Raw genomic sequence first — 144,179 nt, 5'->3', positions numbered from 1 at the left:
CCATTTCCAGGATTCCTCAAAGCTTGAAGAATGTTTCAGGGGTTTCTCAATAGTAAGAAAGGTTGAGAAAGGCTGCTATAAGTACAGCTTTGAACCTAGAAAAATATTCATGGAAAGACAAAGATAGACTGAAGAAGCAACAGCAGTCTTGGCTGTGATTTGTGTTCAGTTTTTCAGCAGCTGTTTTCAAATCGTCTACTTTCAGAAAAACGATACTTCATGCCCATTTTTCTGCCACAAACTCAGTAGATGAAGGGCATTGGGGGTGTCCAGGTTGCTTTGCGTAAAATGAGAGTGCATTCCAGAACTACTCCACTTTTCTCTGTATAGCACCTTGGCAAGGAAGACTGGAAAGAGGGTACAGGCCACTGTGATATGTCATATGGAGGGCTGGCTCAGGGGGCAAGGACATGCCATAAGAAGTACATTTTGCCCAAAGACATACGTGTTCTCCCCTGGCCAGTACAATTCAGAGGACTGTTGCTGACCTTGAATGCCAAGATCAGACTGGGACCCGGGCATCTGAAGGAACATCTTCTCATGCCCAGTACTTGAGATGATCATCACAGGTCTTTTGTCAGGTTGCCAGGGAAAGGGGGCATTTGTATCCTTGAGATAGGGTCTCTTCCGTGGTTGCATCCTGTTTATCAGGCTCCATCCTGGGATATGATTGCCTGGCATTATCTGCCATCTTTTATACACTCAGCAAAGCCTGCCCTGTTTGTGTTTCTCTTCCTCCCTACCCTTACTGGGTTTCTTCTTTTAGTCTCTGTGCTGTTGTATTGTTTTCTTTTATTTATGCTCCTTGAGGTTTTATGTATACTGCTATAATAATTGTGATTCTCTTTTTATCATTATTGAAAACAACCTTGCATGTTTGTCAGACAGAAAGACAGCGTAGATCTTTTTTAAAACAAAAAAGCAGAAAAGTTGGCTTTTGTTAATTCTAGTCCATCTTTTCTGAACCTTTCACTGAGTCAATTTCGAAGGAGCCCCAAGGCTCCCTGGGCCACAGTTTGAACCACAGTTTGAAAATCACTGTCTTAAAGAATAGATACCGTAAGAATCACAGGTAAAGACAGCCTCTTCTTCCATCAAGTGCTATAGATGCAACGTGTACATATTTAGCTACAGTCGGTCTATTTCGCTGTGCATTTTTAAAATGCAGGTTACAAAATTTAATGTCAGAATTGATCCTGAAGTAACCTGAAATTGCTAACAAAACCGACTTGTCACTGAACCACACAGGTCAGGAGATAATCAGTAGCTTTATAGAACACACCCACCCACACCCAGTTTCTAGCCCACAAGAAATACACACCTGATACCTTATATCAGTCATTAGCTTCAGTTGACAGACTGAAAGAAAAAGGAATGAAAAAACTAACTCTGACAAGGAAAGTCCCTTGATAGGAGAATCTTCAGTACTATTTTCAGGTTCTGATGAAGTAATTGTTGAAAAGGTGAGGCAGCCCCTTTGACTACCGTAATGGTGGTCTTGTCTTCCCTACTGAACAATGATTATGGCAGAATTGTAATCAGCAAGGATTTACTGAATCCTCTTAACCTACATCCTCCTTCCTCAGCAGAAAGGTTAGCAAAAATTCAAGGTAAAACTAAGTGCTTCTAACCCATATGTTCTACCTCGGAGTAGGAACATCTACCATACACATCTGTTGAATATTTATGGCCTGCCAAATAAGTAGTACTGTGCCAAGTAAGAGAACAAAGTTTAAGTGAAATGGCACCTTTTAAGACCAACTGAGTTTTATTCAAGGTGTAAGCTGTTGTGTGCATAGCGCACTTCATCAGACAATGAAATAGGAGTTAGAAGACCACATATAGAGAGTGAGTACACAGCATAATGAAGATGTTTGCCAGATACAAGGGTCTTACAGAAATAACAAGCTATGTATAAAAGGTAAAGGTATCCCCTGTGCAAGCACCGAGTCATGTCTGACCCTTGGGGTGACACCCTCTAGCGTTTTCATGGCAGACTCAATACGGGGTGGTTTGCCAGTGCCTTCCCCAGTCATGACCGTTTACCCCCCAGCAAGCTGGGTACTCATTTTACCGACCTCGGAAGGATGGAAGGCTGAGTCAACCTTGAGCCGGCTGCTGGGATTGAACTCCCAGCCTTATGGGCAAAGCTTTCAGACGGCTGCCTTACCACTCTGCGCCACAAGAGGCTCTAAGCTATGTATACCAGGACATAATTTGCTTGGATTCAATTGGAGGGGGGGGTGAACATAGTAAAGGACATAAAAATGGCAAGATTAAAGATTAGTGGACAGATGCATTCCCAATTGTAGAACCTGAGAGTAATTTAAAAAGAACCTGTCGCCACTCCATTCATCTAGCCAAACCATGGAGACATCCCCACAAGTGACTGTCTGTACTTTTATGTATGCTTTTTTTAAAAAAATAAATGGACTTCCCACCCCTTCTTTTTTCCTGTTTGGACAACCAAGAAGACCAAAAAACACCACAGTCTGAAATTGGTGGCCAGCTACTACCTGGTGTAGTAATCTGCATATAATGTTCATATAGCCTATATCTTTTTTAATTTAAAAAGGATTGACATGCTGGCACACAGGAAAATTAAATAATGAACTGAGGGGGGAAATGGAATTATGCTGCTTTTTTGCAATTTGTACTAATTTATTGTGCTTGCTATTTTGCATAATCTATGCAGGGAGCAGAAGTCTTTGCAGGGATTGAAAGAGTGCCCCAAAACTCTAGAAAGGCTGTTCAGCCATTTCTGACATATGAGATCTAAGCAGATGCTACCAATACATCTTGAACTAAATTGGATGGACAAGACTTCATTGGCACTCCCAGGCAGTTTTAATTGCTTAGTATTAGCCGCCAAATATTCATTCCCTGACAGATTTGGATCAGGGGTATGTGGGGAGGTGTTAACCCTTCTGCTTCCTCTGTACCAGATCTGACCTAAAACAACCCCTCTGTTGCCAGAATATTTCCCATAATGGACCAGAACAAGTTGCCAGAATGTTTCTCATAATTGACCAAATAGCAGCCCCAAAAGTTCCTAGCAAGTTCTCCTCCCCATACTACTGCCCCACTCTAGGTTTCTATCCCCACCCCCAACTATTAGGAGAATTAGCAATGAATGCTCATGCATCTTATCTAGTTTAGTCTTCTCAATCACTTCTTTACATGCATAGGGTCTAGAAACATACTTTAAAAAATGAAAGTTGAGGTTCTTGGGAAGATTGTCTAATACCAAATTCTGCATCTGGGTATGGGAAATTCTAAGAAAATGAGGAAATTCTAACAAGACTACTTTGTAATAGTTTAGTAAAAAGTGTTGTTGTTTTAAATTAGTTTGCAGCCCTGTTTCTCTTGCATGAGGAAAACACAGGTGGTTTACATGTTTCCATAAGCCATTTAAGTAGCACAGCTTAAGTCTCTTTTGGTGTGAGAATATGACTTTCTCTGTTGTTAAGGCATTCCATGCAAACTGAACCATGTATGTATGCCCTAACCCCTTCTGCCTCCCACCATTTCTAATGCGAAAATCATGAGTAACTACAAAGCAAGAAGTAAGTGTTGCATAGATGGCTGTAACCACACCCCAGGATCCTGACAATGGTTCTTGAAGCTAAATGTAGATCTGCACACTATGTAAATCTTCAATTAGTAGGCCATGTTCTTTATTCAGTGCAATGCTGCTTGAATATACGTGGTGTGAAGCATTATCACTGACCCACGACTTTCATGGTTACTGTGGCTTCTTGTGTGGGTTCTGAGTGAAGACAGCATCTACAGCACCAAAGGTAATGGTAACATTTCTTTCTCGGAAGGTGGACATCTACAATGACAGTGGTACCTTTTGGTCTATCCTGACTTTTACTAGACTGGTTCCTCACAATAATGTATATTCTAGCCAAATGCCCTGATATAATAATACAGAAATGCTGATGACCATCTCTACTCTGGGAGCAAATCTGTTTGTCTGAACAGCATGCATCTCTCTCTGAAACTGCAGTGATATGAAGGTAAGGTAAAGGTAAAGGTATCCCCTGTGCAAGCACCGACTCATGTCTGACCCTTGGGGTGATGGCACACTCAATACAGGGTGGTTTGCCAGTGCCTTCCCCAGTCATTACCGTTTACCCCCCAGCAAGCTGGGTACTCATTTTACCGACCACGGAAGGATGGAAGGCTGAGTCAACCTTGAGCCGGCTGCTGGGATTGAACTCCTAGCCCCATGGGCAGAGCTTCAGACTGCATGTCTGCTGCCTTACCACTCTGCGCCACAAGAGGCTTGATATGAAGGTAGTTTAGCTCATTCCAGTCTATATGTCAGGGGTAGTCAAACTGCGGCCCTCCAGATGTCCATGGACTACAATTCCCATGAGCCCTTGCCAGCGAATGCAGTTTGACTACCCCTGCTATATGTCATTATCCTCTTCAAATAAACATATCATGCTCATCGTGTTAACATGACACTGACACACACACACACCCTTTTGTAATAGGGGAAGGGGTGCAAGTATATTGACATTGCGAGTAAATGTATCCTCAAGATCGCAGTATTTCAAGGCAGTAGAGATACCTATTTATTGTTTGTATGATTCTGAATATGCTAATATAATCCTAGTTGTGTCAGCTGATAAAAAAAACACAATATAGATGCCTGAGAGAAAATAATATAACCCCCTGGGTAAAAGCTCTAGCAAGGTATAATAGAACTATAGTACTATTCACCATTCACCGGCATGAGAAGTGACAGTTGTACTTGGCCCATAACAGGAGAACATAAACCTGCTGCAGAGCAACCGTTGCTCCCAGAGGATTGAATACAGGAAAAGATTTTTTTTGGGGGGGGGGGGGGGGTGCTGATATTCACAATTTATTTATTTATTCATTCATCCCATTTCATTTCTATGCCACTTTCCCCTGAGGGTCAGGCGGTTCATATGAAATGTTGAAGAACACGAACAATACATCAAACTCAGTAGCTATATCAAGTGGATACTAACAATGGTTGCAGCAATAAACAGAGAGAACAACATTCGAACAGAATAACAATCCAACAGTCCCAGTTCTGGAATATGAATTCATGGGAGGGAGGTTCAGGGGTCCAGTGAATTTTGTTCATTTTGGTCAAACTCAACCAAATGCCTGGTAGAAGAACTTCCTTCTACAGGCCCTGCAGAATTGTTCTAGTTCCATCAGGGCCCTGATCTCCTCTGCGAGCTCATTCCACCAGGTGGGGGCCAGGACAGAGAAAGCTCTGGCCTTGTTGGTCTTTGGCTTCCTTGGGGCCAGGGATCCTCAGCCTGTTGGAGGTGGCAGAGCGCAAAGCTCTCTGATGGGTGTAGCAGAGAGGCAGTCCCTCAGGTAAACTGGGCCCAGACCTCTTAAGGCCTTAAAGGTGATTACCAGAACCTTATGTCTGATCTGGAATTCAATTGGTAGCCAGTGCAGTTGTTGGAAAATGAGCCGGATGTGGGACCTCCATGGTGTTGCTGTGAGGACCCTTGCCGCTGCATTCTAGATCAAGCTGCAGTTTCCAGATCAATGTTAAGTGTCGGTCCCTTGTGCTGCAGACTGCACACTTACCCTATCATACTGTTCATAGAGTTCCTCCCCAAATCACTGTGAACTGTATCAGGTGGTGGGAGACAAGAAAGTCATGCTGTAACAGAAATCCCTTCCATCAATGGAAATGACTGTTGAATGAAAACCAAAGAGTTCTGTGGCACTTTGGTTTATTTATTAATTTATATACTGTTTGTTTTATTATTTACTATTTACTATTTACTATTTACTATTTACTATTTTTATTTACTATTTTTTATTTTTTATTTTCCCGCCACTCCCAAGACCGACTCGTGGCGGGTTACAAAGTGTCCAATAAAACCCCCAATAAAACACCATTAAAAACAGAACAAAATCATAGAACAAAACTGGCACAAACATGGCAGAATTCCTCAATCATCCAACCCCCAACCAACCTCTATTGAGGGGTGGAAAGAGGAGCCAAGATTGTAATGGCCTAACTAGTGCCTAAACACCAGGGGGGGGGGACCCCAAACCAATCTTCCTCACTGCCCTGGCCTCAACCATAGACTTGGTGGAAGAGCTCCGTTTTGCAGGCCCTGTGGAAAAGTAAAATGTAATTGTGTAAAATATAATCCTAAAACCATTTAAAAACCCAGTCCCCTCCCTGCCCCCCCACGTCCCTGAACACCGTCCACCTGCTATGTTGATAGAGGGTGGCATAGAACTGTTCAGCATCCCATTAGTTGATTGGCCTGTGACAGAAGTCAGAGTATCCTTCTCATATTTTTGCCACCAAGACAACTGGAGTAGAGTCCTTCTGGCAAGAAAGGGGAGATACCGAAGAACCTGTTCTTTGGCCAATGGCTAGATTCCTGTTGGTCTTCGTTGTGCCATGATATTTTCTTAAGGGAGAACAAGGGATTGTGGAGACATAAACAAGCATGGGTGGTAGAGTTGCCAGGTCCCCCTGACCACCAGTGAGGCATGAGGGGATAGGGGGTACCAGATGCAGGTTGGGGAACTTATGGAGGTTTGGGCATGGAGCCTGGGGAAGACACAGACCTCAGTGGGGTACAATGCCATAGAGTCCACCCTCTAAGCAGCCGTTTTCTCCAGGAGAATTGATCTCTGTAGTCCGGAGATGAGTTGTAATTCCAGGGGATCCCCAAGTCCCATCTGGAGGCTGGCATCCCTAATGACTATATAGTGGGGTTAAAAAAACCAAGAGCACAAAGAAGCCACAATTAAATGCTAATAAGATCTTTGTTTCTTTGGGATGCAGCCCAAAACATGCTTAGAGTTAATTAGCACCTTTCCCAGGATAAGAAGGTGAGACTAAGATACAGGAAGTGCCAGGGACACATCCCACTCGCAGGGATAACCATACCTACTCCACATATTTTACACCATCACAACAAACCATGGAGTAGTTTCCCAGGCATTGAGCCCTTACTCCTGCAATAATATTTGCATACTCTAGAGCAGGGATAGTCAAACTGCGGCCCTCCAGATGTCCGTGGACTACAGTTTCCATGAGCCCCTGCCAGCATTCGCAGTTTGACTACCCCTGCTCGGGACAAGTAGACGCTTGGGAGCAGAATCTGAATCTGAAAACAAGGCAGCCTTTCTATATGAAACTTTGTCCCCCTATTTAAAAGAGAGCGAAGAGGAGAGCGGGGAAGGTGATAAGAGTTGCATTGGCCTCCAAACCCACCAAGGCCGTGTTTCACACGCAGGCCAGAGCCAATAAGCTGACCCGCCAACTTGTGTGCTGCTCCCACACACACACACAGGCGCACACATTCTGAGGAAGTGTGCGTGCGCAGGAAAGCTCCTACCTCGACTAAAACTTTGTGGGTCTGAAAGGAGCCCCTGGACTCGAAAGACATCCCCCCGTGGCTGTTTGCGGCCGCTCCTCCGCGGCCGTTCCCAAAGTCTTGCGGGCGGAAGGAAGGAAGGAGGGAGGGAGGAGGCAGCCGCCGTGGGAGCGTGGCCGCGCCGAGGTGGCCTGAACATGACAGGGCGCTGAAACCCGGCGGGACACCGGCGAGCCACCCGCAGCCGCCGGGCCCTGGCGCACCCCCACATATTGATGGCGCTGTCGCTCCCGGCAGGCGCCGTCACCTCCGGCTTCACTTTTTGATTAATGCTCTTCCAAACTTTCCTTGGCTCCCCGCGCGCCCACTTTCTGTCACCCTTCTCATTATGGATGTATCTTTGCATCGAGGGAAGCAGGAGGAAAAATTGTTCTTTCAGGGTGACAGCTGAGCGAGGGCTATATTATTAAAGGTACCAATCATAGGTGCCCAGCTATCATCGCACGATGAATGCACTTGTCAGGAGACCGAGGCGGCCGCGAGAGAGGAGGGAGGCAGGGAGGCAGGGGTGGGACAGCGCCGCTCGCTTTCTCTCTCTCTCTCTCGCTTCGCCCCCCTTCCCCTTCCCTTCCCCTTCCCCTCCCCTCCCCCGGCCCCGCTTCCCGCCTCCCGCTTCTTTTTCTCCTTTAATGCTGGCCACCTCTGCTCGCCTGAACTTGGACCTTCAGCCGCGACAATTTCTCTGGCCTCGACAGCACGATTAATTTCTCCTGCCCTCCGCAGGGCCTGCGAGTGCTGTGGAAGTCCAGCTGGCCTGCTGCTGATAAGATGTACCTTTTGATTTGTTTTGTCTTTGATTGCCTTTTCTGTCACCTACAATGGCTGGCCGCCTAGAGACCTTCACATTGCCTGACTGACGGATCTATTTATCTATGGGCCTCTCCCAGCTTTCTCCCGCCTGGTTTCCCCTGCCACATGCCCCCCTTCTCTTCCCAAACCTCCACCTCCCTCCTTTCCTCTTCCCCCCTCCCCTTTTCAAACCACCACCTTGTACCACTGAAGTCCTAGCCTAATAGAAGCCGTGAAGGCTCATCCACCATAAAATACATCTGCCATCCTCCTTCTCTCGAAGATAAAAGCCTGTCAGTGTTACTTTCCAATTCCAGGCAGCTTGATTAATGGTGAAAAGCCACTGCGAGATCGACTTCTGGTTTTTACAAGTGCTGTCAGCCGGCCCAGGGTTATGCGCAACACACACTCATACAAAACAAAACAAAATGAGAAAAGGTTGGGTGGGGAGGATGGAGAAGGCAGGCGGGAGGTGGGGGTGGGGAGAAGAATGTAACCAAATCATATGAGGTTCAAGACTAAATAAAACAGAAGCACAGGGAGCCTTCAAGTGCCTGTCACCTGGGTGCTAAAGTGTGCTGGCTGCCTCATTGTAGCAAAGCAAATTATGCCAATAATAAATCATTGTTGAAGGAAGATAGTTGATAATTGGTGGGGGGGACATTGGTTGGGGTGCTGGGACACCTGCTATTGGGCTCAGTGTGGGAGGGGGGTTATTAGTCTGTCATTCACACACACGTAGGATATCAGGAGCAGATACAGTTCCTGAATTAAAAGTGTGGAAAGAAGGCGATTGAAAAATGCATCTTTAAAATAATAATTGTCCATGGGGTTTGTGGTACACAAGAATAAACTCAGCAGAAGAAACAAGCTGAACTATGAGTATGAGCATTTAGTTTGGAAAACTACAGATCAGTAGAAGTAGGCCCTATAAAACATTGTCCTTTCTACTTGGCATCCATGAAAATGGAATGATATCCTTCACAGAACAAAGTTTAATTCTACATGCACACTTTGTCAGATACTTTAGAAGTGTCCATGCCCACAGAAGTTTATACCTAAAGTTAAACTTGGTTGGTCTTAACCGGACTCAAACTTTTTTTCTTTTGCTTCAGACCAACATGGCTGCTCAATGAAATCAATATTCTTTACAGAATTACATCTCTACCACACTGGAGAAGTTTACTACTATTCAAGTCTTTTCCCCAACCCGGCCATGCATACATGTCTGTGTGTGTGTGTGCATGTATGTGTGTGCCAAAGCTCCGCTTTGTCCATGAGTGAACAAGCATTGTATCTTTCTTACAAAATGATGTTCACCTTTATATACTTCTGTATATTCATCCAAATTGGAGAGTTCCTTTTACAGCTCTTCAGTCTACCAGGATTTCACTATCCTGAACAATCTGATATACTGTGCATAACTAGCTACTTCACTTTTTGCCTCAATGTAAGCAGAGCTCAAATTCCTGGGAGGGCTTATCCTGGCAGTCTGTTCATTGGGATGTCTTCTTTACTGCTTTCAAAGAGTCAAGGGTAGGGTATGATTGGGCCCTTCCCCTTTATTCAAGGATATCTCTCTCTCAAGCAGAAAACACCTTCCTGATTGCTTTAAAACTTCCTTTCTTTCAGAGGCAATGTCAGGAATCAAAAGAAGCTTGTTTGGGGTAAGTTAAGAAGTACACATTTTTGAACTCCAGAGTAGGAATTAGGCAGTATGTGTTCGAGTGAGGGGGGGACAATTCCATTTGTCATTAGGAACCACAAAGAGAGGGACAGCGATTCTCTCTCTTTGTAGGCCCTGCTGGCGGAGTGGGGTAGAGCCTCTGCCTCAGAAGAAATGCTTAGGCCTAGTTACCTCTTTACCTTGTGGAGATCCATGGGGGGGGGGGGGTGAAAGCAAGAAACAAATTCCCCTTCTGGATTTAAAAGGATGTCAGGAAGAGAAGTTCCAGACTACAAGAAGAAACTTAGGATGTCAACAGTGTGGACCAATACAGCTGTCTTAACATATAAGTATAGAAGATGAGATCCAAGTTCCTGAAAGGGTGGGAAGTAGAACATGGCTTTCATAATGGCTGGGAATTTCCCCACACCTCTGTAACCATTAACATAGAAATTAGGAGAAATTCCTAGAACATCACCTGGAAGTGCTGCCACACCATCCTCAAACTCCACTGTCCCCAAGCACCATCCCCAAAATCTCCCAGCATTTTTTTGAGGCAACCATAACCTTGTCAGTTAATTGGGAATTGTTTCTGGATGTTGTGACCTGTATAAGGTTCATCATTCAGGAATGCCCAAACCTTGCTGCTCTGTTGGCATAGTAAGGAGATATGCACATGTTTCCAGCGGCAATGTGGAAGAGGAGCCAGTATGAAATAGCAAAGGGTATCATCCCCTGCCCACCCAAAGGCATTTAGATATGGGAGATATTACCACAGCACTATGAAGTAGTAACCCCTTTCTTGCATCATAGCGTGTGGCACAGACATCAGATAGAGGACTATTTCCCTCACCTTCTTTGATACATGACACACAGAAAAGGAGTACACTGCACCAGCTAGAAAAGAATATCCCTCGTTCTTCCTATGTGTAAATTACTTCCTACTTTACTAACCTGGGTGTTTTCCCATGCATTGAGTGAAAAAAAAGGGAAATTAAAGGAATGCAATCTGAAATACTGGGTACCCCACCCCCCAAAATGCAGAAAAAATGTAACTTTCTTTTTTAAAGCAAAAGAGCCTATATACATCTACCTTCTTCAAACAAAAATCAAGAGCTGAATAAGTATTGTACAGATGCTGCCTCTGCATATCAGCACTTAATGCTGGCAGGATGTGGACAAATAAACTCTTCAAATTAACTGTTTCTGCAATTTTTGGCAAAGAAACAGTGGACCTTTGAACCTTGTTCTCTCTGGCCTCCATCCCTTTTTATTCCCTGCAGAAACATGAAATGGTGCCCCTGAAGAAGTGTGCTTTTTTCCCCCTCTAGCATACATTCCACATTCTCTTTAAATATGCAATGCAGTTTCCAGGAACACATTAACGTTCAGAAAAGGATAGTCAGTTATCAGCCCTAACCAGTTCATCACTTCTTTATTTTTAAGTCAATTAAAAAAAGTCTTTGGATGCTAAGCAGCCTTAAATTAATGATGCATGCAAAACTGTTTGCATCAAGAATTCCCACACACAGATGCATACACACATCGAATTCAAGGTGAGAAAGAAACCAAACATTTCTTCTTTCCTCCCTATCAACTTTCCTTTGCACATTTACTGGCACATCAGCCTCATTTATCTCAGTGGACCTTGTTTCCAAGCCAGGAAGGCCAAATAGGAGGACCAGAAGGCAAATCAACTTTTGTGTGACGCGTTCTTCAAGCTGAATTCCATACTGAGGGGAAAAGTTTTATGGTGCGAGTTCTGCACCAGAGCTGATTCTGCTTTTCATTTCTCGTTCGACAAATCAATGAGACAGAGGACATGGGGCATTCCTTACAATAAGGGAGAGGTGGTCAGCTTGATTCCTGGGTTCATTTACTGCCATTGACAGGGAGAGACGATCAAGCCTGGACTAATTGCTCCATGCATCTACGGAGCATTTAGCTCAGATTAAAGGCAGGGTGACTTAAAGCAACAGTTTGCAACCACTAGATGCAAGACTGATAAAGGCCTGCCTATTCGTTCTGGAGACGGAAAGAAAGATAGAAGCCTGTTCAATGGGGCCTGTCACTTTCCCTGTTCGCTAGTTACAGTGATTGTATGTACAATCATGTACAGTGTACATTTGAATTTTTAAAATAAGTTCATTCTCGTTTGTCATTCAACATGTGTACAGCTGAACATGTGATTCAAACACCACATCTATCCAGAAGCTTGAAGGGTTGCCAGCTCTGGGCTGGGAAATACCTGGACATTTTGGGGAAAGGGGGAGCCTGGGGAAAACAGGATTTGGGGAGGGGAGGGGCATCAGCAGGTTACAATGCCAGGAAGTCTACCTTCCAAAGCAGGCATTTTCTCCAAGAGAACGGCTCTTTGCTGCCTGGTGACCAATCAAAACACAGGGAGATGAACAGGTCCCACCATAAGCTTGGGAAACTTCTGCTGGTCACCAGTTCCAGTAGCAAAATGAATGCACATCGGCTCCTTCTTGCAAACAGATGTACGTTCTTTCAGGATGTACTGTGCTCACGGTAATGCATGAAAAGGGCTATTGTTTTCACTGGCCAGAGTTCTGTCTCCTTAACAGTAAACCAATACACAGCTGCAGAAATGAGGAGAGGGTCCTAGAGCGCCACCTGAATGTGCTGTCACATCATCCTCAGACTCCACTCTCTCTAGGTCCCACCCTCCAATGCTCCCAGCATTTGCTGGGGCAGTGCTGGCCACCATAGCCTGCTGGCTCCTCCTCCACATTGGCTCTGGAAACATCTGCATAGCATCCAACTATGCCAACACAGCAACAAGGCCTTGGCATTCCTGAATGATGCACTGTATACAGGTCACAACATCCGGAAACAATTCTTGTGCAATCTCAGTCAACCGATGGGGCTATTTTTGAAGATGCATGAAACATGCACTTACTATTTGTGCGTTTGTGAGAAATACAGAAAAGTTGTAATAAGACCACAGCCCTGCTCTTGAAGCAAGGAATGAAGACGATTAAGCTGACTTGAATAATTTTTAATAAAAAAAATACCAGCCAGAACAAATGCCAGAACAGAGTGCTCGCTCTGTTCTCTTCTCGAGATAGGAAAGAAACCATTGAACTCGCAGCAAGGAGCAGGACAGCTAACTTTCCTTGCTCACTGCCAAAACTACTTGCAATTGAAGAAACAAATGGAGTGGGGTGGGGAAACATGAGTGAAATGAAGAAATTCTTGCCTGGAGGCTATTCAATAGCAATAAGGCTGCATCAACTATATGCATCTTTGTACCCACATTTACAAATTCATTCTGAAAGTGTGCACTCCAGAGTCTGTTCCACAAACTCACTGCTACCATCAGTCACTAAGCCTTACTTAAGTCACATGGTACCTTGCACATGAGGTTGATCTTGTGGGAAGAGTGTAAATACGCAACAGAGGGGCTAACCATTGGCTACTTAAATAAATAGGTTTATTGAGAAGAGTTGAAGAAGAGTTGGTTTTTATACCCCACTTTTCACTACCCCAAAGCATCTTAAAGCGGTTGATAATTGACTTCCCTGAGGTAGGTGGGGCTGAGAGGGCTGCTTTGTGAAAACAGCACTATCAGGGCTTTGACAAGCCCAAGGTCACTAAGCTGGCTGCATATGGAGGAGTGGGGAATCAAGCCATATTAGATGCCACTGCTCTTAACCACCACACCAAGAGAAACAACTTTGAAAATAAGAGAGGAGAGAAATAGTCCTAAAGGTCCGACCAACTATTGTGGAGAGAATGTGGAGAGAAAATATGCTCAAAGGAGCAGGAAGTCTCCAATTGAACTAATCAGGACACAGAAAGAGGGTATCTGAAAATAACAGGAAGTTCCAAATCTTCTTTTATTAGGAATAGGCTGCCTAAGGAGGTGGTGAGCTCCCCCTCACTGGTAGTCTTCAAGCAAAGGTTGGATGCACAATTTTCTTGGATGCTTTAGGATGCTTTGGGCTGATCCTGCATTGAGCAGGGGGTTGGACTAGATGGCCTGTATGGCCCCTTCCAACTCTATGATTCTATGATTCTATGATTCCATGATTATTATTATTATTGGATTTTTATACCATCATTCTCCCATGGTGAGCTCAATGCAGTTTACAATGTGGTTAAAATACATTAAACAGAGTTAAGAATTAAAATCAAAATGTTAGAACTAACATCAACTCACTAAAAATTACCCCAACCCGGCCTCAACCATCTGCCTTGTCTGCCTGTTGATTCTGGCCGGTTACATCTGTCTGTGCCATGGGAGAAAAGGAGGGAAGGAATGGGGAGAGGGGTGTATTTATTAGATTGCTTTGGAGTCTGGACTCAACTATAGGCCTGGTGAAAGAGTGCCATCTAACAGGCCCTGGTCTCAGCCGGCAACTTGTTCCACCACGCTGGAGCCGCGGCTGAAAATATGCAAGTCTCCATTTTCCCAATGCCCCTTGTAGGATATTCTCCTTATGCTGTTAAATTAGGCACACTACAGTTCTTGCATATTCTAACAGGTCTTACTGTCTTCCTTTGTAGTTGTAAGCTCTAGCTACCACATAGGTGGGGTACAGAACTCTTCCCATTTGGTAATGGGAAAAGTGCAGGCAGGTTTTGATCTTGCACCTCTCTGTTCCTTAGAACATTCTGCACACATTCATGGAAAAGCCCGGCATAATGGCCCCATTGTCAGAAAACTCCTTGATCTTCCCGATTCAGATACCAGTGATGAGAGGGCTTTGGCAATAGCTGTCACACCAGAATTGCTGTCCCTTAACCCTGCACAGATGTGAAGAAGCATACATGAGAATGACAGGGGAGTCGAGCCAGGAAAACAGATGGAGGAAAGGAACGGGAAGAAAGAGTCAGAGAATACCAAAAGACATTTCAAGGCAGAGTTACAACAATGTGCAAGTCCATGTGGAAAGGAAATAAATTAAAGGTGGCTTCTTTTGTAGGACAATTAAAGGAGGAAATGGATGAACACCACTCAGAAGGAGGTGGATGAAATTAGCTTAGAAGCTCCAGCTTCATCCGAAGATCACAGTGAAGACAGTGCAAGGACTGAGGATCGTTTTCTAGAGAAACAGAGACACTCTTGCCTGCAATATAAGAGTTCATTTTCTGTGTCTGACCAGCTTTGCACAACTTCAAAGAGGTACAGTTGTTGGTTTCTTTAAAAACCTTTAAAGCATCACATTCATGTTAATGATCCAAGGCGGTGTATCTATTCAGGGTGGAACTACACATCCCATTGCCAAACACATGTCTGCCATATTCACCCCACATTCAGGGGAGCATCTGAAGAGAAGGGTGGGTGGTAGTAGACGGGTTTTATACCTCACTTATCTCTACTCCAAAGGGTCTCAAAGCAGCTGAGAATCTCCTTCCCTTCCTCTCCCTGCAGCAGGCACCTTGTGAGGGTGGTGGGGCTGGAAGAGTCCTGAGAGAACCATAACTGGCCCAAGCTATCCAAGCAGGCTTCCTGTGGAGGAAGCGTGGGGAATCAAATCTGGCTCTCCAGACTAGAGCCCACTGCTCAACCACTACACCATGCTGGTGGAGGGTGCTTAACCGTTCCCAATGTGTCTGATCCTCCCTGGCAGGCTACTGTCAGGGGGTTCCCCTCCCACTTCTGCAGCTAAGTGCCTGGCTGTGGGAAAGGCTGCAATGGGATGCCCAGAAGGATCCACACAGAGAAATCCAGAAGGAATAAGCAACCACTACAATTCTGCCTTGCAAATGTTTGCCTGCTCATACCTTAGCATTGTGGTGCAAACACGAGATAGTAAGTCCTGTTTGTTTCATAACAAGGTTGTTCCACCCTCACTGGGGAAACAAATACAAAAGTAATATAGAAAGGGTTGGTAACAGGTCTTGGAAACTACCACATCAAACTTGGTACTCAGTGCCATTCTCAGTGTGGCACAGTGGATAAAGTGTTGGACTGGGATCCTGGAAGACCCACATTAGAATCCCCACTTCTAGCATGGAAGCTTGCTGGGTGACCTTGGGTCCATCGCAACCTATCCGTCACTTTGAATCCCAGATGGAAAGAAAAGCAAGATATAAATAAATAACATAAATAAATAATAGCATGCATTATGAAACTTGAGCCCCTTCATACACATGCAGACTATGGATAAAAGCAAAACAGTGGTTCAGGAAGTCAGTCTGCCTTAATACATGCTCACCTAGAAATAGCTCCTACTAGTTCAGTTGGACTCACTCCCAACATTGTCTTTGATCCACCAAAACGTTTTGGAAAAGGGAAGGATTTCTGCCTGAAGAGTATGACAAGCTGACATTCCCTCCTCCTGCTTCAGCCTAAAATACCCCCTCCATTCCAAATTCCTCTAGGCTCTGCCACCTAGACAGCACTCAAAGGAGGGATCATATTTGATGTCATCTCTCCAAAGCAGGGGTAGTCAAACTGTGGCCCTCCAGATATCCATGGACTACAATTCCCATGAGCCCCTGCCAGCATTCGGGTAGTTTGACTACCCCTGCTCCAAAGGAACCATTCTATGTGAATCTGAGAAGCCAAAGTTGCTTCTTGTTAATTCTTTCTACAGAGATTATCCAAGAAATCATAACTGTGGATAAAGAGCTCATAGAATGGTTTCATCCCGTATTTGGGAGAGCTTCATAAAACCCCATGCACTGTTTCCTGAACTTTGGGGGATACAGATTGGTGAAATATCACCTCTTCCTCAATGGTAGGGCTGGATTGTTCAGTAACATCAGATTGGCAAGGGATACCTATCTCGACAAGCATTGTTTTCATTAGCCTCGTTCTGTGGAGGAGAGCTTAAAGTATTAAATACCTATCTGAAATATCTATGATATTAAGACAATTTTTTCACAGACAAGTATCACTTGACCATTGAGTCTTGATCACTTTTAGCTAAACATAAAACCACGCTCCAACAGAAAGCCATTATTGCTTAGCAAATTGCAGAGTTGTGTAACAGTTTGTCAATTGTATATATTTTTAATGAACAAGCCCCTACAGAATTTCTCAGAAAACTGCTTTCCTCTTTAACATAAGCAGCAGCCTTTTGGTTATAAGAACTGCCAGAATTTTGACAGGGACTGTGGCAGTTCTAAGACATGTTTTCAAATCTAGCAGTCAATACATTCCATATATCAAAAGAAAACATAAGTGTTCTGGAACCTCCTGCTGCTTTTAAATTATCATTCAAAGGTATTAACTGTTTTTTTAAATACCTTACAAAATAAACAAATCTGAAAAGCAATTCTGCCATTTAGTGACAGTCAGAGATGACTTGACTGAGCTAGGTAATATTTTATTAACAGTTTTCGTTCAGAATTTGTCAAATAGGTATTAAAATATGGACACAATTTAAGAAAGACTTAAGTAAACCCATTCATTATATTCTAAGCAGATCTTAACTTCATTATTTATTTATATTTGAGGAGGAAACACTCCTGGTCTTTGAAAATATAATGTCTTGGATCTGCTGATAATTTCTGTTAAGGAGGATAGTTTTCATCAGTTTTCCCCTCATGCTATTCCTGGGGTGGGGTCCCTGTCCCCACAGAGTAGTATTTCACAGACACATTGGGCTACAGCTGAGGTACAGAGAAAGTCACAGAGGGCATTCCGCACATCAGTAAAATAGCATTACGCCATCTGGATAGCAATGCGCTAAATATTTTTGCACTTCCCAGCCCCTCTTCACCTTTTTTCTGTCTCACCTTTGTCTGCCACCTTGTCACGTGTCTCACCCTTCAAATATGCTGCTGGAAATGGTGGAAGATAGCAATGCACCTTATATGCGACTCGCTTCTGCCTGTCAATCAATTCAGGCAACCAATCCCCTTTCTCCAACAGTTTAAAGGTCCCACGATGCCCGCTAATTTTTTTTAAATTCATACTTCTCTGTTGCAATGCCTATACATGGAATCATAGATACATAGTGCTTTTTTAACACCACCCCTTATGGGATCACAAGTCCCTTGATACATCTAAAAATTAATAACGTTCCTGATGTCTGGGGGTGGGGTGAAGAAACTTTTGAGAGGCTTGCTTTATATTACAACTTTGAAAAAATATTCTTTTATTTCTGGCATCACCTGCATGCATTTCCACCTATTTGTTGCTTCAGTAAGTTAGCCATTTTTAAAAAGAAATTCCCATTCCCAGGAATAAAAGAGAGGGAGGCCAATGTGAAGGCAGAACGAAACAGGTCCCATTAGTGCGTTTGAGCCTCCATATATTCCCTCTACTGGTTGCCTGTTGGTTGCTCTCTGGTAGCTAGCACTAAATAGGTTGATGAATCCACTTTATGTGATTCCCCAACTCGCACTTTAAAATGGAGGATGTAGCGAGCAGTTTTCTGCCCTAACACTGAATGTGGGCAACATCATGTGGAACGGCTGAAATATAACAACTACATTAGGTAAACATTTCACTATATTTATCGCTTGCAGAAATGCCCTGAATGTCCAAAGAATAAGTTGGATTGGGTTGGATTTAATTCATTTTTAGCCTGCCTTTCTCCGAAACGGGACCCAAAACAGCTCATATCATTCTCCTCCATTTTATCCTAACAAGGATTCTGTGAGGTAGGTGAGGCTGCAAATGAGTGGAGGGATCAAGGTCACCCCACAAACCTCCACTGAAGAACGGGGATTCAAACCTGAATCTCCCAGTTCCTAGTCCAACATAGTAACCCCTTCTCCATGACAATTGTCACTTTAGTTGGATTCAGAAGTAAGATTAGATGTACTATGACAATCCAGGTTTTTTTGTTGATTCCTATGAGGAACAGAGTCCTAGGTTTAACTCTTTCCTTCTACACATACTATAGCAATTACATCTTCAGGAATTACACTCTTCATTCCTAGGATCCTTATTCCAAGATTTTCTGTTCCAAATGCTATTTTCTCACTCTCAGATCAGACCCAGGGAGACATAAATTGGCATGAGTGTGGGCTTTTCTCATGGGGGGGGGGTTAGTACTGGAGCGATTTGTGGTGTGTTATTAGAGTGCAAATTTTCTTGAAGATCTTTTGCCCCCAAACTGAAATGTACATGTTGGCAGAGAATCATGATAGCTATTCATCTTTGTTCAATACATGGCTATGACATTTTAAAATGAATGAACGTTCAACATTCATTCACAGTTCATATCTAGGATAATGTTACACTCTTTCAGGCATAAGTTGATATTAAAGCAATTTAGGAGCATGCATACACAAAACTACATGTTTTACACACATTGAAAGACAGAGACATATATTACTGCATACTTTAATTGGGGTTGTTATGTCCCAGCTATATAGCTGCCACTTAGTTACAAGCACCCTGACCACACTGTACTTTGATGGGTGTTGAGGTACACAGATCAGTCACTCCATACCAAATCAATCAAAATCGGCACTCAAGGGCTGTATCAGTTAGGGATTTTGTCAAAATTTCACAGACCTCTTACGCATGTTGAAGTGTAACTGCAGCTAAAATGTTGTTTTTTAAAAATTCTATCGCTGTAGGAAGGTTCACATGTCTCCAAACATTTCTTCCAAGTTTAATTTATGTATAGTTCATTCTTGCTCCCGGAGGTAGTTTTGGCCTCATTGTGAAGTTTTAAATCTCTTTGTTTTTAAAGTAATAAGCAGCGAACCCACAAGGATTGGGGGATCTCATTTTCCCATGTACTCCACCACTGTTTCCTTTTTCCTCTCCGCCTAGCAGCCTCCATAGCCTCTTCCCTTTTCCTGCTTCATTCTTCACAGACACTAACCAACTTATCTTTATCTGCCAATGCAATGTTCAGTTTTCCCTCCTTCAATGCCAGAGTTGTGCAGTTTCTTCTTGTTGTAGGCTGGAAAGTCTTCTATGTTTAAAAAATCTACTTGCAATTCTTCATCTGTGTCCTCTGCACTATCTCCCTCTGTGTGCTGGGTGACCTCCCATAGCTATCCCCCCACTCACTGTCATGCCCATGAGTTATTCCCTATCTACTTATTTAGCTCACCCATTCAGTTCCACATTCAAAGATGAACCTATATGCTCCACTTTATACTTAGGGCTTACGAAAAATTGGGTCCTTTTATTGTTTGGGGAGATTTCATCCCTTAAATCAGAAATTCTCATTCAGATAGCCTCCCTCCTTGCTGATGTCTCCCAAGAGTTCCTCCTCAGTGCCCTCTGCCCCATTATCTTTTTGGTTGCAACTCCAATTTTGTATATTACCTAACTTTGATCCTCCCTGGCAGGTAGAGTGTGAAAAGAGGAACCACACTGTCCAAACACAGGAGCTGGGGCTTATTTAGCATCATAGCCCCTTACAGAAAGTAAGATTGGTTGAAAGTTCTTCTGAAATGCTCAGGTAAATGAAACCACAGAGTTTGGCATCAGGATAAATGTTCAATGAGGTGATTTCTCACCAATCCTGAATACTGAAAATAATTCTGTTTGGATTTGGCACATTTATTGGTATGGTTTTTTTTTAATGGGCCCAGTTCAGTCAGATCCTTGTACCTGGAATACAGCTTGAAAACCAGTGCTCACCAGTCAAAACTAGATAGGACCAGAAAAGGATAAGTTATACTCCTGGCCAACACCAAACACTTTCAAGTGAGAATTATAGTTCATTTTTAGTATCTGATTTCTGTTTTCTCAAGGAAGGCTTTTTAAATTGTAAATTGAGAACCAACAACACAGGTAGCAAAAGAGGATATCTTGACCACACCCAACACCTTCCCATTTGCTACATGTAAGTAAAATGTGGATACTCGTTTGTTGTGAGCACAGAACCATTCAGATAACACATTTGAAACTGTACCTGTGTTTTCCTAGGCTTCAGGAAGAGGACAGGAAAGTTAAAAACAAATACATTTGCATCACTGGATCATCATGCACAATCCCAGGCATTTTCAAAGTATTCTTTACTTCTTGCTTTTGTGCTGAATTCTAAAAGATGCTTGGAGCAGCAACACTGGTCAGTTTGGTTTGCTCACCTTTTTATTTTAGCATCAAGGAAGATAAAACTGCAACAAAACAGCATCCTCTAGTGGATATTCATGTGCTGCATTCTGGACATTTATTTTAGCAACACTATGCTAGGAGTACCTGTACCCCGCTCACCCTAACAAATATTCTTTGAGCACCTGTTATCTGCCCACCTCCCACACACAGCTTACAGTGTACTGTGCAATATTATTCTTTGCCAGTTCATAATGTGACAAGCAAGTAACCCAAAGATGAGGATTTATATCCAGTTTGGCATCGGCAATAGAAGGCAGACAGTCCAGTTTACCTACAAGAAAGGATGAATAAGAACATCCCAAGGTTTCTTATCTATATCCACAGCTGTAGCTACCACAGCATCAGCATAATGAGTTCTTTAACTTGCAAAGAGTTTGTCTAGGCTTACAAACTCTGGGCTGAGACTTTTCTGGAGGTATGAGGGTGGAGTCTAGGGAAATAAGGAACATCAGCAGGGTATAACACTATACACCAAAGGTTCCATTTTCTCCAGGAGAACTGATCTGTGCAGTCTGGCAATCAGCTGTAACCTTTGGGACCAGATAAGGAACAAGCAAGGGCCCAGTCCATCTGTATGTAATAATGCTAGTAGTATTCACATCACAAATTACAACTTTGATCTCAAATTCTTCAACCTCCTTCCCTAGAATTCAGATGGATCTGCTTAATTCCTTAGCCTGTCAATCCCTCTACAGCAGCCTTTCTCAACTTTTATACCTTTGAGAAACCCCAGAAACATTCTTCAGGCTTTGAGAAACCCCAGGAGTGGTGCAATTGTGCACAGAATGGTTGGAAAGCATAGCTGTATATATGCCCACCCGAGGCCCCTCTCCTTCTCACCCCTTCCAGTCCCATCATTGACCACTGGGGGGGGGGGTTGACATGACCCTATATGGTCATATCACCTGAAAACTGTTTAACAAATTATGTGTGTGCGTGTGCAATTAATTAACTCTCACATATTCGGGAATCCCTTCCAGGGTTGTCAAGAAAGCCCAGGGCTTCATGAAGTTCTGGTTGAGAATGCTGGCTCTACAGTGTTACTCTAGATTGCATTTTATTGAACATTTCAACGATCATCTATTCTCAGTGGATTCACAGCAACTAGGGCTGTCATCTCTGGGCTGGGAAATACCTGGAGACTTTGGGGGTGGAGTTAGGAATGGGTGAGATTTGGGGCAGGAAAGGATAACAATGCTATGGAGTCCACACTCCAAAGCAGCCATTTTCTCCAAGGAAACTTGTGAGCTATAATTCCAAGGGAGCCTCAGGTCTTATAACTGGCATCCCTATGTGCTGCCTCGCTGGGTAGGTTAACATCTGGACATCTGAGGGTGGAGATTGGGGATGATTTGGAGAGGGGGGGAAGCCCAGCATGCCATAGAATCCACCCTCTCAGGCAGCCATTTTCTCCAGGGGAACTGATCTAATCTGGAGGTCAGTTTTAATAGGAGATCTCCCAAGGCCATCTGAAAGTAGACAACCCTAAGCCTAGCCAAAACACTGCGTACACTCCCTTGCTTTCAAATAATTTCCTAGCCCCGTGCAGAAATGTTCCATAAACCGATGGTGAGTGTAAGAATCACAGGTGACCCAGATTCCTGGCAATGCTCACTCTACCCAAGGACAGATTGACATTCATGAGTTGGACAATATGCCAGCATAGGCCAATATGATGCCAGTCTGTCAGTGGGAGTCCCCTGGAATTATAGCTCATCTCCAGACTAAAGAGATTAGTTGGCCTGGAGAAAAATGGCTGCTTTGGAAGGTAGATTCCATAGCATTATACTCCCTCCCTGCCCCAAATCCCTCCCCCTCCTGGCTCCACCTACAAGGTCTCCACGTATTTCCCAATATAGAGCTGGCAACCTTAATGCACCAAGACCAGCATGCACAAGCTGGCCTCTTCAGATTGAGAGAAGGTGGCCATGATCACATGCTCTATTCAAATGTGACATTCAAGAGAGAGGCCAAGCATGCCTCTGAGTAGGGCAGTTCCAGTCCTGCTCTGTGCATTATTTTAAATCACATGAAAAAAATGGGAGGCCTAAGAAGATACCTCACCCTATTCATCCTTTGTGGTATACCTATAATACAGTTCCGTATGTATATGTGGTCTCCTGTTATCACACTGAGGCTAAAGCAACATTTTAAAGTGATAAACTGCCAAAGTATAAAGACAGTGGCTGCTCATATTTGGTGTTCTCTCTATGTATAAAGTGATAAACTAGTTATCCAATATTAAAAATAGACACAAGGTTCTCTTATATTTGACATCATCTGACAGAAGAAAATCTTGACTACTGTAACAAGGGAATGGGTGATTTAAAGTTGTTTTTAAGGAAACATTAAAAATTTATGCCCCACCTTTGCTTGTGGTTCAAAGCAGCTTGCAATAGGATAGAAACCCCCAAACCTACTGATCACTGCCTGATTTGCCTGTTGGGTAGACCTGGCCTTGCTCCAGAAAGGGGAGGGGTGTTGAGTGTCACAACACAGGGCATGGGGCCAGTCATGATAGGTGGCACACATAAACTTGAGAGCCTAAGGACCTCCTGAATCAAAGGGGAGGCTGAAACAAAAGGTTACTTCATAATTTTAATGTGCAATTTGCTCTGAGCTGAAAAAAATCTACCAGCTCTGCTCAGTTTGCAGAACCCTTGGTGTGTGTGTGGGGGGGGGGGGATCAGGCTGCTTATTCCAACAGTAACATGCCAGTGTGGTCCAGTCAGTGGTTACAGGCTCAGGTTTAAATCCCCACTCTGCATGCAAGTCTGCTGCGTGACCTTGGGTAATCACACACTTTGTGAAACCTGATATGTAGGTTGGATCTAGCAGGGCAAGCAGATCAAGACTTCTCTAGGCACAGCAGCTCACTGAGCCTCCCAAGATTGTTATTTCTGAACATTGGAGGGCATTTGGAAAAGTGTCAGGGAGAGAACTGGCAGGCTTTCCTTCAAGAGGAAAAAATAAATTTATGAGATAGATGCACTGATAGCAATGGAAGTATTCAGGATTGTTTAACCTTTTTTTGGTGGTGGTGGTGGGGGGGTTGCTTAGCTTAAACTAGCACACAAGCTACGGCACTCCATATGGGAGAATCTGAGCATTGTTGCACTGGTAACTTGATTACTGGTAATGCAGTCTACTTTGAGGAAATATTCGTAAATTTGATGCACCATGCAGCAGCAACCTCAATATTAACAGGGACATATTGCACTGTGTTTATATGACTTTGTAATGTCTATACTGTATGAGTTGCAATGGCTTTCATTTCAAATTCAACTCGAGATTTTTAAGATCAGTTTTGCCTACTCTGGTTAGTAACAGAGGCCTCACTCTATCATTTTAATTCTGAACCTGTTTTGAATGCTGCACTTCGCTTGTGGACAGTCTAGTGGTTTTCAAGGCCCACATGCCAGAAATAGTATATAAGGGATCCAGACCTGAGAAATGAGATATACAGCGTGTTTTTCACTAGGCAGTTAGAGTCTGTACAGAATTTGGTGATTGACCTAGTTCAGTTCACTTCTACAGTCGTTCAGACCTATTTATTATATTTATATACCACTATGAAGTTAATACATAAAAGACCAAAAGAATATGGTCATTTGATATAATGCAATTTAAAACAGATCATAAAATAGAACTTAAAATTATGCTACTTTAGAGCATCGGATTTTTATGGCTGTAGCACAAAGCCAGATGAGTTGCCGCCTGGGGAGGGACTCATCACTTAGCAGCCTCTTTGCTCGATCTACATCATGATGTTCTGGCAACTTTTTAAGGAGTGGTTCAATCAAGTTGCTACGAATGTCTACTATATAAGAAGGGGAGTGGAACAATATATGCTCTCTTGTATCAATTTCGCCACTCCCACAAAAACATTGTCTCAGTGTAAGGGGAATGTTCTTATAGCGAACCTCCACAAGAGCTGAAGGCAAGATGGAGCATCTTGCAAGGGTAAACACCCTTCTTTGCTTACTTATTACCAGCTGAGACAGATAAGTGGCAGGGGCCAGAACATATCTTGTTTTAACTGGGGCCAAAAAACTTGGAGCTTTACTCAGGTCCAGTTAACGTCAATTGTCTTGTATCCGCTGCTTAACTAATGATGCAGCTTGATCATAAGCTAATTTGGATAATAAGTGTATGGAGAAGCCCAGACTTTGGATTCCTCCGTGAACAGCCTTAGTCCAAGAAGATTGGAAGTTGTCATTCAGGGTTAAAGAAACTATACCCTGTGGGTTATGTATTAATTCCAGCCACATTCCTATTGCTGACAGGCAGATTTTGTCTTGGACCATTAACATTCCTGTTTCCAGATGCACCATGGAGTTGGTTACACAGCATGGAAGTTGGAGTGCCCGAAGGAATTTAGATTGGACCCTTTCAAGCTTGATAGTATCTGATATCGGAGCACCCAAAAATGCACCATAAGTGAGGGGCTAGAGATTTAGCATAGTTTCAGAGCTGCTGGTAAAAAATCTGCCCTTTGTTCAATAGAATTTCAATATATTATTTGCTGATCTTTGCCCTAGTTCTTATGTATATGAATAATGGATGCTCTTTGCTCCAGAGGCTTGAATATATACACCTAAATATTTAAATTTGGTTACTTGACCTAAAATGATCTTGTCACTGTGACGTATGCCCTGGTGACACCTACCTTAGATTGCTCCAATAGGCTCTACACGGAGCTGCCCTTGAAGACCGTCTGAAAGCTACAGTTGTTATAGACGCAATATAGCTCATTTTGTCCAAAGCCATTTCCTCTTTGCTTTTATAACCAATCCAGAATGCTGGCATTGACCTTTAAATCCATGTATATTTGCAGGCCAGTGTGTCTTGAAGACTACAGACTTCCATATGAACCTATCTTACTAGTCCAGACACCTTCAAATACCCTTTTTAGGTGCCCACATCATGTGGTGGCAACCAGAGAAAGGGTTTTCTCAGCCATACTGCCAAAACTTGGAACTCCTTTCCCAGAGATTTTCCTGTCTGTCTCCATTGTCTTCCGCGAATAGGTAAAGACTTAGTTTGGTATTCCCACACTCTTATAAACCCTCCTCTACAGATGTCAAGCCCCCCACCCCACTTTCTGTTAGGAAAATGAACTCCTATGAAGTATTTTCTCTTCCAGAGTAACTGAAATACTTTCAAAGACACCACAATGGCCCCTCAATGGTACTGCAGAATGAGGATTTTCAAAATGGCAGCTGGGAACAGTCCCCACTGAGCATGGCATTTCCAGCTCTCAGTGAAGAAAGAAAAAATCTTTAAAAAAATCCTTCCCTTAACATGTCACATTGACCTGCGTCCTCCCAAAGTGGCCAATGGTGGACCAGGAGGGTATGAGAAGGAGAGGGGCCCCAGCCATTTAAACCTTTACTGCCCAAGGCTTCTCTCACTCCTGGAGAGGGGCATGGCCAGCTGACATCACTTCCTGCTATCTCAAAGCCCAAACAATTATTTCAGTAGTACCTACATTGTCAAAAGGCTGATAAAGGCTGTAGACATGTACAAGTTTTAAATTCAAGGTGCATTTGCCTAGTCATCATGTGGGTATCATGCAGGGCTTTCATTTCTTCTCAATAGTAGTAGCCCTTCTGTTGCGCTATTGACTTGACCTGGCCAAACTCTTCTCTCCCTCAATCCACTGTGATACTTTCAATAACCTACTGGTTAAAAGTAGCTTATACTCCTACCTTATCAGAAGTAGTAAAAGAACAAATAAAGACCACAGGGAGAAAGGACAGAATTTGCATCAAAGCCTCACAAGAATAAAAGTTTCATTGAGAATCGAGTTCTTTCTGACCAGAGCACAAAAACTGAAGTACATGTAATGTTATGACATAGGGGGCATCTGCTTGCCATTCTCTCAAGTATTGTGGGTGCATTTGCAATTTTTTCTTGAATAAGCTGAAGGCATTTATAACTTAAATTCCATGGATGTGAAATACTGCAAATACTGCCCAGTTAAGCTGTGAATGCCACAGTCAATGTTAAAGCAGTAAAATTAGTTTGTTTGATAAGACAATAAGTATTGTGTGATAGACCCTCTTTTCCCCAGACTTCCATTTTTTCTAAGGAAAAAACTGCTTTTCCCCATGGCTTCAAAATCTCCAGAGAATTTACATCTCTATGTTTTTTTGTGTTCCTAGGTCTTATTTATTTTAAACACCGTTCAAAATGTTTCAATATTCACTGGTCTTAGGACTTGGAGTTGGGGGAAAGGTGATATAGAAATGTTTTAACCCTGATCTTTGTCCCTTTCGAGCTAAGCATCTTCATTGCTTTCACAGGTGCAGAAGCATGTAAGAGACAGTGAAGGTATCTCAGCATAGGCAACAGTGTATAGAACCTGCAGTCACCATTCTGGAACAACTGCAAAGGGTGAGAATGATTCTGAAGCAATCTGAAAGTTTCACCCGAAAACTATTCTAGGTAGTCCTCAACAAGCAAGTTTACCAAGTGCATTCAGGTGCAGCAAGCACTCAATTGTTTTCAAATGACAACAGGTTAGAACTGCTTAACGAAGAGCATAACTTCCAAAAGGAATGCTACATCATGCACTTTGTGTCAAGATACAAAAAGAATACAAACACAGTGATCTGCCTAAGAAATTGCAGGCTTCATGTTTGGTACAGTATGACGGGCACATGTCAATGTACAATTCTAAGGCATAACATTTCTTTCCATTAAGTAGTCTACACTGACTTGAGCGTTCTACTGAAAGGCCAGGACAAATGATCAAGCCCTGAAGAAGTAAGATAGTCAGAAGCCGATGGACTGCGCTTAGGCACAAGACAGCATACCTGATGAAACATCCGGCAGTCTAAGACCCTGCCCAAATCTGCAATACCTTTGAGAAGTCAACGTATCTGTGCTTCCAACAATAATTGGAGAGATACAGGGAAGCAGCAAGGAGAAGACATCCCTCTCAATCATCACTGTAAAGGAGACAGACAGCGTATCGCAACCACAATGTTCCCTCCCACACCTATTTATTGAAACGGGAAGAGCTCCAATATTCCATGGAGTTTGGGGTTGTTTGTTTTTTTAAAGAATACTGTCAAATTAAACCCATTTTAGGAAAAGAACCAAACTTTGTTTTCTAAAAAGGATTTTTTTTGCATGTTTTCCAACAATTTAAAAAACAGTATAAACAAAGTCTGAACCAAAGGAATGTGCTTTGGAAAACATTAAAACGTGTTCCTATTGATGTGATGTGCCCCAAGTTAGTGTGATGCTTTAATTTGTTCAACCTGATTTTTTTTTTAATTCAAGAATACACTCCATCCTCCCCTAGGGTCCATGGGACAATGTATTTAGAAAAGAAGCGCTCCCATGCTGCCGACTTCACTCTGCTCCTTTACAAAGATTTCAAAATACTGGTAAATGATGGTGACCGCCAGCAGGATTCCCGTGCCTGATCCAATCGCCCCAAGGAAGTCTGCCAGGACAGAGAGGGCACCAATGCAGAGGCCCCCGAATGCAGCAGCTGTAGGGATGTACCTGATCAAAAAAACACACAATTGAAGGGGGGGGGGAATGAAAGAAAATTCTAGTCAGACCAAAATGCTAAAAAGATCCCATCAGCATCTACAGGAACATATACCACTGGATGAATTTGAGCCCATGGAAAGACATTTTCAGTAGCAGGATCAAGGCAAGAAGATTAGACAATTAAAAATGTATAAATATATTTTCACCAAGAGTGACAGGTTCCAATTTTTCCATATTTATAATTTAAAAGGTCTGTTAAGAGAAGATCTGGTGGAATATTAAGAACTGTAAAAATTTGAAAAAATGTTGGAAGATTATGTTCTCTTAGGTTTTAAGTTGTAAAGCTGAAAAGAGACTTATGAAAAACAACAGATTTAAGTAATCTCATGAGTCCAGAGAGTTGGCCCAGTTTGGTTAAAAGGACTCCATGTGCTCAAATAATGTACAAAAATGCCATAAAAGCCAGTGGCATCTTTTGCCCAACAAACTTGCTAAAATTAGTAACACAGATAGTTAATAACACTGAGATTTATAGGGAAGCATGCGTTTCCTCCCTTCACAGGTGGCAACTAATTACATTAACAATTATTGGAAGGCAAAAGTTAAGACAATTTTGCACCAAGTGGAACTGGAAATTCCTCTTAAAACAGAATTATGGTTGTTGAATTAAAAATGGGACCCCAAAATTTACAGGAACTTATACTGACTGCAATCACATTAGCTCATTTAGTATGTGTGTAAACTCCTCAGCCAATGGAATAGATACAAAAATCATAGTATGCAGCATCATACTAGCTTATCTAATAAAAAATTCATAGTACTTAAAAAAGATGGGTAACTACACTGTGCATCAGTGTTTGTAAATACTTTGCTACGTGTTTTGAAATGCACAGAAAATTTTGTACATAGTTATTTTAAAACTAGAATTTAAGCCCATTCTATAATGAAACAAAATGGGTGCTAGGCCCCTCTCCCCGGGGAAGATACCTGGGGCGTTCTCCCGGCCGCGGGAACAGCCTCGCCGCATCAGACCCCACCTACCGCGTCCCCCCCCCCAGCAGTAAGGGACCCGGGTCGGGAAAGGAGCAGGGATACAGCGTCTTTGACGCGGCGTCCCTGCTCCTTTCCCTAGGTGGTGGTGAAGCTGGGCGAGGACTTACCATGCGGGCTGACTGTTTTGTCTGTGTGGCGAGTCCCCGGCCAGGCCAGGCGAGGCCGAGCCAAGAGGCCAATAGGGAGTGGTGTGGCAGTTTGGCCCTGGATGGACACTCAGAGGGCCCTCCGAGTTTTTATCCCGGACAGGGCCCACCCTAATTCCTCCCCAGTAGCCCTTACCGCTTTATTTAATCCGCTCCGCAGGAGGGGTTAAAGATTAAGGTTCAGTGCCGGAGCTGGAAGTTAGCTGTGCAGTTAGATCACATTTCAATGTTAAAAGTATTTTTTGGTAAGCAACCTGGTAAGATTCTTACGGCAACTACGACTGTTCTTTTGAGAATGAACAGAGAACAGCATAGGCAAGAAAAGGAGAAAGAACTTCCAACCCTGGCCTCCTATCGTCTGAGAATAATTAACAAGAATGGCAGTGGCCTTTCCTTTTTGATATGTCTATGCACAAGGGCATGAATGTCGTCCTGTCTTCTAAGGCAGGAAGGTATTCAAAATACTTCATAAGAATACCATGCAGGAATCTAGTACACTGCAGGAGCATAACACTTGAAAGTAAACCTTTTCACAACAGGAATAATCACACATGCTTGGCTTGAATAAACTAATTCTTTGTAGGTATGTAACTCACCTGTTAAGTTCATGAACCATGGAAGTTTCTCTATGACCCCTCATCACCATCTGCTGTTCTTTTAGTTGTTTAGCAACCTGCATTCCCAACAAAATGAATGTGTAGTTAATTTAAACTGATCATCACTTGCCTATAACAAAGCAGAAAGAAATGCCTGTCTTACCAAAGCATTACTAAACCTGCAGTTCACAATTTCACAAGTATTAGTTCAGGGATTTTCTATACGAATTCATTCTAAATAACAAACTGAAAAGGTATATAAGGGTAACACAATGGATGCCTTCATATACTACCCATGTAAAGCAGAGATTTGGTGAAAAATTTCTACTGATGGCAGGACCAGCAATTTGAGAGGCATTCTGGGCTGCAAAGCTTAGGAGAGGAACTCCTACTCCACTGACAAGTATCTTCTATTAGTGGAATTCGTCTACTGAATTCAAAATGTTAAGTGTTCTGCAGCCTTAAATATCATCATATATATATTGTGGCATAAAGCTTTGAGGAACAAAATCTATTTTTACCTGATGGAGGTGCACAGTTTTTAGTTCCTCTGCTGTTACTTTATTTAGAAAACTTATATAGTTTCTCCCAAAAGATCCCCCCCAGCAATTATTTATGCTGGATACAATTTTTCTCAGTTCAGGAAGGTGAATTGTTCAGACATTTGAGCATGAAGGGCAGTATTATGCAGTACTGTTTTCAAATGAATAGTGGTAACACTATTTGCCAAGGAACAGAGCAGAGGAAACCCTACAGCTTCTAACAGAGCTAGGAATGAAGTATGCAGAACCGCGATATCCATATTCTTTACTTACGTCCTTAGCAGATGAGCCAGAGACTTCAATCCAGGTTTTAGAGAAGAAAGCACAGGACCCCAACATAAATACAATGTAAACAACAGCGTGAACAGGGTCCTCCAACACTGAAGTAAAAGACTCTGGAGGTGATAAGTAATAGCAAAGTCCACCAACAGGGTATGAACGAGCAGGGCCTCCAGATGATGTGTCCTGTAATGTTAAGTGAATACATTGAGGTATCTGATTCAGCCTTCTTAAATGCTTGAGCTTTCTTCAATGCATGATGTTTAGATAGCTACCCCAGCATGAATCTCTTGCTACTCTGTACAGATTTCCACATATATGTGGACAATAAGAAAATTCATTAAACTCCTGCAAGAAAAAGCACAGGAGACCTAACAAGGGGACAAAACCAACAAACATGTGTTCAGTATTAAAAACCCATGAGAATCATCATATCCTGAACACTGTCTTATGCGCACCTTTCTTACAAATTTATGATCAGACTGGCAACATCAGAGAGAGGACAATGCAATGTAAACACATCATAAATAAATATACAAATACTTACAGACCAAGTACCCAGCAGGCTAACCAATAAGTTGCCACTGAAACGGGCAGAAAGCATCTGGGAGATCACATACAAGTTGGACACCAATGCAGACTGCAGAATGATGGGAATATTGGAGGTGTAGAACAGTTTGATAGGGTAAGTATTGTACTGGCCACGATAACGGGCAGATTTTATAGGAAGGTCCACTCTGAATCCCTATGAAAATTAGACAGCAAAAGGAGAGCTGAAATGAACAGATGTATACTGGGAAAACCACTGAAGCACACAAACCTGGAAGCGCTGTCATGTTTGGGATGAAATATCCCTGGCACCTTTTAAGCCCCAATACCTACTTAAATAATCATGCTGGGCACATGTTTTGGATGACTAGCAGACCTAGCTGCTCAGAAACCGTTGTCCTTCAATTTAAAAGCAAATCAGTCATATCTAATAGGTTATATTTGAAGGCACAAGGAATAAGCATGGTGTTTAAGAACCATTCAGAAATATAACTGGTCATAAGTTATTTCATTAGGAATCAACACTGAATTAAAAATTAAGCCAATCCAAATATTCTAAGGGGGAAAATGTTTACTAAAGTCCATTATACACTTAATGACAAGACTCTGATTGCCAAAATACATGCAGAGAGAATATACAGAACCCTTATCAGGCCTCTACCCTACCACCCTCCTTGGTGAAGCTTAAAGCCTCTTCTGAGCTGTACAGTACCTTCCTCCACCAGTCCTTCTGCCAGCTCCTGAGCTAAGTGGAAGCATTCAGTGATTACTGTTACGGTGCCATACTGTAGCGCTACTAACCTGGAAATAAATTACAACAGCAAAGACAAATATGGTGGCAATGAGGTTCATAAGGTTGGGAAGGTTTTGACGGTAGAAGGCTTCCCGCAGAGCTCTGACTTTATCTGTACGCGTTGCCAGCAAATGGAACAAGGCAATGATGGCTCCTTCAAACTCCATGCCTTAAATGAGAATGTGCAACAAAGACAGTCAAGTTTCAAGTGATTTGGTATTACTTTGCTGCTTCAAAATTAAAAGCAAACAAACTTGCATACCAGGTAAGAGACTCATATACCTTACCTGATCCCAGTGAGATAAGCAAGAGGTCCACAAATTCTGTCTGGCCTTAACGACCCAAGATTTTCATTAACATTGACCTCATCCCTCCCACAAGGGAGAAGGGGCTACTCTCAGTTTTGGAGACATGCCTACAAAGCAGTGGATTACTTCAATCCGTGTAGTATGTGCACATGGGAGGAGGGGATAAACTCAGCATAATCGTGTTAAGACAGATCCCATGCTTTCCCTTTGAAATCTGAGAGGAACAAGAGCTGTCCCCAAATTTGTGCTTTCTCCCCAACTTCTCCTTGTAAAGGAAATGCAGTGATGCATCACTCTAGCTTCAAATGCCTTCTGAAATTAGCATGATGACTGGAAAGGCAAGGCATCACACTACAATAAAATCTCTGGGTGTAAGATTATGTTTAAACTCTCGTACTCCAGCCTTTTGACCATATGAAGACCCAGGAATGCCTGAAAAAACATTAGTATCAATCAAGCTCTACCTAGACACAAACAGCAATGATTTCCAGGGTTTTACAGCAGCCACAATTACAGGAAATCCTGAGGAGTCATAATTGATCAAGTATAGGTGAAAACTGTTTCTTACAGACTTCCATCTTCCCCTGACCCAGTGCAGTGTAGCTGTTAAGTGGTCTGCTATGGAAGCTTGCTGGGTGATCTTGGGCCCATCGGTCAGACTCTCAGCCTAACCTAACCCACAAGGTTGCTGTAGGCATAAAATGGAGGGGAGAATATTGTAGGCCACTCTGCGTCCCCACCAGGAAGTAGAATATAAATGAAGTAATTTTTAAGAAAGAATGCCATTCATGTTCTCCATTAATAACCAGTCTTGATTCCTTTAGGAGTCTTGTGTTGTCATTTCCAACTCATGGTAACTTCATGAACTAAGGCTCACCACCCAACTCTGTCTGCAAACATTTCTTTATGCTTTTATAAAGTTAATCCACTTATGCTTTAATTCTATCAATCCTTCTAGTTCTTTGTCCAGTTCTTCTTTGGTTTCTTTCAATCTTACCAAGCAAAGATCCTTGTAATGTAGAATAACTGGTATATTTTGTCTACTTAAAGTCAAGAGTGGAAGCTAAGTGTTGAACTACATGGAATTCTGTATTACATGAGCACCAATTGAAATTATGAAAGTATCTGAAATTCACCAAAACAACCACCTTATTACAAAGAAAAGGTCTCTTTCTAAAAAAAGATTCAATTTAGTTCATCAGAAGCCCCAATGTTAAATGTAATGTATTACTAGCAAGCAGCACAAAAGAAAAGCACACTAGTGAAGTTTTCCTAGTCAGTCAACTTGTGCATATCAACGCGTGCACACCTCTACTGCAATAAAATAGAAATAGGTATTACCTCGGCCAGTATTCACCGTGGTTGGGCTGAAAGCCTTCCACACAATTGTCTCACAGATGTTAGTGGCAATGAAGAGGGAAATACCAGAACCAAGGCCATAGCCCTTTTGTAGAAGCTCATCAAGAAGAAGAACTATCAAGCCAGCAACAAAAAGCTGCAAGGAAAAAAAAAAAAACGAGAAATATTTACTAGTGGCATAATCCAGAAATAACACTCCTCTGCAGTTAACAGCAGTATAGTCAGCAGCAATCAATGCATAGGACCAGACTGTCATTTACAAGGCAGCACTAGAATTATTTCAATCAGCGTTTTTTATTGCTAAGCCACAGCCATTCCTGCTTTACAGAAGGGGGGAATCTTGGAGCAGCTTCCCAGTGTCACCCTTAATGGTTAAGGAGACATCTGAATCTATGCCTCCTGCCCAAGGTCTTCCAAAATCAACTAAGCCACTCTGGCTCGCATGTCACCAAGTCAGTGTGGTGTAAGAAGTGCTAAAGGACTAGTCACACTAGCTTGGATAATCTGAAGTGATCCTGAAAGCCACTGAATGTATGTAAAGAAAGATGTGTCCAACCACCCATGGCCTACCTGTCAGTACAAAGAAATCTAATTTTTTTCTAAAATAAAAAAAAATTCTAAAAATCAACACAGAATAAAATATCCTTTGAAGACACTAGTTCTGCAACATCTGCTTGGCCGCTCCAGCACAGGGCAGCCAACTATTATAGGCACTGTACAGAGATGTCAAACTGCCTGCAGATGACTCCGTGTATCCAGAGACATGAGAGTCCCATGGCAAATGGCCTGGGGTTTCCCAGCAATGAAATCTCAGGCTGATAAGGACACTATTTATTAAAAGGCGGCATGGAAAAAATCAGTTTGTAAAAAAAAACTAAATTCCAAATTTTAATGTTTAACGTTAACTCATCTGCAGCTGTGACTGTACCAAACCCCCTCCCCACAGACACCCTTGAAAGTGATGCAATATTAGTTACCTGGATGGTGATAAGAAGGCAGATACCTGCTCCCATCTCTGATGGGTCTCCATACATCCCAGTCATTACATAAACAATAGACTGCCCAATGGTAATAATCATACCAAACACTGCAAAATGAAATCATAAGACAAGACTGAATTAACAGCCCGCTATGCAAAACATCCCAAGACAATATGATTCACACTATCCATCATTAATACTTATATAAGGTTTTAGCTGACCAGCATGGCAAACTTTTAAATGTCTCCTGCTACTTACATTTCTGTGCACCATTGAAGAGAGCTCTGTCTTTTGGCGTATCCCCAACTTCAATTATTTTGGCACCAGCAAGCAGTTGCATGATGAGACCGGAAGTGACAATGGGAGAAATACCCAGCTCCATCAGTGTGCCTATGAGATGTGGAAACAAGGAGAACACCAAACAGTTATAGCTGGCTGGTAGACAAGCGAGAGAAAGAGAAGAAATCTGGCTTAAATTCAAACTCCTTCCCCATTTTATCACAAGTAACTTCAGGCTGTCTTCCCCCCTCCCCATTGTTTAGAGGCAGTATTTCTCACCCTATTTAGTTCCATAATAAATTAACATAACAGTACCAATTTTAAGTACTGGGCAAATGAGCCCACAATGCACGTCACTTATGCCACGTTTACATTTGAAAAAAGAGAGCTGTTGATAAAAGGAGCAGACTTCAAAAAACATGCAGGATACAAATGAGGGAAGATAAATAAGGAGCAGCTAATGTACTTGCAAAAAGAAAGGGTGTATAAAGAGGGAAACTGAGAATGCAGAGGCTAAAGCCAACTAGTAGAGCATGACATTAACTCTCAGGTTCCATATTTACCACTCCCAACTGAAGGACATCAGAAGAATGTCCTTCAGTTGGCTACTGCCAGTCAGTTTATGCTTTTAGACTCCACGGACCTGCGTTACATGGTACAACTTGTTCTCAGAGTAACAGAACTGTGATACGAACTTTACACTTAGCATCCAGTTCTACAGTATGAGATTTTTAAAGACATTTGGTTCAAACAGGAGTTTGTGCAGGTGCAAAGCTTTGCAACGTCACCTGAAGAGGAGGAGAAGAAGAGTTGGTTCTTATATGCCGCTTTTCTCTACCCGAAGGAGGCTCAAAGCGGCTTACAATCGCCTTCCCTTTCCTCCCCTCACAACAGACACCCTGTGAGGCTGAGATAGCCCTGATATCACTGTTCGGTCAGAACAGTTTTCTCAGTGCTGTGGCGAGCCCAAGGTCACCCAGTTGGCTGCATGTGGGGGAGTGCAGAATTGAATCCAGCATGCCAGATTAGAAGTCTGAACTCCTAAGCACTACACCAAGCTGGCTCTCCAGAGAAGTAGCACAATGAAATGGAAGAGGTAAAGAGCTGTTGCTAAGTGGTTATGCCATGGATAACGCAGGCAAACCAGGACCATCTGGATGGGAGACCACCAAGGAAGTCCAAGGTTGATCTACAGAGGCAGGCAATGGCAAATACCTCTGAACAACATCAACCACCCAGTTCAGAAGCTTGCTTCATGTACAATCTCCTTATGTGGCCTTAAGTCACCAATTTTCATATGCCTCTGAATCTATAATACAATGCTTTAATTTCTGGTAGCACTAAGAACACTTGAAATACAGTAATGTTTATATTATGCACATAGAACTGCCAAAGTCCCATTACAGATTTTAAACATCTCTAAATTTCTAGACTTTATTTCACTACACAGAACTAAAGCAAGAAGCAGACAGAGCCACTAAAGTACCTCGGTTTGAAGCCAGAATTACTCTCATCCAATAGAAAGGATCTGCTGAGTCTGATGACATGATACCAAAAAGGGGGATCTAAATTTAAACATAAGGAGAAGACAAAATTAATACAGCTTCTTTTGAATTTTAAGCAAAAACTTTAAAGGATACCATGAACATACCTGGCAGCAAACCAAGAAGATGAAAAGGGTGATAGCTGTCCATAGCACCTTTTCTTTGAACTGGATCTACATACACAAGGGAACATTGTTGAAGAGACATAATTAATAGAATATAGAACAGTAAATTTGACCTCCATATTCTCAGAAACTCTACCCGCTGAAAGTAACAAAAGACATGGAATCCAAGCAAATGAAACCCAATGCATTCAGAGATACAGGAACTTTCCCCCAAAATTATATCCTTTGAGAGGTGTCAAACTTAGCACCAGTTGACATGGTCATGCAGCTGGAGATTCAGTATATGGAGGAGCAAGTTATAGAGGGACCTAGTAAGTTCTCTGTTCTTCACCTTAGCATCAACTCTCATAAACAATTTCACATAAACAGAAATCAAAGAAGGATACATACCTTTCTCTCTGGCTTCTGGATCTCAGGCAAGATAACACAGAAAGGCTTGATTACTTCAAGGAATTTAACTAGGATTGGGAGAAAATGCAGAGTTGAAAAAACATAGACCAATTGATGACATTACAGAGTGCTGGCAAATTCACCAAACCAGAATCTTAGGCTTTGACACAAAATACCTGGGTTCAAACTCATCCCCATACAGCCTCCTTGAATACACCAATTATGATCAACTTCATATTTTATCTGAGCTATACAACTCTGAACTAACAAAAATATTTCCTGCTCATACTCTTCTTTAACACAACAGCAACATGCTTTGTCATCATTAGCCTAAATTGGGGTTTAATGGAAGATATACATTTAGGCAGCTTAAGACTTTATTAGTCAGCTATTTTACACACAAGTAAGTGTGTGCAAATGACTGACAGTGCAATCCTAGGGGCTAAACCCATTGAAATCAGGTTAGACTGCAGTAATAATGGACACTGCACTGGGTTGTGTAATCAAAGGTGTTGACTTAGCTCTCCCCCAATCTTTGTAACTCAGAAAACTGACCAACCTAATCAACACTAGTACTAACCTTCACCTAGTGCCAAGAATGACTTTGTAAGGGCACTGCGATAGGAGTATTGATGCTTACACTACAGCAAATTCCCAGTTATAAAAATAAACCATCTCCCTCAGATCTTTTACCTCTTAGGCAACCAACTCCCTGGTAACTATATGAAATTGACTTCCCATTCACAGGGTGTTCCAAACTAGGAAGATCACTTTTAAAAACCCTGATAGGAAGAAACAACTGACCAAAAACACAGTTAAAAATCCTAAAATAAATAGAATCTAAAGCAGTATTTCCGAGGAAATACAGATTTATATGTTGCAGTGGCTTGGACCTTGCCAATAATTCACCATGATGGGCTTTTTTCATCTATCTCCTGCTCCTAAAACATCCTACAGCATCCACCAAAACACTGCTCCTGGGGAAACATCTAGGAATACTCTAGAACAGGGGTAGTCAACCTGTGGTCCTTCCAGGGTCCGTTTTCTGGCAGGGGCTCATTGGAATTGGAGTCAATGGACATCTGGAGGACCACAGACTGATTACCCCTGCTCTAGAGGAAAAAATCAGAGATCTTCCATTGGAGGAGTAAATTGGCTAAAATTGCACCTTCTCATACCTGCAAAAGTCCTAGGCAGAATCCAATCCACTAGTTTGTTAAGTGAAATAAAAATGCCAGTACACATGGTAAAACCAATACCAAAACACAAACAGAACACTGTGAAGTTACTAAACAGCAGACAAACACTGTTAAAAAGACAAAAAGCATAGTTATTTTAAACTACTGCTACTAGGCCACCGGGGTGGAGCCCAGTTTGGCTGTGTGAATCACTATTGCTACTCTGTCCTAAAACTGCAAGCAATCTAGGAAACAAGTTCATCGATAAAGGAAAGGCAGGGAAAACATCCTGTAAAAAATGAGTGCTGTCACACTGGACAGGTTAAGATGCGTGCACACGATAATAATCTCCTCCCTATAGAATAAGTTGTCACCTTTCCAATGTTATGCTTCCTTCATAGACAAGACTAAATAAATCCATTGTCTAACACCAGCCGGACAATGCCTGCTTTCCTAGGAGAAATACTATTAGCACGCGAGAGCGCAAGCCAAGGAGCCCAACTTCACCTCAGCCCCCAAGCGAACAGGCGGCCTGTAGGGAGGGAAACACGGGACAGCCCTGCGCAGCCTGAAGATGCGCTGCTGCCACTTATCGGACTCGGGACGCCCAGGAGCAGCAGGCGAGGAGCCCTGCCCTGCCTTGCCCAATCCGCTCTCGCAGGCCCCCCAAGCCGCCAAAGGCCCCGCGTCCCCAAGCGATGGCCGGGCCGCCTCCTCTTCCTCCCGGCCAGCCGCTGCCCTCTTCCCCCGACACCGCGCCGCCATTTCCCCCACGCCAGCCGCGGAGCCCTGCAGGCCCCTGCCCCTTCGCCTTCCCCAGCCGCCTGCTGCCCACGCCCCCCGCAGCCCCGGCCGCCCTGCCCTGCCCTCGGCCTCGCCGCCGCCGCCGCCGCCTCCTCCTCCTCCGCGGAACGGCCGCCCCGCTGCCCGCCTCCCCTCCCCCCCGGGGACGCCCGCCGCGCGCGGATACTCACTCCCCATCTCGGCCGCTCTCGACGCGGAAAAAGGAAAGAGCAAACGGTACCGCTGGCTCCTATTCCCTACGCCCAGAGAGACACGTCAGTTAATTGAGCCTTCCCGGCCCCCTTCCGCTTCCTGCCACGCACTGGGAGCCGCTAAGAAGCGAGCCCACGCACGCAGACGCAGGGAGGGCGGGCGGCCTGTTTGGGCCTCACTCACAAGACTACAACTCCCAGCATGGCCTACGGCCACAACGGCGATTGGTCGATTCAAGCGGGGCTCCGCCTTGGTCGGAAGCCGCAGGACGAAGTTGGAGTCCAGCGGCAACTTTCAGAGCGGCCAAGTGTGATTCCTGGTGTGAGGTTCTGTGTGCACGCGCACCTCGCCAGACCAGAGTGGGACATGGAGGCTCTTCCTGTAGAGCCCATACAATGGGTGTGGCCCAGAAGGAGCTGACGGCCCTTCGTTTGCGGAGTTTCACATAACGAACGGGTCGTTGGCTCGTGGCATGCTGGGAATTGTGGTTTTATTCACCCGCCATTTTAAAAAAGCCAGGGGGGGGTGCAGAGGGGTACACGTGCAACATTTTGAGAAAGATTTAAGGTCAAAGCGCTATTCTGGAGACTGCAGAGCTAGCGTGGTGTAGGAATTATGAGTCGTGGTGTGTACTCTGGAGAGGCGTCTTTGATCCCTCGCTCATCTAGCTGTAGCCGGCTGGGTGACCTTGGGCTAGTCACAGTTCTCTGAGTTTTCTTAGCCCTACCTGTCTCACAGAGTGTTTGTTGTGAGGAGAGGAAGGGAAAGCAATTGGAAGCTGCTTTGAGACTCCTTCAGGTAATGAAAAGAGGTACAAAAATCAACTCTTCTATTCGAAATATACAAGATAAGGATAATTAAAAACATAAAAAGAGTTCATAAACTAGATATGTCTGCCGATCTGGCTCAGACATCGTGTGAAGATCATAATCAAGGAATCGGCTTTGCAGACAGAATTATTTCCTAGCTCGAATTGTACTCTGCATGTTAGACCAGGATTTCTCACCCAGGGCATTTTGTGAAGCCCTGAGGTTTCTTGATGGCCCTGGAAGAGTTTCCTGAATGGGTGTGCGTTAATTCATCTTTAACCCGCGGAGCAGATTAAATAATTCATTAAGGGCCATGGCGGCGGGCCCTGTCTGTGATGAGGAAGGGTGCCCATAGGCCCCTTCCCCCGGACTGACAATCGGAGGGCCCAATCACTCCAGCGTCAAGCGGCAAGGGATCAATTATGAGCCAACCCATGTCAGCCCACCCACCTCTCTGAAAATGACCAGTGATGGGCCTGGAGGGGGGGTGGGAAAGGGAGGGACCATAGGTAGGTATGTACACAGCTGTGCTTCACATACTATGGGATGCTATGACAGCATTCCAGTTGAATTATTCAAAATCTTAAAAGACAATGCAGTAAAAGTGCTACATTCAATATGCCAGCAAATTTGGAAAACTCAACAGTGGCCACAGGATTGGAAAAAGTCAGTTTACATTGCAATCCCAAAGAAGGCAATGCCAAAGAATGTTCAAACTACCACACCATTGCACTCATTTCTCATGCTAGCAAAGTTATACTCAAAGTCCTACAAGCTAGGCTCCAGCAATATGTGGACCGAGAACTTCCAGAAGTACAGGCAGGATTTCGAAGAGGCAGAGGAACTAGAGATCAAATTGCCAACATACGCTGGATCATGGAAAAAGCTAGGGAGTTCTGGAAGAACATCTGCTTCATTGACTATGCTAAAGCCTTTGATTGTGTGAAGCACAACAAATTGTGGCAGGTTCTTAAAGAGATGGGAATACCAGAGCATCTTATCTGTCTCTTGAGAAACCTATATGCAGGTCAAGAAGCAACAGTGAGAACCGGGCATGGAATCACTGATTTGTTCAAAATTGAGAAAGGAGTTCGGCAAGGCTGTATACTGTCGCCTTGTTTATTTAACTTGTATGCGGAGCACATCATGAGAAAGGCGGGATTAGATGGGTCACAAATTGGGATCAAGATTCCAGGGAGAAATATCAACAGCCTCAGATATGCAGTTGATACCACTCTAATGGCAGAAAGCGAAAAGGAACTACAGAGCCTCTTGATGTGGGTGAAGGAGGGGAGTGCAAAAGTTGGCTTGAAACTCAACATCAAGAAAACTTAAGATCATGACATCTGGCCCTCTCAATTCCTGGCAAATAGATGGGGAAGAAATGGAGGTAGTGACAGATTTTATTTTCCTGGGCTCCAAGATCACTGCAGATGGGGACTGCAGCAAATAAATTAAAAGACGCTTGCTCCTGGGGAGGAAAGCTATGGCAAATCTAGACAGCATCGTAAAAAGCAGAGACATCACCCTGGCAACAAAAGTGTGTCTAGTTAAGGCTATGTGTGGCTGTGAATGTTGGACCATAAGGAAGGCTGAGCGTCAAAGAATTGAGGCTTTTGAACTCTGGTGCTGGAAAAGACTCTTGTGAGTCCCTTGGACTGCAAGGGGAACAAACCTGTCAGTCCTAGAGGAGATCAGGCCTGACTTCTTAGAAGGCCAGATCCTGAAGATGAAACTCAAATACTTTGGCCACCTCATGAAAAGGAAGGATTCCCTGGAGAAGAGCCTAATGCTGGGAGTGATTGAAGGCAACAGAGAAGAAGGGGACAACAGAGAATGAGGTGACTAGGTGGAGTCAGTGAAGCAGTCGGTGCGAACTTAAATGGACTCCGGGGAATGGCAGAGTACAGGAAGGCTGGAGGATCATTGTCCATGGGATTGCGATGGGTTGGACATGACTTCGCACGTAACAACAATAACAACATGCTTCCCAACTATATTCTGCATGATTGTGGCACTACTGGGGTGTTTAAAAGCCTGAAGAATAATTCAGGAGTTTCTAAACAGTAAAAAAAAATTTGAGAAAGGCTATGCTAGACAATTGTCTCCAACAGTGGCTGGTATTAATCAAGAAGCACAGGTTAATTGCTAGGGTTGCCAGCCTCTTGGAGGCATCTGAAGGTGTCCAGCCAATCAAGCATGGTTCTCCTGGAGAAAATGGCTGCTTTGGAGAGCAGATATTATGGCAATATACCCTGCTGAGGTCCCTCCCCTCCCCAAACCTTGACCTTCCCAGGCTCCAGGTATTTCCCAACCCAAGACTGGCAACCCTATTAATTGCTCTCAGCCTCAGGTCAGGCTTACAAATTGTAAAGATTGAGAGTACACCATGAAAAGAGGACGGTTCGAAATTAATATGATAACAGAAGAAAGAACCTACCCTAGGCTATAATTAACATTTAAACAATTTAACAATAAATACAAATAGAAATGTTTTATCTCTTCTTTTAATTGTCATAAAACAACCATAACAGCCTCCAGATTTTTACCATTTTCAAAATGGCATTTTCATCAGTGGTTGTTTTTCCTAAATATAAAAGCATGCAATTAGTACATGCTTGTCAACAATTATTTCCTAAGTACCGAAGAGGACATCTAACAAAGTAGTTATTCCAGTTTCAAACATTATATACCTCCTATAATGGTTATGAACATAAAGTCATCAAATGCTATTTCTTTAAGTATCCTCCAAATTCAAATATAAGCATAAATCAAAAGCGGACTTTTTGGCTATTAATATTAAAATTATACTAAAGGGCCAAGTCTTACCCACTTAGTATTTGCTGATGATCTAGTCCTTCGCTATGATCTAAAATAAAATGACACCATTTTAGAACTCATAAATCTATTGCCTTTGAAAATATTACCCCTTCATAATAACCTCTTACCTATTCTTCACAGAATTTAAATAATATATATATTGGTCTTTGGCTCAAAGGTATGGGGAAGCTTAGTCAAAAGACAGCTCCCACTGGGTTGTGAACTGCCTATGCTAATTATACTCAAGCAACTTACTCCACGCCACACCTATATCAATTAAAACTGCAGTCTCACCCAAAACAGAAGAGTTCCAAATGATTTGACTTTATGGCCAATTGTTATAATTTAGAGCCCTAGGCCTAGAGGTTTTTACATACAGTATTTGCTGGCGTATAAGACTACTTTTTTCAGCTGAAAAACATGCCTCCAAGTGGGGGGGGGGGGTCATCCTATACGCCGGGTGCACTTCAGTTAGGAAAGACATAGCTGCCCATAGTGGTCCATAGTACTGTAATGTAATGTAACAAACTCTATATTTTGAGTGGAAATGTTGGGGGTTCATCTTATATGCCCAGTCGTCTTATACGCCGGCAAATACTGTATATTTGGTGTGTGTGTGCGTGCACATACACGTGCACTGGGAGGAGGGGAATGGCTACTGCCAGGGCTGGGAAACTCAGGAAATCTGTTGCTGCTTTCTGCCCTGTGTTGTCACAACAGTAACATAGAAGCTACATACACCTCTCTATGTGTGGAATGTTGGCAGAGTTAAAACATGCAAAGATTGTCTGGTACCAGGTTGCTTAAAAGAATAAAATATAGTTTTAATAAAAAGAGAAATGAATTTTGTAGAAAAGAGAAAGAAGCCTGTCTAACTTATTTTGCATTCATCCAGTCTTTTCTGGAGGCAAGCAGGGAGGGAATTTGCTCAAAGGAACAGGAATGAACCAATTGGAACCAATTGGAACACTGGAGGAGAGTATGAAAAATATCAGGAAGTTTCTAATCAATGCTAAATACACGTCTTCTCTGACGCCCCCTGCAGGATATACTTATCATGGTTTTTGAATCATGCGCACTACAGATCTTACATATTCCAACATGGAAAACACACAAACAGATTAAAGGTAAAGGTAAAGATATCCCCTGTGCAAGCACCGAGTCATGACTGAGCCTTGGGGTGACGCCCACTAGCATTTTCATGGCAGACTCAATACGGCAGTGGTCCCCAACCTTTATGAGGCTGGGGACCGGCAGGGCAACTGCCCTGGCCGCGCATGTGCGATTTCGGCCGTGCATGGCGCATGTGCGGCGCGGCCCTGATTGCCTCTCCCCACCCTCCCGCAGTAAGAAGCTTCCCGGGCCGCAAGCTTGCGGCCTGGGAAGTTTTTTACTGCGGGGGGGGGGCGGGGAGAGGGAGCCGCGGCCCGGCGCCGAGCCGCAGCCCGCAGATTGGGGACCACTGCAATATGGGGTGGTTTGTCAATGCCTTCCCCGGTCATTACCGTTTACCCCCCAGCAAGCTGGGTACTCATTTTACCGACCTCAGAAGGCTGAGTCAACTTTGAACCGGCTGCTGGGATTGAAATCCCAGCCTCATGGGCAAAGCTTTCAGACTGCCTATTGCTGCCTTACCACTCTGCGCCACAAGAGGCTCTCTACAAACAGATTACCTTCATTCTATTTTGGGAGAGTTCTGTATCTACTATTTTTCACCTATTCAACCCAAGAACATTTATGCAGTTATCCTAGAGTTGCTAGTTCTAGGTTGGGAAATAGCCTTTCTACCTTTAATCAGATATGCACTTAATCTAGGCCACAATAACCACTGTTAGCAGAGTAATTAACACAGCAATGTTGCACAACCCGATTAAAGAGTAGATAAAGATTTATTTAGGAACTAAAATACTTGATAGGAAACAGGAGAGATAGAGTGGTTTCCAACTACATCTCTTGCTGAGAGAAAGGGGGACTGAATGTGGCATTTCAGAGAAGAAAAAGGAAATTGCCCTAAAAGTAGCAATCTGGAGACAGACAAGGAAATGACACTTAACAGGAGAGAGAAGGGGCTGTATTCACTATCCTTTCTGTGTTCTTGCTGCCCCCTTCAGGACCTTGTTCTCTTCTTTACACCAGGCATTGCCTATTCCAACAATTTCCTCCAAGGAAATTGCTCTCTGTAGACTGTAGATCATTTCTAATTCTAGGAGAACTTCAGGCTCCCTCTGGAAGGTGGCAACCAAAGAAATAGTACAAGCAGAAAGCAGAGATGTGATGACAAGACAGAACTGAGGATTTTAAATGAGACAAGACAAAATATGACAACCAGCTGCAAATTAAAAAATAAATCCAACAGCACAGGCTGCAATGGTTTGCCCATGTCTGCAGAATGAACACTAGTAGACTGTCTCCTAAACTCCTCTGGCAAGAATGACCAACTAAATGGAAGATCCAACAACTGGCACCAAAGAAAACATGGCTTAAGCAGATTAAGGAAGACTTTAAGAAACCAGCAATTGACTATCCACATGGCCAAAACTACTGCCACCAATCGCCAAGAGTGGAAACATATATAAACAAGGCAGAAAATCCAGCAACACGTACAGCAGTGTATTGGCTGAGAGGACAACCTGCTCCACCAATGGAGGAGGATGTAATGGAGCTAACGGAGCTCCATTTCTCCAGCTAATGGAGGAGGAAGGAGAAGGAAAAGAAGGAGAAGAAGGAGGAGGAGAAGAAGAAGAGTGGAGCTTATCTGGGCAGATTACAAAAGAACCTACAATAAATTGACAGATATTGATCATGGATTACTAATGTGAAAAAAGAACATCAAAACAACCATGCTAGACCAGACCAATAGTCCTTTTACAAAGTGGTCACACAAAAATGTCTACAAGTTGAAGAAAAGAGTCCGAACCAGAACAGTGTATAGATATAGAGTTGGCAGCCTCCAAGTGGGGCCTGGAGATCTCCCAGCTTTACCTCTGATCTGCCTATTACAGAGAGAATTTCCTCTGAAGATTAGGGCTCATTTGGAGTATGGACTCTATGACACTATACCCTGTTGAGCTCCTGCCCCATCCCAAACCTCACCAGGTTCCACTCCCCAATCTTGAGGAATCTACCAACTAGAGAGGCCACCTTTCATTTGGGACCTGAGGATCCCCCAGAATTACAGCTTATCTCCAGACTACAGAGATCAATTCCCCTGGATAAAATGGCTGCTTTGGAGAGCGGACTCTATTGCATTGTTCTGCACTGAGCTCTCCCCCCTCCCCAGGCTCCATCCATGAATCTCCAGCAGTTTCCCAACCTGGATCTGGCACCCCTATCACACCCATCCCCCGCCAGTGGCAAGGAAGGACCTGGCAACCCTAATTCCCAACCCAGAGGTAGATATATCTCTTCAATGGCAGTTCTATATCAGGGATCTTGTTTTCAGGCCCTTTCCTAATAAACACAGCACAGAATTGGCCTCTTTTATTACTTCTGCTCATTTCATATTTCTGTAGTATAAGTGCCCAAACGCAGAAACGTGGTTTCCTGTCTTTTCCCTTTGGAGTATTAAACAGAAATCACATTAAACCTGTGTATATCAGTAGAAAAGAAGAGTCCAATAGCATCTTAAACACCATTTGTGGTAAGGTATGAGCTTCTGTGAGTCAGTGCTCATTTCTTTGGCTCTGAAGAAGTGAACAGTGACTCATGGAAGCCTTCTTCAAATTTTGTTTGCATTTAAGGGGCTACTGGACACATACCCTTTTCTACTGTTACAGTCAAACATGGCTACCCATCTTGATCCTCATGTACATATGTTTTCTTGGAATGATACAGTCTTAGTTTGGGTAGGCATGATAGGAAGTACCTCATAGACTGGGAAAGGTTTGTGGCAGAAAATCTTTGCCCATTTCTTCTTACTTGTCTGCTCTTTGGGAAGTGTGGGTGATGTAGGGTAGGGAAGGGGGTCAAATTTCCAATGATGGATTTCCTCATTTTAACCTCCACCCCAAAGGCATTTCAAGGCATTATTTAGATTGGGCTCAGGGAAGAGCCTGCCATATGCGATTAGTGGGCCTGTTGGTTTTGAAAGGGAGGATTTGAAGTCTGACTGCCCCTTCTTTTCGCTGATGTCGGAAAGCCTTCACCATCACTATATTTTTTCTGTCATACCTCATTCTCCCCTCCCTCCAGTTTCCATCCTCAGTTATGTTCAGGGACAACGTTTGTAATATTTTCTGTATCATTTGAGAGCTGATAAGAATGAACTCTAAAAACAAGCTACTCCACTAAACATGGCGCATGGTTTTTACCATCAAATTAATAATCTATATCTCATTGAGTGTGTGTTTTTTGTCCCTTTTGTAGTGAAGAAGTTTTGTCACATTGCAGTAAACAGAGGCCTAACCTTATACAATGCACAAATATTTTATCACCAGTTGTCCTACTTTTATAGCATCTGTATTCTGGATTCATTGGATGGTAACATGGTGGCTTAGACAAGGGACAAAACAAAGATGTTTTTGGAGCACAACAGCAACATAGTTGCAATAATGTCAGTCACTGTACAACAAATCATACAGTTTTGTGCAAATAGAACCTTTAAGTATCATATGCATATATTAGCTTTGATTTTTGTGATGCAAAGGCCTTGGCAGTAATATTCAATTTAGCCACAAGGTGGGGGAACTGTTTAACTTATGAAGCCATCACATTTTACTGTGACAAAATGTGTGTCTGGCATAACCAGACATCTGAAGAAGTGTGCATGTACTTCTTGAATAAAGCATTGTTGGTATTAAAAGCTTCACTGCTCAAACTTTTTTCTTTGTTATATGTCTGCATGATGCAACCAGAGATCACACGGAAGATCAGAATTTTCATGTTGCTAGATATTCTGTGCATATATTTATTACATGTACTAGAATTAAAGCCCGTTGTAAGTTGAAATACAACGGGTGCTAGAATGTGGGGTGGGTGTGAAGCACAGGAAAGTGAGTGGTAGAAAGAAAGTGACAAAGGAAGAGAAAGAAAGGTGTGAGAAACAGATAGAGATAAGAAAAGAGTGATAGAAAGAAATGTAGGTAGATTGAAAGGAAGAAAGAGAGAGAAAGGAAAACAAAATTAGACAGGAAGAGAGGGAGAGAAAGACAGGGAGAATGGCAGAGAAAGGGAGAGAATGAAAGGAGGTGCAGGTGCAGGGGGGGAATCAAAGTGACTACCCCCATGTATCAGAAGGCAATTGAAGGGAGGACCCCCCCCCCCGGGCTGTAAAGAAGGAAAGAAAACAAGGCAGAGCTCCCACATGCATGGCCAGGGGTCGGTCTGTGTACAGAGCGCCCTGTGCAAACTGAGGCATGGGACACAGCAAGCCCTTAGGTTCTCCTAGAGTATATGTGCAGGCTGCTGGAGGGAGAGAGCAGATGTGAAGGGTCTGCACATGGCCAGGAGATCCGGGTGACCTTCTACAGAAACAAACTTCTAAGAATGTATCTACATTTTCCACTATGTTCATGGCTTCAGCTGACCTGTGCATACGCTTTGAAATCTAACTGTTCAGTTCTAACTGAGGAACAGAGAAGCCCCACCCCCAAAATAAGCCATCAATAATTTGAAAGTTTTCCCTTTTTTGACAGTCACTAATTTACCAATAAACAAGGCGATTGACTGCATCTTCCTAAAGAACTAGTGCTTAAGTTTCCCTGAGAGCAGTAATCTACACATCAAATCTACAGAATTGTAGAAGGCAAGGATGCTGTCTGACTCTATGGAATCTGAGGCTAAGAGATGATTAGGAGATTAAAGAATCAGAAATTGAGAGTGCATAAAGTTTGCAACCTGCTCTCCATTTCTCTTACATGAATTCTCCCCCTTCTCTTTTCATTGTTGCCATATCTGCATCACTCTGTGATTCACTTTATTTATTTATTTAGATTTTTATACCACCCTTCCCTACGGCTCTGGGCGGTTTACATAAAACATTTTGGAATATTTACACAGAACACTATCAAAATCAATATAACAGTCAAACTTGGACCAAGGTTTGAAACCAGGGTTTTGTGTTCTTAGTACCAGCATTAACCATGGTTCTTGCTAACTTTGGTGCAGGCATATATCACATTTAATACAAAAATGGAAGGGAAACAACTCAGAATCCCTTGAGGTGGTTCCAAGTTTTTAACTTAAGAGAGATTGGGTGACATATTATGTCTACACAGAGTAGGTGGGTGGATCTGCTTTTAAACCCAGATGGTATTAACATTATTCTTTCAGTTACTTACGTTTGGAGTTGAGAAGTGTAGCAGAAACTCGCCTGGTGAATTCCCTGCATGGTTTTAGAAGTAAAGCTGAAACTAGACCTGTTATTTCACTGGGCAATGAATTAGCCTTACTTTGTTGTTATGTTCCATTTGGGTAGCTTTCACTGTGTAAACTACCTCCCTGGGACACATGGGAGCAAGAGACTTTATAAATGAAAGCTATATTGTATTCTTTCCAATCTCTCTCTGGTTCTTAAAAGACACTTGATACACTAGGAAATTTTATCTCCATAATGTACAGGCCAGAATATATGTTGTATAAGACCTGCAATAACAGAACGAGATGATCCCACAGGGCTTTCTGAATAGCAGGCTTTCTTTTTCACTAATAGGGTTGACACACGGTGTCAGCAGCAAAAGGTACTCCATGCTGGTTCTGTCAGTCCAGGGTACTTAGCAGAGGTGCAGAGGTCAGTGAAGAAAGTTCAGGCGGTTGCTGGTAACAGATGTAATGCTATGCTGAAATTGGGAACTGAGGACATTGTTTTGGGAACCATTTCAGAGAAGCAATGCATCTGATATGTCTGCACAAGGCAAATATAGGAAACAGTGCTTTGAAGCTTCCCGTCACAACAGTCCAGACTCAGAGGACCACCAGGCCAGCAAGTGACTGTTGTGCACCGTGCCCAGTGTCATTGCTGTGTGGTGACCCTGCTGGCTTTCTGTAATGAGTGAAGACGTGTCACAGGGGAAGTTACCCCTCAGTCTTTCATGCTGCATTATATCATGTCAAAGCTTGGCCATTCATTACACCTCTTGTTGTGAATGTCTATAGCTACCACTTTCTTGCTTCATTTACTGCTGTTGGTAGTGAGGTTGGCCTTGCTTCCAAAGTCCTCCTCAAATTGTAAGTTTCCAGGTCACCAGAAGCATTTGCTGGTCTGCAATTCCTAAGGTTTAAGCCTTTGATTCTTCTAGAACCGTATTCCCAGAAAGCAAGCAACAAAACAAATCAAAACCACGTGTGTGTAGGTGTGTGGGTCCCATGAGCTCATAAGCAGAACACAACTGGAACTTTCCATTACTGCTTCCTCCCACTCAAGAAATAACTAGCGTTTGAGTAGCCATTCAAAGATCCTTCTTTTCAGCGGTGGACTGAAACTCAGTGACAGAGGATCTGCTTTGCATGAAGAATGCCCTGAGTTTAACCCCAGCATTGCAAGTTTTTTAAAAAAGATAGTGATTTGAAATAACCTGTGCTCATGAAGAAGAAGAAGAGTTGGTTCTTATATGCCGCTTTTCTTTACTCAAAGGAGTCTCGAAGCGGCTTACAGTCACCTTCCCTTTCCTCTCCCCACAACAGACACCCTGTGAGGTAAGGCTGAGAGAGCCCTGATATTACTGCTCGGTCAGAACAGTTTTATCAGTGCCGTGGCGAGACCAAGGTCACCGAGCTGGTAGCAGGTCGGGGAGTGCAGAATCGAACTCAGCATGCCAGATTAGAAGTCTGCACTTCTAACCACTACACCAAACTGGCTCTCTGCCAGTCTAAACCACTGCCAGTCGAAACAGGCAATACTGACTTTGATAGAGCAGTAGTCTAAGGCAGTGGTCCCCAACCTTTTTTAGGCTGGGGACCGGCAGGGCATCGGGCCGCGCCCGCAGGGACCGCGCCCGCGCGGGCCACGCCCACGCTTCGGGCCGCGCCCGCCGGCCGCACCCGCGGATCGGGCCGCGCCCAGCCGCGCCCGCCGGCCGCGCCCGCCAGCCGCGCCCGCCAGCCGCGCCCGGCCGCGCCCGCCGACCGCACCCGCGAGCCGCGCCCGGCCGCGCCCGCAGATCGGGCCGCGCCCGCGGATCGGGCCGCGCCGGCGCGGCCTGCACGGGCGCAGCCCGGCCCTCATTCCTTCTCCCCGCCCTCCCGCAGTAAGTAGCTTCCCGGGCCGCAACCTTGCGGCCGGGGAAGTTTTTTACTGCGGGAGGGGGCGGGGAGAGGGAGCCGCGGCCCGGCGCCATGGCCTTTGCGGCCCGGCGCCGGGCCGCGGCCCGCAGGTTGGGGACCACTGGTCTAAGGCACATTCATGTTCAGGTGTTCAACAGCGCGCACAGTTAGCATCCCAATCTAAGATGGCAAACTCTCAAAGCCTTAGAGAGACTACCTGGACCCAAAGTATAAACCAGATCCTTAATGGTGAATATAATATTATTCTGCTCTGGAGCAGGTATGTTCCTATTCATTTAGTCTTTTTAACCCACCACCTTTGTTATCATCGCTGTTTTGCCTGGATTGAGCATCAGTCCCATCCATCCATCTGTACCCCCTCCCATTCCAAGTACCATATATACTTGCATATAAGCTGAGTTTTCCAGTACTGTTTTTAGTACTTAAAATACCAACTCGGTTTATATGCAGGTAATTGATTAGCAGCCTGCCCCCAGCCAGCCACTTGCAGCATTGCACCTGCAACCTGAGCTCTTTGCAAGTGAGCTAATGGACTCCAGTTAACCTTTGCCTTCTGCAAAGATCTTAAAAACTAAGCTCTTTGCAAGTGAGCTAATTGCTTCCAGCTAACCATTGCCTTCTGCAAAGATCTTGAAAGCTTACTCTGGCAGCTTGTAGGACATCAATGGTTTGACTGAGGGATTCTGATATTTTTCCCCTTCTTTTCCTAACCACTCCTTCCAAACTATTCTTTTGATTTCTGGGGGGTGGGGTGGGTTTTGGGGGTGCTTTGGGATTTACTGTTTTTTCAGTGTTTCTTCTTTTATCTGAGGGGCAGCATTGTTTGCCTTTTTTCTTGCAGTTGTATTTCTTTTAAAAGTTGATTTTTACAGTCCTTTCTTTCAGTGTTTTGTTCTGGGGGGCACTGTAGCCCCCAGTTTGGTAGCTGTTGTACTTGTTGTAGTAGGTTGCCAACTTTGGGTACTATTGTTCTGCTCTGGCTTGCTGGCCTGGGGGGCACTATTTGGTTCTTCTGTCAGAGCTGTTCTCACAGACCAGTTCTGTCAGTGCTCTCTCAGGGTGTCTGGCATCAAGAGAGGAAGGAAAGACAATTGTAAGCCGCTTTCAGACTCCATTGGTTAGTGAAAAGTGGGGTAGAAAAACCAGCAGCTACTCATCCTCTTGACTTTTTTGTATTTGTTGGGAGGGAGGCTGGATGGGAAAGCCTGTGATGAGGGAGCATGGATTAAGCACTTAGGCCACCCTGTAAATTTACCAGAAGCCTGCTGCATTTCCCACCCTTGGCTTATATGCGAATCAATAAATTTGCCCAGATTTGGTGGTAAAATTAAGTGCCTCGGCTTATATGCAAGTATATACGGTACTCCTTTAGGGAGCTTAATGAACGTAACAAATGAAATGTTGTAACAGGAAGATAAGCTTTAAGATGCTGTTGATGTTTTTGCTTTTCTCTGACTATAGTTTTGAACCAAACTTCTTTATTAACAACTAATTAATTATAAATAGCTTAATTAATATTCCTCCCCTCCTCCAAAACTGCCACCCTTTTAGCTATAGTAGATGGTATTTGTAGTAATCCAGCAAGATTAATCTCCAAGGATTTGTACAGTCAGCCCCCTCAATCCTGAAGGGTGCTCTTACCCCCAAGTACAAAATGCCAACTTCTAGTAAGTTGTTAACAGTTATATGATTCATATGGATAAATCTCATTGACTCTTAACCCCTGCTTTATACCTGAATTAAGCACTGCAAATTCAGCAAGGGGTACACTAGAATCAGAATATTCTTTCAACCCTTTGCTATTTCAAATAAGAGCAAAACTCATCTTTAATATTCTTTCAACCCTCTGCTATTTCAAATAAGAGCAAAACTCATCTTCAATCTGCTCCTGTGGAGCGGATTAAATAAAGCAGTAAGGGCTGGTGGGGAGGAGTTAGAGCGGTACCTGTCTGAGATAAAAACTCTGAGGAGCGAATCAGGAGCCGCTAAGCGGCTCCTGATTCGCTCCTCAGAGTGGCAATCCAGGGCCAAGTGGCCAATTGGAAGGCGCGCTTTGCGCGCCTCCATAATGGCCACTTGGCCCGTTTCAAGGACAGGCCGCCGCTAACTCCACACTCCTACCGACCGCCATCCTTGGCAGATGGCGGCCAGCCAGGAGCCTTACCCCACGGCGCTGGCCTCCGGGGAATAAACTCCCCCTCGCCACACCGCCTGCCCTGCCCCGGCTACGCGCCTACACACTAAACTCCAGACCTTCCAACCCCCACCCCGAGCGTCCATTCCCGCCCGCCACAGCCCCCGCCCTTCCCACCCCGGTCGACTACCGACTTCCCCAGCCCTTCCCACCCCCACCCCGAGCATCCGTTCCTGCCCGCCACAACCCCTGCCCTTCACACTCCCCTCCACTACCGACATCTCCGGCCCCCGACAGCCCCGCCCTTCCCACACCCACCCCCACCCCCACCCCCACACCCACCCCCCACTTACCGCTCTCCGGTTTGCCGCCTTCCACTGGTTACCGGCTGCCACCACCGCCCAAAACCTTCCGCCGCTGCCTCCCCGCTTCCTGCGCCCTTCGCCGCTGCCCCCGCCGCCCACACAACTTTCCAAAATGGCGACACGAGCTCAGAGCGCCGCCGCCGCCACAGTTCTACCGCCACCCGCGCGGCCCGCGACATGGCCACCCGCCTCAGGCCCGCCTGTGCAACGACATCAACGAGCCTCCCGCCCGCTGAGGAGCCGCCGCCGCCACTGACGCCTGAAGGTAGGCCGCTTCCCCGCCATGCGGCCCCGGCCCCGCTCACACCTTCTATGCTCCGTGGGGGAGAAGGGGGAGGAAGGCTTCTGCGGCCCTACCGACACCACGGCCGCGCTCGCTTGCCCGTGCCACGCCGTCCAGCCCTACCCTTAGGTAGGGGAGCCTGCTGCCATCTAGCGCCCATTTTATGCCGAGTAAAATGGGCTTTCAATCTAGTCTACAATAAAATGAAAAGGGAACTAAAGTCAGTTGGAAGAAAGCCAAACACTCACACCCAGCACTTGCATGAGATCAAGATCATTCATTCCAAAAGTGTGTTTGAGAGACCAGTTTGTTTTCTGAAGGAAACATACTCATTAATGAAAAGCCCCCATCAGCTCAGATTACCCAGTCATAAAGGAGACTGCCCACTGGAGCTCAGCCTGGATTCATTGCTCTGGCCTTGGTGCCTTCAAACAAGGTTCTGCTGGAGTGGATCATTTTGCTGCGCTGGGTGAAACTGGATTATCTATTCACTCCTAATACAGTGATTCATCAGAATGACCCTCTCTTTGAGAATGCTGGCATTGGGGGCCTGCATGAGCTCTCAGGATTGCCTCTGTCTTATCAGTCGCTTCCTGTATAAACTCATGCAGCAATTGTACTCCTCCCTGCACTTCCTCCAAGTGTACTGGCACATAGGCTGGTGAGAGCTGCCTGTTCATGAGCTGTCACTGTAGCAACCCCAGTCCCCTGGAATGGCCTTCCAGAAGAAGTTAGATGACTGACTTCTCTGCTGGGCTTCAGGAAATCCTGGGGTTCTTTAGGCAAGCTTTTGGTTAGGGCAACAGGACTACTGAGATTTCTTTTATCCCTTTGTGTTCCTTCCTCATCCCATTGCAGTCCAAAATTGATGAATCTAGCGAAATCTGGCCCCTTGCACAAGCAAATCCACACTATAGCCCAGTAAAACCAGACAAGTATAGATCTTCATCCTTAGAGATGAGTGCATTTGCTGGCAGGTTTAGATGGGGGATTTTCTCAGGTAAGGAAGGAACCCAAATAGCTTGGCCATCAATCAGTTGCTGCCTCTCTCATGGCCTCTGATTGAATAAGGTGGGGTTAATAGTTAGAATGCCATCGTTGTCCGTATTTTTGTAATTGGGGATTATGAGGTTTTTATTGTAATTTTAATGTTTACTGTGAACCACCGCGAGACCTGTCGGCTAGCGGCAGTATATAAACCCAAAAATAAATAAATAAATAAATAAAATTGTGGGCTGCACTTGTTTCCTTGACAATTAGTCTGGAAATCACAGGGACATCTGTGGTGTTAACCTGTCTTTATTTGTTGAATGTCTTTCTAATTTCAGTTAAGCTAATAGCAAACTGCTATTCATTTCAACTGGAAATCAGTCTCTAGAGAGGGTTGTTTTCCATCGTGCTGATGGAATTACATCATTCTTAGTACTAAGCAAAATAAAGAATACTAAAAAGAATTCTAAAGAGTTGCTCCTAAAAGCATGACTAACAAGCTCCTTGCATTTATGTCTCTGAAGATTTATTTTCCTGCTAGCAAAAGAGACCAGTTGACAAATCCACATTGATTTATGCAAACTCAGTTGAAAGAAATACTTTAAAGCCCTCCTTTTCTCCAGGGTAGGAAAGTGTCCAGACAGAAAGTCCAAGTATCAAGTCTGCTGAACTCAAAGCAAAGTGGGCTAGCTGGCACTGCCAAACCACTTAAGATCCACAGAGAGACTAATTTTCCCTGCTGCTGTGGTTCTGAAAAATCACTGCATTATGCAAGGGGTTAAAAGGATAGAGCAGTTAAAGGAATAAATCACACTTCTGGGTGAGCTAAGTATTAGTTACAGGTCCAGATGCATAATTTCTTTTTCCAGGGAAAAAGGGATGGATATATATTGTACCAATAAAAAATAGACCATTCTGCCTTCTAGAGCCTGCCTGCCTATTAAAATGGAGCTGAAAGGACACAAAAACTAAATGGATTGTCAGGAAACTATTAATAGAATCCCATTTGCTCTTCCACTCCCTTTTCTCTCACTCAAAGGACTGCCCAATTGTCACCCTCCTTAGTTCTTCCACTTGCACTTTCTGCCCAAGTTATAATCTGCTGGGTAAAGCAAAAACTAGGTTCAATCAAGTAATATCTACAATGTAAACATTTCAGTGTCTGATCTGTATAGACTAAACTGTGCATCCATTTCATCAACATGTCAGCTATTTGGGTTTGACAGATTCTATATCTATCTTTCCATCAATCACATTTTTATTCTGCAGTTCCTCCAAGCAGCTCAGATTGGCAAACACATCCTTCCTTCCCCCATTTAGCTCCTGCCTTATCAGCTAGCTTAGACATTTTCTTCAGAAACAGGCAACTAAGATTTTTCAAAGAGTCAAGCCCTTATCCTTGACTTTGGATTATGTGCCTGCATTTATGCACAATCCTTTTTTTCTGGTGTATTTATTCTGCAGCTACAACCCCAAAAATACAGTTTTCTTAATTCAGATGGAAATGTCACCTGTGATTGGGGGGGGGGGGGCTGTTCCAAGTTTTTAAAATTGATGCAATTGCCCTATTAGAGCTGCGCAGTAGTGCAGCTCATGTAGTGCATCCTCATGATTCAGTTACTTGAATGAAATGGAACACAAAGGAATGTAGGCAAAATGAAAAAAGAACATGCTGAAATTGTCCAAATTGTGTGTGTGCACATGCACACACACAGCCCTAGCCAAGCCTGCAGTAAGAGTTCTCCCTGAAGGACTGGCACCATGGTGGGTTCTGTTGAGCAGCCTGGTTTAAACCATGCTGCCCAGCAAAGCCCGAGTAGAACTCTTCCCACAGAATTGGCTCCTGAAAACACACACAAACCTTCCTGTACCTCAACCTTCCCTTTTGTCTAATTCCTCCCCCCCCACCCCGCAAGCAATCCTATTCTAGTGATAAACTCATATAATTAAACCCACTTGATATAACGGGAAAAGTAAGTACCAATAAAAAAAGGGAGGATGGTGGAAAGTGCAGAGTGGGAGGAACAACCTCAATGTGGGCAGTGGAGGAGTGGCCTCCAAGCAGTGTAAACATTGTGTGGGGGTGGGAAATGCTTTTGAATTACCTTCACCTTTGGAACAAAGCAAGGGAAAAAGCCATCACAAAACCACATTGACTGGAAAGTGAACAGGAAACATTGACTGGAAAGTGAACTGAGCACTGAAAGATGGAAAATCAATGCAGAATGAAAACAGAAAGCCAACAGACACACGTGGTGAATGCACAATGAAACACCTGTGCATAAAGAGCCTAAGTCTGAGGGAGAGGCTCTAGACCAGGGGTAGTAAACCTGTGGTCCTCCAGATGTCAGTGGACTACAATTCCCATGAGCCCCTGTCAGCATTTGCTGGCAGGGGCTCATGGGAATTGTAGTCCACTGACATCTGGAGGACCACAGGTTGACTACCCGTGCTCTAGACAGATGGGATTCTAGGAGATCCATAATCTGTCTTCCCAGCTTTTTTTGAAGCTCAATTAGAGCTTCATGTGGTTCTAATGAGAATAGGCCCCCCTGTAACTCAAAGCTCTATTAGTAAAACAGTGCTCTTTGGGTAAAAGGCTTCAGATTGCAAATCTGAATAAATGATGAAAGGACATGGAAAGCTACAATCTTGCACTTACTTGGCAGTCAGCCCTATAGAAATCGGGAAACACGTATAGAATCAATGTGCTCATATGTTTACAAGGGTGTCTTCTGTCTTCAAGCTGATGTAATGTTTACTTTAAGGTAACAGTTACATCACATCCAGTTGAATTCCTCTGGAATTCAGTCACTTGGTTTTCAATTCTGTATCCTGCTACTGAAGGAATCAACAAGGGAGGAGATGTTAGTCCTAAGCCTTCTCAGCTCTTTGCTTTTGCTTCATACCCAAGCAGGCCACTCTATTTTGCCGGGATTTTATCTGATTTACACCAGTGTGGTTGGAACAGAACGGGCCATGTTCACAGCGGGGAAAGGAGGCGAGATGTGGCAGCCCTGCTGCGTTTTCCATGGCGAATGCTGAGGTGGTGGGCACTCGGTGGCGGCGCGTAAGGTGGGGCACGGAGGGAGAGCCCCCCCCCCGCGGTCCCCATCCCATGGGTTCCTGTTGTTGGCGTTCTTGGCGGGGAGTTGACATCCTACCATGCCGTTCTTAGCGGCCATGAAGCCAGTCCTGGGCATGGGGCTGGAGTTGGGGGTTAAATCAGCTGGGCGCTCTGGTGCGGCAACGGCAGCTGGTGGGCATGGAGCAGATCTGTGGCTTGGCAAGCAGCCATGGGGAGTGAGGGGGTGCGTGCTCCGCCGCATCGGGCTCCCCTTGAGTGGCCGCCATCTTTGTTGGCACAGGCTCATCCTCGTTGGGCGAGGTCCCCACAGCGTGGGACGTCGGGGCTGGCGGTGGCGGCATGGAGGCAGGCAGCCCTCGCGGCAGGTCTGTCCTGGGGGCCAGCAGTGGGCTCGCGACAGCTTGGCTGGCACAGCGCATCGGGCAGAGTGCTGTTGGCGGCTGGGCGCAGGCACCACAGGGCTGGTGGTTGGGGGGGCTGGGCGGGAGGCACTGTACGCCCCCCAATGGCCTGGAGCTCCAGCCAGTCAGGCAAGGGGCCAATTGGCAGTCGCTTCGCACCTGCCGATTGGCCCCTCACCTGACTGGCTGGCTGGCTGGAATGGCTGTCAGTCTAGGTGAAGGGTGAATCGGCAGTGGACCCCATCCCGGACAGGTATGGCCTACCGTGGCCTTACTGTTTTATTTAAGAGGAACGGATGTATTGTATTTCATATTGGTGTCGTGGTTAGGAGTGATGAGCCAGGTTTGATTCCCCACTTCTCCTCCACATGCAGCCAGCTGGGTGACCTTGGGCTTGCTACACCACTTGATAAAACTGTTCTGACTGAGCAGTAATACTGGGGCTCGCTCAGCCTCACCTGCCTCACAGGGTGTCTGTTGTAAGGAGAGGAAAGGGAAGGTGATAGTAAGCCGCTTTGAGACTCCTGGTAGAGAAAAGCGGCATATAAGAAACAACTATTCTTCTACTACTTTTTAAAACATAGCACATACATTACAAACATGTAAACCTACTCTCCTGCTTTCAGAAGGACCTCATCCAGAATTAATCATAAAGTGAAACAATTAAAAACATTCCTATCTAGATTTACTTGATACTGCCAGTAAGTTAGAAAGGACTAGCATGTTTTAAAGAAAAGAGGCTTTTACTGTCTTCTGCCTTTGAATTAGATCATTTCACTTAATCTTAAAAGTATAATGCATCAAATCATTATTGCTCACTTTTTATAATATTTAATGGATTTCATCTTGATTTTATTTTTCCATACAAAACTTTTAAAGATGTGTGCTGGGAAACAAACTCTGCGAAGCGTCCTCAGTCATGCAAGTTTCTGACCTGCCTGGCTGACAATTTATCAAATGGTAGATGAACCCACAAGAGGTTCAGCCATACTGGACTTAATACTGACCAACAGGCAAGAGTTGGTGAATGAGGTGAAGGAGGTGGGGACCCTAGGGGGAAGTGACCATGTCCTCATAGAATTCCTTTTGAGATGGGGAGCCAAGGAAGCTTGTAGCCAGACGCGGATGTTGGATTTTCGTAGGGCAAACTTTAATAAACTCAGAGACATTATGAGTGTCATACCATGGACGAGAATACTGGAAAAGAAGGGAGCATGTGAAGGGTGAGCGCTACTCAAACAGGAGCTATTGCATGCTCAATCAATGACTATCCCAGAAAGACGAAAACACTGCAGGAGTTCTAAGAAGCCTATTTGGATGAACAGAGAACTTCAAGAGGAACTAAGAAAGAAAAGGAAAATGTTCAGGAAATGGAGGGAAGGACAGAGCTCTAAAGAAGAGTACCTACAGGTTACTAGGCACTGTAGATCAATCATCAGAAAGGCCAAAGCTGAGAGTGAGCTAAGATTGGCCAGGGAAGCCTATTGTAACAAGAAAAGATTTTTCAGTTATGTGAGGAGCAAACATAAAGTAAAGGAGGCTATAGGCCCACTGTTGGGTGCGGATGGACAAACTCTAATGGAAGATGCAGAGAAAGCAGAAAGGCTTAGTGCCTATTTTACATCTGTTTTTTCCTACAGGTCAAAGGGTTTAGGCACATCTAGAGATGGCAGTAGCCAAAGGATAGTGTCTGGGTGGCAGGTTAACATGGATAGAGAGGTTGTCGAGAGGCATTTAGCTGCACTGGATGAGTTCAAATCCACTGGGCCGGATGAAATGCACCCGAGAGTACTCAAAGAACTTTCCAGAGAACTTGCACAGTCCTTGTCCATCATCTTCGGGACCTCTTTAAGGACTGGAGATGTCCCGGAGGACTGGAAGAGAGCAAACATTCCGATCTTCAAAAAAGGGAGGAAGGATGACCCGGGAAACTACAGACCAGTGAATCTGACCTCTGTTGTGGGGAAGATAATGGAGCAGATATTAAAGGGAGCGATCTGCAAACATCTGGAGGACAATTTGGTGATCCAAGGAAGTCAGCACGGATTTGTCTCCAACAGGTCCTGCCAGACCAACCTAGTATCCTTTTTTGACCAAGTAACAGGTTTGCTGGATCGGGGAAATACAGTTGATGTCATTTACTTGGATTTTAGTAAAGCTTTTGACAAGGTTCCCCGTGATGTTCTGATGGATAAGTTGAAGGACTGCAATCTGGATTTTCAGATAGTTAGGTGGATAGGGAATTGGTTAGAGAACCGCACTCAAAGAGTTGTTGTCAATGGTGTTTCATCAGACTGGAGAGAGGTGAGTAGCGGGGTACCTCAGGGCTCGGTGCTCGGCCCGGTACTTTTTAACATATTTATTAATGATCTAGATGAGGGGGTGGAGGGACTACTCATCAGGTTTGCAGATGACACCAAATTGGGAGGACTGGCAAATACTCCGGAAGATAGAGACAGAGTTCAACGAGATCTGAACACAATGGAAAAATGGGCAAATGAGAACAAGATGCAATTTAATAAAGATAAATGTAAAGTTCTGCATCTGGGTCAGAAAAATGAAAAGCATGCCTACTGGATGGGGGATACACTTCTAGGTAACACTGTGTGTGAACGAGACCTTGGAGTACTTGTGGACTGTAAACTAAACATGAGCAGGCAGTGTGATGCAGCGGTAAAAAAGGCGAATGCCATTTTGGGCTGTACCAACAGGGGCATCACATCAAAATCACAAGATGTCATAGTCCCATTGTATACGGCACTGGTCAGACCACACCTGGAGTACTGTGTGCAGTTCTGGAGGCCTCACTTCAAGAAGAACGTAGATAAAATTGAAAGGGTACAGAGGAGAGCGACAGATGATTTGGGGCCAAGGGACCAAGCCCTATGAAGATAGGTTGAGGGACTTGGGAATGTTCAGCCTGGAGAAAAGGAGGTTGAGAGGGGACATGATAGCCCTCTTTAAGTATCTGAAAGGTTGTCACTTGGAGGAGGGCAGGACGCTGTTTCTGTTGGCTGCAGAGGAGAGGACACGCAGTAATGGGTTTAAACTTCAAGTACAACGATATAGGCTAGATCTCAGGAAAAAATTTTTTCACAGTCAGAGTAGTTCAGCAGTGGAATAGGCTGCCTAAGGAGGTGGTGAGCTCCCCCTCACTGGCAGTCTTCAAGCAAAGGTTGGATACACACTTTTCTTGGATGCTTTAGGATGCTTTGGGCTGATCCTGCGTTGAGCAGGGGGTTGGACTAGATGGCCTGTATGACCCCTTCCAACTCTATGATTCTATGATTCTAGGTCATTGTTACAGATAGGTCATCCATCCCCCTCTATGCACTGCCTCAAATCAATTTGGACATAGAGGAGGACTTGCCTTTCTTTACACATTCTAGGTTTTGTAGATAAGGTTGCCTAGTCCCTCCTGTTGGGGGGACTTATCAGGAGCAGGTCCAGAAGACATAGTTGGTGGCTACGTCGCTTCTGTTGTGTACTGGAAGTGATGTCATGATGTTGTGACATTGGGGCTATGCTCTGGTATTTGGGCAAAATCTCTATGGTAAAAATAATGCTGACATGCAGTGTTGCCACATTGGTTCTGGGTACAAACAGAAGAGATTTGGGTAATCCCTAAAACATCAAGCCGGGACCTGAAGAAATGTTAGCTGATGGGAGAGTGAAGAAAGAAGAAGCAAGGCAACAGTGGAGTGGCAACAAGACGTCTGACTGAGTGTAAGCTGCTGTTGGATGCTAGAAGTAATCTGGCAAATGGATTTTGGAGGTTGAGGGTGTCAAAGAGGCTTAGGGATGCCAATTCTAGTATGTTCCTTAAAGAATTGCCAAAAAGGGATCCTGTTGTGACTTCTACCATAATGTCAACACAGTGACCTGACAAGCTTTCGGGGACACAGATGGTCCTGGTCAAAAGATCCTATGCTAGGGGCTAATTCTTGTGTATGATTTGGACAAACCAGCCAGTTCGGCGACTGGGAGTTTCTAGTATCTCTTTGTTTCTTTGAAGATCATCAGTTAACATGTGGTTCCAATTTTTTGCAAAATCAAGAGAAAAGGTAGAAAATATCCTAATTAAGATCAGCCTATCTTGTTAGATAATTCTTCTTGTTTGTTTTATTTCTGCACACTACAGGAAATTATCTTCCAAATTACCTTCATTTATTTTTGTTCCAGGTTACTGACTGTACTGTCCTTCGGTGCCAGGAAGGCTGGAACTCATAAATCCCCTGAGTGCTTGCATTGTGCAGCCTAGGTGATGGGTCTCGGCCTCAAAACATTAGCAGCCTAAACTTGTGCTTCAGCAGCAGGCAAGCAAAGGGCAGAGTCCCCCTGTGGAGCTCCTTTATTACCTTCTGTGAATAAGTCCCAGTGTATACCTCTTGAAACCTCACCCTGCCTAAGAAGTCTTCTTCGCCTAATGTCTGGGATGCAGCGGCAGCCAGATTAGGAAGAAAACAAAGAAATGTGCCTCACAGGAGTCCCAAGAGATGGTCACCAGCTGCTTTTCTAATCAAAGTTGATGTGGTGTGTAGTCTATATTCAGCGCAGGTATCTGTTAACCGGCCACCTCTGCTGTGTTTCTATAAACCACCTTCTGTTTTCTGCCTGTTGCAAACTCTGAATTCCTCTGGCCTGTACACTCTCAGAGGTCACCATTTCCTATTATGCCTATTTTAAACAGCTAAGGAGAAGATAACACTCTGGTTCTTTTGTTCTTAAAGGTCACAACTCAAAAATTGTTCTTGAACAAAGGCATGTTAAGAGGGCTCTGGCTGATTCACTGAACTACTATGTGTGTTTGCATTTCCCCATATCCTCTCCACAAGGAGCCCAGGGCAGTATTACATGACCCTTCCCACCTCCATTTTATTCCCATAGGATCCCTCTGAGGTTGGTTTGTGTGGGTCTCCCACCCCAGGCTAGAGTTGCCAATCTGAGCTGTCTGGGAGGGCAGTATATAAATTTAATAAATAAAAATAAAGATAAGATTACCTGCAGGTGGTATCTGGAGATCTCCTGAGATACCTTCTTCTGAGCAACTTCTTCTCCTGGCTTGGGGACAATCTGCTCCTTCTCTGTGAGGATCACCTCAATGTGGAGGGGGAAACTGATATAGGTGTTGATGTGTCCGTGAGCCCTTTAGGTTTGCCTGAATGTGTTTAGTCACCAGAGAATGTACATCCAGACCTTTCAGCTCTGCATTGTTCTCAGCATTCTTGAGCATGTGCAGGAGCACTCTTTTTTGGCCAGCACCCCTGCATCCAGCCCCATTGCTTGGTGTGAGTACATCTGCCAACCCCACCATCGTATAGGCGAAAGGGCACACACTGTTTCTTCAGTGTCATATCTTTTAAGTACTTGGTGGCCTTCTGACTGTGCATATGCTTGATTGCCTGGACTGTCTCACGTGTATTCTTGGACTTGAATATTGGAGCCCCTTGACTTGCATGATTTTGTGGGGTTCTCTGGATGAAGCAAGTAGTAGCTTAACGAAAGATGTTCACTGCCATTACAAACTGGAGAGGATTAATATTGTAATAATTTAGAAGCAGCCATGGCAACCACCACTGTGAGCCCCTTGTCACAAGTCAGCTGAAACTGAATGGCACTTTATACACACATAGATGTATAGATATATGCTGAGAAAAATTCTTCCTCTTCTGAAAAAGGGCTTCAAAACGTTCATTGTATATGCATTATGGTTACAGAAGGTGCTGTCAACTGTACTTTTATAGTCTTAAGGGTGTAACGACTAGCTGCATTTGTGTAGTGCTTTGTTGTCGTTTGTGGGATTCATGCCCCCCTGAAGTCCAGAGCTGTTATTAAACCAGTCTATCACATGCATACATGCACTATATACTACACAAGGAACTGAAGCCAAAGAAAGTAAGAGGAAAGCACTAGAGGATGTGCTTTCTGGGAGGTCTATAAAATCCTTTCAGTCTTCAGGCTTGGAATGATTGTGAAACGCTAATACATTAGCTCCAGTGGAGCATGGCTGCTAATGATGAATGGCGCCCTTTGGGAAAATTAGAGACCCAGTGGAACACTTGCATTAGAAACATGCCGGGAACTATCTGGATTTCTGAACTCTTGGCTTTACACAGCATTATGGCTTGAGGGTGAAATTTGCCTTATTGTGATGAGAGTAAGCCTTGCCTTGCCTTGCCTTGCCTTGCCTTGCCTTGCCTTGCCTTGCCTTGCCTTGCCTTGCCTTGCCTTGCCTTGCCTTGCCTCCCTTATGGATTGCAGCACTAGAACCATAAAGAGAACAGATGAGAACCACACGAGAACCACATGTGAACAGATGGTCTGCAATAGCATTTGGAGGGAGGAATTACTAGGAGTTACTTTGCAGTCCTGAGAATGCTTTCCTAGGAGTAAGCCCCACTGAACAAAAGTAGAGAGGCTTTTGAGCAGGCTTGTTTAGGATTACTCCTCTAGTCTGCTAGAAGGGTGCGTGAGTTTTGCAACCCAAACAATGCATGTTGCAGCTGGTACAGAGAAAGTGGCAACTGTGCATTGCAACAATTGATGTCCTACTTACACATTGCCAGGGTTGCTGCTGCAGAAATAGATGGTGGCACAGCATCTTGAAGGACACAACCACAGGACACAACTGAGCTCCTTGCCACTGAGTGCAATATAGCATGTGTTTCCAGGGTGTTTAGAAGGGGCAGGGGAAAGTGACAGGGAGGGGGGTAAGAGGAAATGATTTTGCATTGGCTGTATCAGCAGATCAAGCTGCCCATGTGAGAACCTATTTTCTCTATGCAGTCATTATGACCAAGAGAGCAATCAACATTGTTTGTGCCAATTGAGATTTAGCTGTTGCTGTGGTTTGTACATATACAAAACCCTTCTAAAGGTACGTGCATGTTCTTTTCAGATCCAGTTGTACTCAAATCAGTGCAACCCAGGGGAAACGTAATAGTGTTGTTGGATGTGGGGGTATTTTTGTCCCATTATTTAGCACAGTGGTCCCCAACCTTTCTGAGGCTGGGGACCGGCAGGGCATCGGACCGCGCCCGCGCGGACCGTGCCTGCAAGCCGCGCCCGCGCATCAGGCCACGCCTGCACATCGGGCCGCGCCCGCGCATCGGGCAACGCCCGTGCGTCGGGCCACGCCCGCGCGATGCGCGGCCCGGCCCTGATTCCCTCTCCCCGCCCTCCCACAGTAAGAAGCTTCCCGGGCCGCAAGCTTGCGGCCTGGGAAGTTTTTTACTGCGGGGGGGGGGTGTGTGGAGAGGGAGCCGCGGTCTTCGTCACCGGGCCGCGGCCCACAGGTTGGGGACCACTGATTTAGCACACCAACAACCTTTTTCCCATAAAGAACTGTTTTATCATGAGTCACTGGATCTATACTTACATTCATTATTTTATTTAAAAGCATTTGTGATCCACTTATACATAGATCACAGTGCCCTACAAAACAGAACATCTTAAACCGCTCTGCGGGAGCGGTATAAATAAAACAGTAAGGGCCCTGGCGGAGGGCCCTGTCCGAGATGAGGAAGGGTAGCCATTGGCCCCTTCCCCCAGAATGGCAAGCAGAGGGCCCAATCGGCAGGCGCTTTGCGCCTGCCGATTGGGCCCTCCGCTTGCCATTCCGGCCCCAAGGACCCAATCAGCCCCTTGGCACTGAGCTGACCCGCCCCCCCAAACCACCGCCTTCCATGCCCGCTGCTATTCCCGCGCTGACCGCTGCTCCAGCCAGCCGCTCGCCATGGGCAGTCTGCTGAAGGCGGTGGCAGCGGGAGGCAGCGACGGCAGGATGCTCACGGCCACAGCCATGTCCCTTCTCCGTTCCTTCAGGCCGGGAGCCGCCTGCAGCTAGCCCACTGCAGCCAGCCTTCACCCCAGCATGATGGACAGGCTTGCCGCGGTAAACAGCACCACGGCCTCAAGTCCCGTCCACCACTCGAGGGGGGCACTCCGCTGCCGCTTCCCCACCCCCACCCACCCAGCGCACTCTTCCACCCCCAAAAATGCCCCCGCGACCTGCAAGCCCCCCCACTCTGCCGCCGACTGTACCCACACAAGCACACATACGCACACACACACAGTCACTTCACTCTTCCTCTGCCCACACCCCTCGCCTCCACGATCCCCCCGCTCTGCAGCCGTTTCACCCTAAACACATACGCGCACACACACACACACGGCCACCACTCTCTTCCTTCACCCAACCCCCCTCACCCCTGTGATCCCCCCTCGCCATGGCCGCTTCACCCTACACACACACACACACGGCCACCATGCTCTTCCTCCATCCACCCCCCCGCGATTCCCCCACGCCGCATCCGCTTCACCCTACACACACACGCATGCCCATCTCCCCCTCTAACACTGGACCCTTCACACACACCCCTCTTCCATCCCATTCTACCTACCTCCATGCCTTCCTTCCTTCCTTCCTTCCTTCCTTCCTTCCTTCCTTCCTTCCTTCCTTCCTTCCTTCCTTCCTTCCTTCCTTCCTTCCTTCCTTCCGACTTCTTTACTTTCTCTCTTTCTACATCTCCTTCCTGTCTCTCTGTCTCTCCCTCTCACTTGCTTCCTGTCTTCCTGCCTTACTTCCTTCCTCACTTCCTTTTCCTTCCCTTCTATCCATCCCTCCAACCACCCCTTCCCGTCCTTAATCCCTCCCATTCCTCCTTCCCTCTTCTACCTTCGTTCCCTACATTTTCCCTCCCCATTCACTAGCGCCCACTGTATTTTTGTTACAGTGGGCTTAATTTCTAGTACCCAAAATAATACATTCCTACAACAACAGCAGGAAGTCAGACCGTTTCTGCATGGAGAGGTAAAATTCATGTGGCCACCTGCTTACAAATGCAGCATAGTAAACCTTGTGTTTGGAGCCCTCCTCATGGGAGACCCCTCTGCGTTTTCCCCCTGCCCAGGCCCGGCTTTTTGCCTCCCAACAAGGCTGCAAGGGAAAACAAAACAACCCCCACCCTGCTCCAAGGCTTGACAATCACAGCAAGCCACCAATCACAGCACCGCAATTCTCTCATGGATTGAAACCTTCTCCCCTCTCCCCTCGAGACCCAAAATTAATTTTTAAAAAAAGACTTTTGAGTTGCTATGCAGTAATGCCGCAACAGAGAAGCATTTTAATAAAAAATAAACGCTTCTGCATTGCTATGAAGAAACACTTCCCCCCCTTTTGGGGATTCATGGTTTTTCAGATATTTCTGTCTGGGTGGATTTGTGAGATGCTGCACATGGTAACTGGAACTCAAAGAGTCATTTTGCTTAAACGGTTGCCTTAAAAACAAAGTGTACACAAGCCTGATTCCCAAAAGACCGTGGACACTTTAAAGAAGATTTTATTTTACCTTTGACAATGTAATGTTGTGGTCGCACTGCAACATGGACCATGCCATTGAAAAATCAATAAATACTTGGAGCAGAAAATGGAGAGGGGAGAGTGGGTGTGAGGGTGGGACAACACTACAGAGACTATCATGCCTATCCCCTCCATATGGGCTTGCCTCTGGTTGCTCACTGATAGGATGCAAGATAAAAAGGGTCAAATCCACTTTTTGTGATTTCCCTCATCCTGAGGTAAATCAGGACAAAACTCGAGCCAGCCCCTAAACAGCCTCGAGATGCAGGTGACGTCATGTGGAGGGGGCTCTAAAATCCGCCAGCAACCAGAGGCTGTCCAGAGGCAGATTTTTCATGCAGAAACAGTCTAAATGTTCTTTATTAAAAGCACAGAGCCTATCCCTGGTCTCTTCATTTGCTTACCATGCTTGATAGTCCCTAACGAGTTTTATTTATAAAAGGCTGTATAGATAAATGAATGAAAAGTACCATCCAGGAGCAAATCTTAACTGTTTCTTAAGTGGCACATACATGAAACATCCAGTTCCTAGAAAATCAGCTCCCAGAATTTCAGCCCGGTCTGCTGCAAGACTGTCACAGTTTAGTATGATAGAGAAACAGAACTTTGGATGGATCTACCTAGGTAGGACTGATCTTGTTCTAATGTTTCAAGCTATCGGGGACAGAGGATTGATTTTCCTCTACCCTCGATGCCCATGAATGCCCTTTTTGACTTCCTCTCATATTAGTGAATCTATAATATTTGCTCGTGAAATGGAGGGGGGAAGAGTATGGTAAACTGGGGGAAAGCTCTGATGACGATCTCCTCCACTCTGTACTCTGTCATTGCAATTGTATTCAGAGTTACTCTGTTCTAAGCCTGTTGATTTCAATGAATTTAAATGGGAGTGATTGTACATAGGATTGCACTGTATGTGGCTTAGGAGTCCCAGGGGGGTAGGGGGAGGGGGGAGAGGCTACAACGTTGTCTCTATGCTGAGAGGACTCTACAGGACTTTGCAGAAACTAGTCCTTCTTATCACACTTCACCCTCTGTATTTATGAGTTTTGTTTTACAAAACCTGTCTGCTATATGTGCTGTGAGCCAGAGATATAAAGCTTTGAACTTAAGGACTGTCAAAATACTTTCCCTTTAAAACGAAGTCTAACTTTTCACCATGAATTTGTACAAAGGCCGAATTTGCATATATTTCTTGACCCTCAATATTTTACTTCTTTGTCATTTCCAAATTGTGGGGGTGGGGTTCACAGGAAATAATACTGGAAAGGAGGGGGGAAGGAAATGAGTGCAAATAGACAAGTGCCGTTTGTTAGCAAGGTGGGCGTCCTGTGAAAATCTCGCCTCTGAGCAGTGGAAGCAGCCACAAACTGCCTTTTGATTCTGAACCCTGAGATATGATCAAACCAAATGCCTGTTCTTTCTTTGCAGTTAGGAGGGTTAGAACATGGCTCAAAGAGATGAAATCCACAGGATTTTTATAACACAAGGAAACCAGATCCCACCATTTATACTGCAACAGTCACAGTCATTAATATTTTTAGATCTGTTGAGAACACCTCAGCTATAAGTAGTCCTCAGTGCAGGGGGAAAAACCAAGGAATTTGTCCATCAGTGTAGCATTAACTGTACTCACATGAAAAACGGCAGCAGGTTGCAAAGGTTCAGGAGAAAGAATTTGGGTCAGCTCTATACTTAGCTATAAGCAATTTCTTTCATGTCTTCTTCCCGCCTGCACTGCTGCTGCATGGATGATGCTGAAAGAGAGGAAGTAATGCGATTTTACTGGAGCAGCTTCAGGGAAAAACAGATGTGACATTAGTTCCTTCTGTTGCCATGAGTAGTTGCATGTTGCATGCACATCTAAAGGACTGCCTATCTGAATATGTCCCTCTGAGAGATCTGTGATTAACTAATGCTAATCAGTTGATGGTCTGTGGCCCCAAAGAAATATGCTTGGCCTCAACCAGAGCCAGGGCCTTTTTGACCCTGGCTCCCAAGTGGTGGAATGAGCTTCCCAGGGAGATCAGGGCCCCGATGGAACTCAAGGGGGCTCTATGCACCGGGATCTTTGTTGCAAATTGGTCACTGAATGAAAAATCGCCATTTAAAATAGTGGAATTCGTCGTTATGCATACCTGCCTTTGTAGTGGAATCCAGTTGCATTTTGTAGCGTTTCCCACAGGCTTCCGGTCTCAGCAGAAATCGCTAGAAAGGAAGCGCTATTGCCAAGCTCGTCCCGCCCCTGGCCGTCAAGCAGCCAATGGGCAGCCGTTAGCATGCTCCCAAACAGCCCCTTTCCCTTTAAGAAAGGTTTTTTTTAAAAAAAAACAGACCCATTGCAACGAATCTGTGTAGATTTGTTGCAACGGAGAGACCCATCCAGCTGCCTAGTGTGTTTGATCTGTCGTTTGATCATTTGATTGTTGCCACGCTCCCTCCGAGTGAAAAAAAAAAATCCCCCCCTCCCCTCTCACGGGCCCGATTTTCGGCTGAATGAAAGTGTAAAAAATAAAGGGAAAATACATCAGCAAACGTACTTCTCTGTTCTGTGTGCTTAGTGACTGAAGGGGAGGGACTGAAGCCGGGGAAGCCTCTAAACTGAAAGAGGCTCGCTGGTGCGTTTATCCCCGCTCGCTCGGAGAAAAAAAAATGGTGATCGCTTCGCCGGAAGATCAGAGAAGAGAGCCAGGGGGAGGGACTTTGTAGAAACCGCAACAACGTTAACGCACAGGTCTTTTTCGCTAGTGTTGCAAATTGGTTGCAGGAGTGTATCGCTTTCCGGAGGGTGAATCCACTTTTGGGGATTTCCCTGAAAGCGCTACAAGGAAGCGCTTTTTGCAGATTGGTTTCAGGTGTGTGGCAGATTGTCGACGACGTTGTGCAAAACAGCAAATCAGTAGCGTTTTCAATTGGCAACCATTGTGCGATTTTGAAGGCGTGCAAAAAGCCCCAAGGAGTTCCTCAGGACCTGCAAGATGGAACTCTTCTGCCAAGCTTATGATTGAGGTCAGCAGACAATAGCATCTCATTAGGGCCTTCCTCATCCTTCATTTCCCCCCTTGGATTATGGGGCTGTTTAAATTTTACCTTCTTTTATATTAATTAACTGTATTTTAAATATTTTATTAGACTTCTCTTGAAATTGTTTTGGTTTTTACATCAATTGCCTCATTAATGCCTGTATTGTTCACTGTCCCGAGGTGTCTAGTCACGAGGGAGCAGTATAGAGGTCACATAATAAACAAACAAACAAATAATAAATAAATATCGGTTTGTGGTGGCACACATTCATTTTGGATGCATGTTTTTGTGGAAGAGTGTTTGGTACAACCATGGATCCAGGTGCACCATGTTTCTGGTACCACAAGGTCATGGTAACAGCAGCACAGAAAGCTGAAGTGGCCATTCAGATCTGCCTTTCGCATGATCACATGATTCTGTGGTTGTCTTCTGGCCTTTTATAGTAGGCACAGCTGTGCGGTGTTATATACAGAGTATCCATGTACACACACACACACACACTATTTCCATGTAGGAAGATTGCTTGTAGGGTGTATGGTAAGAGCCCTTCCTCCCCATTGATGGCAATGGTGTTGGGAGTCAACCAGCACTTAAATCAGCTACTGAGGAACAGAAGATGCTGGGGATTCTCAGGTCATTCTCTTTGATCATTCAAAATTGTGGCTCCTATAAAGATCAGACATCTTGTGTCACTTTAGGAAATTCTGGCCAGGTGAGTTGATTCCATTCTGACATATCCTGAAACCATCAAATAGTTGGTAGCCTATAAATAATTTTGTTTGTTACCATTTATGCCGGTTGATCGATCAGAAATCTGTCCTGAGGACACAGTGAGCCATTTGACACCCAATTGATCCATCCTGGGGGAAGGGGAAGGGCATTTGGAAGCTGGCCCAAGGAGCAAGTACTTCTTTCCATATTTTGAACCGGAATCTCTTTTCAGGGACTTGTGTGGTCATTCTCGATCCTTCCCTTTGAGGCCACATAGTGGGATGGTGAGAATGCTGGAGTAACATGTTGGGACAATGGGCATCTGGATAGACCACTTGAATTCACACAGCCTTTTCTCCTTCAGGTGCAAATGCATTGAAAGCTGGGCTAGGACTGGTTCCATAGGTGTAAAGAATAATCACCTGTGGTCTAAGGCATCTCTCTTCATGTTGTTCTTTTATTTCTTTTTGTCTTTCACACACACATGCTTTTTCTCTCCCTTTCCCATACATGTGCTGACTGTCTTTATTTCTCCATGTCTTGACCACACACGGGAGCACACATATCTTTAACACAATTTCTCTCTTTCTCTCGCTCTCCCCCCCCCCCTCACTGGAGAGAAGTCTCTCATTGCAGTTTCTTTCAAATAATTTGTTGTTTTTCTTTATAATTTCAACAACACTGTCAAAAAGTGTCCACTTACATTAACAAAGCTTTTTTCACTGCTTTGCTGTTCTCAATGACAACTCTGGGGTTGACTTGGAATCTAGCCAAGATATCTCCATATGTTCAACTATTTCTCCCTCCCTCCCTCCCTCCCCCCACATTCTGTACCAACCATCTATGTTTTGTGGTGCCTTGTGGGGATGTAAGGAGAAAATAATTCCATCTGTGCATGAGCATATGACAAAAGAGGCCACTGACAACTTGGGCTGGCAGTCTGTGAGGGTGGTCAAGCTTCATCCCGCACTGCCCGGCTGTCTGCTGCACAGCAGAACACATTATTTGCTTGATTCTCCTACTAGCCAGGGTTGCATTCTTTGTAGGAGAGCAATGCCTGACCCTTTTAGAAAATATTTATGTTACAGAAATGGAAGTACTAAACATGTGTATTCTAAGACAATTTGACATTGTTTATACTTCTTTCTAGGTTCCTTGATAGGATTTTTTGCTTGGTTGTTAAATCAGCTTTGGGCAATTAAGTACAAATTTGGTGGGAAAGGGAAATAGGTAACTTTGTGTAACTTTTGATAACTAGACATGCCCATGACTCTAGATCAGGGACTCTCAACCATGGCTGGATCTGCACTGGGCTTTTTATATCCAGTGATCCCAAATTAAAAAAAAAAACAACTCATCTACACCTTATTCGATTTCCATTCTGATATTTAACACTTTAAATTTTCCCTCTGCAACATCTATGATTGATCTGTGATGACACTACCTTTCCCCTGCAATATCCAGGAGCTAAATTTAAGAAAGCCCCAGTACTAAGTATAGATCTCTGCATTTTGCCAGATTAACTCCCTCCCTCTCCTCTGTGCCTCCAACACTGATGTAGCGCCATAGTCTGTCGCTGATTGGTCAGGGTGCCAGTTCAAAGACTGCCTGGGTCCTGGTTGCCATTCCTTCACAAGGCTTATTTTTGCCCTCATTTCTACTCCAACCCCACACTTCTGTGCCGAGATTTGCCTTTTGGATTCCCTTCCCCCCCTCATTATCCCCCCCCCCTCACTAGCTCAGGAAAAGAAAAATAAACAAGTAGACTTGTGCTTCATCCACACACACACACACACACCCTTGCTTTGGCTGTAGAGCAGACAAACGGCAGGAAATAAACTCCTCTTCAGCCTTGTGCTCCTTCATTGCTGGATGGAACTTTGCAACCACTGCTCCCTCCCCCCCCTCTTAGCTTTCCCAATCAAGTGAGAAGGAGAGAGCAGCCAGATAATTCAGTGTAGAATGTAACATCTGTTTCAATTCAGGAAAAACAAATGCAGAAGGCCCGGGTTCAGATCAATCTGAATTCAGCAGGTTCGACAACGGGGAACAAAAAGTGAGTGCAGAACCAGCCCAGGATTCTGGGGAATCCTTTGGTTATGTGACAGTTCCCCAAGGATTATGTAATCTTTCCCAAAATTTGAATAGCTACTTACATCACTAGACATCACTGCAGCACACTTTCCCTGTTGCTCTACCGGCCTGGTCGCTTTCCCCACATGGACAGGTAAATGATGAATCAATTGCTTGGCTGGCTCCTGCATCTTACTTCCATGTCAACTTCTCTGAAGGGGCATGTGACCACTTCCAGGGTTCCCTGAAACCTGAAGAATATTTCAGGGATTCCTCCATGGTCAAAAGGTTTTTTAAAAAGGCTTTTCTAGGTTAACCTTGTTATTGTTGGTGTTCATTTTCGAATAGGTGGGCTATGCTATTCTCCATTGCACTGTAACTACTTCCTGAAACCCACTATTATAACCAGGTAGCTGGAATCTCTTTTGGCCACCATTAACCATCATGTATGTGGGTCAGTGTTTTCATGACCTATACTGTCATTTCATCCCTGCCTGCATGTGTGTGAGCTGTGGCATCAGAGCTGGGGCTCAATAAGCATGGGTGGGTGGGATGTGCAAAAAGGCAACCAAACCTCTCCTATCAGCTGAATGAAACTCAGCATTGGAAAAGCAATGGACCATGGATAAGAATACTGATGGGGCAAGGTGTGTGAGTAACCATCCTGTCAAAACATAGCTTGACGTAAAGGCATCGGTGTCTTACTACATATTTCCCAATTACTTCAAAGTTACATCAACCATATTTATTTAGAACTGATAACCACTATGAAAACTGTTGACAAACCACATAATTTGTTTTAGGAACAAAGTAAACATTATTTACCATTTAAGACACCATAGCAAAAGGGAGCTTTAAAAAGAGAGCAATACAGGAAAGAACAAATTACGAATCATTATAATTATTATTATTTATTCAGTTTATAGCCCACCTTATTCCAAAGCTGAAAGCAAGTTACATACCCCATTAAGACCCCTACCCCTAAAACTAGCAACCCCGGTCAAAAGCATCAAGAGAGCAAAAATCCTTCCTACTACCCACAGTCGACCACCAGGGGGGTTGCTCGATGATATCGTAGCCTGTGTGGGGCCCGGATATCTTAAGATCCTAGCTCAGGAGTAGTCAAACTGCGGCCTTCCAGATGTCCATGGACTACAATTCCCATGAGCCCCTGCAAATGAATGTTTACAAGGGCTCATGGGAATTGTAGTCCATGGACATCTGGAGGGCCGCAGTTTGACTACCCCAGACTAGCTCAACCAAAGACTTGGCGGAAGAGCACTGTTTTGCAGACCCTGCAGAACGCTGATTGTTCCATCAGGGCCCTCAGCTCTCCCGGTAGCTTATTCCACCAGGTCAGGGCCAGGGCAGAAAAAGCCCTGGCCCAGGTCAAGTCCAGACACATTTCTCTAGGGCCAGGGACCTCTAACAGATTAGTAACCCCAGAGCGAAGAGCCCTGCAGGGGGGCATAAGGATAGAAGTAGTCCCTCAGATAGGCAGGGCCCAAGCTGTGAATGGCCTTAAAGGTTAAAACCAAAACCTTGAACCTGACCCAGGTTACAACTGGTAACCAATGCAGCTGCCTCAGCACAGACTGGTGTGGGTCCTCTAAGATGTACCAGTGAGGACTCTAGCAGCTGCATTCTGCACCAGCTGGATTTTACGGGTCAAGGACAAGGGTAGTTAGGGTTGGGTGCTTCAGTGTCTGAAGTGGCCGTTTGTGCCCGAAGCAGCGTGCTTTGGCTGCTTTGGGCGCACACGGCCGCTTCAGACGCCTAAGGGCCCTGCCCTAGCCAGCATAGAGCGAGTTATAGAAATCCAGTCTCCAGGAGACTGTTTTGTGGCTAGGCAGTCTGAGGGCAAGTAGGGCACTAGTAGTCGCACTTGGTGAAGGTGGGTGGATGTAAAGCCGTGCCCTGGCAAAGGTAGCTTTTATTATGTGAATAGCTTAGAAGAGGCCAGAAGCAAATAAAGCTTAGGAGGTTTATTTAAGGCAGCCAAGATGGAGAAATTTCCTACATGTTGATCCCCTGCATCCCCCACTAAGACATTATGTTTTAATTCTCATTCTGAGAGAGATAGTTACAATACTCTAAAAGGGGTTTGAAGTATTTCCTCTTTTCATAAGTCAGGTGCCTTTTGCTTACAGCTGCGTCACAACCCAGCGTGATGTCTGGGTAGCTGCAGCACCTGCATTTCCCTTGACTGCATGCTCAGTCTTATTTATCATTCCCAGTGTTGACAATACAGAGATGATACATGTGAATGCATTTTGACTGTCAGAGGCGTCCTGCCTACAGGGCACACAAGAATAAAAGGCCTGAATTATAAGGATCACAAGTTTGCTTCTTTTCTAGCTTCATTCTTTCTATTAAACACATACCGAGAGAGAGTGAGAGAGATTTAACTGGAGCCCTGTGCTGCAAATCAAACCAGTTCAGCTGTGGTTCCCACGGCCTTTGTCAATTTCATGACTAAGGTTGGTGTTTCCCTCCCCAAAAAATGTTGATTGACATTTCATGGGAATGTTGATAAGTCATAAACTTGCTACCAGTGGATGGGGTTATCTCCATCACTCTTACTGACTTTGCAGGAGGGATTTATTTTATTTTATTCATTCAATTTATATACTACCCCTCAATATGATATTGCTGGGCGGCGTACATGGAACTGTGGGAACGAGAAAATCCACTGAAATATTTGCAAGGATTTGAAATGAAAAACACAAACAACATCAGTCAGAGCCCAAAATAACAGTTAACAGAACCTCAGAGAAATGAAAAATGTTACAATAATTGTTTCCTTCAGTTATAGAACCCACTACTATTGTTGTTGATATTATGAATTGAGCTGTATTATCCCTACATTTTGTGTAAACCGCCCTGAGCCTCATGGGTGGGCAGTATAGAAATATACTGAATAAATACGGCTAGGGACAAGTTGGGTGTCAAAGTTAGCATGAGCTTACTACACATTACTCCCATTGGCATGTATCCTATTGCTCTTCTCAGAAAAGTTTGTACCTCTCCTTCAGCTGAAATTACTCTTCTGCTAGATGTAAAGTTTTCTTAGGTTACAGCAGTGGTTCTCAACCTTCCTAATGCCGTGACCCTTTAATACAGTTCCTCATGTTGTGGTGACCCCGAACCATAAAATTATGCAAGTGTTCTTTCACAGAAATTAAGCCAAAACTGTCCAATGGGGTGAAGATCCATTGTTCATGATTGTATATAAATTGTATTTAAATTGTATATAAATTGGCGGGCGCCTCCAGGAGGAGTGGCAACAGTGGCTGTCCCCTCTTGGGCAAGCTGCTCCCCTGCTGCAACCCCTGTGAAAGGGTTGTTCGACCCCCAAAGGAGTCCTGAGCCCCAGGTTGAGAACCACTGGGTTAGAGGAAGGCTGGAATAGATCAATAGGATACACAGCATGGCGTGGATGTTCTGTACTCTCAAATCTATCATTCCTTCTTTTCTCCCTATTTCTTTCCCCTGTCTGCACTATCGCACTTCCTCATTCCTATGGTCTGCATGGCCTTTATTCCCAATACATCTCTCCCATTCTCCCATTTTCCAATGCTACCTCCAACTGTCAAGAGCAGTGATGGAAGCAGCAGAAGATGCTTTAATGTCAGAGGCACGACAGCCGATTGGTTGAGTAAAGAACAAGAAGATCCATGTGAGAAGAGAGGATCTCAAAAAATTAATTCCCTATGAAGGCTCAAAAGGCCATGTAGCTTTGGAAACCCCAGGAGACCAACCAAAAAGAAAAGAAAAAAAAGTGTGCAATCGAGACTGAGATAAAGCACCAGAAGCTTTCACCTACCTCTAAGGAAATATCAGTGCAATGGATGAAATGCCTGCCTGTTGCTAGCAGAAGGCCTCCAAGTAGCCAATCAGTCTCATCCCTGTGCAACCCATTAAGAGCAAGAGTGCAGTCTCCTAAGCTGGAGACCAAGGAACTCTTGATAGCTATCACGAGGCATACTAATGGGATGTGAGTGTCCTGCATAGTGGAGGGGATTGGACTAGATGACTTATGAGGTCCCTTCCAACTCTATGATTCTAATCCAGAGTATTAAGGGATCACAGCCAGAGAGAAATTCCAGCAGGAAGCTGCATTAGCCTATTAACAACTAAAGCCATGAACAGACTCGCAGCACCATAAAAACTATCATATTTATTGGGTTGTTTTTTTTTGAGAAAGCATATCTGATACATTTATTAGGGTTTGATGGGTCAGCTTTCGCATTTGAAAGCTGCCTTCCAACCTCTGTGCAGTCCCTGTTCTGATTAACTTATGCCCTTGTGGCTTTCATGATCCCCAGCATCACCATTTCAATGATCAGGAGAGGACACCTCTTTTTCTTTTGCCACTGGAAAAAGTAGTCAGGTTAGGGATGGGGATGAACCAGCAAATGCCAGTTTGCTTTGGGGTTTGGGGTGTCCCCAGATCAAACCACTGAACATTCTGGCTGGTCTGTTTTACTTCCCACCCACCGTTTAGAAGCAGGAGGGGAGACAGAACAGATCCCCAAAATAACCATTTTGGCCTCACAGTGGGATGCCAAGCAGGAGGGAGCAAAGCTGATCCCTGAAATGGCTGTCTCTGAAACAGCCTGTCTGCTGTGAAGCCAAAATGGCTGCTAGGCATTTAAATCCTCAATTTCACTTTCTCCCATTTGGAAGTGGGGAGTGAAATGGAGAGTTTAAATAGCCAAACCCAACTAGACAAAAGGTCAAGGAAATGATCGGGAGAGGAACCTTCTCTGAACCTGGGTTGGGGGGGGGGGAGATAAACCAGCCAGATTTGTGACAGATTTAAGGTTGTGAACTGGTTTGTGCCCATCCCTAGTCAGTTTTTAAGGTGCTGAAAGGCACTTTAATATGGATGCATGCTTCTGTGATTTAAGAGATCTAACCTTGTATGTAGTTACCTTAATATTCCACATCTGGTCTGATTTTGGTTTTAGAGGGGTCTGCAAGAAAGAAAGGCTCTTATCTGCAAGCCCCACTGTCAATGCCCGTTCTATGTGCGGAAGGCCATTTCTTCTTTCTCTTGGCATCCTTTTACTTCCCACATCAGCCCGAGCACTCAGCCTGCACAGAAGCAGGGGGATGGAGGAGGAGAGGAAGCAATAATCAAAACAAATGTATGTATGCAGATGACAAAAATGAACATGGTAAAAAAAGAAACTTGTACAGCTGTACTAATAATTAAAACTTGCTTTTTGATTGCATAAAAATACATACTAGTGTTTAGATTCCACTGCCTTATACCCATGTTGTGAACTCATCTATGAGGGAACCAATGGATGCTGCAGACCACTTGCACAGAATTCTGGATTCTAAGCTTCGCAACTAAACTGCTCAGGAAATCTGCATTCCTATTGCTCTACTAAATCAGAAGGGGGAGGAATAAGGTCTCGTGGGTTCAGCTGAGCAACAAGGCAGATGTCATAGCTGTCATGCATGAGGACATTGAGAGCCACGACATTCCACTGATTTTCCCAAGTGTCCAGCTCCAGGATCTCCTTGGTGATAACTTCATGGCGAGCTGAAACAAAAAAAGAGAGACAAAAATCAAATGCAGAATGAACAAAGGTAATCCTGCTTTTGATACAAATAACAATCCAAAATATGTCTTGTGCTCTACTTCGATTAGAAAAGGAATATGGCAGAGGCTGAAACACATTTTGCAAATTTAAATTACTCTCCAGCTGAATGCAGCACAGAAACACCAACTTGCTTTGCTCCATCTAGGTCTCAAGGTAACAGTGTTGTGTCTCATGGGAGGCTGCTTTAATCAGGGCACTTCACTCATTGTAAAGCAGTTCCCACCTGGTGCTCCTTCTCTGTTTCCAGAATTGTGGCTAGGATAGGCTATTCCCTGTACCTGGGTGTATTATGCAGCATGGAAAACTTGCAAAAAGACTGCCAAAATGACACTTTATTTCTGAATACGGCACTATTTTCACAATACGAAACCCATCATATTATTTTCATTTTTGTATTGCAAATGCTCCCCACAGTTCCGGCAACTTTTTTCAGAGAGGCTTCTGTAACTAGTTTAACGGTGACTTTTCTTGTGTGATGCCACTGAGGACAGTCATGAACATACCATTTGCCCTGGAAACCCAGCCAATTTTATTGTTATGTAAATTAGTAGAAATTACCCTGTGGTATGCATGGCATTTCCTCCACAGCCTTCCACGAATTCTCCTAAAAAGATCTACCTCTGATTGATTACCTGTTTTCAGGCTGGCAAAGCATAGGGGTCTGAAATAGGGTTGTGCGATTCGGCCGCCAAAGCAGCCGTTCCCTCCCAGCACAGCCAGCGCCACGCCGCGGGGGGGGGGCAGTGCCGGCAGCGGTATGACAGCGGGCACAACCACGTAGGTGCGGAATTCCGCCCTCCCCCCCTCGCACGGTGCGGTGCGGCGCTGGCTGTGCCCAGAGGGAACGGCCGCTGAAACGGCCGAATCACACAACCCTAGTCTAAAATGCTGGTTCTCTCTTGCAGGAGAATGAGGAAGCAGAACTGCTTCAGGCTATGGGCAGAGGATCCCATTTATATCGCACTGTTATAGTCAGAACTTTTCCATTCTGGCCCCCACCTGGTGGAATGAGCTCCCAGAGGAGATCAGGGCTCTGACATAACAAAGCAGTTCCATAGGGCCTGCAAAATGGAGCTCCTCCACCAGGCATTTGGTTGAGGTCGACCTGTCCATCGCTTCTAATTGGCCCCCAAGCCCTCCCCTCCTACCATGACTGTAAACAAATCCACCCAACCCCTAGGCCTCAGTACTAGTTGAGCTAAGGCTCTTGCAGTTGCAGTTTCACCTTCCTTTAATGTTATTGTTGTTATTGTTATTATGTAAATGTTGTTATCGTGTTGTTACCACCTTACTGTTACTTGAATGATGTTACCTGTAATATTTTGTTGTTTCCTGTAAACCGCCCTGAGCCTTTGGGGAGGGCGGTATAGAAATACAATAAATAAATAAAAAAATGCATAATCATTAAAAAAACAGCGTTTTTTAAAAAGGACGATTTAAAAGGGTCAGCAAATTGACTGTGAAGGCAAGGAGTACATGCATAATAGGCCCTGGAGATGTTCTCCATGCACCCATTGAGCTGCATGATGAAAGGACTCAGAAGGGTGTCATTCTGCTTAGAGCTGCACTGCTGAAGTAGGAACAGGGAGATCCAGGCTCCCCAGTCTGCCATGAAGGTCACCAGATAACAATCACTATCAATCTACTGTGTAGCAGGGTTGGCATGATGATAAACTGGGATGAATAGGTGCAGTGTCCTGAAATCATTGGGGGAAAGGTGATCGTTTAGAAAATAAATAGGATTAAATATTATAAAAAACTGGTTTTTAAAAAATAATAAAGAAAACAATTTAAACTTTGGAGGGAGTCATCAAGTCACCACTGATTTATTGCGTCCCCCTGGTGTTTTCAAGGCAAGGGATATTCAAGGCTGGTTTGCAATTGCCTGCTTCTGTGTCACAATCCTGGACTTCCTTGGTGGTCCCCATCCAAGTATTAACCAGGGCCGATCCTGCTTATCTTCCAAGATCTGATGAGATCAAGCTATCTAGTACAACACCTAAGATTTGTATTGCCTGTGTTCCTTGAATGGTTTCCATTAAAGTATCCTTCACTCATTCTCATTGCCGATATTATTATATCATGCACATGGAGAGAAATTCCCAGAACACCAAATTTATTAAAGACTAGTAAAAAAGCCCATTGTATGAAGAAGACAATGGGCGCTAGCAGGTGGGGACCAGAGCGAGCGGCAGGCGAGGGACAGAGCGAGGGACAGGCTACCTGAAAGAGGAGGCGGGCGGCGGCTCCTCGGCGTCTCGTAGTTTTTGCCGAGGAGCACCAGGTGTGGTGCGCTTGGCTGGGGCGGCTCCTCTGCATTTTTTTGTTCTTCTGCGGCTTTCCCGGCGGCTCCATTGTGTTCTGGGGCCATGAGGGCAGGGAGCCGCCAGCAGCAGCGCTGTGCGCGGCTGCCGGGGCTCCCAGGGCGCCGGCTTGGCGGCGCTGCCGGGGCTCCCAGGGCGCCGGCTTGAAGCGGCGACAGGCTCCTCCAGGGGTTTTTTTTTTCTGCTGCCTCTCGTGGGCGCGCCGGCTTGGAGCTGCGAAAGGCTCCTACAGGGTTAATTTTTCTCTGCTGCTTGGAGCTGGGAAAGGCTCCTACAGGGTTTTTTTTTTCTGCTAGCTCTCGTGGGCGCGCCGGCTTGGAGCTGCGAAAGGCTCCTACAGGGTTAATTTTTTTCTGCTGCTTGGAGCTGGGAAAGGCTCCTACAGGGTTTTTTTTTTCTGCTGCTTGGAGCTGGGAAAGGCTCCTACAGGGTTTTTTTTTCTGCTGCTTGGAGCTGCGAAAGGCTCCTAAAGGTTTTTTTTTCTGCTGCTTGGAGCTGCGAAAGGCTCCTACAGGGTTTGTTTTTTTTTCTGCTAGCTCTCGTGGGCTTGCCGGCTTGGAGCTGCGAAAGGCTCCTACAGGGTTTTTTTTTCCTGCTGCTTGGAGCTGCGAAAGGCTCCTACAGGGTTAATTTTTTTCTGCTGCTTGGAGCTGCGAAAGGCTCCTACAGGGTTAATTTTTTTCTGCTAGCTCTCGTGGGCGTGCCGGCTTGGAGCTCCTACAGGGTTAATTTGTTTCTGCTGCTTGGAGCTGGGAAAGGCTCCTACAGGGTTTTTTTTTTTTCTGCTAGCTCTCCTGGGCGGTTAATTTTTTTCTGCTGCTTGGACCTGGGAAAGGCTCCTACAGGGTTTTTTTTTTTCTGCTAGCTCTCGTGGGCGCGCCGGCTTGGAGCTCCTACAGGGGTTTTTTTTTCTGCTGCTTGGAGCTGCGAAAGGCTCCTACAGGGTTATTTTTTTTCTGCTGCTTGGAGCTGCGAAAGGCTCCTACAGGGTTAATTTTTTTCTGCTAGCTCTCGTGGGCGCGCCGGCTTGGAGCTCCTACAGGGTTTTTTTTTTCTGCTGCTTGGAGCTGCGAAAGGCTCCTACAGGGGTTTTTTTTTCTGCTAGCTCTCGTGGGCGTGCCGGCTTGGAGCTCCTACAGGGGTTTTTTTTTCTGCTGCTTGGAGCTGGGAAAGGCACCTACAGGGTTTTTTTTTCTGCTGCTTGGAGCTGCGAAAGGCTCCTACAGGGTTTTTTTTCCTGCTGCTTGGAGCTGCGAAAGGATCCTACAGGGTTAATTTTTTTCTGCTGCTTGGAGCTGTGAAAGGCTCCTACAGGGTTAATTTTTTTCTGCTAGCTCTCGTGGGCGTGCCGGCTTGGAGCTCCTACAGGGTTAATTTGTTTCTGCTGCTTGGAGCTGGGAAAGGCTCCTACAGGGTTTTTTTTTTTTCTGCTAGCTCTCGTGGGCGGTTAATTTTTTTCTGCTGCTTGGAGCTGGGAAAGGCTCCTACAGGGTTTTTTTTTCCTGCTAGCTCTCGTGGGCGCGCCGGCTTGGAGCTCCTACAGGGGTTTTTTTTCCTGCTGCTTGGAGCTGCGAAAGGCTCCTACAGGGTTATTTTTTTTCTGCTGCTTGGAGCTGCGAAAGGCTCCTACAGGGTTAATTTTTTTCTGCTAGCTCTCGTGGGCGCGCCGGCTTGGAGCTCCTACAGGGGTTTTTTTTTCTGCTGCTTGGAGCTGGGAAAGGCTCCTACAGGGTTTTTTTTCCTGCTGCTTGGAGCTGCGAAAGGATCCTACAGGGTTAATTTTTTTCTGCTGCCTCTCGTGGGCGTGCCGGCTTGGAGCTCCTACAGGGTTTTTTTTTTCTGCTGCTTGGAGCTGCCAAAGGCTCCTACAGGGGTTTTTTTTTTCTGCTGCTTGGAGCTGCGAAAGGCTCCTACAGGGTTAATTTTTTTCTGCTGCGTCTCGTCGGCGCGCCGGTTTGGAGCTCCTACAGGGGTTTTTTTTCCTGCTGCCTCTCGTCGGCGCGCCGGCTTGGAGCTGCGAAAGGCTCCTACAGGGTTAATTTTTTTCTGCTGCCTCTGGGCGCGCTAGCAGCGAAAGGCTCCTCCGGGGGTGTTTTTTTTTTCTCTGCAGCTTCTCGGCGGCTGGAGTCTTGTGTTGTGTTTGCGGCGGGGGCTTCCTTGGGGGCCGGCCTGACGCGGCGAGAGACGCTTCGCGCCTCTCGCCACGTCAGGCCGGGAGCAACTGCGAGCCGCGCTGAGCGCGGCTCGCAGTTGCTGGGGCTGGGAATCGGAGGGACCAATCGGCAGGCGCTTCGCGCCTGCCGTTTGGTCCCTCCGGTTGTCTGTCATGAGGAAGGGTCCAATCCGGACCCTTCCTCATCCCGGACACATCCCGCCCCAGAACCCCTTACTGTTTTATTTAGTCCGTGGCGCCCGTGGCGCCACGGGCGGTGTACAGATTTTAATGTAAGTCTAGGGTTCAAAGAATGCAGGGGACAGCAGGATCCAAAGACCACCACATACAGTCAAGCTTACTGTTTGCATTTTGAATACTCTTAAGGTTGTTCATGAATGTAAAAAAAATAATAGGATGCTGTTTTTATTGTAACTCCAAATAAACCAAATTGTTTTCCCATTATTGGGGAGGGGAATGATAGTCCTTAAAGGAGCTATTTTAAAAAGGAGTCAGGATAAGGGGCTTCAAATGGGATCTAAGCCTTGTTGGTACACCAGCCCTGAAAATAATGTTTTGAGCATTATTTTTCTATGTCTAGACTATTCAAAGGTGTGTAATTGCATCACCCTGGAGAAAACAAACTGCAAGGGAATATGGGACAGTTTCCCAGTTTTCATTATAGTCATGGCAAAAAGGGGAATAACTTCTTCAGGGAACTGCCAATGCAGACGTGAGCTAATTAGAGCAGATGTTCACTTGGGAGCAGATTTGGCAACATCTGCATTTAAAGATACTTGTGACGGCCTAAGGAAATCTAATTATTAACTTGTTTTTTTGTTTTATGAAGATCAAACTAAGGACATGCTTCATGCATGTAAGGATTAAATCAACACTGTTTAAATTAGTTTCTAGTGAGAACATAAAACCTGTACTCTAAAATTTCCCGTTTCTTTTTCCAAATTCTCTCTTGCATAAGTAGCATTCACATGCTACACACCTATATGCAAGAGAAGATTACATGGGCTTTATTGTGGTTGTCTATGATAATACCCTCCTCTTTTTTGAGAAATGGGCATTGTGGCTTCTACAAGCAGCAGTTTTAAGTCGCCGTCTCCTACACTGGGCAGGGACAGTGTCCGTCAAACTTCCAGTGCTTTTCCTTGCACTTGTCTATTTGGAACAACTGATGCATTTGGCAGGAACAGTTCGATTCAAACAGCGCTGGAAAATCAAAGCCAGTTTTACAATGAGCAGCTTTTAACAACAACTGAGAAATCTTACACTAACAAAAGAGCTTTGAAACAAGAGTGATTTTTTTTGGGTGTATGTTTTGGAGTCCTTTCTTAAAAGTGGGACAGGAAGAAAGTCATTTATTTTCTAGCATTAAAGCTAGGTTTTTTGATACTTCTTATGAAATGGAAGGTTCTTTTCTATAAAGAAGTTCTTTTAGTTTCCTCTGCTTTTTCTTCTGATTCTGAAGTTCCTTCAACATGAACTTTCATTTCATAGAGCAGAAGATGTGGATAGGCTTTTCTCTTTTCCTCTATTTCTGTTCTGAGAAACATGGAGCCTAGTTGAAAGCCAAAAGTCAAGCTGAGCGATTTAGCAGAGAAGAAAACCTAAAATCCTGGACTTCTTTCACATACCATGCAGCAACAAGCCATTAACTGTACACTCGGCAGGGGGTTGCAGCCAATCCTAGTTCAGTGCCTGAATAACACATGTTTCTAAGTACCTTTTTGTGGCATTCCTGTATTTTCAGGTGTACGCGTAAAACAATTAGGCTTCAAAACTTAATATGTGAAGTGACCCAGTGATAGACTGCACTTTTAAAAGGGCAGTGAAAGGTTAATTCTTCACAGAGACAGAGCCTTGGGTGACACACTGCTCCAAGAGATCTGACTGGTTAGCATCAGCAGAGCAGAAAAAGACTTCTGAATTCAGCAGTGCAATCCTAAACAGAGTGGGGTGTAACTTTGCTTAGGATGGCACAGACTATCTCAGACATTAATCTCTTAATTTGATTCATTTAAAAAAAACTGGCCCTTTCAGGTGGCAAGAACAATACCTTGGACCATCAAGAAGTTTTTTCATGATTTTTTTTGCCACTAGCAAACTGGAGACTCAGAACTAAGTAAAAGGTTTTAATAGGGAAAAAATGCCAGTTCTAGTATACCAGACAACTGCTCTTTTGCCATATAATTAATACAAATACATGACATAAAGTCAGCAATAGACAGACAGGCAGCACCATAATACCTAAGCAAATATACATATTTTTCCAGTAACACACTACCCTTCTTAGGGCTTCCCCACATGACCCCAAAAAGCCATTTGTGATATATTTCAAAAGGTGTCATACCTATAGGATAGGTCCTCAGATCTTGTACAGAATCCCAATCTGGATGGGAGCATTGAACAGCCATCCTTTTTTAGAAACCTACTAGGGTTTCCATACTGTGTGGCAAACCACACACTTGTTGCAGACCTTGACCAACAGAGTTTAGAAGCCAGAGCTTAGTTTCAGTCCTTCATATATTGGTTAAAAATTCTCTTCCACGCTCATCCAAGTAGTTTATTAATTAACCTTCTGAGTGATTCTTATTCTCTTAACTGGTTAAGTAAAATACCACAGAAACATCAAACGATGGATTCAGACATCTTAACTTTCAGTATGCAAGAAGAAGGGGTTATGTTACAATTAATCTCACAGAGATGAGAAGGTCAGGATGCCTAGTCACTAGGCTTTTCTACTAATAGCATCTGCTCTCCCCGATTCCAGGGGAATATACAAAACTATGCCTTTATATCTCCAAATTCTGGAGACAAATTTGTTAAAAAGAGCATTTCTATTAGCTCGCCTAAACATCTTTATCTCAAATGTGACCCAAAGTAGGTTTTTGCAGATTCCCTCTCAGGAGAGACATTGTTTGTACGGGTGTAACATCCCTGACATGTTATACCACATACTCTTGGAATGTCCTAAATTCACATTACATAGCCGCCCTTTAGCTGAATATTTGAAGAAGCTGAGATATTGTGTTGATGAGAAACTGTGGATTCAAACTATGCTAAATTTGAATGACTCAGCAATAACTGTAAAAGTAGCTAAGTCTTTGTGGCAATCTTAATGAAAATCTTTCCACTATGGCTTCTGTAACTGCAATTGTCAAGTTCTAGGTTTATGCTTTGCTATTTTATGCCAATAAAAGTACTCTGACTCTGACCTATAGGATTGGTTGTTACTGGGTAGGAGACCGAATGCCAGGCTGTGTGGATCTTTGTCAAGTTATTAAGAGTGGAAAAGTGAAATTGACAGCCTCAATGCAAGTAAAATGAACATTTGTCAATTTCACTTCACTTGGCTTTTTGTAGCTAGACAAACTGACAACGCTGCAGCAACCAGAAAGATGAACTGCAATTCTAGACAAGGGCAGTACCCAACTTAAAAAAATAATAATGTTAAAACATGAAAATTGGAAATATGTCTATGGTTTGTGCTGGCAAAGCTTCAGGGAAAGAAAGAAGTATTGCTGGTATTCATTATTAATTTGTTTGTTTGTTTGTTTACATGGATCAGACCAGCACTCTATGCTTCAGTGTTAGTACTTGGCCTTTAAAAATTAGAGCTATTTTTGAAAGGCAAAATCCTTTTAAACAAAATCTTTTCTAGGGGGAGGCAATGTGATTCACCACTAGCAATATGACTTGCACTAGCCAATCAGTTTCTGTTATGGATGACTTGAAAGAAATTGACTAGAAATAGGCTGGGCTGTCCAGTTTTTATGCTGATATCAGTTCACCAGATATGGAGGAAATAGGTGGGATGTGGCATTTACAAAGCAGGTGCAGTTGTGGGCTAATGAGTATGGAAAATCGAAGAAGCCCACCAGAGGGAGCTGGATAGGACATTCTCCCAAGCCATGCTCTCACGCTAGACCTGGCTGGTTTAGGCTCTGATCTGTAGGATAGTTAGTTCCCTATGACTCTCTGTATGGGTTCAAGGCTTACATATGGTAGGAACCCTTTGGGACCATCAGGGTACCCAGTATTAGTCAGGGACTGATTTGGATTCCTTACTGCAGTGGTCCCCAACCTTTTTATCATCAGGGACCGGTCAATGCCTGACAATTTTACTGAGGCCCGGGGGGGGGGGTAGTCTGAGGGACGTTATCACCGCCGCCTGAGCCCCTGCTCCACTTGCTTTCCCACTGGCACCCCTGACTTCCTGCGCCCACTGGGGGGTGCTGCCAGTAGCAGCTGCACAGTGCCATGTTGAGGGGGAGCTCCAGCTATAGTGGCCGCTGGACAGCACCAAAGGTGAGCCGGCAGCAGTGTGGCAGGGCAGCCCCCGAGGAGGAGGACAAGGAGGAGCCACGGCCCGGTACCGACTGATCCACGGACCGGTACCAGTCCCCGGACCGGGGGTTGGGGACCACTGCCTTACTGCAGTATTTTGCTTTTTCCCACAGCAGCAAACATCATCCAAGAAACTAAACCCCTACACTGTAAATTGTATAATTCATAAATATAAAATGACCATATGCATATGTATCTGGTGTCAGTGCATAGCATATACATTCTTTGCATGTGAAGTAATGTCTAATCTGATCCTTGCCATTCACAGATGCACATACACACTTTCCCATTCCTAAAGGGAGAGTTTTGTATTTTCATGATTGCTAAACAATAAAGGAGGCTTATCTGGAGAAGGTTTCAAAAATCTGCAGCATGTTCTGGAACTGAGACTTGCCATTTCCTTAAGCACAGCATGGTAAATGCACCAATCTGTGCCATAGAAGAAAAGGCCAGACCTTTAATAGCTGTCAGTCTCTGCAGGCCTGTGGGCAGTTTTCACTTGATGGGAAAGGAAACAGGCTGCATCCACAGCCTACATTGGCAGTGATGTGGCAGCAGCATAGCAGTTGATCTGCGTGCAAAACCAGGTCACTCTGGCCCACTGTATTGCTCCTGCAAAGAAAATTGCTTCTTGGGGCAGGCAAAACTGTCAGCTGTCAGTGATTCGAAAAGATCTTGACTGTTGCTGAACTTCCTGCCTCCGGTGGATTTAATATTGCTGACAAGCGGAAGACATCCCTGTTTGTGGCACGGAGCTTTCATCAAGGAGGTGGAGGTGCAGAGTTGCCCAAACACAAAGAACGATTCTTCCTTCCAGGAATATTATCATTAGTTCCATATTAGGGCCCATTCCGCACCAGGATCAATGTTGCAAATTGGTTTCGGAAAGAAAAAACGTTATTTTAAATAGTGGAATTCGTCGTTATGCATACCTGCCTTTGTAGTGGAATCCAGTTGCGTTTCAATTGTTTCCCACAGGTTTCCGGTCTCAGCAAAAATCGCTATCCAGGAAGCGATATTTGCCGAGCTTTGTCCTGCCCCTGGCCGTCAATCAAACGAGCAGCCAATGGGCGGCAGTTATCATGCTCCCGAAAAGCCCCTTTCCCTTTAAGGCAGGTTTTTTTTTTTTTAAAGCACACACGTTGCAACGAATCTGAGTTAATTAGTTGCAACGGAGAGACCCATCTAGCTAGCAGGTGGCGTGTGAGCTGCCGTTTCATCGTTGCCACGCTCCCCTGAGTGAAAAAAAATCCCCCCCCCTGTGCACGGGTGCGATTTTCGGATGAAAATAAAGGGAACCAGCAAACGGGGCTGTGTGGTGCTTGATGACTTAAAACAGAGGGACTGCAGCTGGGGAAGCCTCTCTGGGTGAATGAAGGCTCGCTGGTTTGTTGCTCTCCACTCACTCTGAGAAAAAAAAATGGCGATCGCTTCGCCGGAAGGAAAGAGCCAGGGGGAGGGACTTTGCTGAAACCGCAACAATGGTAACGCACAGAACTTTTCCACTAGTGTTGCAGATTGGTTGCAAGAGTGTAGCGCTTTTCAGAGGGTGAATCCACTTTTTGGGATTTCCCTGGAAGCGCTACAGCGCTTTTTGCGGATCGGTTTCAGGAGTGTGGCAGATTGTCTACGACGTTGTGCATAACTGCATTTTAGTAGCGATTACAATTTGCCACACTCCTGCTACAATGAATCTGTGTGGAATGGCCCTAGCAATATCAGCATAGTTAATAGGCAGTGACTATTCTGCTTTGATGGAGGGGGAAGGGACATAGATTCTTGGCTGATGTCAGAGCAGGTTGGAAATGGCATCTCAAGCAGAATTTCCAAGCTATTTATAATGAGCTTGCCTAATGCTACAATCATACACTATCACTGCAAGAAGGCAATTACTAATGGCAAGGATGGGCCAATATTAAGCAGCAAATGAAGCATGACAAAATAAAGCTACAGTCTCTCGAGTCGTCTGAACAGATTCCAAACTCCCCCTTACTCATCTCAGTCCTACTCCCCATTTATGAATCGTCTGAATGTAGTGTTGGCTAATTGTGCGCAGATTCATAGCCAGCATAAGATCCCATTGTGGTTTGATCTAGAGGTGGTGCCAGCTTGGTGTAGTGGTTAGGAGTGCAGACTTCTAATCTGGCGAGCTGGGTTTGATTCCCCACTCCTCCACCACATGCAGCCAGCTGGGTGTCCTTGGGTTTGCCACATTACTGATAAAGCTGTTCTGACCGAGCAGTAATATCAGGGCTCTCTCAGTTTCACTTACCTCACAGGGTGTCTGTTGTGAGGAGAGGAAAGGGAAGAAGATTGTAAGCCGCTTTGAGACTCCTTCAAGTAGAGAAAAGCGGCATATAAGAACCAACTCTTTTTCTTCTGAATGCCACTTGGGGTGCAATTCTCTTTAGAACTGCGCTGTAATTTCTGGAAGGGGATGGACTGACCTTGGAAGGATTGAGAGATGAACCGAGTTTCCCATCCTTAGGAGGGAAATGGTGATACAAACCAGGGAAAACTTTGAGATATCCATGAGAGAAGGATTACAATGAATTTAAGTGATATTTGCAAGCAGAAGACAAAGTCTAGGGATGGTCTCTGCTAGTGAAAAGGTGTTTGGGGTGGGTGATGTATCCACAAATGGAAATTTTTGTTTCTGCAAGGATATGTTAGAGAAAGAAAGGAATCTGACAGCAGGTGAATGAAGAAAGGGGGATGGGTGTGTGATAGAGATTTGGGGTGGGCAAAACACTAATTTGGAGGCTGATTGGGATAAACAGATTAGGATGAGATCCAGAAGTGGTGCCAGCTTTCCTCAGAGACCTCATCCACCATACTGTTTTACAGAGATATCTCACACATTTGGCTGAACCTAAGAGCCTTGAACATCACAATGAAATACCTCAGAAGTGTTCTTAACATTTTAACAATGTGTTCTTCATGGCACTTCTGAAATTTGGGAAGCCTCTTTCAGAAACTCTGTAATAAGCCTCTTAGTCATGCTAAATATAATTCCTTCTTTTACTGTGCCAAGTCATCAGTCTTCAAGGTTTTTTTCTCCACCTACTAGGTTTAGGCCTATTTTTCTTTTAATGATTGAACATACATTGTGGCAAGAAGCCTGCAGCCACCGAACTGGCAAGGTCAAACCAATGTATGAAATTAATCGCCCCCACATTCACATGGATCTCATTACAGCTTTTCACACCTAGTAACCAAATAATTCCTGAACTCCCTGGCTCACAACCCCCAGCTCTCCACACTTCCTTTGCCTGCCCACTTCTTTCCAGCCGAATACATGCAGCCCTCTTCTTTCAAACACTGTTCCAGGGCTGTTTTATTTTGGCCCCTCCTTACTTACTTCCCTGCTTCCACCACATATTTTTCCAGGTTACGTCCTGCTGTTCAGGTCATTGCCTTCTTTACCTCATTTCCTGCTTCTCTGGTACTTTCAGCACTATGACATTTCATCAGGCTCCCCTCTCTTGTCTCAGTTCCCTGTGTCACCTGCCTTTTTCTTCAAGCCTCTTTCTCCACCTAACCTTCCTTCAGCTTCCTTTTCCTCAATCCATTTCCTAATCTGTATGCTTATTCTGGTGGCCGTACTATTGGCTTAGCTTCCTTACTTCTCGAGAGCTCTTTCTAGTCCCCAGCCTGCTCTTGTCTGAGCTTTTTATCCCTGCCAAAATGGCAATTCTCCTGTATTTCACAGATGCTAGATTGCGAATGGTAGAATTTCCTGACCAACGGGATGTTCTGTGTTGTCATGGCATGTCACACATAAATATGAGTGTCACATATTAGATCACACAGGTAACCTCCACACATTGTTTCAGATATAACACGGTCATATGTGAGATGTGGGTTTTCTTCAGTTCCAGTGTGTGTGGGATTCATGGTGCTTATGGAGAAGGGGTTTCATCTTTTCTACCTGCACCATATCCCTAACTTGCAACAGTCCCAGGGGTAGAGATGCAAGCCTCCTAGCTGGCAATCCCGGGGGGCAACGTACAGGTGGAAACTTTGAAAATCAGTGCCACTGTGATGTCGCTTCCATTTTCAATCCAGATGTGATTCATTAGCAACACTTTACAAATTTCTCTGTTCCCTGTGTGTTTTGTCCTAGAGATTTAGGAAATTCCTAGAGTGATGTATTCCAAAACTGAAAGTGACACCATAGTACCAGTGATGCTGATTCCCTCACTCCTCTGGATTGTGCTCCTGCTGCTCCATTGATTGACAGCAGGAGCAGGGACCATGAGGGTGGGAGGTTGCCACTGCAGGGGGCAATCTTGACAGCCCTTTCCAGGGGGCCACTATTTGGGCTAACCCATGTGTTGTCTGGAATACACATGGGTTTCCTGAACAGGCCTAACAACACTCTTGCAGGACTGTTTCAGATTGATGGGAAACTACAGAGCCCTTTTCCATATGAATCGCTGTCATCATCCTAATCAGGAACAGCACACAAGGGAACTGAGGAGAAGCCACAACTCCTGTGTAATTGTCTTAATATTTGACACATGGTGGGTAGAGACCAATTGTCAGAGGCTTCACCACAGCAGGCACAATGCAACAGATTGGACAGTATTTTCCCTGGAAACCCAGTCATGGACTAGCAGCAGCCAGTGCTTTGAGGCCACGCAGAGGTCTGAAATGCACCTGACCCATATGCGATTGTTTTTATGAGCTGTTGGTTTAAAGTGCTAGCGGTTTGGAAGAAAGATTCGTTCAGATTAGAATCCAGTACACGGAGCTTTAAAAGGAAGGGAAATACAAATTAAATCCAGTGCAGCTGGAGCCACTGCCATGTGAAAGATGGATGAGTGTTTTGTAGCGTTCCTAGTCAAAGAATCCGGGAAGCAGTTAACCTGAGTTGACATTCATTAGTGCCTGATAATGTATCTGCCTGCCTGCCTTTTCCTTGTGAAAGGAACTGTGGCAACAGCTGCTGTGTCCAGTGGGAATACATGTTTGTGTACATTGGGGGGAAGGGTAGTGCTTGTATGTGTGTGTGTGTGTGTGTGCTTAAAAGAACAGCCCAGCAACCACAGCATTAAAAGCCTATATGTCTGAGACCATTTAATGAACTGTTTGCATCCAACTAAATCCAAGTAGGCTGATGAGCTAAGAAAAGAAAGGCAGTGATTGGTTCAGTTGCTGCCGCTGCTAGAACAGCTACTATGACAATGAAAAATCTATGTGAGGGTCTGATAAATGGAGTGTTGAGTAACATGCAGGTGAGGAGAGAGAGAAATAGTGGCTTGATATCTTTCCTCTGGGGACTGTGATCAGCATTTGCAGATGAAGGGCAGTGTCCTTGAGCGATTAGAGCAATATAATTTTGTTATGATACATTATGTTTTAAGATTTCCCCTGACAGAAAGCTTGTCTTCCTGTGAAACTTCAGAATCGCACACCCAACTCCCATACAAAAACCAGTCACTTGCAGTGAAGTCCGAGGCAGACTTATACCCTTCAAGACCCATTGGCTTCAATGGATTTAGTAGGGTATAATGCTTCTTAGGATTGGGCTGCTGAATAATTTAGGACAGAAAACTGTATACCTGGATCTTGGGGAAAAGATCTGCGCAAGTAAAATTGCTATAAGATAAGGAGCCACACCCAGATAAATATGTAGGTAGATATCTGAACTTGCTCAAAATTCTAGGGTATATCACAGGTAGGTGTACCCAAAAAGGACACAACATGACGTAATACCAAACATTATAGCTGCAGGACTTCGTATTAAACTTGGATCTGCCATAATAATATAGTCCAGGAAGAAATTACCTTTGTGGTACAGTGGCTAGAGTTTTAAGATTAGGATTGGGAAGAATATGACCAGGTCCCTTTTCTGCCAAGAAGTTTCACATTCTCTCCATCTAATCTACTTTAGTGGGTGGTGTGAAGTGGTACAAAGTGAGGGGAAGGAAAACTCTGCAAGGTACTGTGGGTTCTTTGGGAGAAGGGTGGGATATAAATTTGATAGATATGGAGATGCTTTTGGAAAACATCTGAAGATGTTTCAATCCCCACCACCACATTTTATGATTGTGACAGAAGTGCCACTGTCACATCTCATTTAGTCCAGAGATACTATTTTAAATTGTTCAACAGAACCAATAATTCACATGTATCCGTTTTATCTTGTAGGTCTGGACATATTCCATTACTAGCTTCAAAGCCCGTTCCTAAGAATGGGCCTTGAAAGAGTCCCTTCCCTTGGCCCCCAGCCAGGCAGCTTAAGGTGGCTTTGGGCCGCAGCTCACAGCCAGATTAAGTGGAGTGGGCAGGGGCTGGTCATTAGCAGGCCCTGGACAGAGCTCCTTAGCAGGCAGTCAGCAGGCTGAGAGGCCCTCATTAGCTGGCCCTTCACCATGACCCTTTGCCATGGACCCTCTCTCCTTACCTGCTGCTGAGGCGCATCAGAGAGCAAAGAGGCTAGAGTCCAGGGATGGAGGACGGGAGCTGCAGGGATTGGCCCTATTCCATCTTGGACAGCTAGACACATTCCACCCCCCCAGGCTGTTTCACAAATATATAGAGGAACCATGGATGAACAGAGAGCTCTGTAGAGACCATTTAACATGGTCTCCCTATAGTGGTTATTGCGTGACCTGGCTTTTACTCCTTATGTATCAAAAGCTTACTACCTTCAATGAGTGCTAGTCAGTGGTGATCACATGTGGCACTAAACACTCTTTTTTGGAAGTACACTTCCCTGGAATTGTGGGATTTACTTTCAAATAAGTATTCTTTTTTATCAAGGTTGTTACCGTTCAAGTTTTGTCCATGGCGGAATGGAGCATGTAACCATGAGAGTGCAATCTAAAAGAAAGTTACGCCCTTCTATGTGTATTGCTGGGCTTAGAAGGGTGTCTAAACTCTGTTTAGGAGTACACTGTCACATCAACAGTCCAAAGGGATTATTCATTTCCACTTGGATGCCCCCTATAGTTCTGGGGTTTGTGGTATCTGTATTCCCACCTGGCTCCAACAGCACATTATAAACAGAATCAAATTCTCTTTGGTTTTAGCCAATACCTGCTCCACGAAATCCTCCACAGAAATAGAGTTTCCCTTCTACTGCACCAGCACAGGTAGAGTTAGTTCGCAAGGAGAGAAGAGGATAAGGCATAGGAGGCCCATCCCTCCAAAAGTTCCCATCAGGGTTATAGATCTCCACTGCATCAAGGCATTTTCGTGCCTGTCCTCTGTCTCGACCAAGGCAGCCGATACCACCTGCGAAAGGAGAAAACATTGACAAGGAATGCAAAATCTAGAGGGAATTAGAAAACTCTAATAGCACAGACCATAAGTTGGAAGCAACTTGACAGCACTTAACAAACACACACAGACCATACCAGAGGAGTGCCCTTCTAAGCCTGTTGACTTTGGCAGTTCTATGGACCAGTTGTTTAAATGGGGCAAAATACCAGGTCCTGAATGCTTTTGTGGTGCAGCCCGCCAAACTATTTTCCATCTGTCACAGGAGTGTGAGTTCCATGCTTTTCAGAGAGATGTGACGGAGCTCTTTGAACTCTCCCCAGCGGCAATTGAGTGGACTGAACATATTAGTATTTAGTGGGATTGCCCAATCTGTCTGTATAACTATTATATCTACTTGGTTGCATATTTTATATTATTATATATGCTTCCTGTGGGTAACTCTGCCATACCATGAATGAATAAATAGAAGGGTGTGACATTACTTAGATGTGTGCAGCTAGTTCTTTTCCTACAGCTGTTCCAAATTCAATTTTGTAACAGAGGAAGTATTGATGAACATATGCATGTTTCTTGAGTCTCAGTCAGATAGGAGCTCATCTCTAGCCTATATTGCCTGCCACAGCTGATGATGATCGATGGGTAGATAGATATTCTTTGACAGCACCACATTGAAGTCAACATTACAAGATGATTTTATGTTGTTGACCATGTTGCTCAACAACTCCACAGATCCTAATAGGCAGCCTCACTCTAATTCTATTGCTAAACAAAAGCAAACTCCACCAATTGCAAGTCAAATGGAGGGGTCTGGGCTGTGCATCTTGGTGTTGATTGGCTAGGACTGATTTGCAGCATCCCAGCGGCATACTCTATAATCTCACTCTTTGCTACAAGTGTCTTGCTGCTGTTCCGAGCAGAATGTCCCACAGTGCATTTGGACTCTCACAGGGCCCTGCACACTTCACAACAAGAACAGAAGCTGATCACTAGCCTGTTCCAGCAAGGTTGTAACTGTCCACCCTTTCTGCATGCCAATGGCAGATTCCAAGGATGTGTTCCTGGATTTTGTCCCAGCAGAAGGTAAGGCACCTTTTCCAGATCATGTCCTTTTTTATCCCTGTAAAATGTATGCCATGGCCAAAAATATAAACAAGGCTGTCTACAATCAACTCTCACCTTTGGATGTGTGACAAAATGCCAGCATAATAGTCAGTATAGGCCACGCCCCCCCCCCCCCCCCCCCGGTGCTAGCCAGATCAAGAGCCTCAGGTTAGAATTGTGAACTGGCCCCATTGACTTTAATTGGGCTGCTCTGTAGCAGATGGGCTAAGGATTTTCAGCCACTTGTTTCTCTAAAACCTTATCTAATAAGCAGTCCTAGATTTGTGATCTGTTGAAAAAGGCAATGTCTGTTGTGCAAAAAAGAATGGAAGAAGACCCTGCAGGGGGGCAGCCAGAAGACAATTAGATAGGATAGTGAAGTCAGCGTCTCCTCTCCTTGTAGGTGTCCTTCTTTGTGTGTCCCAGATTGCTACCCTCGGGACATTTTCCCCTTTCTGTTCAGAAATGCCACACTCAGTCTTACCCTCTCTCTCAGCTAGAAATGTAGTTAGGAACCTACCTCTACCTCTCGCCTTTCCTATCAAGTATGGTAATTCCTATCAAAACTTTTATCTAATCTTTAATCCGGTTGTGCACCATTGCTGCGTTAGTTACAACATTGTCCAGTCCTTAACCTGCAGAGATGCATGTGTTAGCTCAGCCCAGCAATGTCTATATCCACAGCATTGGATACAAAGCCACGTAATGAATAGAAATAGTATTTCCATGGCAAAGGACTGTGTGTGCGTGTGTGTGTGTGTGTGAGAGAGAGAGAGAGAGAGAGAGAGAGATGTCCAATTTTAAGCATTAAATGACAGCTGTGTTCTCAGATTGCCACAAGAGAGCCAGATTTTTAACAGGCTCTCAAATATGTCCCTACAATAATTGAACACAAATGTTAAGTGAGAACAAAACAGATGCTTGTGCAATCTCGACCCCAAATATTGCAAGCCTGTGCTGCATACAGGACTGAGAAAGGAAATTATCTAAACTCCACAGAGTTCTGGGTTCTTCACTTGCTCAAGAAAACGAGGATTCGTTTTAGAATAACTAAAAGGAAGGTTTTCCCTGTGATGCAATATTATTCTCTCTACTCACAGTTTGAACTTTGGGAAAACTCCCATTGAACAGTTAAAGAGGTTCATTATAATTAAGTGGCTCAACAGCATATGGTGGTCTTAGTAGTTGATCCAAAGCTAATTAGAGTACATAGAAACATTCCCACTTATACCTCTAGGCTGCAGTTCAAGTTTTAATCACAGTCTCTAGCTGTGTCTATTTAATAGGCAGAGTACCTATTTTCTCACCATGTGGACTTGTTTCTGGGAGTGTTCTGTCTGTACGCCTTGTTGGAACTTACATGTTAACAGTGTCTGTTCATCTGGTTCAACATTTTTTTTTTACTCTGGAACAGGATTTATTAATGTGCACTGAATTTTGAGGCTGTTGCTGTTTTGCCAAGTGAGATATTTTATCCAAAAGAGTACATATTTTTAAAATCAAAAGGTGAAGACACGGAACTCAGGATATTCAAATATGTATTTCAGGCTTTCTCAACCAGGGTTTTGTGACAGCCCTGGAAGGGTTTCCTGAGTGGGTGGGCGTTAATTCATTTTAAAGATGTTTTTAAAATTTGTTCAACATTTATTGTGATATGACCATATATGATCATGTTGACCCACCCACCCCCTCCCAAAATGGCCAGTGATGGGCCTGGAGGGGCAGAAAGGGGAGGGGACGGGTAGGCAGGTACACAGCTACATTTCCCAACCATATTCATCATGACTGCATTACTTCTGGGGTTTCTCGAAGCCTGAGGAATGCTTCAGGGGTTTCTCAATAGCAAAAAAGTTGAGAAAGGCTGGTATATTTTGTTGTCTCAAAATCTCTTTAGTGGGAAATACCACCCATGGAAATGACTTGCTCATCTGGTTTCTTGTTAGGACTTAGGACTGAAACTTAGAAGGCAGGTGCTTCAGCCAGTATCTGAAGTAGAGTTGTCAACCTCCAGGAGATGGCTGGAGAATTCCCAGAATTACAAGTGATCTCCAGGCAGCAGAGAAGAGTTCCCCTGGAGGAACTGGTAGCTTTGGAAAGTAAACTGCATGGAGTCATATCTCTGCTAAGCTCCCTTTACTCCCCAACTTTAACCTCAGTGGACCACAACGCCATACAGACCACCGTCCAAAGCATCCATTTTCTCCAGGGAAACTGATCTCTGTAGTCTGGAGGTCAGTTGTAATTCCTGGAGAGCTCCAGGCTGGCCACCCAACCCTCCTCAGAGACAGTGTCATATTTTCTACTCCAGTGGGCTGGCCAGGGTACCAATGTGCCCTTTGCGCATGTTAGATAGTTCTCATGAGCCATAAAAACATAATCTTTCATTCATTTTTTTAAACAAAAATAACCACATTAAAAAGATCTATTATTTTTACAATGAAACATCAGTTAGCTCTCTGACTCACTAGCAGCTGACAGACACCATCCAAGCAGCCTGATGGTTCATATGAAGCATATTTTTTATTTATTATAACATGGTTCCAGGCATTCAAGGGGATTGTACTCTGCACGTTTTATCATTTTAAAACATTTTGTCTGAACAACATAGGATGTACAGTTTTAAAGGACAACTATTTGTGTTGCTCCTCATCCACCCGCCCAAAGTGGTAAGCGCTCTTTATGCCTGTGATTTATGTTGCCCTTGGCTGATCAACTGGTGAATTCGACAGATGACAGAAGAGCAAATCTCCTTAATGCCATTGTTCATGCAACTGGCTTGAGCCACTGACATGCATACTGCAGGCTAAGCCCCTAACATCCTCTTGAGCTGACCACATCCTTGCTAATTAAATTCACATTTTGAATGTGCCATTCCGTCCCTTAATTTGATGAAGCTGTTGGGGAGGGAGTGGGGGGGGGCAGCCTTGCAGGAATGCTGTTCCTTTTCTTGTGTCCCTGTTTGAATCTGTTTCATTATTGTTAATATTTTGATAGCCTAGTTTGAAATATGCCTGATCTCATATGTCTTGACAGCAAAGTCTGTCAAAAATATCCTCTCTGTTCAGTAGAGAGGGCAGAAGAACATAAGAGCCCTGCTGGATCAGACCAGTGCTCCATCTAGTCCAGCATCCTGGCTCACTAAGTGGCCAACCAGTTTGTCTGGAGAGCCAACAAAACAGGGCATAGAGGCCAAGGCCTTCCCCTGATGTTGCCTCCTGGCTCTGGAATTAAAAGGATTTGTGCCTCTAAATGTGGATGTTCCCCTCAGTCACCATGGCTAGTGGCCTCTGACTGACCTATCCTCCATGAATTTGTCTATTTCTGTGATCATCACTACATTCTCTCGCAGTGAATTCCACATTTAATCCGTCTATGTAAATAAGTATTTCCGTTTCCTGAATCTACCACCCATCAGCTTCATTGGATGAGCTTGCATTCCTAGTATTTTGGGAGATGGAGAAAAAGTTCTATTTGTCCATATTCTCTACTCAGACATAATGTTGTGATTCTCTCTCGTGTCCTCTCTTTGTTGTCTCTACTCTAAATTGAAAAATTTCAGACTCGTCAACCTTTTCTCATAGGGAGGGTGTTCCTACCCTCCAATCATCTTGGTTGCCCTCTTCTGACCTATTTCCAGCCCTGAAATATCCTTTTTGAGATACGATGACCAGAACTGTATGCAGTATTCCAAATGAAGCTGCACCATAGGAGCTTTATAATATCAGCAATTTTATGTTCAATCCCTTTCCTAATAATCCCTAACAAAACTCTCTTTTTCACTGCTGCAGGACAGTGAGTTGACACTTCCATGGAGCTATCTCCTTCAGCCCCAAGACCTTTTACTTCTCAGTTTCAGCAAGTTCAGACTCCATAAACCTATATTTGAAGTTGAGATGGTTTGTCCCCATATGCATCCCCTTATTCTTACCAACACTGAGCTTCATTTGCTCACTCACTCAATCTGGAGAGATCCCATTAGAACTCTTCACAGTCAGCTGTGGTTTTTGCTATCCTAAATAATTTTATGTCATCTGCAAACTTGGCCACTACTCTACTTACCCCTCGATCCAGATAATTTACGAATAAATTCAATACAGCCCCCATAATGATCTTTGTGGGAATACAATTCTTAACTGTCCTTTGATGCCTACCCTTCGCTTCTTTTAATGTAACCAAATTTTAATCCATAAGAGAATCCATCCTCATATCCCATGACTCCTACACTTATTCAGGCTTTTTTGGGTGAGGTATCTTGTCAAAAGCCTTTTGTAAGCCCAAGTATATAATGTCTATCAGGTCATCATTGTCTACAATGCTTGTACAATTTCTCAAAGAACTCCAGAGGTGCTGATTTTCCGTCAGCAGGCTTTGTGTGCCTAATAATTCTGTCTCTGATTACATTTTCTTCTAATTTCCTGGGACAGACATTAGGCTGACTGCCCTGTAATTTCCTGGTTCCCCTCTGGATCCCTTTTAAAAAACTGGTATAACATTTGCTACTTTCCAGTCTCCTAGTCATTTAGTGATAAATTACATATATGGGTTAGTAAAACAACTCTCTCAAATTTGAGTTCCCTAAGAACACTGGGGTGTATGTCATCGGGTTCTGGAGATTGATTGGTTTTTAATTTCCCAGTAGGTCTACAATTTCATCTCTTGTCACCTCGACTTGACTCAGTTCTTCAGACTCCTTTCCTGAAAACAGGAGCTGTGGCATGGTTACATGCCTTACACGTTCCACAGTAGAAAGGTAAAGGTATCCCCTGTGCAAGCACTGAGTCATGTCTGACCCTTGGGGTGATGCCCTCTAGCGTTTTCATGGCAGACTCAATACGGGGTGGTTTTCCAGTGCCTTCCCCAGTCATTACTGTTTACCCCCCAGCAAGCTGGGTACTCATTTTACCGACCTCGGAAGGATGGAAGGCTGAGTCAACCTTGAGCCGGCTGCTGGGATTGAACTCCCAACCTCATGGACAGACAGCTTCAGACAGCATTTCTGCCGCTTACCAGTCTGCGCCAACAGTAAACATAGAATCAAAAATAAAATTAAATTAAAATTAAAAATTAACTTCTCTCCTAATCCCCTAACTCTTCTCTCTTAACTTCTCTCCTAACTCTTCCTTTAGCAATCATTTTATTCCTTTGCCATCGAAGGACTCAACTGCTTTTCTGACTGGTTTCCTGCTTGGGATATATTTAAATAAATATTTATTGTTTTTCTTGACGCTTCTAGCAACCTGATCCTCAAATTCTCTTTTTGCATACCTAATTAATCTTTTTTTTTTTTGCTAGAGTCTGTGGTCCACTCCCTTTTGTTCAAATCAATGGGGCAGACCTTCTATTTGTTTTTAATGGCCATCACTACCGTGTGAGGCATATTAGTCTGAGAGAAAGTGACTGGGCCAAGGTTACCCAGTAAACTTTAGGGTGGAGTGGAGATTTGAATGTGGGTCCCCTGATCCTAATCCAGTACTTTAACCACTACAGCCTCTTGTGCTTTATGATTGCTGTTCTTATTTAAAAGATCTCACAAATGAATGCAATATAAGATAACAATTTTGAAACAATGTGGCTCTGGAAAGAACACAGCGATTTATGTTGGCCTGGAATAGAGCTGTATGCACTGTTCTCCACCATGGTGTGTGTGTGGGTGTGTGTTTAGACACCTCTTGAAAAAGTTTTGGAAAAGTGCTCCTATGGGAAAGGTCTTCTGATATCAGTATTTGCTTGTTTTATAGCAGGGGTAGTCAACCTGTGGTCCTCCAGATGTTTATGGACTACAATTTCCATGAGCCCCTGCATTTGCTGGCAGGGGCTCATGGAAATTGTAGTCCATGGACATCTGGAGGACCACAGGTTGACTACCCCTGTTTTATAGGAGCCAAGTATGCCATGACATAGAAATCTCATTGTAATTTCATTTAAGCTATCCCATTCCCCTCTCCCAAATTAATGTCTGCTGAAAAAGAACAACTGGGGTAGATAAGAGATACTATAAGCAGGAGCTAATAACCTATACTGACTCTCGTTTACAGTAACTGGATTTCTAATGCTAACTTAAAACAAGACAGGTTCAGGTAGATAGCCGTGTTGGCCTGAAGCAGCAGAACAACATTTGAGTCCAATGGCACCTTTAAGAACAACATTTTATTCTAGGTGTGAGATTTTGTGTGCAGGCACATTTCCTCAGACAAGTGGGAAAGCATCTGCCATTAATCACTTACCTTAACATTTTTATTCCCCTTACGTTTTTGTGAACGACAACTGAACCCACAGGCCTGATATAGCAAGGCATTATTTGATTGTGACAAACATTTTCATTATGCTGCATCTTTGTTGGATGTCTTCATGGTGCTGTTTTATAATTTACCACTAATTTACTCTTTCCTTATATTTGCACTCTGATGATTCCTATTTCATTCTGAGGAAGTGTGCCTGCACACGAGAGCTCACAGCTAGAATAATACTTTGTTGGTCTTCAAGGTGCCATGGGACTCAAATTTTGTTTCAAAACAAGACATTCAGCTTTCTCACCCTGCTGCAGTGGCTTCAATGTCCATTTGTAAGTGATAGCTTGATGTTTTCCTGTATCAGTGAGTAAAGTAGATAAATACTCAAGGGAAATACTGAAGTCTTGGTTCCCTTAAGGTTTTGTTCTGTCACCATGGAAGTAGATAACTCCAGCTTAAATCCTAACAGGAGATATTCTATTCAGTGCAATGTAACTGAAGGGAACTGTGTTTCTGTGTGCAATAAAGGAACAGGCCACGTGTTCTCATGGACAGCTGTGCTCACTCATGAGCATGTTGTCTTTCCTGTAAGCAGCCACCAAACTAATATAACACAGTAGTGCAACAAGGTTTTCTTTTTTTAAATGTCTTGTTTTTCCCCTCTGTTGAAATTGCTCTAAGGTTGAGTTTACCCAAATGTGAGAGTTTTTGAGGAGGTTTATGGCATGATCATTGAAGAGGATCCAGATGCCTTTGCTCAGCACATTATGTCTGGTGTGTGGATGATATTTTCCCAACAATCAAGCAAGAACATTTTGTTGCTGAGAAATCATTGTTTTTTTCTACCAGCTGACTTATCAGCTGTGATTACTGATGCCATACAGAATGCGCTTGTGCCTTGTGGGCCCTTTGAACTTGGCTCTGTGGAGGGAGTAAGCAATATAAGAAGCAATATGAGAAGCTGGGTAGACATTTCCATATCTTCAGAGGGCAACTTCTAGGATTCCAGTCATGGCTGACAAGCCCCATCTGAGAGATGGCCATGGACATTATGGCCTGGATCCTAAATGTTGCAAGCAGTTATGCACACACACATAGACTGCAGCTTTCTGCACCCTCCCTGTTGTTCTCCTAGCCCCCAGGAACAGTAAGGGGGCAGAATGAGGTCCTACAGTAGAAGGGGGGAATTGGCAGAAATGTATCTCTCATCTTCTGCCAACAAAAAAGCTGTTCCGTTAAGATCCTAAATTGGACATGCACTAGTGTAGGAGCAATTCTGCTGTTCCATTAGTAGAACTGTTATTGCATTAGTGGAAGTTCAACCTAGGATCCTATCTGTCTTTCCTGTTTAAAACACTGCAAACCAAGTAACTCATATTCTACAATGAAATCATAAACATGACTTGCCATACCCAAGGATGGCTTTCTTTGATAATGATTATCGCAGGTTTTAGAGAATAAACTCTGTAGCAGACCTGGGCAGAGTCTGCACTTACTTTCTTTATTCCATTGTCAATCCTGTTGAATTCAGATTGCTTTGAACTCGATTCTTCCTCTTCCCACCCTCCCCATTGAAACAGGAAAGTCTTCTGCACGTGGTTAGAGTAGTTCAGAAGGGGGGAGGAAGCCAAGCCTCTTTCTTTTCTTGAAGGGGTTGGGGGGAAGGAGCCAAGCAGGGAGCCTCTTTCTTTTCTTGGAGGGGAGGGGGAGAGGATCGAAAAAGGCAGAGGAGGGAGGAAAAATCCAGGACCGACAGAAATTGAGAGAAAGTAGGGGCTTCTCCTTTAAGGCAAGTGTGTCACATGACCAGGTGTAGCCTATCAGAGGTTCTCTACCATGGAGCTTTCTTTCCCAAATTGATATTCAGGATTAAAAGCAGTCTGAGATATCGCACAATAAAGGTAAGGTCACACCGGATCAATCCTTCTTGCTGCAGAAGGAAATTTTAAATCGGCCCAAATCCAAACAGAAATCGCATTCTGTGTAGAGGGCAGGGACTGAATCGATCTGGGGTTGGAATAAAAGCTCTGTGCAGTTTACACCCTGGATCTGGATCACAGAATGTGAAGATAAGTATCTTTTGGGTGGCTACTTGGATTTAAAACATATTAAAGTCTTTGCTTTCGTTCTTTGCTATGCAAGGTGTTAGATATGGAAATCAACGCAGCTGGGGAGTGTTAGGGTCATCTCCAGATGTGGGAAGCTTCAAAGCCTCAATTTGAGGCCATAAAGGGAAGGGGGCACAGAAGCACACAATTTGGGTTCCATTTTTTCCTATGACAAGGGGGGTTCATCTTCCTAGGGGAGCCAAAGGTTAAAGGTCGTTGCCAGAAGGGAATAGGGCACTGCCCTTTGCCTGGATGAGGGAATGTGTCCATATTCCAGGAGGCTGAATTGCAACAAAAATGGGAAGGAGAGATCTGGTTTACCCATAGATAACATCAAAGACAGACCAGCTGGGCAAGCCCAACTAAATATTTTATTTCTGCATTGTAACTTTCCTAAAATTCTTTTCCAGTACATTTTAATTAGTTATGTTAACTGGTTGGGTTGTTTACATGCAAATAACCTGGGATCCTGGAATGCAGGTCCATGACACAGAACATTCAGTGATTTCTTGATAGCTACAACCTATTCCTGCCCACAGCATGACAATATATAACCCAGTTGCAGCAGTTAATTGGTGATGTGGTTGGAAGAATACACAGCTAAGCAGCTGGTCCCTTTTTAGTGGAAGATCTCCTTGTTAACTATTTATTTTGATGCATAGGATATAATTTGGGTTTCCGCAGGGCCTGCAAAATGCCTCCACCAGGCATTTGCCTGAGACTGACAACAGATCCCCCCTCACACATCCTCCCCATGGCCTGGACCAGTCTGTCCTCTCTAAGGGCCTTAGCTAAGTTCCGTTCCTGTTATATTGTTTAAGATCACTGAAATTGTGTTACTTGGATTATTGTTCTCGTTGTATTTGTTTATGTTATATATTAATCCGTTACATGTATCCCTCCATGTTGTATGTAAACTGCCCTGAGCCATATGGAAGGGTGGTATAGAAATCAAATCAAATAAATAAATAACCTAAGACATTCTTCCTAGGGTTTTGATGGATTAAGTCACAACTGTACATAACACATGGCATTTTCACCAGACACTTGCTGATGTCTCAGTAGACCAGGCCAGAGAATAATTGTGGGTCAAAGATGATATAGTCCATTGAGGAAAGGATTCTCACAGTCCTGTCCAGCATAGTACCTTCTTTTTTACAGGAAAACCTCCAAAGAGCAGCCCAACATGCTCCTGTGCAGACAGGTCCTTAGTAAAGTGACCAGAATGGAGGCAACCTAAGGCGGGACATGCTGCCGCCGAACCCCCCCCCCCTCCCTTCCTGACTGGCCTAAAGAAAGGCAGCAGCCCAGGAAGAGCCCGGCGGATGGATCCATGGAGGCAGGAATGGAAGGTGTGAGCAGGTGGTAGCAGAGTGGTGGGCCCTGGCAGGAATGGCGGAGCCACGCAAGCCACGCCCGGGAGCCCGGGAGCTTGCGCAGGGGCCTCCTGAGCCCGGCGTTTTTGCTGGGCTGCCACGCAGCGCGTGGCAATTAAAAAAAAAAATTGGAACGCTGTGGGACATCTGGAAAACACCGCGGGACACAGGGCAAATGCTCCCAAATGCGGGACTGTCCTGCCAAAGGCGGGATGTCTGGCCATCTTAATCCTTAGGGGCATATCATGGACCTTCTGCTGGGAGCAACAGCAGCAGGAAAACAGCTCCCAAATATGAAGGAGGTATTTCATGCTGCATTGGTTTTCAGGCACTGCTGCATCTTAGGTAAGGTAACAGTCCTCTCCCACGACTATTACACATAGATATACAGACTAGCAGCAAACAGAATTATGAATACCTTTCTCCTATCCAAACATGTAGTTTGCAGCAGGTTGGCAGTCTGAAGCAATGTGCCAATTGTTGGAACATGCAAGATTAGTAGTATGCATGATTTAAAAACACATGAAGAATATCCTACAGGGAGCATCAGAGGAGATGTGTATTTAGCTTAGTTAGGATAAGAACTTCTCGATATTTTTTCAAATAGAAGAGCTGTTTTTTATACCCCATGTTACACTATCTGAAGAAGTCCCAAAGAGACTTATGGACACCGTTCTCTTTTATCTCACTACAACAGACACCCTGCAAGGTAAGTGGGGCTAGGAGAGCTCTAAGAGAACTGCTCTGAAAAAGCATCTCACAGACCGTTTACACACTGGGAACTTCACTGCCCCAACTCCCAAGCAGGAGTACAAATCGGGGGCAGATGAGGCGCACCAGGCCGAATGTTCTCCAATGTGGGTACAGAAATTGGTGGTGCAACCTGCCACGACTAAAACTCCAGCCTGCAGCCCGACATGAAACCTCCAGTGCATAAACAGTCTAAGAGAACTGTGACTAACCCAAGGTCAACCAGCTAGCTGCTTGTGGAGAAGTGCAGAATCAAATCTGGCTCTCCAGATTAGTCTGCCACTCTTAACCAGTATACCATACTGGCATCCTGAGTGGCTCATCTGGAGACTTCCTGTTCCTTTGAGCACACTTCCTCCCTGCTTGACTCCAGAACAGATAGACTGAATGCAGAACAACAGTCAGACAGTTAGGACTCTATCTCTCCTCATTCTATGCAAAGTTGTTTTGCTTCTAAATAAAACTACTATTCTATTCTTTTAAGCATCTCAGTGCTGCATACCTCTTTGTATAATTAAACTCTGTCAACACCAATCATCCGCCATAGCTTTAGGATATGTGGGGAAAGCTGGTGTTTGGCAGCCTGCCTTTGTTAGGAGAGAAATGTATTTTGCATTTGGACATTTGAATGTTCAACATTCAAAGGACACAATTTTTTATATAATTCCACCCACTCAAAATGCATTCTGAGCATCACTGGCCTGACTTGTTCCCATCAAAATCTCCATCCAGCTGGAACATTTGCTTTAGAAAAAATCAACTTGATTCTTTCAATTGGCTTTCTGTGTTCCTGGGCTCATCCTTTTATCATGTACAATGTGAGAGAATTTCAACCTGAATAATGATCCCTAGTGTCCTAAATGCAAGAGATTTTCCAAGTTGAAGAATTCTCACATTATTTGTTTTGTCTGAAAAATAGTTCAGATGTCATTAAGTCACTACCAACAGAGAGATCTTTGTGTTCCCAGAGCCATTAATGATTCAGAGCTGTCTATATCACGCTTGGACAGGTCTGTAATCAAACATGTTTTCACTCTGGAAAGCACTGCCTTTAATGGTTTTTATATTTAACAAATGTCCGTTTGTAGAATTAATACACAAATGGATACAATCATCATTATTAAGAAACTGGGATTATAAACCAAGTGCATAATACAAAACCACCAGGCAGTGTCATGCTTTTTATATCCTCAGGGTTTCAGTGAGGTACAAAGTGCTATAATGCATGTGGGTGGCAAATGTACAATGTCACTATTGCACGTGACATAGGTAGTGGGACTCTGGTCCAAACCTAGTAGGAGCAGGGCCATGGATGTGCCAATCTATGATTGCATTTGGACAATTGATCAAACCTCAATTAAATTTGAATCATTCAATGGATTTGACGATGAGCAAACTTGACTCTACCTTGATGGGATTTCAAACTTGAGTTTGTAGCTGGTTTGTTAACCACAGTTTCAATTAATTGTGGTTTGACACAACAACTTATTTTGTACATTGCAATTTGTTTGTAGCTCTATCCCCTTGTATCCACCTGGCCATACAGACAGCACTATATGGATGCTTACCTTTTCCCTCCTTCTGGGAAGTGGAGACACGGAAAGAAGCAAAACAGGTGGCATTTCCACACCTGTTAAAAGTAGTGAAATGCTTACCTTTCATTGTCATTATATTCTGGCCCCTCCTTATGATGTAGCCAACATGCAGCGCCTGGGCTGTAAATGGCCAACTACATCCTCCATTTTAAAGGGCTAGTTGGTGAATCTCAAAAAGTGGATTCACCATACTATGTAGTGTTATCTAATGGAGAGCAACCAGCAGCCCACCAGCCAAAGAAAGGTATGGAGGTGAAGAAGCGCTATCTCCACCTCCAATGTCCTGCCCTTGCACCCACCTCCCTCTCTCTTCTCTTGGGGACAGATTTTTTTAAGCGAACTGCTTGGAGAAACAGATAGGTGTATAAGCATGCAGGCAAAGCCAAAAATAATTTTCTCTGTAACACAAAGCATGCCTCTCTAAAGTCCCCCCCCCCAAAAAAAAATAATCAGGAATTAAATTTTTAATTTTAAGTTTCAAGAATCGTGATTCCATAATGGGTGGCATTAAAAAAGGCATTTCAGTGGAGAAGAATTGAAATTTTTTTTTAATTACCAAGCATCACAGGCCCATTAAAAGGTTGAAAAAGGGAACTGGTTGCTCCTCCACATGCTGGGTGACCTTGGGCTAGTCACAGTCCTGTTTGAAACTGTTCTCACAGATCAGTTTCTCTCATAGCTCTCTCAGCCTCGCTTACCTCACAGGGTTTTTGTTGTGGGGAGAGGAACAGAAGGTGATTATAAGCCACTCTGAGACTCCTTTGGGCAGTGAAAAGCAGGGTATAAAAACCAACTCTTCTTCTACTGGGAAACTCTCTACTGAAAAGCCACATGCCCCCATGGTGCTTCTGTGCCCTGTCTACACTTTCCCCATCTTCGATGCCATTGGTCTCAAATTTGCTTTGTTGTGATGGTCTTGGAAAGATTTCAGCAATACCAAGGTGGTATACATATGGAAAGAGAAAGTCTACATTTTCCCAGTCCCACCCACATCAGCATTATTTTCCCTGCTGCAATTGCCTGTGATGGCTACCCCCAAAGCATTCCTCCCTTCTCAGATTACAGATTGCAACCTCACATGACTTACTCATGAGTGAACATTCCCAGAGGCTTTTCCTGGGCACCCTGGGTTCCAGAGGGCCAGCAGGGAGGGCTGTTTCTGGGCCTCCTACAGCCCCCCACCTCCAGAAGCCAAAGAGCCACAGCTACCCCCATGTTCTCTGAGTCGAAAGAGGCCACGGCAACTTACCAGAAGCCAGGCACACTCTGAGGCCTGTTCCTCCTCCACCCAGCAAACTTCTGAACCTGGCAAGAAGTTGGTGGTAGAGAGCTGATGCCTTATTTGGCCCTTCCTGGCTGAAGTTTATTTTCTGACTGGGTCTAAACTACCAGGGCGGGCCATTCCTCGATGAAGGCCAATCAGGTAGTGGGTGACTTGTCAATTTGGGTTTTGTAAGGTTTACTGATGTCCAGTATACTAACCATACTACGGAGTTCAAACAAAGAACCATTTATTGTAACATTCTAAATGCTACCATAGAGTGACATGAACACATGAAGTTGCCTTATACAGAATGAGTTAATTGGTCTATTAAGGACAGCATTGCCTAGTCTTTAACACCATGTTTAACACCTAGTTTAACAACATGCAGTTTAACACCATATGGGCCTCCCTTCTCTCTCCTCTGTTTCCCTCCTCTCCTTCCTTGGCTGGAACATGGTACCAACTCTGCAGGCCAGATGGAGGGTGGCTGGAGCATGAAGCACTTGCTTAGTTGCTAATAATAAACTGTTATAGCATTTTTATGTTGTTTTAATTGTCTTATTGATTGTTTTATCCTATTGCTATGAACTGTCCCAAACCTATTGGCAGAGAGTGGCAGTATAAAAACTGAATTGTTGTTGTTGTTGTTGTTGTTATTTATTAACAACCACCTCTACCTGGAGTCTCAGGTAGAGGTCTTTCTATTGGAAACCAGAGCATGGTTGTTAACAATCAAGTTCTGGCTTTGCATTCATTTCAGATGTGATCCCAAATGTCTAATTTCCCTTAAGCTGTCTGAACATGAATCATCTACATGGTTAAGACACATTGAGGGAAAAATTAAATTTATAGGAATCTCTTTAAACTTCTTGTACCTGGTATCTGTAAAGACTGCAGGTGATTCAATTAAACGCAGAGTGTTAGATATAGAACTGCAGGTACTTAGCAGTAAAGCTAGAAATACTTGCTCTCCATTGAGCTTGGGGATCTAACCAAACTCTCAGCCCCTAGCTGCGTATTTCTACCATCTAATCATTCCGCAACAGAGTAGAGAATTTACGTTAGCTAGAACTAATGCTCTACCTTCTGCTGCTAGAACTAATGCTCTACCTTCTGCTGGGAGAAGGCTTTGTAGAGGCTCAGGGGGTGGGTGGGCCTGGCCGCCTTCTCTCGGCCGGTGGAGCGGCTTTGCTGCGTCGTTGACGCCGCGAGGCCGCTCCGCCGGCCGAGAGAAAGCTTGGGAGAGCCTCCGGCCGTGGGTGGGCCTGGCCGCCTTCTCTCGGTCGCCGGAGCCCATTGCTAGCGCCCATTGCATTTGAAAGTGCAATGGGCTTTTTTACTAGTCCTTAATAAAGACTCTTGTGGCGCAGAGTGGTAAGGCAGCCGTCTGAAAACTTTGCCCATGAGGCTGGGAGTTCAATCCCAGCAGCCGGCTCAAGGTTGACTCAGCCTTCCATCCTTCCGAGGTTGGTAAAATGAGTACCCAGCTTGCTGGGGGGTAAACGGTAATGACTGGGGAAGGCACTGGCAAACCACCCCGTATTGAGTCTGCCAAGAAAACGCTGGAGGGCGTCACCCCAAGGGTCAGATCTGACTCGGTGCTTGCACAGGGGATACCTTTACCTTTACCTTTAATAAAGACTGTATGCTCTGTTAGCGTTTCTCCTCTAGAGATATTCTTGCAGGGGGGCTGCCTATTCCATAACACTAGGCAACCACAACTGTAATGTTAGTCTTCAAGCCTTTTTCCTGTCAGCAAAAGGTAATGGGGACCCATTTCCTGAATTGTTTTGGTCATTGAAGTAGGACTAGTTGGACCTAGGCCCACTAGAAAACGATGCGATCCTAATGGCACTTGAATAACATGGGACTTGTTTCTGAGTATATCTGAATAGGTTTGCTCCTAAAATGTCTTTACTGAAAATCCAATAATAGATTTTCTGCATCACATCTTTGAGAACATAAGGAGAGCGACACTGCAAGTGTTTGACCTGCCCACTTCCATGCCCAGCTACAATTTGCACAAATGCCTGACTTTGTCTACGTCCACCTTGAGAACCAGCATGGTTAAGAGTGGCAGCCTCTAATCTGATGAGCTGGGTTCGATATCCCGCTCCTCCACATGCAGCCAGCAGGGTGATCTTGGGCTCAATACAAACATGTTAGAAGCTGTTCTCACAGGGTATTCTCCCTCAGGGCTCTCTCAGCCCCACCTACCTCACAGGGTGTCTCTTGTGGGGAGAGGAAGGGAAGGTGACTGTAAGCTGTTTTGAGTTAAAAGTGGGGCATAAAAACCAACTCTTCTTCTTCTTCCATATACAAAGTCTTGAGTGGACCTCCCAATACCTTTCTGCCTTTCAAACCTCACTGATTGCAATCAATGGGCTGATTTTTCCAGTAATTTACATATGTTTTCTTAAAAGGAAAGAGTCAAAATAGAGAAAACTCCTACAACTGAGCACAGCTTATGAGCAAGCCCCCCCCAAATTAATCTTTTCCCCTTTCTGCCAAAATAATTCACTATTAAATTGATCTTTAGAATGCACGATGGATTTAATAGCCGTAATCTTTCATGTAACATTTCCCGTCCCTAGTTCTTAACAGCCGTCAAGCTGAGAGTCTTAGCACATACGTTGCTCCCTCATTCTCTGTAAAAGAGCTCTACATAACTGGCTTCATGAAGAAGAAATAAAGGAGCCATAAAGACAGACCCGGCAAGCTCTGACAGAGCTGCAATGGAAATGCATCTCCATTTATTACAGTTGCTACTGGAGCTACAAAGACATGCTTTGGGGCATACTTCCTTGGAAGCAAATCTCGTCATCCTCAATGGGGCTTACTCCCAAGTAAATGCGGCTACAATCAGTATGTCAGCATAGGCCACACACCAGGTGGCAAGGCAAGAAAGAGGAAGGAAGCTACGCAAAACAAACCAAGGCCCAAAAATAACACTTTAAATTGTTTTGGTGCCGGTGTTTTTCCTTTCCCTAGGCTTAGACTTTGGGTAGGATCCCCATGAAAGGAAGACTTTCTTACTGCTTTCTTGGTAAATCATTAACACTCATGTCGAGCAAACAGAGCAGAACTGTGGGCTGATTACTTATCACTCAAAGGAACACTTCAAATAAATGTAGTAAAAGGTTTACTTTAGAAATGGTATAATTTATGCCAGATAACCAATAATACTAAAGCAATGGAGCTAAATAAAACCTCTCTCCTTTTCCTCCCCATTCTAACTTTTCTTGCCAATGAGATCCCCAGATACCATTTCAAATAAGTATTTCATGATGGAGATATTCAGAATTTAATTGAACCTCACTTAACTACTTAAAAGTTTTAAAAAAAGAAGCTCACAGCAAGGGCTCTAGGGAAAACTGGATTTTAATGAGGTGGAATTCCAGACTGAGAGGATAAACAAAGATTCTTTGATTTTCAAATCTTTTCTAATAGGATTTCTTCTTTAATTCCCTCTGTATGTTCTTATTTATAAAAAAAATCAGGGATTACATAACACAGAAACAATGCAGCATGAATGCCCTTAATGCCGAGGCTGTATTCCTCCATGATGACTTATATTCCACTGGCTTGTCATTCTTTTAGAAGTGTTTGAGCCTGTGCTCTTGGCATTTCTAAAAATTTGCCCATTACTGGTAATGAGTTTTCACAGACTCAGCTGTGAAAGTTTTTTTTTTTTGCATTTTTTAATGCAAGAGATTAAAATGCACGACCTCAAACAGTGCCTTCCCCCATCTGGTTTCCTTCCAAAAGTGGCTCGATTCAATTAGCTCTGTCATTAGCCTCACAATGCCACTCTTTCTTGGGCTTCTGAACAAATATAGTTATGTTCCTGGGAAAATATGGAGAGAAAGAGCTAAGATCAGTGAAATGCTATGAATAGGATAAAAGATTCGGAACTTCAGGAAATGCTCTTCATTTCCTTCTAAAGATTACTTGCCATTTAAGAAGCAATGGGAGGCTCAAGGAATTCTAACAAATGCATCAGGAAGGCAGGAAATCGGATCAAAGGAACAGTGAAGGTCTCAGTTAATAATGCTATCATGTGCCCAAGAAACCTGAGCTTCATCTCACAGGAATGTAAGAACTGTCATGTTGGATCACGTTTGTGGTCCATCTATTCCACAGTCTAACATCCCAAAGTAACTAATGCCACAAAACTCAACCACTTCTATAAGAATCCACAGTAACCAGCTGTGAGATCATTTTAAAATTCCCACAGAACACCTTGAAGAACTTTGCTGCCTTCAATGTGAAGGCCTGAATGATTTCTTCTTAAAGTGAAATTTACCCAGTAGCATTCCTGTGATGCATCCATTAGCTTGGTGTAGTGGTTAGGAGTGTGGACTTCCAATCTGGCGAGCCGGGTTTGATTCCCCAGTCCTCCACATGCAGCCAGCTGGGTGACCTTGGGCTGGCCACAGCACTAATAAAGCTGTTCTGACCGAGCAGTGATATCAGGGCTCTCTCAGCCTTACCCACCTCACAGGGTGTCTGTTGTGGGGAGAGGAAAGGGAAGGCAACTGTAAGCCGCTTTTGAGACTCCTTCGGGTAGACAAAAGTGGCATATAAGAACCAACTCCTCCTCTTCCTCCTCCTCTTCCTCCTCCTATGAAAATTGCTCGGGCACAGTCTTAATCTAGGGGTCGTATTGTAATACTGTGCCATAGTGAACATTTTCAGCAATAGGAAACGGGGTAAAAATGGAATACAACTAGGGGTTCCCAACTCTGGCCTGGGAATAGCCTGTAGATTTGGAGGTGAAGCCTGGGGAGTGTGGAGTCTAGGGAGGGAGCTCAATGTGGATGTGATTCCATAGGACTCCATCACTTAATGCTGCCATTTCCTTTGGGGAACTGATTTCTGTCATCTGGAGCTCAGCTGAATTCTGGAAGAATCCCAGAGCCAATTTGGAGGATGAAAACAAAGAAAAAGGAACAACAAAACTGCTACACAATAAATTTCTTTAAACCATGTGCAGCAGTCTTGTTGTTCCCTTTTCTCCATTCCCATCTGGAGGAAGGCAACTCTACAACCCAGTAATTAACACATGATTGATGGTGATCACATGATAGATGAAGAAAGTCCTATTCAGCCACACAAGATGCTGGAAACGTATGGAATTAGTATATACGGGGAATATTACACAGACCCTTCCACACACCTTTATGTGGTACCACTCACAATTTAAAACCAAGGTAGAAAGACAGTCTGTGGGAATCCTCAGAGTTTCTCTTTTGTTTTTAAAAAACATTAGCCCTTTTCTGAACACTCCAGGATTTGACATTTGTAAAGCATTTTAACATTTCATGGTATCTTAAAAATGTGCAATTTGGCTGTGCTCACAGCAACTATCATACCTTGGCCTGTCTGCTTCAGCCCTTTATGATTCTTAATCGCTCCCTGCTATTATGTGATCCAAAGCTGTGCTGACCGGAATTTTAAAACCCCCAAACCATCCTCACAATTTCACAATCAGGCCTAAAATCAAGGAAAAGGAACAACTGCTTTTCTGGAAGACAACTAACTGCAGTTTTCTGTGTTTTGTTTAGTTTTTAATGGCAGATGTATGCCCTCTCACAACCATGCTGAAATAGAATTAATTAATGATATAATCTTATGCAAGTTTATTCAGAACTAGGGGCAAAGCCCGTTGTATCCAAGAATACAACGGGCGCTAGAGCTTGGCAGTGGGAAGAGGAAGGGGAGGAGTTGACCAGTCTGTAAGGGCATGGGGTTGAATGTGTGTGTTGTGTGGGAGGTTGTGGTGGCATGGTGGCAAATAAGGGTATGGGTGTGGAGATATGGGTGTCAAGAACCTGTGGTTTGGAATGCTCATTGGCTGACCTTTGGGAATTTTGGCATAGTGGTTACAGATGAGCTTTCCAGAGCCATGTCCTCAGATATGTGAAGGGAAAATCAGACTGGGGACCCTTCTTAGGGGAAGATTACATGGCAATCAATTCCTCCCAGTTCTGCGTCATTTCCCTTCTTGTGTGAATGAGGCCACATTCACCGAAATGCCCCTCTGCCCTAATACACATGGGGTAGACACAGTACACAGGTGTCCACCCTGTTCCTTTTGTCTCCCATGTTTTCATTGTTGGTAAAATGTTATGTGCCCACATGCTTCTTTCATGGTTGCTCCTTAGAAGAACAGATTTTTGTACCCTATTGCTTACTACCCAAAGGAGTCTCAAAGCGGTTTACAAACACCTTTTCCATTCATCTCTCCATAATAGTCAACCTGTGAGGTACGTGGGGTTGTGAGAGACCTGAGAGAACTGGGAATGGGCCGCAGTGACCCAGCAGGCCTCAGGTGTCTCAAAGCATTTTCCAGTCGTCTTCCCCTTCTCTCCCCATAGCAGACTCCCCATGAGGGAGGTGGGGTAGCGAGCCTCACAGGGAAGCTGGCAACCCTAAGAGGAAGACTGTCTGTACACAGCAGTCTTGACCTTAGTAAGGTTTTTAATACTGTTTTTTTATTTGCCAGGCCAAGGTTATTTGCCAGGCCAATATGTGTCTCCAGACATTTACTTGTTCTCTATTTACAGTTTCAGGCTGTAAATGTTTATTTAGATCTTCCTGCACATTCCAGACTCACAGGACTGATGCTGGTCTGCCTGTCTGCACCCCAGAATACAAACAGTTGCTGATAAGGGCTGGCCATAGCCCATAGCCCAGGAGGGACACACCTGCACTACTTCCGACCAACTGCAGACAGAAATGGCTCATTTGAAGGCTGGTCTCTGAGGCATTGTATGGTTTTGAAGTCCCACCTCCAAACCTCCAGGAATATTTCCAACCCAGGGGTAGCCAACCTACAGGTGTGGCCTGGAGAGCTCCTGGAATTACAGCTCACCTGCAGAGTATAAAGATCAGCTCCCCAGGCAGAAAGGGCTACTTTGGACAGGGTTGTGGTAGAGAAGAAACATTTAAGGCTTCCCACACAGGTTGTTGTTGAATTGAAAGACTTGATGCCTACTGCACAGGGTTGTTGTGCAGATGAAACAGGAGACAAAAGAGCCAGTTTACTCTGCAGAATAATGCTGTGCAGTGGCCTCAAATCTGCAGAGTTGCAAAGAAGAAAGACACATGGCTTGGCTGTGTCTAACCTCCTGGCAGAGCAGTATTTTAAGTGAGAAGGGGCTTTTCTGTGGCCTCCCTGTCAGGCAACTGTTTGGCAGAAGGGGAAAGTCCCCCCATCAAAAGGAAGGCCCTCAGGCTCCCCTGCATTGCTCTTGGAAAGGCCTCCTTCCCTCAGTCAGGAGCTGTCAGAGGCTTCTTCCCAGCAGGCCTGAAGGGGGGGAGGGGGAGCACTCTGCAGCCTCCAGCCAGCTCTGTCAGGGTTCTGAGGCAATTTGCAGTTGGACATGGCAGTTAGGACAGCCTTGGGGTAAAAAGGGCTGGCACAGCCTCTGTTCTCATCCCCCTTGGCAGCCCTACTGACCTCCTCTCCCTGCGGTGGTCAGGAGCAGACTGGCAGCCAGACTGGGCTGGGTGAATGGAATTTTGGTTTGTCCTGGTGAGGGGCCAATAGGAAGGCGCTTTGCGCGCCTCCCCATTGGCTGCTTGGCTCTGGATGGACACTCGGAGGGCCCAATCAGGAGCCGCTTTCTGGCTCCAGATTGGGCCCTCTTTTTTATCCTGGACAGGGCCTGCCCTAACTCTTCCCCAGGTGGCCTTACTCTTTTATTTAATACCGCAGGAGCGGTTAAAGACTAGGTTGTACTGTGTTCACTGGAGCTTACTTCTAGTCAAACATGCATAGGCTTTATGGTATATTCTGTATTGTTCCTGTATTGTGCCTTGCAATCATAACTAGTACTAGTTACTATAGCTAGTAGCCACTGATCATCCATGAAATTGCCTAATTTCTCTTGAAAACTACCCATTTTATCCTACCCTTTCCCCAGGAAGCTGTAAGTGGTTTGTATGGTTCTTACCTCCTCCATTGGATCCTTGCAAAAATCTTGTGGGGTAGGTCAGGCTAAGAATGGCTGAACACCTGAACTTCATGGCTGAATGAGAAATTGAATTTGGATCTTCATAACCCTAGCCCAATATTCTAATGACTGTTGCCACATTAACCCTCTAAACCATTGACCATCACAACATCTTTAACAACTGTATTCCTTGATTATGTTTGCTAGGATTAAAATCTTAAAACCGCCCGCAGTGTCGTGGGCGCCGCGGACTAAATAATTCGTTAAGTGTGGAGTGGGAGGAGTTAGGGCGGGCTCAGTCTGTGATGAGGGAGGGTGCCGATTTGCCCCTGCCTCTGGACTGACAATTAGAGGGCCCAATCGACAGGCGTGAAGCGCCTGCCGATTAGGCCCTCTGATTACCCGCATGCGGCCAATGGAGCAACTGCGAGCTGCGCGCAGCGCGGCTCGTAGTTGCTCCCTGGCCGGTGACCTGGCGCATTGGGAGGCGCGAAGCGCCTCCAACGCGTCAGGCCGCCGGCCAGGGAGCTGCCGCGAGCCACGCGCAACGCGGCTTGCGGTTGCTCCCTGCACGCCGCCCTCCAGACTCGCCGCCACGAGATCACCGGGGCCAGAAGAGGAGCCACACTCGCCAGCGGAGGCCCCAATATCAGCGGCGGCGCGATCACCGCGCCCGGCCGAGGAGCCACGATTCCCGTTGCCTGTCCCCCGAATGCCGCTGCCCCCAGAGACACCAACGCCTGCTGCGGCACCCACCCGCACTGTCCGCAAACAGACCTACCGGCACTTTGCGCCCTCAGGTAAGCTGCGGTGCGCCCACGCGGTCCAGGACTCTTGGCTAGAGCCCGCTGTATTTATACTACAGCGGGCCTATTTTCTAGTAGTATATATAATAGGATAGTTCATGAGTTCTCCATTCAGCTATTTTTTTTTCCTAATGGGGATTAAACAAATGTACTCTGCTTGAGCTACTATACTTAACTGAGTAGATGATTTCAGCAGATTTGTAGCAGATTGCATTCATGATAGGGCACAGGAGGCTGGCTACGCCATTAGGCAGACCAAGGTTTAATAAGGATCACGTGAAACAAAAGAACAGTAAAAGAACACGCAGATTAAAGTAGTTGAATATGAAGATGATCCAGTTTGTTTCCTATCAGCAGATGGGGAGAGGCAGGATCTTTTTGGGGGTTTTGTGGGGACAAAGAACTCATCAGGGCCAGGCATGGCAGCAAATACTGAGCAACTTGCTTATCCAGGCCAAACTTCTTGCTACTCATTAACAGCAGCCACCCCATGAAAGCCAGTGTAGTATGCTGGTTAGAGCTTCAGATTAGGACCTGGGAGACTCAAATTCAATCGCTATTCTGCCTTGGAAACACACTTGGTGACTTTGAGCAAATCACACACTCTGGCCTAGCCGACTTCAAAGGATAAGGATAAAATAGAGGAGAAGTTAATTATGTAGCTTATTTTGGCCCCTGTTGTGGGGAAAGGTAAGTATAAATAAAACAGATAATAAATATAGGGGAATGCTTAAAATGTAGATAGGCGAGTGGGAAGGAGAGAAAGAAATAGGGAAAGCTGAGGATATGGGGGCTGCCAGGAGGAGAGAGAATATGTGCAGGACGGAATTTATTGATCATTTTTGCATGAAGAATCTGTTCCTGGACAGTCTTCAAATGTTGGTGGGTTTTAGAGTCCCCGCCACATGAAGTCACCTGCATCCTGAGGCTGCCCAGTACCTGAGTCGAGTTTTGGCCGTTTTAAACTTGCGATTTTGGGAATTGCCAAAGCTGGATTTACATCCCTAAATTGTGCATCCCATTGGTGAGCAACCATCAGTGAGCAACCAGTGGACAAAAAGGGATAAGCCTGTATGGAGGTGGAAATGTGCAATAGTCTTGGCAGCTTTGTCCCACTCTCACACCCACCCTCCCCTCTCCATTTTCTGCTCCAAGTAATTTTTTTTAATGGCGTAGTCTGCAAACCTAAATTGTCAAAGGGAAAATAAAATCTTCTTTAAAGTGTCCACGGTCTTTTTGGGATCAGGCAGGCAAAAACAGCTCCGTTTCTGTTTTCCAGAGGTGGGAAATTAGCTGGGAAAGGGGGGGTGATACATCAGCCTCTCCCGATCATACAGGGGTCTGAGCACCTTGTTTTTAAACCAACCATTAACACAAAATGTCTTTTTTGGGCTTCAGTTACCATGTGCAGCCTTCTCACAACTCGGGCAGGCAAAAACAGCCCAATTCCTGTTTTCTGGAGGTGGGAAATGAGTTGGGAAAGGGCTCCAGGAACCATGTTCAGTGTCTCAGAAATCCATCCAGACAGAAATAAAGTCCCCCCCCCCAAAAAAAATCAATCATAAAAAAGGGGGTGGAATGCAGTATCATTCTGGTTTTTCTCCATAACGATGTGGAAGTATTGATTTTTATTAAAAAGTGCATCTGTGTTATGCATTACCGCATAGCAATACAGAAGTGCCTTTAAAAAAAATAATAATTTCAGGGCTGGAAAAAGTTTCAGTCCACAAGAGAACTGCTATGCTGTGATTGGTGGCTTGTTGTGATTGACAAGCCAAGGAGAAGAGGGAGAATTTCGGCTTGTTTTCCCTTGCAGCTTCCTCAGGAGGCAAAAAGCCACAACAGGGCAGAGGGAAAATGTGGGAAGGGTTTTCTTGTGAGGAGTGCTGGAAACACGAGATTTACCATCCCGCATTTGCAAGCACGAAGCCAATCACGTTTTGCCCATCCATTTGGAAATGGTCATTATTTATTTATTTATCTCCAAAGGCTCAGGGGATGTAAAGTGCTCTCCATAAGGCCTTGCAGGTTCACTTCTATGCAATGGGCCCAGCCCGGTAGCTTGCCTGGCACAGTATAACTGGGGCAGATTTTTTCCAGGTAGAAGCCGCTGGAGGATGGGAAGGAGTTGTGAAGAAAGTAGAGTAGATAAAAGTAGGTTAACTTGTGGTTGTTAAGGAGAGGGAAGGAGAGCAAGCTGAAGATGGGGGCAGATAAAGTTAGATGGGAAGGAAGAAAGGAAATGCTATGGGGGCTTTCAGGGAAGGAAAAGAGCAAGTAGTGAGGGAGAAGAAAACGAGATGCCCCCTGTAAGTCATTGTGAGTCCTATGCTTGTTTCTCTGTATTGTCCAAGATGCTTGATGACACAACTACAGCCAACCCCCATTGAAGCAGACAATATTTTGAAGGATAACTATAATAAGGGTGATTTTTTAATTAACATCGAAGATGGAGGGGTCTAGTCACTGTCCCTATTTTTTCTATTCTCTTAATTACCAAAAGTCATTCCTTGCTCTTTGCTACCGTTATGGGGTCGTTTTACAGAATGAAGGAAGCTTTTACTCCTGAAAGTATGTCGTGCTTTTGTTCTGATGACTTTTCTTTAACCTACTATAGTACAACAAGAGAGGAAGAAATCGTTCATTTTATAGAAGCAAATTGTTGGGGAAAATAAAATGTGGCTATCCTATCTGTTAAAAATCTGTTTGCTCTTACCCAAGACATAAATCTCATTGTTGACTACAGCTGTGCTGAAGCGGTATTTCGAGTACTTCATTGGGGTGCGCTCTGTCCATTTGTCTTGCCCTGGGTCATACTGCAACATTCTGTTGCTTAATCGATCAGGCTCATCGTCAGGGAGATCCATCTGTATGAAATATGACAGCCATATAATAATACAACATTTGGAGCCCTCCATGCACGCCTGCATGCTATTAATCACAGAAGACAGCAGAGCAGATAAATAGCATAAACACATCAATTATAGCTGTGAAGTGATTCATACTCACTAGGCTTTAACAGCACTCATGACTTGTGGCTGGGAAGTACATTGTAGAAGGCACATGAATAATGACACATTTATATTCTACTGCAAGAGAGCTGAGGATTTGGATAATGAGAAAGAAACCTACGGATGCAGCCCTGACACAACATAGTTCTTTTTAAAAGGCTTCTCTGAATTCTCAAGAAGAAAGACCTCTTTATTTTCCCCCGGAGATGAAATGTTGATTTACTTGATGACTTGTTGTTACTCGCAAGATCACTGAATTACAGAATAATAGAGTTGGAAGGGACATCTAGTCTAACCTGTGGCACTATGCAGGACACACAAAACCCTAATGCTCATCCGCTGTACCCTGCCACCCCTTTGAACCTTCACAGAATCAGCCTCTCTGTTAGATCGTTATCCAGCCTCTGCTTAAAAATTTCCAAAGATTTCCTACCACGTCCCGAGGAAGCCTGTTCCACTGAAAAACTGCTCTAACTTCTTCTGGATGTTTAGATGGAATTGTTTTTGAATTAATTTCATCCCATTGGTTCTGGTCTGTCCCTCTGGGGCAAGAGAGAACTACTCTGCTCCATCCTCTATATGGCAGCCTTTTAAATAGTTGAAGATATTTAAAAGATATGTCTGTGAACAATTTTTTAAAAGATGATTATATAATACTAAAGACAAAGAGACACACATTTCTTTGAAAATGGCACAGGGAAAAGGATCATTCACAATGCACTACAGCCTGAATCTAAATTGACCAATGGACCCGATTTGACTGGGGGACCCTTTGGCCTGGGTCTCAAGCACCAACTGAGCCTCAAGAAATACTTTCTGAGGGCATTTCATATGTTTCACACCTTGATTTTATGCATACCAGATGCTGGTATTTTAAAACGTTTACTGTGTTTGTTATTAGGTGCGAAGTCATGTCCGACCCATCGCGACCCCATGGACAATGATCCTCCAGGCCTTCCTGTCCTCTACCATTCCACAAAATCCATTTAAGTTCGCACCGACTGCTTCAGTTACTTCATCCAGCCACCTCATTCTCTGTCGTCCCCTTCTTCTTTTGCCCTCAATTGCTCCCAGCATTAGGCTCTTCTCCAGGGAGTCCTTCCTTCTCATGAGGTGGCCCAAGTATTTCATCTTCAGGATCTGGCCTTCTAAGGAGCAATCTGGGCTGATCTCTAGGACTGACCGGTTTGTTCGCCTTGCAGTCAAGGGTCTTGCAAGAGTCTTCTCCAGCACCAGAGTTCAAAATCCTCAATTCTTTGACACTCAGCTTTTCTTATGGTTCAACTTTCACAGCCATACATTGTAACTGGGAAGACCATAGCCTTGACTAGATGCACTTTCGTTGGCAGGGTGATGTGTCTGCTTTTTAGGATGTTGTCTAGATTTGCCATAGCTTTTCTCCCCAGGAGCAAGCGTCTTTTAATTTCTTTGCTGCAGTCCCCATCTGTAATGCTCTTGGAGCCCAGGAAAATAAAATCTGTCACTACCTCAATTTCTTCCCCATCTATTTGCCAGGAATTGAGAGGGCCAGATGCAATGATCTTCGTTTTCTTGAGTTTCAAGCCAACTTTTGCACTCTCCTCCTTCACCTGCAACAAAATGCTCTTTAGTTCCTCTTCGCTTTCTGCCATTAGAGTGGTATCATCTGCATATCTGAGGTTGTTGATATTTCTCTCTGCAATCTTGATCCCCATTTGTGACTCATCTAACCCAGCCTCTCTCACTATGTGCTCCGCATACAAGTTAAATAGGCAAGGCGACAGTATACAGCCTTGCCGAACTCCTTTCTCAATTTTGAACCAGTGATTCCATGCCCGGTTCACACTGTTGCTTCTTGACCTGCATATAGGTTTCTCAAGAGACAGATAAGATGCTCTGGTATTCCCATCTCTTTAAGAACTTGCCACAATTTGTTGTGCTCCACACAATCAAATGCTTTAGCATAGTCAATGAAGCAGAAGTAGATGTTTTTCTGGAACTCCCTAGCTTTTTACCTGATCCAGCATATGTTCACAATTTGATCTCTAGTTCCTCTGCCTCTTTGAAATCCTGCCTGTACTTCTGGAAATTCTTGCTCCACATATTGCTGGAGCCTAGCTTGTAGGATTTTGAGCATAACTTTGCTAGCATGAGAAATGAGTGCAATGGTGCCTTAGTTTGAACATTCTTTGGCGTTGCCTTTCTTTGGGATTGGAATGTAAACTGACCTTTTCCAATCCTGTGGCCACTGTTGAGTTTTTCAAATTTGCTGGCATATGGAGTGCAGCACTTTTACTGCATCGTTTTTTAAGATTTTGAATAGTTCAACTGGAATGCTGTCACCTCCGCTAGCTTTATTGTTGCTCAGACCTCCTAAGGCCCATTTGACTTCATAGTCCAGGATCTCTGGCTCCAGGTCAGTGACTAACCCCTCATGATTATCAGGCCTTTCAGCAAGGGAAACCAACAAATCTCCGCTCTCACCGTATGAATCCCAGGTCTCACAATATGAAGACATGTCCAGATAAATTTTTCACCTCATAACATTAAATAGTTACTTTGTGTCAAAAATAATGTGAGAATCAAGCCTTACTTTAGATCTCCTCCAGTGAAAAGACTTATTAGCTAGATAATGCTGTATGCCATCCAGTTGTCAAAGTGAAGAGGAAGTGCTCTACCAAGACTTCTCATTGTCAATATATAGAGAGGACACTAATTGGCAATTTGACTATACTTTGCCTAAGCTCACCTTGGAATATAAGGCCAATTTTGCCTCCAGATAGAGCTGCAGAGGGTTGACACTGGTTTGTTCAGTATGAATTTGAGAAATCCTGCACCAGATGAGCCAAACAGGGCAGTTTGTATTTAGTGGGATTGGGATGTTGTTACCATGGAACTGAACAAGGCCATGTGCTAGTTTCTGTATTGTTTGCTCAAACTGCACTCATGTATATAAAAACTCATTATGGATATTTTGATTGTGAAGAGGTCTAACTTCCATGGGAACATTTCCTTGAGTGCTTAGAATGTCCTATTCATGGAAAGAGTAGCATGAAACAATATTAATTAAAAAGATCACCCACACAATGCCACCTCCAGAAATTGTCAGGCAAAATGATGGGCCTTTATCCAGACATCATCTGCTTATTAAAAAATCATTAATACATCTGTTGCTTTCTTATTTTATGCCTGAGCCTTCATTTTAATCATTACTGATACTTTAATTGTAATACAAAGAGTTGGTATTTTATGTAGACCAGCCTTTCTCAACATTCTTCAGGCTTCAAGAAACCCCAGAAGTGGTGCAATCATGCAGAATATGGTTGGGAAGCATGGGGTCTCCTCTTCACACCCTTCCAAGCTGATCATTGGCCGTGTGTGTGTGTGTGAGACATGACCATATATGGTCATATCATGATAAATGTGTAACAAAATGAATTCACTCCCACCCATTCAGGAAACCCTTCCAGGACCATCAAGAAACCCTGTGGTTTCATGAAACCCTGGTTGAGAAATCCTGATGTAAACTATAACATTGTGTGAGAATGACTTGTCTTTGAAAAAATCTCTGCTCTGAGGCACAGGGTATGATTGGTTCTTTGTATAAGAAAAGTAACATCCATCTCATCGCAAATCAGGATACTCTCAGACACAAGCTAAATTTGGCTCCCTACCAGTATTCCCATGATTTCCACTACAATTTTTCCTCATGATATACATCCTCAACATCTGCAGTCTTCCTGCTGCTTTGCGCCAATATTGGCACATATGTCCGTATACACTTTGCCATGTATTTATTCCTAAGCCTCTAGGTTGAATATATTTCAGGGAAAATAAACTGTGTCCACCACATTAAAGGTCAGCTGAATTAATAAGCAAGCAGTGCCAAACAATGATCACCAATTTGCCACGAGATCAATATACTTTCCACTCTTCCAAATCTCTCTCCTAAGCTGTCACACCAGCCCAGTAGCTAAGCCAGCTTAGTGGCTTGGACTCAGTGGAAGAGCCTGAGGAACCAACAGCAATTAGTATCATTTCCCAAGATGCTCAGCTCTCCTATAAAAAGGTAAAGATATCCCCTGTGTAAGCACTGGGTCATGTCTGACCCTTGGGGTGACGCCCTCTAGCGTTTTCATGGCAGACTCAATACAGGGTGGTTTGCCAGTGCCTTCCCCAGTCATTACCGTTTACCCCCCAGCAAGCTGGGTACTCATTTTACCGACCTCGGAAGGATGGAAGGCTGAGTCAACCTTGAGCCGGCTGCTGGGATTGAACTCCCAGGCTCATGGGCAGAGCTTTCAGACTGCATGTCTGCTGCCTTATCACTCTGCACCACAAGAGGCTATCAGCTCTCCTATAAAGTGTCACAAAATGTCTTTTTTGTTTTGATTTAACAATGTTGCCTTAAATATACCCTTGGATTCTGGCTGAATAGTTAGGCTTAAAAACAAACAAACAAAAAACCCAACTGGTAACAGTTAGGACCTACAAAGGTTGAATATCTGTATTGTTGTTAAAATTATATCACTTTTATTGTGCACATTTAAAAAAAACAACTATAGCTGTAACTATGGCTGTAAAGTATCTGAGCCACTTAATGAAAGATGTCTAGTTTTCAGTCATTAGCTCTTTTCCAAAGGCTGCCCAAAAGTTTTCAATGGTATGTTTCCTTATTAGTGCATATATTGCAATGAGTGAAGTCTTTACAGCTCTTACTTTGGAGCTTTTATTGGCTGCTATATATATTTTACATGTGTGAAGAACTGGTATGTGTTAAAACCAGACCTTTGAAGAAGGTCCTATAAGGCCCGAAATGCGTCAGTCTTTTGGTTCACATAGTGCATAGCATACTGGTTTGCAACAGCCTATAGGCTGGACATATGTTGTTAATTCCTATAGTTTTTTAAAAAAATTGGGCACAATAAAAGTAATATAATTTTAACAATAATACAGACATTCAACCTTTGTAGGCCCTAACTGTTACCAGTTGGGGTTTTTGGGTTCCACAAATAGTTAGGCTTGCCAGTTCCAGGTTGGGAAACACCGGGAAATTTTAGAGGTACGTCTTGAGGGAGAAATGGGGAGTGCAGTGTCATACAGTCCATTTTCCAAAGAGGCCATTTTCTCCAGGTGAAATGATCTCCGTCATCTGGAGATCAGCTACAATCCCAGGAGATCTCCAGCCACTACCTGGAGGTTGGCAACCCTAAGCTCTCCATGAGCAGCATAAGCAGTATTGCTGAAATGCAAAGTGACATTCCTCACCTGTGGTGTCCATCCTCCTATTACGTACAACCTGTTTTTCACGGTAACCACAGCATGGCAGGCTAACGGCACTGGGAGAGGAGCCACGGTTCTCCAGTTTTCTTGCTCCATTGAGTATTTCTCCACGCAGTTTGTGATGTGGTACTGGTTTTTCAGTTTCATTTGACCTCCTATAACATACAAGTCATTGTGAAGGGTACCCAGAGCGTACAGCTCACGAACCTGTGCAGTACAGAGGCTTTGCCAGCACTGGTTTCCCTGGCTGTTGTACCTGTAAGGAAGCCTAAAGTTAGAATTGTCATGGTCACCGAAGAATGCATGTACATTTGGATTTAAACCTCTCCTTATTTTCCAGCAATGTCAAACAGGGTCAGCAGAGAATTTTTATTTTCAGCAAGCAGTAAAAACATTACCAAGCATTTGCCTTGAGATAAAGATAATTCTCCCATGTATTTTAGGGCTGAATATACTCCCTGCGATGTTTGCAGAGATGCAGTATGAGAGAAAGTCAGATAAACAAGGAATAGGAGAGGAAGATCATTCTTTGTCAAGGGGTTATGTGCTGACCTACTTCTAGCCACCTCTCAAAATACCTACTGGGTATATTTGTGTTGGTATGTTCAAAAGCGCAGCCACAGCGCTGAACAACATATTATGTACAATTCCATTATTCTTTTCTGAGCATGCAATGTAAAGGGGTAGATCAGCACCTGGGGCTGCTAACCTTTCATCTCATTCTATTTTCCCACCAAAATTGCCATGGCCAAACTCCTTTAAATTCTCGTAGGGAAAATGTATGAGTTCCTGTATATATTCCCAGATGAAGTAAATGAGGAAAGAGTTCAACAACTATCTTTCCTCTATGCTAATCTCTCCCTCTCAATTGAAATCCCAACAGCGGTATTGTTTTCTTTAAAAAGCTGGGAAAATATTTGTTTAGTTCTGCTCTCAGTTGATCTGAAGAGTAAATAATAAAACTAGTGTTACTATTAAAGAGGCAGAAGATGAGCCCTGAAGGGATATATTTTGCAGTACTTGTGACTGAATATGGACAAAACCATTTTAAAAGGCCAGGGATAGTCAATGGAATTATTGACTATCCCTGCACATGCACTCCCTGTACATGCACTCCAGCTTTACTCATTGAATTGCCAATGAATGGACATATAATCTGAAGAAATTTCATTTAAGAGACTGTCATGCAATGTGGGCAAGTTATATATATTGTATTAAACATGCTGCAGAGGGCAAGGATACCTCTGTAGAAATCCTTAAGCTTGAGGAATGGTCACAGGACTCTGTAAAAACACAACCAGTGTAGTCTGTAGTTGGATGGAGAAATTTAGATGACCCAGATCTTCCATTTAGACACTTTCATTTTGCTTCGTACAAGTAATACTATAACATAACTGAAGTGGGGTAACCATTCCTACAGTTTTCTACCCTTTGAACTTAGGAAGAGCACCATAGTGGTTAGAAGAGAATATTTCCATAGTGGTTAGAAGAGAATATAGCCCCACAATATTAAATCATTTTCGGGAAGCTGCTCTTAAAACCAACATGCACGTTATTATTTGGAGTGGGAAAGTGTGGCTTATACGTATTTAGTTTCTTTATGCAAGAGAATACAAACCTATAGATTTCGATTTTCCTGGTCTTTTGTCTTGACAATTTCGCAGCGCTTGCCTCGCCTGCCACAATTATATCATTGTTCTCATTAACCACACCAGTACACACGCACCCGAGGCCTTCTCCATATTTTGGGGAAGAAATGAAATAAGTCTTCTGTGTTGCAGGAGCATAACAGAAGCTGGCATCAGCATAGTTACCATGCCTTGATCTGATGCCCTGTGAGTTATTCCCAATGCAAAGCAGAAGAGTTGTGGTCTCCATCCCATAGCGGAGAGTGAGAGATGGCTGGTTGGATTTCCTGATGGTTTCTAATGCTCCCTCGACCATATCACTGCATTGTGAATTACTCAAGAGCACCGTGTTCCTTTTCCGAGCTTCCACTAGGAATGAAGGGCTTACAAGTGTGAGCCTCACTTGCTTCAGGAGCTCAATGAGATTGTTGGCACGCAATTTCCTGCTGTGGTTAACCCATTTGAGGACTAAGTCCAAGATGGTGTCTTCCCTGGACACATTAAGATCATCTGATTGGATCAGGCTTAACAACTGCTGTGCTTCTAGTTCTAATATTTCTTCATGTAAGCTCGCCTCTGAAAAGTGCTGGTACAAATACTTCCTGGCTTGGTCAGACAACTCTTCTGCCCCAATCTGCTTTGCAAAATAATAGATCCCCACACAGTTGGAGGCATCCATGTGGTCCATCATGTATTTCTGGCACATGTCGAAAACATCATCCATTTGCATGAAAAATGCTGCGACAGCCACACTCTGCACATTGCCATTAGTGAGGTGTAGCTCAGCGGTGTACAAGTAGTGAAGAAGGACGGACATGCTTTCTGCAGTTGTGTCATGGAGGACCACTTCCTTCTGTGTGCATTCAACCAAGCCACAGGTAAACATGGCTTTGAAATAAGGGCTGAAAGCAGCCAGCATCAGTTTGTGGCAAGGGAACTTTTTGCCTTCAGCCACCAAGACCACATCAATCATTTCAGTTAAATTTTTCATACTTTTCATTTGATCCAGTAATTGCAAACTATGCTGCTGCTTCCTTTTGCCTACAGTCTTGTAATCCATGGGAAACATGCTTGTATTGCTATTTTAAACCTCTTCTGGCATTTGCTTGAGCTTTAAAAGGGCTATTTGCATGTCTGATGGCTCTCAGAGTGATGTGACTTCATCTTGATGTTCCTGGGGGTGGGGTGAGGGAAAGAAGGAAACATATAATTTTCTTATATGAACAAATCTTCTGACAATCAAATTTTACTATTAGAGCTTCAAGGTAGTAAATGTTTTGAGAGGACAGGTTATAAATCTGTAATACACCCTTGAGAGTATATACTGTTTTAATTTTCCAATTGAACACAAAAGCTGCATTTTTCTACTCTAGATTTTGATGAATGAACAAATGAAATATATCTTACTTTTTGAAAGGTGTGTGTTTTTTTTTAATTTCCATTGAATGCCTTTGATCATTTAAGGACCCTATTTCATCTTCCAATAAAAATGAATAGGATTGATATTGCAAATGGTGGATTTATGGGAATGTTGATTGAGGCCCAATATACATATACTAGAGGTAAAGCCCATTGTATTTTCTAATACAATGGGTGCTAGCCTGCGCACTGCTGGCCCCGGCAGCCTTGCAAAGCTTCTGATTGGCCCCCTGGCCCGGGACTGACACTTGGCCCCGGACTGACCCTCAGAGAGGCCCTGGACTGACACTTGGAGGCCCCTTCGAGTTTTTATCCTGGACTCGCCCCACCCCTTTCTCCTCCCACATCGCCCTTACTACATTATTACTACCGCTCCCATGGAGCGGTTTACAGGTATAACTCCGGATTCTAATGGATTCCAATAATAAACCATGCAAACAAGTGAATGAAAAAGCATATGAATTTTAGTAAAGCATTTGTTAATATATGACATGCCTATAGGAACCAAGCAGGATCTAGATCGTTTTTCGCTGGGAAATTCCATTGAAGGGAACTCATTGAAATCCTATTCAGGACCTCCATCTCCAGATCAAATAAGGGTCACCTATAGACTGAATCATTTAAGATGGAAACTACTGAGTATTAAAAAAGATTTGTCTTCTTGTCCCATGCCTCAACATCATTGGAACAGAATACCCCCATAATTCATCAGAAGGTGTTGGAACATCTCAAGCCAGCAATAGCACAAAAAATGGATGTATTTTATTGGACACAATGGGCAACCTAAATAAGATCTCAGACCTGACAATTAAAGATCTTGTCATGGAACATGACATGAACCTCATGATACCGATTTTCTAACCTTTTAAAAATGTCCTCACACTCTCTTACAGGAATTGTGGATCCACAATTCAGACCCTCCCACATTGCATGGCTAAAGGGTCTTTACTTAAAAAGCAAATGTCTCTTTTCCTACTCATAAGTCTATTGCAGTTTTGGGCAAAGGGAAAAACTGACACAGACATATTTTTAGCCTGCCTGTTAACAGATGCTGCAATTTTATTCTGATACCCAGAGTCCAATAAGAAATATCTTGTTTAAGAACTCTGCCAATTGAACTTTGTAGATTCAGAAGCCTAAGGAAGCATTCTGAAAACTATTTTATCTTCTCTGTAAGGAAAGATAAAGGCCTTAACTTGAGGATTAGACATCAGTTCAAACACTTGCATTGGATCTTTCCAGAGGAAAGTGCTTTCCGTGCCAGTGCTGCTGCCCTTTGTAATAATCAAAGAGGAGACAGGGTTGCCAGCTTTTAAAAATATATATAAAGATCACTTCCTGGATACAACTGCCAAACAGCTATTAATACATGAAAATAACACTCCCACTGAGATAACATTTTGATAATATTTTGCATTAGTTATCCTAGATTAAGGGAGCTCCATTTGTACAACTGGAAACTCAACAGCTCATGAAAGAAACAAGAGACAGGAAGGTAGAACATGAGCAGAAGATTGCAGTCCTTTGGGGCACTGTGCTTTCTGCCTCACCAAAAGACATTGGCCATGGCTGAGAAGAAGCACCTTAGTGTCAGAGGCTCATGCTCCATAGGAGAGGTCCTCCTCCACAACAGATGAGGATGTTGCACAAGTAGTAACTAGTCCTAGGATGCAAGCCATGGTTCTTTTATTGTGATCCATCCTCTCCCATGTGATTTATATATTCTTATTTGACCAGGAGCAGAATGAGAAAAAAAGATACTAAAAATGGGAGAAATTACTGAAAACAGAGGGTGAAGCTCTACAGAAACAAGTCTGCAGCTTTCTAGTTACCCCTCTAACACGGGTCCCCATCTTTTTGAACCAGTGAACACTTTTGGAATTCTGACAGCATGGAAATGCCCTGTATTTCCATCCTCCTGCCAGTAGGGGCAGTTATGAAGCCCTGTTATCTTCTACTTTATCAGCAGGTTTCTTTTATTTCTGGAGGTCTGACCTCAAAAATTACACAAGAAAACAGAATTGGGGAAAGAGTATGGCAAGGAGGAAAACAGAGTACTGGGCTGACTCACACAGAGAGAAACAGTCCAGAGGTAAGTTGTGGAATTTCCAGAGAAGATCTTGCAGTTGAAGTAAATTAGCTGATGTGTCCTGAAGCAAGGGCCTTTTCACCACTGTAGTAAATATACTCTTAGGGTATAGCAGAGCAAAACTACAACAGCTCACACTGTTTAAAGATTGTTCTTGAAGATTTTTGGCACTAATGGGAGAAATAATGGTTTAAAATAGGGTCGCGAGCCTCCAGGAAGGACCAAGGTTTGTAAATTGTAACTCCAGACCAAAGAAATAATTCCCCATTGAGGAAATGGCACAACTTCAGAGGGTTGACTGTGTACCAAAGGGTCTAGAAGGCCTAGAGCGGTGGTTCTCAACCTGGGGGTCAAACAGCCCTTTCACAGGGGTAGCGGCAGGGCAAGCAGCTTGGTCGGGGGGGGGGGGCGCCACCACTGTTGCCGCTCCTCCAATTTATATACAGTTTATAACCAATTTATATACAATCATGAGCAATGGATCTTCACGCCATTGGTCAGTTTGGTTTTAATTTCTGTGAAAGAAGACTTGCATAATTTTATGGTTGGGGGTCACCACAACATGAGGAACTGTATTAAAGGGTCACGGCACAAGGAAGGTTGAGAACCACTGGCCTAGAGTGACATCACATCGCTGAGCTCCATCTCCAAAGTCAGCCTTCCGTCCACACCTCCTGGCCACAGTTGGCAACCCTATAATTAACTGCAGTGAGAGAGAAGGGGGGATATTAAGAAGGCTTGACAACACCAGCTTTGGAAATGTCTGGAGATTTGGGATTGTACCTGGGGTAGACAAAGTGCAGAGAGATTTCAGCACAGGTGTGATGCCATAGATCAGTGGTCCCCAACCTTTTTATCACCAGAGACTGGTCAACGCTTGACAATTTTACTGAGGCCCGGGGGGGGGGGGAGTAGTCTTTTCCTGAGGGACATCGCCACCGCCGCCTGAGTCCCTGCTCCACTTGCTTTCCCCCCGGCACCCCTGACTTCCCGCCGCTGCGCAGTGCCATGCCAAGGGGGAGCCCCAGCCATGGCAGCTACTGGAGAGCACCAAAGGTGAGTCGGCAGCAGAGTGTCAGGGCAGTCCCCGAGGCAGCAGCCGGGAAGGAGGATGAGGAGGAGCCACAGCCGGGTACCGACTGATCCACGGACCGTTCCTGGTCCCCGGACCGGGGGCTGGGGACCTCTGACATAGATATTGGAAGTGAAGGACTATGTGCTGGCTCTTAACCTCAGACTTCAGAGGGGGACTACAGAGAGAGCCAGAGTGATAGATAGTATGGGACCTGAGAGCCATTTTGGCGTAGTGGTTAGGAGTACAGACTTCTAATCTGGCATGCCGGGTTCGATTCTGCGCTCCCCCACATGCAGCCAGCTGGGTGATCTTTGGCTTGCCACGGCACTGATAAAGCTGTTCTGACCGAGTAGTAATATCAGGGCTCTCTCAGCCTCACCCACCTCACAGGGTGCCTGTTGTGAGGAGAGGAAAGGGAAGGCGACTGTAAGCTGTTTTGAGCCTCCTTTGGGTAGAGATAAGCGGCATATAAGAACCAACTCTTCTTCTTCTTTTCCCATCCTTTCTACTGCTCTGATACTGTCCATGAGACAATCACCTCTAGATTAGACTTACGTAACTCGCTCTATGCAGGGCTGCCCTTGAGACTGCTCTGGGAACTCCAGCTGGCTGCATGAGTACTGACAGGGATTCAGTGGAAAGCATACATAACACCAATGCTTGTTCAGCTGCATTGGCTCCAGACTGGAGATTCAATCAGGTTCAAATGCTGGTGCTAACCTTTGAAGCCCTAAACATCTGGGACCAGTATATCTGAGAAGAGACCCGCTGCATATGCAGACTGTATTGACTGTGGAACCAAAGCCAATGGGAATACAATTGAGAGGAGCATAGGCTTTGGTCATGGGTTGCACTGAGTGTGTATGAAGGAAGACTGGAGCAATTCACTCCACTCCCATCCTGTTCATGAGTTCAGTCAACAGATGCAATGCATACAGGCTCAAGCATTATAGAAATCCATAACAATTTCACTTTCACTCTCTGCTTCCTTGTGATACCATCATTTCCCTGATGTATTAATTGCTAAGTCTTGAAGAGCTTTCAAAACACAGCTTTTCTGTGTACAATACAATATAATGTATAGAAATAGCACATTTAAAGTTTTAACATTCTGGAAAGAAAAGAAAAAAACCCTACAAAGCTCCTTTTTATTGCTTTTCTTCATTGTTCTTATGTGTCCTGTCAATGTTAATTTTGTTTTGTTTCAAGTAAATCTGTTTTACATTTTGTACTTATTAGGGTTGTTAACACAGCATGCGCTCACATTCGTTAACAAACGCTTTGCAATTGTGGTTTGATAACATTCTGCACATCTGCTCTCTAGAAAAGCTGTTTGAGAATACTCAAGACACTGTGTTGAAATGTCAAAATAATATTAAAGCCTAAATCTGCACTCAGGCCAAGTAACTCTATGAGGGACACAGCCTGTGGGCAATAGGTGAAATTATCGGTTTTTCAGGTTTTAACCTTCCTTTTCTCCCAAAAGCTCCAGGCTGCATTCATGATCTTCACACCCAGCGGTAGCAATACCTCCTACTAGGAGCCAGGGGAGATAATCCTGCTTACCTGCTCATTCCCCCTTGCCTTCTTTACAGAATTGCATCGAACTGTGCATAGGGCTTCCTAAACTTCCTGAACTACCAAGATTCAGCTACCATTTTGGTTGTCCTGACAACCAAAACTAGCAACCAAACTCTCATGAGAGTCTAACAGCCAGCATGCGCAGGGAAATGTGGGCCATGGGAGACTGACATGTGAATGTGAGGATTTATTTCATTTGTAGTCTTTCTTTCTTGCTGAGGCTCAAGGTGGGTTGCAACAATATAATACATACAAATCATGTGTTAATCAGATCACAGAATTAGATAATTTTAAAAAACCCTAGTAATACATACCACAGACAGTGTATTCAAGCTGGATTTCTAAACTGGCTCACAATGTAAAAACAACAGTATAACATATACACCATAAAAATGACCATACAATATGTATTCAATGTAGATCTGAAGCAGCAGAACAAGTTTAGAGTCCAGGGGCACCTTTAAGACCAACACAGTTTTATTCAAGGTATGAGCTTTCGTGTGTGCGCACACTTCCTCAGATACAACGTCATGGAATGGAAGTGAACAGTTCAAAGTTATAGACAGAGTGTGAGAGTATAAATTAACATACAGCATAATGAAAATGGTTAACAGATTCCAGAGATAAATAGGAAAAACATCTATTTGGATTTGTTTGTGTTCACTTGAGACTGAATTGCATGGGAAACTTTCCCCGTACAATAAATATGCCACATTAAGAGAATAATGGGCAAACAGACAATCAATTGCAGACAGCAGTGAGCTGAGACCTTGCTCTTCTGCCCCCTGCCTGTCCTCTGGTAGCATCTTAGGGCATCAACTTCTTTGAATACATATAACGTGCAGTATAATAAAACGGGTTTGCAGTGGCATATCTAGCCTGTTTGGTGCACGGGGCAGATAAACATTTGATACCTCCCCTCTCTCTTAATGTTTTTGTTGTCAAGTCAGAGCTGACTTATGGCAAGCCTGTGGGGTTTCCAAGGCAAGAGACATTATTATTACTATTACTATTACTATTACTATTACTATTACTATTACTATTACTATTACTATTACTATTAGATTTCTAGCCCGCCGCTCCCTGGAGGCTCGCGGCGGGTAACAACATGTAAAACCCCCATAAAACCCCTAGTACATAAAACACCTAAAACAATCCCCAACCCACCCGATGCACGCTCCCTGATGGTGGTGGAACTATCCGAAAAACCAGGGGTCACTGCTGATGTAGATGTAAAGGGGGGGCCAGATATAAAAAGGGGGGGCACCAGTCTGAACCATAGGCCTGGTGGAAGAGTTCCGTTTTGCAGGCCCTGGGGAAGAATGGCAAATCCCGCAGGGCCCGCAGCTCCTTCAGGAGCTCATACCACCAGGCGGGGGCCAGGACCGAAAAGGCCCAGGCCCTGGTCGAGGCTGGACGCACCTTCCAGGGGCCAGGAACCACCAATAAATTAGTCCCCGCCGAGCGTAACGCCCTGCGGGGGGCATAAGGCGTCAGGCGGTCCCTCAAGTATGTGGGTCCTAGACCACGGAGGGCCTTAAAGGTTAAAACCAAAACCTTGAACCTGATCCGGCTAGCAATTGGTAGCCAATGCAGCTGCCTCAGCACAGGCTGAACATGGGCCCTCCAAGCTGTTCCTGTGAGGACCTGAGCAGCCGCATTTTGTACCAGCTGTAATTTCCAGATCAGGCGCAGGGGTAGGCCCATGTAGAGCGAGTTACAGAAATCTATTCTGGAGGTAACCGTCTCATGGATCACAGTGGCTAGGTGGTCAGGAGACAGGTAGGGCGCTAGTAGCCGGGCCTGACGGAGATGGAGAAAAGCCTGGCCCACTACCTTCTTGACCTGGGCCTCCAGTGTTAATGAGGCGTCCAAGGTCACCCCCAAATTCCTTGCCTGGGGCGCGATAGTCAGTTGCATCCCGGCCAAGGTGGGTAATCGCGCTTCCTGATCTGCTCCCTTCCCCCCAAACCGCAGGACCTCCATCTTGGCAGGGTTGAGTTTCAGACGACTCTGCTCGAGCCATTCACCTACGGCTTCCAAACATCTGGCAAATGGATCCAGGGGGGAATCAGGGTGTCCTTCCATCAAGAGATACAGCTGGGTGTCATCAGCATACTGATGGCAACCCAAGCCGTAACTCCTGACCAGCTGGGGCAGAGGGCGCATAAAGATGTTAAAAAGCGTGGGGGAAAGCTCCAAGCTCTGTGGTACTCCACGAGCTTGATAGCTCATCCCCCAATGCCACCCTCTGGGTCCGGTTTAGGAGGAAGGAGCGTATCCAGCGTAATGCTGTGCCCCTTATCCCCGTCCCAGCAAGGCGGCATGCTAGTAGTTCGTGGTCGATCACATCAGATGCGGCCGACAGATCTAAAAGAACTAACACAGCAGAGCCGCCTCGATCCAGCTGGCAACGGAGATCATCTGTCAGGACAACCAGCACCGTCTCCACCCCGTGGCCAGGACGGAAGCCAGACTGGTATGGATCGAGCGCCGAAGTTTCTTCCAGGAACGCCAGGAGCTGGTCTGCAGCGGCCCTTTCAACTACCTTTCCCAGGAATGCTAAATGCACAACCAGGTGGTAGTTGGCCGGGTCCCATGGGTCCAGCGATGTTTTTTTCAGGAGCGGACAAACCACTGCCTCCTTAAGCCGCTTCGGAAACTGCCCCGACTGGAGGGAGTAGTTAACAATATCATAGAACTGCTCTCCTACCCTAGGCCCCCCTTCCTTGAGGAGCCAAGAAGGGCAGGGATCCAGGGGGCAAGTGGTCGCCCGCACCCAGCCCAGCAACCTGTCCACTTCGGATATAGAGAGCCATTGGGAGGTGGTTTGCCATTGCCTGCCTCCACGTTAGCCCTGCTTAGCTTCTGAAATCTGTCAAGATCAGGCTAGACTGGGGCTATCCAGCCCTTCCTCTGTGACAAAATTATTTTTATTAATAATCATGAAATAAATAAATAATAATGGCTACAAAATAGATTCAAGTGAGTAGCCGTGTCGGTATGAAGCGGCAGAACAAAGCTTGGTCTTTAAGGTGCCACAGGAAAAATATCTGTCCAGTTCAGTCACTGCTCAGAGACTGGCTGATACGGGGAACTCACCATCTCCATAGGCAGTTGAATCCACGACTGAACTACTCTGACTGTGGGCCATTCCGCACAGTGACCAATATTGCTAAATGTTTGCAGTATGCAGAAACGCTATATTTAATAGTGGAATTTCATCATTTCCCATACCTTCAATTCTAGTGGAATATTGAAGTCCCAGTAGCGGTCTATTCATTCCCCACAGGTTTCCCGTCTCACTGGAATCGCAACAAAGGAGGCGATATTCTTTCGCGCTTCTTCCTGTCCCTGGCTGTCAATCAAACAGAACAGCCAATGAACTGTTGTGTTCGTGCTCCCGAAAAGCCCCTTTCCCTTTAAAAACTGTTTTTAAAAAGCCCGAAAACACCAGTTGCAATGAGTATTTGTTCATTCAATGTCTCAAGACCTGTTTTGCTGGGGTAGGAGCTGGCACTTAATCATTTACATGGTCTTCAAGTAAACCCCCCCATGGGTGCAATTTCTGGCCGAGATTACGGGCAGTGTCGAACAGGGGGCTGTATTGTGCTTGGGAACTTTAAAAACAATTGCAGAAGGGAGCTTTGTTTTTCTGTTAAGCACATCTTAATTGCTTGTGGAGGGACTTCAGCCAGAGAAGTCTTGCTTATTTGTTCCTTTCGCCGGTTTAAGGGGAAAAAATGACGAAGCTCAGGGGCGAATACTGGGGAGGGACATTCTTTCTGCCGCTATTTTGAGAACGCGCATGTCTTTCACTGATGTGTTGTGGCTTGTGCTCTGAAGTGTAGCGTTTTTTTCAGGGGGAATCCACTATTCTGGGTTTCCCCCCAAGCGCTATAAAATTCCGATTGTTGCTGGAGTTTGGCGGGAGTTTTGCGGTTTGTTTACGACATCATGCAGAACGTTAAATTAATAGCATTTACAAAAGGTAAGACTTCGGCTACATTTAAATTGTGCGGAATGGACCGGTGAATTCCTCCCCTGATTATCTAGCCTGTATTATTCTACACTTAGTTTAAACCCATTACAGTGGGTCCTATCCTCTGCTGCCAACAGAAACCGCTCTCTGCACCTCCTCTTCAAGTACTTAAAGGAAGCAATTATGTCCCTCTCAACCTCCTCTTCTCTAGGGTCCCCAAGGTGGATCCCCCCCTTGGTGTATCACTGCTGGACTGCAAAATTGGCAAACAATGCAATAAAAACTCATATAAGAAATACAATAAATAATGCAGTAAATGAACAACTGATGAGGCTAGCTGGCAGGTGCTGTCCCCCCAAATCCACCCCTTGCAGCACCTGCTTTAGGAGTCTCATTATAGATGGCCCTCTTCCTACCAAACAGCCCTCTGAAGTTGGTTAGGAGACAAGAGTGTGGCTGGCTCAAGGTGGCCTGAGCTCAGCGGAAGAATTGGAACTCCAAATGAAGTGTCTTGTCCTTGTCCAGTCTCCAACTGTGGCACTACACAGGCTTCAATACTGAACGATGAGTCAAACAAGAGGACAGTCTCTGTTATTGGAGTTATAGCTCTGACGATTGTTGTCAGTGCCCTGTAGAAAGAGCATATTCCTTTCTTCACAAGTAAATCTTGTGATAATTTCTTCCAGACACTTCCTTCTTCTCCTGTCAAGTCTTTTTCACCCCAAAGGGCCACCAGCTTGTGTGTGTGAGGTTGGGTTACTGTGACTGCCAGAGGAACAGGACAGGATTCCAGTGGGATCGTGCTGCTTGGAAGTGTCATTGTCTGTTTTTTGGGGGAAAGATTTCGTAGGGACTATTGTTTTCTGCCAGAGCAGGCTGTATAGAGCAGACAATGGGCCTCTGAACATCCTCACCATCCAGTCAACAAGCATCTCAGAGTGGGAGGCAGTCAGATGACCCCTGGAGACTAAATAGACTTGAGAGTGTACAAGATTTTGGAGGCCCTGTTTATACTAGGAGCCCATGGGGGGATATATTTTCATACAATGTTTGCGTTGTATCTGAGTGGTGTGAGCTATTTCCTAACATTGAGCAGCTAAGTAAACACTGAGGCATAGAGCTGAAATCTTCTGTAATTAGGAAAAAAGTGTGAAAGACAATCAGGAATATGATTGTGGCTGTGACACAGTTTACTAATGTAACAGGATTAACTTTTGCTTATATATTCCTACTGTTATGATGGTCAGTTCTTAGTCTGACGAAGAGTGCTTGCACTCAAAAGCTCATGCCTTGAATAAATCTGTGTTGGTCTTAAAGGTGCTACTGGACTCTGAGGAATATGAACAGTTCTTCTCTTTACTATAACTACATAACAATCCTTTCTGTCTGCTATTACGACTTTTCTTATAGAAAGTGTATTGAAATGGATATTATCATTGTGCAACTGATAGTTAAATGATAGTAATAAAATGTCTGGGTTTTTTTGCTTCACCTATTCAAGAGAAAAGATGGAACTCTGACATTCTATTTCAGAATCTATTCAAAGGACAATAGATAGGAACATAAGATGGGCTACTGTATTCATAATGAGCAGAAGGGTTTAGAGGGCATTCTGAAATTCCTAGTACCATGTCTGTATGTTTTACAGTAACAAGCGTAGTTATAGAGCCATGAATGTTACCCCTGATGGTAGGCCAGTATACATGTTGGGGTTTTTAACGAGTTTGGTCCAGATTCCCCTGGAGGCAACTCGAGTCCCTTGTAGCCACGCAGCAGCCGCAGGGAGAGGCTTGTAAAAAATAAAGGAGCGCCCAAGTGAGCTTGGAATGCTGTTAGGGGGCTATTCTCCCCCCACCCAGCATTTTCTCACAATTGGAGACAGCACATAAAGGGAATTATTTCCCCACTAGAAATTAAGCCCGCTGTAGGCTGAATACAGCGGGCACTAGGTGTTACACGCTGCGGTTGCGAGCGGGGGAGACTCACCGGTGCCATGGTGGGAGGGAGCATTAGTGGCACCGGCGTTGCGTCAGGGTGACTGGGGCGATTTGCGGCCATGTGCTGGGAGCATAGCGGGGCGGCTGTGAGGAGGTCGCCAGCGTGGCGGGGGTAAGTCTGCCATCTTGGGGGGAGCGACGGGGTCCTGCGGGCTCGCGCCGATGTGGCAGTGCTCAGGCAGCGAGGGCTGGGCGTTGCACTCATGGTGGGTCCTGTGGGGCGTGGAGCGGCTCAGCGTGGGAGAGGCTGTTGGCGTTCCGGGCGTGGAGGATCGGGTTGGCGGCAGAGGTGTCCATGTGTCTCCGGCATCCATGTGTGTCGTCGAGGCCGCGGGGAGTCATGATGAGGAGGGAAGGGCGATGGTTCGCCGGCGGGAACGGAGCAGGGCGGCTGCATCTTCGACGCGGCAGTCCTGCTCCTTTCCCGGCAGCGAACCATATGGGGACGGAGTGTGGGCACGGAGTCCGGGGCGGGCCAAGTGGCCAATAGGGTGGCCCCTGAGAGGCCCCTGAGAGGCCCTCTCCGAGTTTTTATCCCGGACGGGTCCTGCCCTAACTCCTCCGCAACAGCCCTTACTCATTTATTTAATTAAATATTTTGCTGATGGGACAGAACTAATTAGAAACCCAATGTTTGTATGGGGGGGGGGGCAGACCATGTTGCAGTGGTAGAGAATGTAATGGCAATAAATCCCATAATCATAATCTCTACAGTTAAAGGCTTTCAGATGTTAGGCGGGGAAAGAATTCTGACTGAGATGCCTAGTCTTGACATTTCTAAAAAGACTGCCCATAACATGACATGAGTAGGTCCAGGCCTGACCTTAGGATAAGGCGTCAGCATTAGATTCTGTCTGGGGCTATTACAAGATGGGATTTAATGGACAGAGATGTCCTAACTTTGACTATCTCTTTCATGTCAATAAGTAGAAGAGCACATATTCCACAGTTTCCTTTTTAGCATATTCCCACATATTATCACATACATGGAAGTACGCATTACAGTGTATTCTGGTTTTTAGCCAGTTGACAGGGTTCTGTTTTATATTCTGTGTTCTTTTTAATTTTGTGTCTTTATACTGTACACAGAGCCTCTTGTGGTGCAGAGTGGTAAGGCAGCCGTCTGAAAGCTTTGCCCATGAGGCTGGGAGTTCAATCCCAGCAGCCGGCTCAAGGTTGACTCAGCCTTCCATCCTTCCGAGGTCGGTAAAATGAGTACCCAGCTTGCTGGGGGGTAAACGGTAATGACTGGGGAAGGCACTGGCAAACCACCCCGTATGGAGTCTGCCATGAAAACGCTAGAGGGCGTCACCCCAAGGGTCAGACATGACTCGGTGCTTGCACAGGGGAAACCTTTACCTTTTTTTATACTGTACACAATCTCTTTTTTAAGGTGCTTTAGTAATAGTAGTTATTGTTGTTCTTAGACACACACAAGGACAGTGGTGGCTGAACAAAGGGTGTCACTCTGAGCTACTCCCTGCCCATATTTTTATACTGCCCAGAGCCCTAAAGAATGGGCGGTATAAAAATCCAAGTAAATATATAATAAATAAAAATAAATAACTGAATTAAAAAATCTCCCCCCACTCCTCTTCCCACCCACTCTGCCTACTTCCTCCACCTGGAACAGTTAACGCTCATCCTAATTTTCCAACATGACAAGCTGCACATGCTCAATAAGGCACCACAAGGCCACATTGTGTTTAAAGATATCTGAGAAGTGAGAAAGGAAGGAGATCAGGCCAATGACTCAACCAGTCCAACATTCTGTATCACACAGTGGCCAAAACACAGGTGGTATCAGGAGGTTTGCCAGTGGAGCCAGAACTCCAGAAGCCCTCCTACTGTTGCCCCCCCTCCCAGAACACAGCATCACTGCCTCAGATGTAGTGAGCTATCTATACCTTGTGGCTAATAGCCACTGAAGGACCTCTGCTCCATATGTTTATCCAACCCTCTCTTGAAGTTATCTATGTTTGTAGCTGCCACTACTTCTTGCAGCAGTGAATTCTACATTAATTACTCATTAGTTGAAGAAGGACTGCCTTTTATCTGTTCTCAGCTTACTGCTCATTAATTTCACTGAGTGCCCATGAGTATTGTGAAAAAGGCAGAAAAGTACATCTTTCTCTGTCTCCTCTATCCCATGCATAGTTTTGTAAACCTCTGTCATGTCACTCCTCAGTCATCATTTATCCAAGCTAAAGAACCTTAATTAGTGATGCAGAATATGCTTCTTTCAACATGAATCAACTTCTCTACGTACCCACTTTCTCAATATACTATATTATGTTGCGTAAACTAACCCTTATAAGTCTGTCCGTGTTTGCAATCAAATTCACTGGAAGGATTTGGCCACATAGTTTTAACACTAAACATAAGAATTAGACAATTTACAGACTTGTTATTACCCTCTATCAACACACAACACTAAACAGATGTATGTTTAAATGGAATCTCATGTTGTGCAAGAATGTTCTTAAAATGAGCTCTTAATTTTCTGGTGGCATGTACCCTGCCTGAGAGACATGCCCCGGAAAGCTCAAGAAATATATAAACACACTGACTGGGCATTTCTGCTTCTCCTCTGTGAATTGACATGCAGTTATAAAAAGTAACTACAATTTCTGGGATTACGGGTGGTCTGCTTGTTGATGTGTGTAGCACTAGAAGCCTATTTAGTTGTGTGTCCTGGCTGAATCTCCCGTAACACTTCCTCAGAGCCTGTGGCAAGCAGTACCATGTAACCTAAAGGAATCAGTTATATCCTTTAGCACACATTTTATGTTCAAGAGAATGGGCCTCAGATTAAGTATTCCTAAAGTTATCGCTGCCTGTCATGGTGGATGTTTAAGGTCTTGTATCCCTTCCCTTTAGAATACCAGTAAGACTCTCTCTTTCTAGCTCCCTGCTATGGCCTCCAGTATTTTATATAATGATACCACCATGCTACTCAATTTTCATTCCCATTGCCCTGGGCCTCAGCAGTAAATCTCCTGGTTGGTCATGCATTTAGAAAAGAAGGGCATATTTACCTTCTTCGTCTTCTGTAATTCTTGATAGTTTACTAATTTGGGACACCTTGTGAGGAGCAGAGAAGCACAGATGGATTAAGTAGACTGAAGGAAAAACAATATGTCCTATAGCCGGTGCATATATCAGAGACTCATGTGGATGAAGTGAAAGCCAGGAGATATAAATAGGTTTGGCTCAATATAAACCAGCCTGACTATGTGAGAGACTTATATTAATGTCACTTTCAGTGGCACATGGAACTTGGTGAGACACTCTCTGACTGGCATTTCTGCTTCTCCTGTCTGAGTTAGAAGTGTGTATTCTTTCAACCAAATATACATTTAAATATCTATTTGGCCATCTGAAATAGTTGAGCCTCCCAAATCCTGGCAATATTTGAGATTATTTGGGACCACTGGATAGTTGAAGTTAAAGGGCATTTAAAGGGATT

General features: G+C 44.4%; 2 protein-coding genes across 3 annotated transcripts; both read right to left on the bottom strand.

Annotated features, from left to right (window-relative positions):
* Positions 1-27,494: 27,494 nt before the first annotated feature.
* On the bottom strand, positions 27,495-39,738 carry SEC61A1 (SEC61 translocon subunit alpha 1). Its single transcript, XM_077325408.1, has 12 exons — positions 39,486-39,738; positions 37,334-37,401; positions 36,926-36,991; positions 36,761-36,839; positions 35,254-35,385; positions 34,993-35,102; positions 33,998-34,151; positions 32,357-32,517; positions 31,554-31,751; positions 31,001-31,192; positions 30,186-30,262; positions 27,495-28,399 (listed from the first exon to the last, which is right to left on the bottom strand). The coding sequence occupies exons 1-12, from the start codon at positions 39,490-39,492 to the stop codon at positions 28,213-28,215; spliced, it is 1,431 nt and encodes a 476-aa protein (XP_077181523.1). The 5' UTR covers positions 39,493-39,738; the 3' UTR covers positions 27,495-28,212.
* A 39,259-nt stretch (positions 39,739-78,997) lies between these two features.
* KBTBD12 (kelch repeat and BTB domain containing 12) lies at positions 78,998-143,889 on the bottom strand. Of its 2 annotated transcripts, XM_077325405.1 has the most exons (7): positions 143,749-143,889; positions 137,969-138,089; positions 128,558-129,741; positions 126,925-127,195; positions 121,383-121,533; positions 95,290-95,487; positions 78,998-79,343 (listed from the first exon to the last, which is right to left on the bottom strand). In XM_077325405.1, the coding sequence occupies exons 3-7, from the start codon at positions 129,634-129,636 to the stop codon at positions 79,174-79,176; spliced, it is 1,869 nt and encodes a 622-aa protein (XP_077181520.1). In that variant the 5' UTR covers positions 129,637-129,741; positions 137,969-138,089; positions 143,749-143,889; the 3' UTR covers positions 78,998-79,173. The 2 variants fall into 2 exon arrangements, with proteins under 2 accessions (XP_077181520.1, XP_077181521.1); XM_077325406.1 differs by lacking the exon at positions 137,969-138,089 and having other exon boundaries at positions 143,749-143,867.
* Between the last annotated feature and the right edge of the window lie 290 nt (positions 143,890-144,179).

This window comes from Paroedura picta, chromosome 3 (assembly GCF_049243985.1).
Source record: "Paroedura picta isolate Pp20150507F chromosome 3, Ppicta_v3.0, whole genome shotgun sequence".
In the NCBI taxonomy this organism is placed as follows: Eukaryota; Metazoa; Chordata; class Lepidosauria; order Squamata; family Gekkonidae; genus Paroedura; species Paroedura picta.
This window is presented reverse-complemented; position numbering and strand designations above follow the sequence as displayed.

What these genes read in the sequence shown, in the direction of transcription:
- SEC61A1 (XM_077325408.1), bottom strand. An exon ending in TCTTCTTGGTTTGCTGCCAG is followed by an intron (nt 36,840 to 36,925) that starts GTATGTTCATGG and finishes GTTTAAATTTAG; the next exon opens with ATCCCCCTTTTTGGTATCAT. An exon ending in GCCTGCTGGGTACTTGGTCT is followed by an intron (nt 31,193 to 31,553) that starts GTAAGTATTTGT and finishes TTAACATTACAG; the next exon opens with GACACATCATCTGGAGGCCC.
- KBTBD12 (XM_077325405.1), bottom strand. Translation starts at nt 129,636, where the DNA reads ATGTTTCCCATGGATTACAAGACTGTAGGCAAAAGGAAGCAGCAGCAT. An exon ending in AGGAAAATCGAAATCTATAG is followed by an intron (nt 127,196 to 128,557) that starts GTTTGTATTCTC and finishes GCTTCCTTACAG; the next exon opens with GTACAACAGCCAGGGAAACC. An exon ending in TAGGAGGATGGACACCACAG is followed by an intron (nt 121,534 to 126,924) that starts GTGAGGAATGTC and finishes TATTTCATACAG; the next exon opens with ATGGATCTCCCTGACGATGA.